Raw genomic sequence first — 129,677 nt, forward strand, 5'->3', positions numbered from 1 at the left:
ACCCCTTACGTTTTTTTTTTTGGGGGCGAAAAATTAAGTTTCTCCAATCTTCCCAAAACTCTGGATTCTGATAGAGGGCCATGAGACTTAGACCTGAGTGCAAAAATGGAGGCTCTAGCCCCTTCCAGAGCTGAGATATCGAAACTCAAAAATTGGGCCCGAAAAAAAAAACGACAGTGGTACCCCTTACGTTTTTTTTTTTGGGCGAAAATTTAAGTTTCTCCAATCTTCCCAAAACTCTGGATTCTGATAGAGGGCCATGAGACTTAGACCTGAGTGCAAAAATGGAGGCTCTAGCCCCTTCCAGAGCTGAGATATCGAAACTCAAAAATTGGGCCCGAAAAAAAAACGACAGTGGTACCCCTTACGTTTTTTTTTTTTGGGCGAAAAATTAAGTTTCTCCAATCTTCCCAAAACTCTGGATTCTGATAGAGGGCCATGAGACTTAGACCTGAGTGCAAAAATGGAGGCTCTAGCCCCTTCCAGAGCTGAGATATCGAAACTCAAAAATTGGGCCCGAAAAAAAAACGACAGTGGTACCCCTTACGTTTTTTTTTTTTTGGGGCGAAAAATTAAGTTTCTCCAATCTTCCCAAAACTCTGGATTCTGATAGAGGGCCATGAGACTTAGACCTGAGTGATAAAATGGAGGCTCTAGCCCCTTCCAGAGCTGAGATATCGAAACTCAAAAATTGGGCCCAAAAAAAAAAAACGACAGTGGTACCCCTTACGTTTTTTTTTTTTGGGGCGAAAAATTAAGTTTCTCCAATCTTCCCAAAACTCTGGATTCTGATAGAGGGCCATGAGACTTAGACCTGAGTGCAAAAATGGAGGCTCTAGCCCCTTCCAGAGCTGAGATATCGAAACTCAAAAATTGGGCCCGAAAAAAACAACAACAGTGGTACCCCTTACGTTTTTTTTTTTTTTGAGGCGAAAAATTAAGTTTCTCCAATCTTCCCAAAACTCTGGATTCTGATAGAGGGCCATGAGACTTAGACCTGAGTGCAAAAATGGAGGCTCTAGCCCCTTCCAGAGCTGAGATATCGAAACTCAAAAATTGGGCCCGCAAAAAAAAACGACAGTGGTACCCCTTACGTTTTTTTTGGGGGGGCGAAAAATTAAGTTTCTCCAATCTTCCCAAAACTCTGGATTCTGATAGAGGGCCATGAGACTTAGACCTGAGTGCAAAAATGGAGGCTCTAGCCCCTTCCAGAGCTGAGATATCGAAACTCAAAAATTGGGCCCGAAAAAAAAACGACAGTGGTACCCCTTTTTTTTTTTTTTTGGGGCGAAAAATTAAGTTTCTCCAATCTTCCCAAAACTCTGGATTCTGATAGAGGGCCATGAGACTTAGACCTGAGTGCAAAAATGGAGGCTCTAGCCCCTTCCAGAGCTGAGATATCGAAACTCAAAAATTGGGCCCGAAAAAAAAAACGACAGTGGTACCCCTTACGTTTTTTTTTTTGGGCGAAAATTTAAGTTTCTCCAATCTTCCCAAAACTCTGGATTCTGATAGAGGGCCATGAGACTTAGACCTGAGTGCAAAAATGGAGGCTCTAGCCCCTTCCAGAGCTGAGATATCGAAACTCAAAAATTGGGCCCGAAAAAAAAACGACAGTGGTACCCCTTACGTTTTTTTTTTTGGGCGAAAAATTAAGTTTCTCCAATCTTCCCAAAACTCTGGATTCTGATAGAGGGCCATGAGACTTAGACCTGAGTGCAAAAATGGAGGCTCTAGCCCCTTCCAGAGCTGAGATATCGAAACTCAAAAATTGGGCCCGAAAAAAAAACGACAGTGGTACCCCTTACGTTTTTTTTTTTTTGGGGCGAAAAATTAAGTTTCTCCAATCTTCCCAAAACTCTGGATTCTGATAGAGGGCCATGAGACTTAGACCTGAGTGATAAAATGGAGGCTCTAGCCCCTTCCAGAGCTGAGATATCGAAACTCAAAAATTGGGCCCAAAAAAAAAAAACGACAGTGGTACCCCTTACGTTTTTTTTTTTTGGGGGCGAAAAATTAAGTTTCTCCAATCTTCCCAAAACTCTGGATTCTGATAGAGGGCCATGAGACTTAGACCTGAGTGCAAAAATGGAGGCTCTAGCCCCTTCCAGAGCTGAGATATCGAAACTCAAAATTTGGGCCCGAAAAAAAAAACGACAGTAGTACCCCTTACGTTTTTTTTTTTTGGGCGAAAAATTAAGTTTCTCCAATCTTTCCAAAACTCTGGATTCTGATAGAGGGCCATGAGACTTAGACCTGAGTGCAAAAATGGAGGCTCTAGCCCCTTCCAGAGCTGAGATATCGAAACTCAAAAATTGGGCCCGAAAAAAAAAACGACAGTGGTACCTCTGACGGTTTTTTTTTTTTTTGGGGCGAAAAATTAAGTTTCTCCAATCTTCCCAAAACTCTGGATTCTGATAGAGGGCCATGAGACTTAGACCTGAGTGCAAAAATGGAGGCTCTAGCCCCCTTCCAGAGCTGAGATATCGAAACTCAAAAATTGGGCCCAAAAAAAAAAAACGACAGTGGTACCCCTTACGTTTTTTTTTTGGGGTGAAAAATTAAGTTTCTCCAATCTTCCCAAAACTCTGGATTCTGATAGAGGGCCATGAGACTTAGACCTGAGTGCAAAAATGGAGGCTCTAGCCCCTTCCAGAGCTGAGATATCGAAACTCAAAATTTGGGCCCAAAAAAAAAAACTACAGTGGTACCCCTCACTTTTTTTTTTTGGGCGAAAAATTAAGTTTCTCCAATCTTTCCAAAACTCTGGATTCTGATAGAGGGCCATGAGACTTAGACCTGAGTGCAAAAATGGAGGCTCTAGCCCCTTCCAGAGCTGAGATATCGAAACTCAAAAATTGGGCCCAAAAAAAAAAAACGACAGTGGTACCCCTTACGTTTTTTTTTTTTGGGTGAAAAATTAAGTTTCTCCAATCTTCCCAAAACTCTGGATTCTGATAGAGGGCCATGAGACTTAGACCTGAGTGCAAAAATGGAGGCTCTAGCCCCTTCCAGAGCTGAGATATCGAAACTCAAAAATTGGGCCCGAAAAAAAAACGACAGTGGTACCCCTTACGTTTTTTTTTTTTGGGCGAAAAATTAAGTTTCTCCAATCTTCCCAAAACTCTGGATTCTGATAGAGGGCCATGAGACTTAGACCTGAGTGCAAAAATGGAGGCTCTAGCCCCTTCCAGAGCTGAGATATCGAAACTCAAAAATTGGGCCCGAAAAAAAAACGACAGTGGTACCCCTTACGTTTTTTTTTTTTGGGGCGAAAAATTAAGTTTCTCCAATCTTCCCAAAACTCTGGATTCTGATAGAGGGCCATGAGACTTAGACCTGAGTGCAAAAATGGAGGCTCTAGCCCCTTCCAGAGCTGAGATATCGAAACTCAAAAATTGGGCCCAAAAAAAAAAAACGACAGTGGTACCCCTTACGTTTTTTTTTTTTGGGCGAAAAATTAAGTTTCTCCAATCTTTCCAAAACTCTGGATTCTGATAGAGGGCCATGAGACTTAGACCTGAGTGCAAAAATGGAGGCTCTAGCCCCTTCCAGAGCTGAGATATCGAAACTCAAAAATTGGGCCCGAAAAAAAAACGACAGTGGTACCCCTTACGTTTTTTTTTTTGGGGCGAAAAATTAAGTTTCTCCAATCTTCCCAAAACTCTGGATTCTAATAGAGGGCCATGAGACTTAGACCTGAGTGCAAAAATGGAGGCTCTAGCCCCTTCCAGAGCTGAGATATCGAAACTCAAAAATTGGGCCCAAAAAAAAAAACGACAGTGGTACCCCTTACGTTTTTTTTTTTGGGGTGAAAAATTAAGTTTCTCCAATCTTCCCAAAACTCTGGATTCTGATAGAGGGCCATGAGACTTAGACCTGAGTGCAAAAATGGAGGCTCTAGCCCCTTCCAGAGCTGATATAGTGAAACTCAAAAATTGGGCCCGAAAAAAAACAATGACAGTGGTACCCCTTACGGGTTTTTTTTGGGGCGAAAAATTAAGTTTCTCCAATCTTCCCAAAACTCTGGATGCTGATAGAGGGCCATGAGACTTAGACCTGAGTGCAAAAATGGAGGCTCTAGCCCCTTCCAGAGCTGAGATATCGAAACTCAAAAATTGGGCCTGAAAAAAAAAACGACAGTGGTACCCTTTACGTTTTTTTTTTTGGGCGAAAAATTAAGTTTCTCCAATCTTCCCAAAACTCTGGATTCTGATAGAGGGCCATGAGACTTAGACCTGAGTGCAAAAATGGAGGCTCTAGCCCCTTCCAGAGCTGAGATATCGAAACTCAAAAATTGGGCCCGAAAAAAAAAACGACAGTGGTACCCCTTACGTTTTTTTTTTTTGGGGCGAAAAATTAAGTTTCTCCAATCTTCCCAAAACTCTGGATTCTGATAGAGGGCCATGAGACTTAGACCTGAGTGCAAAAATGGAGGCTCTAGCCCCTTCCAGAGCTGAGATATCGAAACTCAAAAATTGGACCCGAAAAAGAAACGACAGTGGGACCCCTTACGTTTTTTTTTTTTGGGGCCAAAAATTAAGTTTCTCCAATCTTCCCAAAACTCTGGATTCTGATAGAGGGCCATGAGACTTAGACCTGAGTGCAAAAATGGAGGCTCTAGCCCCTTCCAGAGCTGAGATATTGAAACTCAAAAATTGGGCCCGAAAAAAAAAACGACAGTGGTACCCCTTACGTTTTTTTGGGGGGGGCGAAAAATTAAGTTTCTCCAATCTTCCCAAAACTCTGGATTCTGATAGAGGGCCATGAGACTTAGACCTGAGTGCAAAAATGGAGGCTCTAGCCCCTTCCAGAGCTGAGATATCGAAACTCAAAAATTGGGCCCGAAAAAAAAACGACAGTGGTACCCCTTACGTTTTTTTTTGGGGGGCGAAAAATTAAGTTTCTCCAATCTTCCCAAAACTCTGGATTCTGATAGAGGGCCATGAGACTTAGACCTGAGTGCAAAAATGGAGGCTCTAGCCCCTTCCAGAGCTGAGATATCGAAACTCAAAAATTGGGCCCGAAAAAAAAAAACGACAGTGGTACCCCTTACGGTTTTTTTTTTTTGGGCGAAAATTTAAGTTTCTCCAATCTTCCCAAAACTCTGGATTCTGATAGAGGGCCATGAGACTTAGACCTGAGTGCAAAAATGGAGGCTCTAGCCCCTTCCAGAGCTGAGATATCGAAACTCAAAAATTGGGCCCGAAAAAAAAACGACAGTGGTACCCCTTACGTTTTTTTTTTTGGGGGCGAAAAATTAAGTTTCTCCAATCTTCCCAAAACTCTGGATTCTGATAGAGGGCCATGAGACTTAGACCTGAGTGCAAAAATGGAGGCTCTAGCCCCTTCCAGAGCTGAGATATCGAAACTCAAAAATTGGGCCCGAAAAAAAAAACGACAGTGGTACCCCTTACGTTTTTTTTTTTTTGGGCGAAAATTTAAGTTTCTCCAATCTTCCCAAAACTCTGGATTCTGATAGAGGGCCATGAGACTTAGACCTGAGTGCAAAAATGGAGGCTCTAGCCCCTTCCAGAGCTGAGATATCGAAACTCAAAAATTGGGCCCGAAAAAAACAACAACAGTGGTACCCCTTACGTTTTGTTTTTTTTGAGGCGAAAAATTAAGTTTCTCCAATCTTCCCAAAACTCTGGATTCTGATAGAGGGCCATGAGACTTAGACCTGAGTGCAAAAATGGAGGCTCTAGCCCCTTCCAGAGCTGATATAGTGAAACTCCAATTTTCGACCCGAAAAAAAAAAAACGACAGTGGTACCCCTTACGTTTTTTTTTTGGGGCGAAAAATTAAGTTTCTCCAATCTTCCCAAAACTCTGGATTCTGATAGAGGGCCATAAGACTTAGACCTGAGTGCAAAAATGGAGGCTCTAGCCCCTTCCAGAGCTGAGATATCGAAACTCAAATATTGGGCCCGAAAAAAAACCGACAGTGGTACCCCTTACGTTTTTTTTTGGGGGGCGAAAAATTAAGTTTCTCCAATCTTCCCAAAACTCTGGATTCTGATAGAGGGCCATGAGACTTAGACCTGAGTGCAAAAATGGAGGCTCTAGCCCCATCCAGAGCTGAGATATCGAAACTCAAAAATTGGGCACGAAAAAAAAAACGACAGTGTTACCCCTTACGTTTTTTTTTTGGGGCGAAAAATTAAGTTTCTCCAATCTTCCCAAAACTCTGGATTCTGATAGAGGGCCATGAGACTTAGACCTGAGTGCAAAAATGGAGGCTCTAGCCCCTTCCAGAGCTGAGATATCGAAACTCAAAAATTGGGCCCGAAAAAAAACCGACAGTGGTACCCCTTACGTTTTTTTTTTTTGGGCGAAAAATTAAGTTTCTCCAATCTTCCCAAAACTCTGGATTCTGATAGAGGGTCATGAGACTTAAACCTGAGTGCAAAAATGGAGGCTCTAGAACCTTCCAGAGCTGAGATATCGAAACTCAAAAATTGGGCCCGAAAAAAAAAACGACAGTGTTACGTTTTTTTTTTTGGGCGAAAAATTAAGTTTCTCCAATCTTCCCAAAACTCTGGATTCTGATAGAGGGCCATGAGACTTAGACCTGAGTGCAAAAATGGAGGCTCTAGCCCCTTCCAGAGCTGAGATATCGAAACTCAAAAATTGGGCCCGAAAAAAAAAAACGACAGTGTTACGTTTTTTTTTTTTGGGCGAAAAATTAAGTTTCTCCAATCTTCCCAAAACTCTGGATTCTGATAGAGGGCCATGAGACTTAGACCTGAGTGCAAAAATGGAGGCTCTAGCCCCTTCCAGAGCTGAGATATCAAAACTCCAATTTTCGACCCGAAAAAAAAAAACGACAGTGGTACCCCTTTCGTTTTTTTTGTTTGTTTTTTTCGGGCGAGAAATTAAGTTTCTCCAATCTTCTCAAAACTCTGGATTCTGATAGAGGCCCATGAGATTTAGACCTGAGTGCAAAAATGGAGGCTCTAGCCCCTTCCAGAGCTGAGATATCGAAACTCAAAAATTCGCCCCCCAAAAAAACGACAGTGGTACCCCTTACGTTTTTTTTTTTCGGGCGAAAAATTAAGTTTCTCCAATCTTCTCAAAACTCTGGAATTTGATAGAGGGCCATGAGACTTAGATCTGAGTGCAAAAATGGAGGCTCTAGACACTTCCAGAGCTGAAATATTGAAACTCAAAATTTCGACCCGAAAAAAAAAAAACGACAGTGGTACCCCTTTCGGGTTTTTTTTTTTTTGGGGGGGGGGGGAGAAATTAAGTTTCTCCAATCTGGATTCTGATAGAGGGCAATGAGACTTAGATCTGAGTGCAAAAATGGAGGCTCTAGACCCTTCCTGAGCTGGGATCTCAATATCTCAGCTCTGGAAGGGTCTAGACCCTCCATTTCGGCTCTCAGGTCTAAGTCTCATGGCCCTCTATCAGAATCCAGAGTTTCAAGAAGATCAGAGAAACATGTCTCTTTTTTTTGCTGCGAAAAAATAAGTTTCTCTAATCTTTTTGATACTCTGTATTCTGATAGAGGGCCATGAGACTTAGACCTGAGAGCCGAAATGGAGGGTCTAGACCCTTACAGAGCTGAGATATTGAGATCCCACCTAGCATTTATGCCATTATAAATATCTCAGTGGCTGCGTTCCAAACCGCATACTCAATGAGTAGGTACTTAATTTCAATAAGAACTTACTCATTGAGCGCTAAAAGAGTAGGTACTTTATAGCCAAATCTCATTGAGTATGAATGCGAACCGGACATCTGGCATGTTGATGTTATCATGTGACCTACTACGCGTTATCACAAGCGCAACACCTTAAAATATAATGAACGATACGTTTAATTCATCTATCTTTAAATATCTTGATATTGATGAAACTTGCTCATTTTGTTGTGGTATTGTTGAAGAAACAACTGCCCATTTATTTTGTGAATACATTTAGGGTTGATTTAAGTTGTTATATTTTAAACCCTACTATTTTGACCAACAGTGTTATTCTCATAACAAAATTTTTTTTTATCAAGAAACCCCAAAATTGTCATCTCTTGATTATGTTAATTTCTTTATTTTATACCCCAAAAGTTTCTCCTTTGAGTTTTCCTCTTTTTCTTCATGAATTTACCTCATTTCATCCCTCAGACTTATAACAACAACAACAACATTTTTTATGTGTTATGAAGAACTATAATGAAGATATTTAGCCTTTTTTATTGTTCTTTTTTCCTGTGTATAAATATAATTTTATTTCATAACATGATGTACACAAACCAATGATCTTTATATTTTCTGTTTTGTCATTATGATTGTTACATACAACTATGGTATCTTTCCATGATCTTGCATGTAATAAGTTTAAATTATATGAGCGACAGGTGCACTAACACTTCATAACATCAGTGACTCAACAGCACAACCTAGAACAGTTTTCCTCTGCGTTTGTAATGTCTGCACAAAGGAGATGTTCAGCTGCTCGAAGATCTCTTTTGGAGAAAAATGTTGATTTTATACTCAAAAAATGTAAGTATCACTCCTTAAAAATTAATATTACCTCAGAATGAATTGCATTGTTAGCCCACCCCAAAACTTAAACAAAATAATAATATTAAATGCTGCCCAATACTTAATTATATAACTTTTTTATATACTAAAAATATAATTTAATAAATCAAGCAAAATGTAATTTGTTTTGTCATGACAGTTATGCATGAATACATTTATATTGCTAAATGCAGTAAAACATCTCAATTGTCAGTCAATCGATGAATTAATACATACATTAATTACATTTTATATAATGACAACAATAAGAAACATGAATAAATGAGTAAAAGAACAAAGAAAAGTAACCATCACAATAAACAAATGCAAATACAAGTCAACAACACATGAAACAAAGCTTCCTTCAAACTACAAGCATGTATTTACAGGCGCTGAACACCACATCCTACTGCCGACTCAACACAGCGGTTCCCATTCTGCAGCTTTATTCTGATGAATTCACCAGAGGGGACTGTGCCTTCTTCCCAGAGCTTGTTGCTGTGCTGCGCTTTACAATCTGAGGCAATAAGGGCAGATGGAGCGATAGAGTGTCTCGTAAGGGCAGATGGAGCGATAGAGGGTCTCGTAAGGGCAGATGGAGTGATGGAGGGACTCATCCATGGCACCACTTCCATGATTCAGTTCTGGGCTCCTCATCCTCAGTGCTCACACCAGTCTGCAGACATTTCAGATCCTACAAAAATGCACAAACATTACACAAAAGCAGTCATTTTAACACACAATATCATTTGATTTATGTATTAAAAATAATCTTACTTTATATTTGAGTAAAATCCCTGAAACCTTTTTTTTTTCCAACAAATGCTGCCATCATCTTTCCTTGCAGGTCCTGCTCCACCACAACAGCTCTGCAGCAAATGCACAGAAATCAAGACTCAGAAAAATGTTGTAATTTCTCAGTTTGAAATTACAATCATTCAAATAAACTACAACTTAAGATTTAATAGATTTTGTTATCCATTTCTGTAGTATACTCACTCAAAGTCTTGATGACAGCATTCAGCATCTTGAGCCTCTCTCCACCGGATAAACACACATGTTCTTCTGTCCCTGTAACATACAGACAAGATTCACATTACGAGCTCAACACTGCATTTACATGCTGAGGTTGATGTGTTGACTCACTTTTAATCCAACTTACATGTTCCTCAATATATCAACACTAATAAGGGACAAATTAAATATATATATATATATATATATATATATATATATATATATATATATATATATATATATATGTTTAGTTACTTTATAGATTTGTTTATTTACAGCACATATTTGTCTAATGTAAGCAGTGTTGACACCAGTGAATTATCCTACATAATGGCACACACAACGTTACACTCAGATGTATTTTTCATGTTGGGAAGAAGTGCTCATCTGCAATACTCATACAATATTTTCCTTCCTGATGTAAATAGACATTTTAAATAAGCGTATTTAAGATGGATGGTTATGTAAATCCACTTTACAAACGTAACTTACGTGTACTTACTGGAGCTCCCCTGTTTATCAGATTCCAGAGTTTCAAGAAGATCAGAGAAACTCAAAATTTCGACCCAAAAAAGAAAAACGACAGTGGTACCCCTGTGTTTTTTGTTTTTTTTTTGGGAGAAATTGGAGAAACTTATTTTTTCGCACCCAAAAAACAAAACAAAAAAAAAAAAAACGACAGGGGTACCACTGTCGGTTTTTGTTTTTTTTTTGGGGTCGAAATTTTCAGTTTCTCTGATCTTCTGGAAACTCTGGATTCTGATAGAGGGCCATGGGACTTAGACCTGAGTGCAAAAATGGAGGCACTAGACCCTTCCAGAGCTGAGATATTGAGATCCCCCGTAGCATTTATGCCATTATAAATATCTCAATATCTCAGCTCTGGAGGGGTCTAGAGCCTCCATTTTTGGGTCGAAATTTTGAATTTCTCTGATCTACTTGAAACTCTGGATTCTGACTCTGGAAGGCTCTAGAGCCTCCATTTTTGCACTCAGGTCTAAGTCCCATGGCCCTCTATCAGAATCCAGAGTTTCAAGAAGATCAGAGAAACTCAAAATGTCGACCCCCCCAAACAAACGACAGTGGTACCCCTTTCTTTTTTTTTTTTTTGGTGCGAAAAAATAAGTTTCTCCAATCTTCTTGAAACTCTGGATTCTTATAGAGGGCCATGGGACTTAGACCTGAGTGCTCATATACTAGGATATACCATCCTTCTTCTCTCAGACGAAAACAATCAGAGTTATATTAAACAATGTCCTGGCCCTTCCAAGCTTTATATTGGCTGTAAATGGTTGTGTTTCTGTTTTGTGATACAAGTGCATCTATGATAAAAGTGCATCTATCCATAAAAAAATATATATTAATATAAAATATTATAAGTTGCACTTTAGATTTAAGTCAAATCCATATGTTCTTTTGGCCGGAAGTTATTTTACTTAATAAAGTTTTAAATATGGATATTTTTCTTGCATCTCCATCTTCCTCATTACTCCACCTAAAGTCAACATCTGAGAGATTTTCATCAGCTATATGTTCAAGCACTTCAGAACTGTATCTGCACATGAAAAAGTTTCAAAAATGTATCGGTACTGTGATATATATTTTTTTTTATAAAAGAAATTTCAATCAGCATCACTGAAAATCTGATTTAAAACGTGCAATTCTACAGTCGATTTTTAACTTTAATTAATAAGTTCAATCTTTCTATTTTACATACAAACTATGAAATACTGGCAAAAATATATACAAAATGTAAATACACCTTAGAAAATGTTGCTTGCTTCTGTGTTTTGAGTGAAGTGCTCCCATGCTTCTCTTCAATGTATAGGTTTTTATATATATATATATATATATATATATATATAATTACTACATGCAGAGCTTTACTGGCATTTGATTGGATGACAAATGTCCATGGACTGCAGGCTTTAAACTAGGTGAAATGCTCCAGAACAGTTAAAAAAGGGGGCTGACATGTGATGTCCATCCATTGTAATGGACACAGGGTCTGAATGGGATAAGAAGTAGTGCATAGCGTTAGCATTAGCAATTGCAATGGGTTCGATTCAAAGACAATGCATGAACTGATAAAATGTATGTGATATATGTCGCTTTGGATACAAGTATCTAAAAAATGCATAAATGTAAAAAAAAAAAAAGTAGTGATAGGCAGTAAATACACACTGCGTATTATTTAGTAACTAGTATTCCATCCAGCACGGAGGCAATGACTCAACTCTGTGTGTGCTCCTGTCTCTTTAAATCTCTTCGGCTTTTCCCGGAGAGTGTCGGTGAGGTTCGCTGTCAGAACCGCTGCTGCAAAGAGGGCAGTGACCGTATTTTTGCAGATATCTATCATTTCTCGGGTTAAGTGGGAGCTGTGTCATAATAAAACACGTTTACGCCTGTGAAGTGAAGCAACCTGCCTCTCCACAAATGCAAGCTATTAAATGCGTGGTGGTCGGCGACGGGTAAGTAGTGTTTTTGGGAGCTGATAGAGCATCCTTGGAAAACCCGTGTTGGTTATTGAAATGCATTGATGCCTAGTTCTGGCCTGTGCATTTTATCGTTTGCTTAACGAAATACCGTCTATTTGATCATAAGGATGTTCGTGTTGTATGCAGAATGCATGTAAAAAAACTAAAATATCAATCTGTATTACTATTAAAATAGACGCATCGTAAAAAAAAATAATTGTTTTATGTCTTCTTGTATTATTTTGAATCACTGATGCACGTGCCGCTTTCAGTATACGTTTGTGTATTAGACATGAAATGAAGAGGCTTTGAACGGTAATATGTCGTTTTTGTTCACTGTAGTCAGGGAGTGAGTGTATTTAGCAGGGTGTTGTACTACTGACCCATGTTGAATGGCAAAAGCCTGAAGCAAGAACCGCTATGGTTACCACTCCCTCACGAGTGTGCACGAGAAGTGTGTGTGGCGCGCGTCCATGTGAGCGAGTTTCCCTGCTATGGGAAGTCCGACTCGTTTAAAGAATCGGTTCTTTTGAAGAATCGCTATTATTTTATAGGCACACACGTTGCTCGTGTGTACTTTGAGTCATTTACAGTCTTTTTTGCTTTGTTATTCGTAATTGATGCGAATTCATATTCTAAATGAGTAAAAGGCGTTTTTTCAATGCCCATTTACATGTGTAGAAAAAGTTTCCATATATAACGAGGATTCATAATTTATAATATTTTATTTTAAAATCAACACCATATTACATGTTTTTGGGTGAGTTTCATTTAAATGGTTGTATTATTATTATTATTATTTTTAATTTGAATCGGACGTGTCTGAAAAGAGTTCGCCGGTCAGTGAATCATTCGAAACGCTTCGTGAACGAGTCCTTCATCTGACTCAGAAGAACGATTCTTTCTCTGTCGGTGTGTTTCATTGGAGTGTGTGTGTGGTTTCCCTCAGGCGAATGTGAAACTGGGACAGGGTCTGTCACTATCTGACATACAAACACCCTTATAAAGAGCACACAAGCAGCAGTAACTACCTTTGCGTGATGCAACCTTATTTATGATATAACATTTATGACCTTTTCAGCATTACGTCCTCTCCATCTATGAGTTTTCTTTGAATGCACCTCAGAAATCCCTAGTTTAGCTGTCTCTTGTGCTTTCCCCAGGGCGGTGGGTAAGACCTGTCTGCTCATCAGCTACACCACAAATGCCTTCCCTGGAGAGTACATCCCGACAGTGTGAGTAGCCTATATAGTGTGCATATGCTGGAATTTGGTGTGGAAATCATTTAGATGAGATATATATTTGATATGTCAGGTCAGGCTTTTATAGCTCATATAGTATGATACAGTGGAATATGAAGCAGATACGTACATAAAAAGTATATAAACATCAGTTGTCACTATCTGCCAATGATGTCTTAGAAAGATGATAGTTTTATGTTCAAAGCTCTGTAGGTTTAAAACATATAATGCAATGCAATACAATGATGATTGAGAGATATAAAGACAAATAAACCTTTATAAATCATATTTGATACTTGCATTTTAAAACGATATTTAAAAATGAATAAATAATGAGCAGATAATTAAGTAAACCTAAGTTGCTTCAGTCCATTAATTGTTGATCCTGAAATATTATTAACAATATAAAAGTTAATTCTTACATTTACTTTGTAAAATTATGTAAAGATTTCACAGAAAAAAGACCTGAAGCTGGGTTTTATTTGCTAAAAAAGTCTAAACTATCAATCATGCGACAGAAGGATTACTAGTTATGATCATTTTGAAACTGATACATTAAGGTTAAAATGAGCATTGTTTTTTTGCTAGCCAATTATTTCCTTAGTGTTGAAGATGATTTTTTGTATAAGTTGATTATATATATATATATATATATATATATAATCAACTTATTTTTATATAAGTTGATTTTTTCTACAATAATAACTTAGTTGTGGCTGACCACTCGCTCATATGGGATGATTTATTCGCCCTCACTGGTGATCTGTGGACATGAAGAGCGTGTGACAGACAGCATTGATTTGCATTTCAATAAGACAATTAGTTGACCATTCTAAAGATCTAATGAACTGTATAATGATGCTTCACAGAGAGATATTCTAGAAATGTGAGCCGATCCACTCAATGACAATCTGGAATGTATTTCTGAGTTATGGGTGTATTGTTCATTAAGATGAATGAGCGTTCATGAATGGTTGATGGCTGCGGTGGCAACAACTAATTCCAATGCTTTTGTCTCATTCTGAATGTTTTGCATTAAGTCTTATTGAGCATTAAGTCTGTGCGTTTTTTTAGGTTTGACAACTACTCTGCCAATGTGATGGTCGATGGCAAACCAGTGAACCTTGGCTTATGGGATACAGCAGGACAGGAAGACTATGACCGCCTCCGTCCCCTCTCGTACCCGCAGACGGTGCGTGACTTTTTTAATACTTTATTTAGAGTTCAGACCAACTGCAATAAGACAGTTGGAGACAATTTTAAGCAAAATGGTTGAAAACCCACTTGCAATGTGACATAATTGCTTGTTACTTTTGACCAATAGGTGGTGCTGACACCAAATTGATCTGGTGTGGTCATTGTTGGGTGACAATGTCATGCATAAAGTTTGGTGTCAAAATGTCAAAGCTTTGCAGAGATACAGCCTAAAAGGCAGTTTGGCATCATGCCATCAAATTCGCTGATGTGGTAAATGAAAATCGGTTTGTCTATCAACATGAAATCCATAAGTTTTATGGTCCGAAGATGATCCAAGTTGAATTTGGTGAAAATCGGACCGAATTAAAAATTGCGGGAAAAATGTAATGAAGGAAAATGACGTCATAGGGTGAAATTTTGTTTCTAGCCATTACGGTTCAAAAGTTCTTATCATAAAAGTGAATGCAACTTTGGGCAACTGGTGGTTAGGGTTACGGGTAAAAAAATAAAAAAAATTAAAAAATGTACACTTACATTTGCCAAAGTTGCATGTGGCAAATGTAATGTTGCTTTCCATTTATTACTTAAATCCCAATTGAAGTAATTCATACCACAGCAAGAATTACTAGCTTAAATGATAAAGTTCAAATATTATTTAACGAAAATTAACAGTCAGTAAAAAAAAAAGTTTAAATACACTGATTACAAGCATAGATATACAATATAACAAAGTAATAAATAAAGTAAGGTCTACACTGTTGTGTTCACTGTATAAATCACTGAATATAGATTAATCTTTGTATATAGATAACTCTACAGGTGGTGTAATTTTTTCTAAATATTTTAGAAACGGGGACCTTGTTTCATGAAACTTACATTTTGAACATTTCATGGTACATTTCAAAAATAATGCAAGACATCTATATTCAAATATTCTATATTCATCTATATTCTATATTCAAATTTAAAATATTTATTTTAGATTGTAATAATATTTAACAATATTACTGTTTTTATTGTATTTTTGATCAAATAAATGCAGCCTTGGTGAGCAAAAGAGTCAAAAACATTCAAAGAAATCTTAAAAACCTGAAAGGTAGAGTATAGGGCTACACAATTTTGAGGGGAAAAAATGTAATTGCAAATTTTCTGAAAAAAAAAAAAAATGCGATTGCATTATAAAATGCTATTTTAAAAAAAATCCAGGTTTGCTGTGCTTGTTTGTACAGCTACAGAAATATGACCAAAGTTTTATGATTATATATCAACATGGCTGTAAAATAATGACATCTCTTTTGTGCCATCAAATTCTTATAATAGTCTCATGAATGTCTGCAGAACAACAGGAAGAGGTTAAATAATTAAATTAGAGAACAAAAACAGCTCGTCGAATGATTTCCCCCTATGTTTTCTCTACAGGATGTGTTTTTAATATGCTTCTCTTTGGTGAGCCCAGCATCCTTCGAGAACGTCCGTGCTAAGGTTGGTGCAACTTATTTCGTGGTTGTTGTTGAATTCAGGCAGAACAGTGAATCTTTACATACTATAATGTAATATAAGACTATTTCCCTATGCTCCAGTGGTACCCTGAGGTGCGACACCACTGCCCCAACACACCCATCATCCTGGTGGGCACCAAACTGGACCTGCGAGATGATAAGGACACCATAGAGAGGCTGCGGGACAAAAAGCTGTCGCCCATCACCTACCCACAGGGCCTGGCCATGGCCCGAGAGATCGGTGCGTAGAGAGAACGACACACTCGCTTGATTTATGTATGACAGCGGGGAAACTGTACTTCCATTACCGTAGACATGTTTCTATAATGAGTTATTGAGCTGGGGTAAGTGAGTGGGACGCTGGTTATGCTGTCATATGTTGGAGTTGCTGAGTGGAGTGGGCGGCACAAAGATGCCAATTGTCTTACCGGTGGCGGTCCAGCATGAGCCGGGGACGTGGGGGAGGAGCGGCAGCCGGGGAAAGATGTTCAGAAAACAAAATGGCCTTTCCTTGAGAAGGGCTCTTTGTGGTGTTGGTCTGCATGCTGCAAGTCTCCTCCGAGTGAATGTTTTCTCAGAGCCTGCCAGAAACAGTAAATGGCTGATTTATGCAAGACCAGTGTGTCAGGAGTTGATCCTAGTGTCGTATTCACCACACACGCTGTTGAGAATGCTTTTTGAAAGAAAGAAATTAAGGTTTTTATTCAGCAGGGATGCATTTAATTCATCAAAAGCAACAGTGAAGTCGTTTTTAATGTTACGTTTTTAATGTTCTATTTACTAGAGATTCCTGAAAAATATGTATCATGATTTCCACAAAAATAGTACACAGAACAACCGTTTTCTACATTGATGATAATCAGAAATCATCATTTTTGAGTGATTTCTGAAGGATGTGACGCTGAAGACTGGAGTAATGATGCTGAAAATTCACCTTTGATCACAGGAATAAATTACGTTTTACTATATATTCAAATAGAAAATATTTATTTTAGATTGTAATAATATTTGACAATATTACTGTTTTTATTGTATTTTTGATCAAATAAATGCAGCCTTGGTGAGCAGAAGAGTCAAAAACATTCAAAGAAATCTTAAAAACCTGAAAGGTAGAGTATAGGGCAGCACAATTTTGAGGGGAAAAATGAAATTGCAATTTACATTTTAAAATGGTTTGCTGTGCTTGTTCGTAGAGCTACACAAATATGGCCAAAGTTTTATGATTATATATAAACATGGCTATAACATAATGACATAAATAAAGTTATAAATTAAGAAATATTACTATTGTAATACTGCACAGTAAAATATAAATGATATAATATTTACCAATATTACAACTCTAATATTCATGGCTGTCATCACTTAATTTCTTAATTTTCAGATGTTAAACCATCAAACTTTTTTTTTTGAAAACCACAGTAAGCCCTTAAATCTCCTCTTTTGTTGATAAGTATTTAAAGTGTTTCATTTTCTCTTAAATTTGAAAGGGGATAGTGTACATTAATCAACATTAAAACAATCTATATGTACCCGAATTAGCTCAAAAGTGCCAATTAGCTCGGTAGTCCCCCAGCAGGGTGGATAGCTCACTTTGAAATTAATTTTTGGTATGTTTTATCTTGCCTCAAGGGCATCCAAGATGTAGGTGTCTTTGTTTCCGCAGTATTTTCTATTTTTATATTTTTAGGTCAAACCGTTCTTGTCTGTCAGTCATATAATGGAGGTCTATGGTCACCACCTCAACGAGCATGCACAGAGAAGTCCAAATTAAACATGATTCAATGACTCGTAAATGAAAGTACACATTGATGGCCTAAGACATGAAACGAGCGGTTTGTGTGAGAAAACGAACAGTATTTTTATAGTTTTTACCTCTTGTAACCACAGCCACGTCCAAGTGATCCGAGGGCGCCGGTGCTTCGGTCTGTGCAAAAGCCGGAAGTGATCTCTCGCGCGTGTACGTCACTCATTGTTTACACAGAGATTTCGGAAGTGTTACTTTTCACTGTGAAGATCTAAATATATTTAGATATACAGGAAACCGCAATGGAAGACGATTTCGATAGATCAACGTTGAATTTTTTTCCGCAACCGCGCGAGAGATCACTTCCGGCGCTTGCGCAGACCGAAGCGCTCGCGCCCTCAGATCACTTGGACGTGACTGTGATTACAAGAGGTAAAAACGGTATAAATACTGTTCGTTTTCTCACACAAACCGCTCGTTTCGTGTCTCAGGCCATCAATGTGTACTTACATTTACGAGTCATTAAATCATGTGTAATTTGGACTTCTCTGTGCATGCTCTCTGAGGTGGTGACCATAGACCTCCATTATATGACTGACAGACAAGAACGGTTTGACCTAAAAATATCAAAATTGAAAATACTGCGGAAACAAAGACAGCTACATCTCGGATGCCCTTGAGGTAAGCTAAAACATACCAAAAATTTGATTTCAAAGTGAACTATCCCTTTAAAGAGTCATTTCGAAGTATTTATTTTGATTAATTGTGCAGCCCTAGAACTCTCCGTACTCTTCTGAGTAGAGCAAGCATCCAGAAAACACTCACTTTATCATATTGAAGGTTGTGTTTCTGCCGCAGGTGCTGTGAAGTACCTGGAGTGCTCGGCCCTGACCCAGCGAGGGCTAAAGACTGTGTTTGACGAGGCCATCCGCGCCGTCCTCTGCCCTCCACCCGTCAAGAAACGCGGCAAGCGCTGCACTCTCTTCTGAGCAGAAGCCATGACAATCCCTGGCACCCACACACAACTACAATATTTTTAATCAGCGTCCTGGAAAACATATTGTACTTCTCTCACAGGTTGGGTGACAGCCGTCCAGGAAGTTCTAATGCACATCACATGTATATGAACCATTGGCTAGAAGCGTCCAGTCGGAGGGAAACCTCGCGGTAGATTGTTTTTCGCGGCCCAGAGATGTAATATTCCATTTCATATTGTTTATATGAGAAGTTTTAGTGGTACAGTGTAATTGTTGACATACTGTAAGGAAGTGTTTCTTGGTGTCGTAAAGGAAGCGTTTCAAAGAAATGGGAAAGTTCTGTACAAAGCTAACCATTCGCAGTATTAGCATTCCTGCCGGTGTTAAAGTCAACATGTAAGGAAAATCGGTAACAGTTTACTTGAAGGGGTGTGCATAAGACTGACATGACACCTTCATAATCATGACATGACATGAGTTGAATATGAAGTAGTGTTTATGCATGTTTATGACAACTGTCATTAAGTGTCTTTTTACTCAATAATGACATTTTGAATGCAAATTTGACTTTAAGATGTCTTTGTTATGACACCTTGACATAAACCAATACATCATAACCTGTCAGTATCTTTGTCATGACAACTTGACATAAATGAAGTTAAACTGTCGTGTGGTTGGCTAGTTTGACATTGGCTGTTATGAGGCATTATAACTGTGTCATGAATATTGTTACAGTGGTACTAATTGAATGTCATTAAAAAGTTAATGGCTTTATGACAGCCAATGTCAAAACCAACCACCTGACAGTTTAATGTAATGTTAACCAATAAAGCTAGGTGGTCTCGTAGCCCTCAAACCGTATTCACTTTATAGTCCTTAATCCTGTAATTGTGAACAAATGTGGGCACAGAGGTCTCAGGTGTGATCCTAATTTTTATTTATTATAAATGTTATATCACTGTCTTCGATAAAGTTTTGTCTATCCATTTATGGTGGTGTTTTTTATTTTGGGGGTATTTTTTAATTTATTTACTTCAAAAAGTACCATATTTTCTATGTAAATTATGCTTATTTTTATGTTTTTTTTATTTTTATTTTTTTAACTACATTAAAATATCATTGCAATGAGTTCTTAGAGCTAAAACTTAAAGATGAAGTATTTTGGCTTATTTTAGAATGCTTTAAATTACAGTTTTTCCCATTTATTTCTACGGGTGCCCATTTGACCCAAATACAAGATTAAGGAGGGGTTTTTTACGCCCGAACATTGTAGAATTGAGTAAAAAAAATTGTGTGTGTTTAGGAGGCAAACTTAGGAGAAGTACCCAAGTCTTGTACCGCTCAGATCAAGGGAAGTATTTTTTTTTTAAATAAATCAAAACTATTTTGCCCACATTTGTCCAGAATACGGTTTTAGGGTTAAGTTTGATAATTAATCTGCTATGTCCATGTTTATGACCGGTTGTGTTGTCTTAGTAATTAAGTCAAGTTGTCATGATGTATTGGCTTGTCAAACAATGTCATATTTGCATTCAAAATGTCATAACTGAGTGAATGACACTTAATGACAGTTGTCACAAACATGCATAAAACTTCCTTCATATTCAACACATATGTCATGTCATGATTATGAAGGTGTCATGTCAGTCTTATGCACACCCCTTAAAGTAAAGAGTTCCCGGAAAGGCTGTAAAACAGGATATTCAATGAGGTTGGGATTGTGAAAATTGTGTAGTTTTGTAGGTTGCATTGTGATGAAGGAATAACGTGCATCTGTGAAGTGTGTGAGCTATAACTGTTTGATTTCATGTTGACTTTAAAGCCTCATGCAGTTATGAACACTAGATCTTTTCTTCTTCTTGGCCATTCCAAACACTGGAGAAGCAAACTGTGAACATTGTGTCTTTGCTTTTATGTCGATACAAACTAATGGATGATAATACACTGTTTTTGGATTTTCTTTCTTTTCTAGTTTTCTATGTACGGACAAACCACTTTGATTCTGATCTGTGATGAAAGGGTTTTATTGTACAGCTTCACAATCCGAAATCTCCGAGCTCTGTTTGAACAAATGCCCATCCGCAGGCGTGTACGAGTGACTTGCATGCCACAACCAGGAGCCCGAATGTCTCTTTATCGAAGGACACGCATGGGCATTTGTTCTTGATCGTTCCCACTTCCGAAACCTTGTTAATACGTGTCTGCATGTGGCGTGAGTGTGGGCATTCGTCCGTGACGTGATTGGCTGTCGGGTGTGAGTCGTCTAAATCGGTGCGGCGGCACTTCCTTTCTCTCACCTAACTTTGTAAATAACTCTCAAAATGGACAAAAAAAAAAGATGATGATCTTCACAGCTGCCAAAAGACATTTCCATGATGTAAGATAGTATATTTACAAAAATGTTTTAGATGAGGAATGCATTAATTAATAAATCTATTCATGTTTTACCCTTACCCTTTTGACCCTGTGCTTTAATTCATTTTAATAAAATACCCTAAAAGTATAATGCATATGCTTTTTTGCATTATATTTCAAGTCTTCCGAGGCTGTTTGTGAACTATTACTTAAATATGCTTATTTCAGTACTTTAAACGTTAAGTGCTTTGTCTATTTTTTAAAGTAAGCAAAGTTCCTTGTTGCTTGAGGCCTTTTTTAATGTAAATTAGGGCTGTCAAACGATTAATTGCATCCAAAATAAAAGTTTGTGTTTACATAATATATGTTGGTGCACTGTGTATAATTATATATATATATATATATATATATATATATATAAATACACACACACATGCACGTATATTTAAGAAAAAAAATATTTATGTATAAAATATTTATTTTACATATAATATGAATTATATATAAATCTATATACAATATATACATGAAAATATTTATTAAATATATATACATGCATGTGTGTGTATTTATATATGAAGAGTTCAGATGCAAAAGCCTCTAAATACCATTTGAAATTTTCTTCTTTAATGATGATTTTTATCAAACTTGTTTATTTAAGTTCAGTAATTTCACTTAAATAACAATTAATAGGTAATCATCATTGCCATTTAAGTGAAATCACTGAACTTAAATATACAAGCTTGATAAAAATGATCATTCTAGAAGAAAATTTCAAATGGCACTTAGAGGCTTTTGCATCTGAACTCTTCATATATATATATATATATATATATATATATATAATAATAATTATACACGGTGCACCAACATATATTATGTAAACACAAACTTTTATTTTAGATGCCATTAATCGCGATTAATCGTTTGACTGCCCCAATGTAAATAAATAGCAATGCATATAAAATATAAATATATACATTTATTTGTATATAAGTATATCCATATACAGTACACTCATGTAAAATGATATATACCATCTCAGCTGCTTGATCATCGCAAAATATAAACTATATTATAACACAGCTCTTATCTGTAAATGCGACTATAAGGCGTGAAGATATGTGCAAGTGAAAAGCACTACACCAATAACACCAACATGACTTGAAGTCCAACATTTGGTCAGTATATGTGGATTGAATCACTACACGAGTGTGAATGCTGATCTCTTCTGGTGGTTCATGATACTACAGGACATAAATCCACTGAATCGTTATGGCAACTAGAACTAGCTAGAAGGAAAGACCTTCACACTCTCATGAGGACCATATGAAGTCAATAGAGCAGCAGCTGTTAAAAGCTTCAGTTTAGTTTCATATCTTGCTAATTACGCAAGCTCGTCTAGTTCGTTACAGTTCGTTACATCAAAAGGAACAGAATCTCTGACATCATTTACTCGCACTCAAAATTCCAAACCGGATTTTCTTTATTCAGTGGAACACCAAAGCCGATATTTAGTGGACTGTTCATGCTGCTCGTTTCCATACAGTGGAAACTCAAAAAATGATAAAATGGTGGCACTATAAGAGCAAACTACTAACTAATGCTCCGTATTCCATGATAGCTTTGTGTGAAGAACACAACCAAACCAACGAGGAAGAGTAAATTATGACTGTGTGTTGGAACTGAAACGCATTTCTTCAGGCTTATTCACCTTTGCTTGATGATGTTAGTTTTTAGCAAGCCAGAAACCCCCCGTCCACAGGCAGGATCACTCCATTGGTCATGGCACTCTTATCGCTGAGGAGGAAGAGGATGGAGTTGACCACATCCTCCACTTCTAAACAACACAGTAAGAAAGACACTGGAGCATTACTGTATTACAGACACACAACTATGGTTGTGGACAGACATTGACATTCACAAGCCTCAGAGTTTCAGAGTCTGCCACTAAAATGTGCTTACACAATCTTTGCTCAATCCCAAAATGCAGAGAGAGGAGTATTAAATAACCCAACAGAAGAACAACATGAGTGAACGGACAACACTGCCAGTGTTTAGTTGTTGAGAAATGCATTCTCATCGTTGAAATCAACTTAAATTTACTGAAACAACTAGGTGAAACACAAGGAAAGAGGAATGGAGATTTGACCTCCTGTTATAGTGACCTACAAACACAGGCTTACCTGCAAATTTGCCCAGTGGGATCCGTGATGTCATGCTCTTGGCCTTTTCTGGGTCGCTCCATCCAACCTTTCCCATTTCTGTCATCACCACAGTCGGGTTCACTGAGTTCACTCTTATCTGTCGAGGTCAGATTACATAAAACATGCTAAACTCACATGAAAGATGCATATCTGTCAATCAAGACAATAAACACTTTCATTTTAATATATATATATATAGCAAAACTGGCCAAGATTTGATTTTAGAATAATATTTTTTTAATCACATTTAACAATCAAATAACTATAATGATAAATTATATTATGAATTTGGTATATTTTTATTATTATTTAAAAAATAATATAATAATTTATGGTAAATATGTCTACCAATAACTACAAACCAGCATTTGGTCTTAATAACAACGACAATAAAAATAATACAATTAATTAATAAAATAAATAATATCAAAAATATCAAAAGCAGAAAATACAATAAAACCATGCAACACATTTTGATGTATTTACTGTTCTAATATTTTTAAATTATTTCAATTCAATACAAATTATATTAAAATATACTACTAATAATAATAATACTAGCTTAATTTAGACTAAATCTGCAAGCCTTTGTGTATTTACTGCTTATTTTATTTTATTTTAATATTAATTCTAATAAAATATTTATTTATATATATTAGAATAATTATTAATTATTATTTATGTATTTAATGGCTAAAAATAAATATATATATATATAATTTATTTATTTAGTTTTACTTATTATTATTCATAATATTCATCATAATTCACTATTCATGTAAAGAGTTAAAAAATGATGTCCACATTGTTCATTAACGAGAAATGTTTAGATGACAGGCGTTATGACGTCAATGATTTCAATTACTTTTATGTTCCTAGAGCAAACCAATTTGTCTACTAGTCAAGATCCATACTCTGTTAATATGATCAGAAAAAGCAATAAGCTTTATGTGCATTATTATCTGTTAGTAATTACACTAACTCCTCCAAGAATTTGCAAGGCGGTTGGAAACACACCCAAACATTTAATCTCCCATTTGAGACGTTCAGCAGCACACAGATTTATGTGTTTTAAAGAGGGTGGTTGTTGATTGGCTTGAAGCCTCCTGGCATGACTGATCATCGCAATGTACGGTTTATTTTCACAAAGCTATAAACAACAAAGTACCACGAGCTTATTGATTGATAGATTTCACAAACATGATCAGTGATTAACCTGATGCGGCCCCAACTCCAGTGCCATCACTCTGGTCAGCATGTCCAGCGCTCCTTTCGTGGCACCTTCACAAAACACAAACACATTCAAGGTTCATCCAAAACTTGGACTTGGTTAAGAATTTAAGAGAGTTCTCTAGTAATGCAAGGGGGAAAAGGCCATAAACGTCTGGAATACAAGATTCTGAATGGTCAGAAATTAAATTCTGTGGTCAGAAACTTTTTGTGTAATGACCCTTAAAATTGTACAATCAACCATCATCCCAGAAATGAATTTTCTACATAGCTGTGCTACTTGATGTCTCTCGAAAACACAGTAATAAAAACTTAAATCCATGTATTTATTTATAAGTCAGTTGATCATAATCACAAAATGAACTCCTGAAAGAGCATCAACGTCTTTTTCTCTATATTAACCAGCATTATTATTAGTGTACATCATTACATAAAAATCCTCCATCAGCATCTACTTTTACATATGCATTTATGAGACATCTATAATAAGTTTACATGCACCCAAATTTGATTTGATTGACCTCGATTAGAAGAAAATTTGATGGGGCGGACTCGAAATAAGATAATGGACTCGTTAATTCAGAAAAACAGAGCAAAAACATTTTCCCATGAAAAATTATCTTGTAATGCTGAGATAATTAACTCGTTAATTCAAAAAACAGAGCAAAACTTTTTTCCATGAAAATTTTTCTTGTAATTCTGAGATAATTAACTCATTAATTAAAAAAACAGAGCAAAACTTTTTTCCATAAAAAATTATCTTTTTTAATTCTGAGATAATTAACTCGTTAATTCAAAAAACAAAGCAAAAACTTTTTTCCATGAATTAACTCGTTAATTCAGAAAAACAGAGCAAAAACTTTCTCATTAAAAATTCTCTCGTAATTCTGAGATAATTAACTCGTTAATTCAGAAAAACAGAGCAAAAACTTTTTCCCATGAAAAATTATCTTGTAATTCTGAGATAATTAACTCATTAATTCAAAAAACAGAGCAAAACTTTTTTCCATAAAAAATTATCTTGTAATTCTGAGATAATTAATTTGTTAATTCAAAAAACAGAGCAAAACATTTTTCCATAAAAAATTATCTTGTAATTCTGAGAATTAACTTGTTAATTCAAAAAACAAAGCAAAACTTTTTTCCATAAAAAATCATCTCGTAATTCTGAGATAATTAACTCGTTAATTCAGAAAAACAGAGCAAACACTTTTTTTCCATGAAAAATTAACTCATTAATTCAGAAAAACAGAGCAAAAACTTTTTCCCATGAATAATTATCGTGTAATTCTGAGATAATTAACTCGTTAATTCAGAAAAACAGAGCAAAAACTTTTTCCCATGAAAAATTATCTTGTAATTCTGAGATAATTAACTCGTTAATTCAGAAAAACAGAGCAAAAACTTTTTCCCATGAAAAATTATCTTGTAATTCTGAGATAATTAACTCAGAAAAACGGAGTAGATTTTTTCTTCAAGTGAATGCAATACGCTTCTGTAGCACATGCAAGGTTTCAGATTCATATAAATAAAACTTCCAGAATCTGAAATCGGTTTGGATTCCAACTGATGAAAATTAGTGCATGTTGTTGTACCTATTGTAAAAAAAAAATGCACAAGGTTTTGTACAGAACGTTTCTCCCCCGGGTCCAATAGATAGGCCTGGGATAATGTTGCCGGTTGCATGAATGCGACAAATAAGATTAGACATGCGAGTTAGATTCGTGCACTCACAGTATACGACGTGATCTTTCAGAGCGCACAGTGAGGCTTGACTCGAGACGTTCACAATGGATCCTCCAGTTCCTCTGGCCTTCATACCTCGAGCCACTATCTACAGTAAATGCACATTAAAAGTGTGTGTAGCATTAATAAAACTCATTATGAAATCATAAAGCATAGGTTTGCTTTCTTCTTACTTGAGCAACATGAAGTGCAGCTTTCACGTTGACACTGAAAGACCTGCAAAAGCCATCACAAATGCAGTCTGACTGTTTTAAAACACAAATTATAGTGTGTGAGAGATATTTTAAAGCCTTACATGTCAAACTGATCTGGCGTGACTTCTAGGAAGGGCTGAAGAGAAGCGCAGGCTGCATTGTTCACCAGAAGATCCACCGGACCGACGTCTTTCAGCGCCTGGGCTGTGGCGTCCCAGTCCGACAGGTCCACACACACCGGCTTAATGGAGGGACACTGGGGATCAAACGCATTGTCAAAGATTGTCCATTGTCACAGTCCGGCTGAATGAGACCTATAAAGCATAAAGGAGCAGTAGGGGTGCAGAGGAATGTGATGCATGCTGGAAAACAATAGATCCACAGGGTTTTGTCTCGGAGATGAGTTGGACCGTGACCGAGGGGTCAGTACCTCATGCACTAGGCTATCCAGGTCAGCCTTAGTGCGTGTGACAGCCGTGACCTCTGACCCACAGCGTGCCAGAGCCAGTGCCGTGGCCCGTCCGATCCCTACGAGGCATTGAGGTGAGTCAACGATCTGGTGTATCATCATTATACTTAAACACACTCATTTGGAAAGGTCAAAGCAAGCTGAAAAACCACTTAAGTACACACTTTTAAAGGAATCATCAACCAAAAATATAATGTCGTTCCAAACCTGTATGACTTTAGAAGATATTTTTAAATACACTATGTACAATGTGTTACCTTGTGAAAAAGAAGTGCACTTGTAGTGTACTTCACATCTTAAAAGTATATATTTTTTAAAACTGTACTTGCAGATATTATATTTTATGTTTCTTAACACATTTAAATTCACTTCTAATTGCACTTAGTAATCATTTTACATTGTAAAACATTGTTTAATAATATTTTTCATAAAGTTTGAAAAACCACAAGCAGGTTATAAATGTGTGTTCTATGTCATAGATCAAAACGTGAAAATATTTAGAGGCTTTGTTCACCACAGACCTTATTTCAGGCGATTTAGCAAAAACCCATTCAAAAATCCCATAGACTTTAGAGCGAGGGAACCGTAATGCTAAAATGCTAACTCACTTTCGCGTTTTGGCCTACAGAGTGACGTCGTAACTTAAAACTAAAATATTCCATAAAGTAGAAACAAAAAAATATTTTTTTACTTGGTGACTTTAACCAACATCATTTTTTTGTGTGTGTGCAAATTTTTCCAAGAACACTCTATGGCAAATATCAGTTCATTAAATAGCTTAACTATCGCTGTCACTCTCTTTCAGAGTCGTGATTCATGGAAAAGAGCGACCAGGACAATCTTCAGAATCTCTCCCTTTGTTTTCCAAAGAATAAAAATAGGTCGTTTCGAACGGGTGATCAAATATAATTTTTCATTGTCCATTTAAGAATTAAAGCTTACCTTTGCCAGCTCCAGTCACCAAAGCACGCTTTCCACTAAATGTTATTTCCATTTTCCTGCAGTCCAAGTTCAGCCCTTTTGTCTATGGTACAGTCACGCGAAACTGAAAATACAAAAAGTTGTTTTAATGCGGACATTTTATGCGAAAACAGATGCGCGGAAATGTAGCATAAAAGCTTTGAAAATACTTGAAATATGAAATACTTTACGTACCTCAGTTTCAATCTGATGTTTGTTTGACAAGTCAGTGAACCGAGCGAAGGTCAGCTGAGCAAACTTTATTTGTCACATGACCATTTTTTTTAGAAAGTGTGGATGACACGGTCAGTTAGTTAGTATAGGATACTATGTTCTACATACTGTAGTATGCATTATTCCTCCATGATATTGAATAATATTGGTTGGCTTTTTAGTAAGACCATGGGTTAATAAACTGAAGGGAATTTTAATTAAACCCTTGTTTACCTCAAGGGTTAAAATACTATGGAAGTCAATCGAGCCCATCAACTTATTTTGTCTTCTTCAGCAGAAGAAAAATCATACAGGTTGGGAACAACTTGAGAGTAAGTAAACAATGAGATCTTTTTTTAATTTTTAGGTGATCTATCCCTTTAAACCTGTCTTCGTATCTAATCCAATGTCATTTATTTTTGGGGCCCTCAACTGAAGACACAAATAAATATCTGTAAACTTGCATATTATTTGGTCTGAACTTTTTCTTTCAGTTAAAAAGGAAAGTATGAAACCTGTGGTTTTTCATTTAAACAACTATTTTATTCTACAATATAAAGATTTTATTCTACAATATAAAGATTAATGGTAGAATAACAAAAATACTAAACAGTTCCTATATAAGGATCATTCAATTGCTAAAATGTCAAGAATTTAGAGCAAACGAGTTTGATAGTTCAGAGTCTTTCAGAATTCAGAGTAATTTTACATTAAAAAGTTTATTATTTATTGTGAATAAGCAACAATTTGAACATTTAGCATTTTATTTTTTTTTAGCATTTAACAATTTGAACAGTGAGCTTTTAACTGAATTATCTGCTGAAACTCCGTAGTTGGTCATTTATTATTGAAACGCAACATTTTAATAAATTGATTTTGAAAATATGGGAGTTAATCAACATTTTTACACCCAGTGGTCTCAAGAGATGTAAATAATCCATGGAATAATAAATCAACTACTTTCCACGCAGGACATTTGAAGCATTACATCTTCTAAACCACAAGCGGTTGCATTACAGTAACAGACATCATGTTCAGACACTGGCACAAGCATAATAAATAAATTTATTAAAATGAAAATCACACTTTACAACATTAAGTCACCAGATTAAAAAAAAACAAAAAACATTCAACTGCAATAGCATTTGGTAGTGTCAATGAGCACGTTTATAAAATGTTTGTCACCGTTAAGGAAAGACAGAAAGCGTATAGTGTAGTTTTGGCATGTTAACACAAACCACTGGCCTGCAGTGAGGAACGTGTTTGTGCAAATAACATTCGAACAGCACAGAAAACACATTTAAACAGTCATGTTTCGAATCATCACACACTAGTGTTTCAATGGAAATAATTCAAAAAGTTGTTTTCTACTAAATAAACCACTCTATTAAAATATGAATGGCAAGCAATGGATTAATTAACAAGATTTTGCAACAATTGCTTTTGGTCTGTATATTTTCAGTGGAGTTTAATTGCTCGACTACATCCGAGAGTTCCTGCCTGCAAGTCCAGAGACATACTGAGTGTCTTCGGTCATCCACAAATCACAAACAGAGAAGAACATAAAGCTGAAGAGCATTGGCAATAGATGAGCTGATGGTTGCATAAATCTTGAAAACAAAATACTATAAACTGCATCAATACTGTTTTTCTCGTCCATGGAGGCGTTCATGAGATCATCTCGCACACAAATTTATAGTATTGTGCAGGACATATTTATGGCCCTTAGGAAAAAGACAACTCTATAAAGATGATGTAAAAGCCACAAAAATGTGTGGATCAAAATCCCCTAGTAAATCTAACAGATAGCACAATCTTCCAGGGACTCATTATATGTAAATCAGTTGGCAAAAACACTATATTTCAGGACAACAATAAATTACAGCCACCCTGTTTCTCCATAAAAACACAAAAGTACCAAACAAACAAACACGTTGACTAGCTTCACCAACCAGCTGAGTTATTCGGAGAACTATTTTGGCATGAAGAGTTGTTTCCCAGCGGTCAGTGACGAGTCTTGCGTGGACACCACTCAGTGTCTGGGTAGAGCAGGCAGTGAACGCTTTTAAACCTGAAGAGAGAATGGCTGCTTAAAGTCACAATGAAATCAAAATAGATTTTTATATTTTTATAGAATATTGCAGTGTTTATAACATACATTCACCTAAAGGATTATTAGGAACACCATACTAATACTGTGTTTAGAACTGCCTTAATTCTACGTGGCATTGATTCAACAAGGTGCTGAAAGAATTCTTTAGAAATGTTGGTCCATATTGATAGGATCGCATCTTGCAGTTGATGGAGATTTGTGGGATGCACATCCATTCATTCCACCACATCCCAAAGATCCTCTATTTCAGTGTTTCCCAACCCTGTTCCTGGCCGCACACCAACACTGCGCGTATTCTTTGTCTCCCTAATCAGACACACCTGATTCAACTCATCAGCTCATTAACCCATCTGATTATGAGCCGATAAGTTGAATCAGGTGTGTTTGATAAGGGAGACAAAGAATACGCGCAGTGTTGGTGTGCCGCCAGGAACAGGGTTGGGAAACACTGCTCTATTGGGTTGAGATCTGGTGACTGTGGGGGCCATTTTAGTACAGTCAACTCATTGGCCCTGTCCCAATACTCACTTGAGCCCTAAGGCCTTCCTCGAAGTGGACACTTGTTGAAAGTGCACTTAGCGGAGAAAGAGCGCAAGGGCCCGAAGCTGTGAAGAGCAGAATTGGGACAGTTTTGCACACCTTAAAAAGCTACTTTTTTTTTAACTCTTAGCCAGCAACCTTTCTGTTAATGCTATTAATATTAAAACAGTTTTTGGCTAAGATAAAATGTGATTGAGGTTTACCTGAGTTTACACTGCCTTACCACATTCACAGAGATTCGAAATGCAATGTTAATTGTTATTATGGAAATTGATATATGAAATTCCCATACATGGAAAAAAAAAGAAACAAAAAAAACGTGACGTGTTGGTGATATATTTTGTATAGGCTATAGATTAAAATAGTCTAACATAGGCTGTATAAAATAAAATGACACAACCTTGTCTCTTTTTATTTTATTGACCAAGAATAGATAGCCATTATTAAAGTATAAGCTTAAAAAGTATAAGTAGTATAAGTATAAGAAGCTATATAAGTCAACAAATAGCCTAAGGCAAGTTAAAAGATTCAGTCAAACGTTTCAACGTTACAGTTAAATAGCCTAAAAATAGTTATGAAACTTTACTTTTCCCCTCAGCCAAAACGATTTTCCAGGGAACAAATCATAGAATAATGAGACAAAATCGCCCGTCTGATGTACACAAGCCGATTTATAGCTCATGTTTAACCACTAGACACAGAGCCCGCGGGAAACGCAAGAATGACTAGCCGGGGCAGGGCTGTTGCAGGCGGGGTACATGAGCGCTGAGCACCCGCCGCCCTGTGACTACCTGGAACTCCGAACGTCAGATCAATTTTTTAAAATAGGCGCTATTTTTATAAATAAATCACAGATTTGAGCTTTAAACATCTATATTCTCGACTGAAAAACTCTTAAAACTACATTTCGTGACCCAATAACACAAATATTTTTGAAAAATTCTTCACCACACAGGCATCCTTTATCTTCGGAGTTTCCGCTCCCGAACAGCACCATAGCAACCGTTCTCCCCTACAAGGATTCTGGGTAATATCCTATAGCAAAGTGAGGTCTGATGCGCACTTACGAAAAGGGTGCATTAAGTGCCCTTTTGATCACCCCTGGAGAACACTATTAGAGGATTGGGACACCCTACGGTCTTGCACAGTGGCGGTTCTACTTTGAATTACACCCAGGGCGAGACCCCCTTCGAAAATTGTACTTTGCATATTATAGGCTACTATAAAAACACATAAAGTTGATCATTATGTAAATTATTTTCATTTCATGAATATAGTGACCAACATGATCACATACACAGAATCTTGTTCAAAAAGCCTAATACACAATGAAATCAATTCACCAAGTTAATAACATTAAAGATTTGTTTTTAAGGAGTGTCTTTTATCTTACCTACTAAACTTAAAAAAAAGGTTAACACAAAAGATTTAAAAAAATATAAACCTCATATTTCAGCATTCAATCATACCTATAAAAAGAATGAGTCAATAAAGATACATTCCTGACATTTATAATGCACAGTAGCTGATCTTTTATTATTAATAGTAAAATTCGGTCCGATTTTCCCATGGCTGTCGTTGTTATACAACCATGCACTGGGCTCTCCACAATGGCAAAGAAGTTTTAGTAGCTAATGTATTTCCACCACAGAAAAACGCTTACTGAAGCTCTGCTAAAAGATTTCTTTACGGAGAAGAGAAAAAAACCCCAAGTGTTTGGGTGCACGTGCACTCCCATACTGAAAAGATTATGAGCGCGCCTCCCGCGAGCGCGTAATGAGCGCGCTTCCCGTGCGCCTAATCGCCTATTTGAAATAACGACCTCAAGCGCGCAAAAGACGCGATAGTGAACTAATCAAGAGACCCCCTTGATATCGCTTCTGTGCACGCCACCTTCTCCGCAAGCAGGGGCGCCATTGCCAATAATTGAATTGAAATGATAAAAAATAGAAAACCTTCGCGGGACAGACGATTTTTTTTAACTGCTCGTGCCGCCCCCCATGTGACATGAAGAGATGCCGCCCCGGGCGACTGCCCGGTTCGCCCGTGCCTAGAACCGCTACTGGTCTTGCACCCCTTAGCGAGAACGCGCATTGAGGGGCACAAGGGCGCAAGTGCGGATATTGGGACAGGGCCATTGTCATGTTCAAGAAACGATTGGAGCTTTGTGACATGGTGCATTATCCTGCTGGAAGTAGCCATCAGAGGATGGGGACATGGTGGCCATAAAGGGATGGACATGGTCAGAAACAATGCTCAGGTAGGCCGTGGCATTTAAACGATGCCCAATTGGCACTAAGGGGCCTAAAGTGTGCCAAGAAAACATCCAACACACCATTACACCACCACCACCACCAGCCTGCACAGTGGTAACAAGGCATGATAAATCATGTTCTCATTCTGTTTACGCCAAATTCTGACTCTACCATCTGAAATCGAGACTCATCAGACCAGGCAACATTTTTCCAGTCTTCAACTGTCCAATTTTGGTGAGCTCTTGCAAATTGTCGCCTCTTTTTCCTATTTGTAGTGGAGATGAGTGGTACCCGGTGGGGTCTTCTGCTGTTGTAGCCCATCCGCCTCAAGGTTGTGTGTGTTGTGTCTTTGCTGCATACCTCGGTTGTAACGAGTGGTTATTTCAGTCAAAGTTGCTCTTCTATCAGCTTGAATCAGTCGGCCCATTCTCCTCTGACCTCTCGCATCAACAAGGCATTTTGGCCCACAGGACTGCCCCATACTGGATGTTTTTCCCTTTTCACACCATTCTTTGTAAACCCTTGAAATGGTTATGCGTGAAAATCCCAGTAACTGAGCAGATTGTGAAATACTCTGACCGACCCGTCTGGCACCAACAATTGAACAGGTGTTCCTAGTTATCCTTTAGGTGAGTGTATATTAAATTTGTTATCTGTGTCCATTTTATTTTAACCCTTCGGGTCGCCGATCACGCGGCGTGATTAAGTCACATGTCCAGTTTAAGACGAAGCATAAAAACAAAGTCACGTTGAGCGCTGCCGTCCACTTCTGTCGAAAGTGCTGACTTGAAACTCTATTTTACTTTTTGTTTAGTGTTGATAGACCAAGTAAAAACGGAGATATGATCATTTAAACTTTATATAAAAAATGTACGCGTATATTGACGTGTTCGTAAAAGAATGCAAGATGGGATGTCACAGACGTTGAACTTTGTCGGTTTTTGTCATAAAACTAAACGGAGAAAAATGTGTGAATCTGCCGACACATTTTACGGAATGAAGGAGGAGCCAACCGAGCAAAGACGCGAAACGTGAAACTTAAAGGTAGGAGATTTACGGAGTAGACAAAGAGAGACATATATACGTTATAGAGAGAGAGAAATTATTGCTAGTTTGAGTAGATTATGAGAGTAGTTTAGGAGTGGTGTAGATAGTTTAGGAATAGTTTGGGTAGTTTAGGAGTAGATTTAACTGTTTCGAGAAGTGGCACAGATAAAAAAAAAACAACAACAAATAAACACACCTGATATTTGTTGTAAATAGTTGAATGTATGGTTTGATTTTGTGTTCATTTGACCTTTTGTGTGGTATATTTGCACTATTGAGGAACCCCTCTTACTCAAGGAATGAAAGCCCTGTAATGTAGCTAGCTGTGTAATTGTACATGAAGTGTTTTGTAGTTTCTAAGCAAAAAGAAAAGAAAAAACGCCTATTGCCACACCTGCTTTTAGCTGTTTATAGTTTCATTTTATATCAATTTTACCTTTTTTTATGTTGTATTTGCACTATTTTGGAACCCTCATACTCTGGGAATGCAAGGCCTTAAATATAGCTATCTGTATATTTGTGTGCACAATTTATTTTTTATTTTTTTTTAAAGTGGCAAGGCTAAAATGAAAAAAAAAAAAAAACTCGCTTTTTTTGTAAATCATATATTTTTTTGTATATAGCTTGATAATATCTGAATTTTACCTGTATATTTGACATTTACAACTTGTGTTTACATTTTAAACCTTTTAAAATGCTTCTTTGAGCATGTTTGTGTTTTTTGTAGTAGAAAAGCTTTAATATTTCTATTTGGATTTTGTGTTTTTTGTGTGATTTTGGGTCCAGTATGTTGATACAGTACATCAAAGTAATAAACTAATTGTCTGGTCATATAGGTGATGTTGCGCTAAAAAACATTATACCAAAAATATCTATGGTAAACATTTGTTTATGTCGCAAAACTAAAAAAAAAAAAAAAAAAGTACTTAAAAAGGGCCAAAATAGCCCAAGACTCCGAAGGGTTAAATGCATGCAAATCGAAATACGAATACGAAAATCGAAATAGATTTCTTCAACGATGCATTGAAGTCGTAACTATGATAGTTAAGCTGTGAGTTATGTCATTGTACTTGAAACCCACCCTAGAGTGTTACTGACAGAATGTGAAGAGGAGCTGCAACATCAAATATGTGAAAAATAATGTGGTTTTTTTAGCCATCAACCGTGTAAACCTATTCTAGTAGAGCCCAAAAAACTAAATCAAGACTAAATGAGCAGAAAATGCCCTCTTTAATAAAAATCCACCACTGAAACTTAATTTTTAAGTGATGAAACAACCTGTGGTTCAAAGCATTAGATATATTTGGTGTGGACGTATGAGTCTGCGTACCGTGAAGGGTCTTCAGCCAATGAGAACACTCCCCCAACACTGACCACATTCCTCCTGTTCTCGAATCCACCATAACTGAGGGTCACCTACGGAGGAAAGCACAGTAACACAAAAACTGTGAGAATCTCAATCATGAGAGGCATTATGGGATTGGAGTAGGCAGGTATTACATAAGTATGATATATATATATATATATATATATATAGGGTGGGAGTGATCTGGGATCAAAGCCAAGCCCTCAATAAGTGCACTTGTTTTGGTGCTACAGTACTAACCCTGTAAAACCTGACATTCAAAATTATTGTAATTTTTTTCAAACGGTACAATTTATTGAGCCTTTCGACAACAAATCTTATTTAAAATTATAAAACGGTATACATCTTTATGATTCATATAGTACTCGAGTAGAAAGAAACGTCTCTAATTTTATTCAAAGAACCAAACTGAGCAAAATATACAATTACATTATACATTATTTTCCTGTTATCTCTGTAAAGCTGCTTTGAATCAATCTGTATTGTAAAAAGCGCTATATTAATTAAAGCTGCGAGCAGCATTTAGCGGGGTTAAAGCATTTATAGCCTTTAAACACAGACGCATTAAAGACATTAAGTTTTATTTAGCAAGCACTGACATAATAGATGGAAAAGACCATTAACAGCCAATACAGGCTATTTACCATAGGACATGCATGGATTTTAAAGCTTTTTGCCAGTTATAGCGCCATCTATTGTCTGATCCCCATAGAATTTTACATGCTTGTTCAGAATGTTATGTCCCATTTTCTCACCAATTCACCAAGTTTTCGTTTGGGATTTATAGGCTTTTGAGTGTATTTTGCCACGCCCATTTTATAAATGTCTCTGTTATATCCATCCAAATGCTAAAGTTCAACTTTTTTACGATAATTATTTATCTAGAGAGTCCAAAGAATTGTTTTAGATTGGTTTGGTTTCTGATCGAGCGAAAAACCTAGGACTAGTTCGCAAAAGTAGGTTTTGGACAAAATTCAAGATGGCCGAAAATTACCTGTGCTGAACATTTGTAAAAATCCCCACCCTTTTCCCCCAGGGTCCTCGCAGCGATCTGACCTGTTTGAGTATGCTGTCTGTAGGGAGTCTCTGGAGGTTCTCCAGGTGTGAGTGGAACAGGCCTGTGTGTGTCAAAGGAACTTCCAGCAACGCCTCGATGATGTAACCTACTGTACAGTCGTCCGGGAGGCGGATCTTCTCTGCGGTTGTGATGAAGTTTCCAAGACTGTGAGAGAGCAAGAAATTTAATTCAGTGTAAAAATAACGTACACCATAACATCTAAGACAGCTTATCGATTAGAATGTAAACCTGTGATTGAGGCCTATAAAAGATTTTTTACATGTATAATTACAAAGTTATGTTGTCTTGGTGTTGACATCAAAACTGTTGCATAGTAAGTCATGTGCTCGCTGAATAAAGCTGACAAGAATGCCGGAAGGTGTGTTTACATGCAAAGTGGATCTGGGGTAACGGGCATAAATGCATGCATGTCAAGACAATGATGTTTTGTTTAAACCTTCCAACGAAGAAAAAAACGTGTGTAACAGCATGATCAGTGTAAGATCCCTGAGAAGTGTGTGTACCTTGCCCATGGACTCATTTTGAGCGCTAAGCCTCGGCTGATGCAGAATCCCGCTCCTCCAGTGGCGAACCAGAACTTCACGGACACCTGCAGAACACACGATTAATACACTTCCATTTAGACGTAGGATGTTTTTTTTCTCAAAGAAATGTATATTTTTATTTAGCAAGGATGCATTAAATTGATCAAAACTGACAGTAAACCATTTCTGATGTTAAAAAAGATTCAAGTTAAAAATAAATGCTGTTCTTCTTTAAGTTTCTATGAAAAAAAATTCCACGGATTCCACACAAATCTAAAGCAGTAAAACTGACAAATCAGCATATTTGGAATGATTTCTGAAGGATCATGTGAGAATGGAGACTGGAGTAATGAAGCTTTGAATCAATTACATTGTAAAAATATATTCAAATGGAAAACAGGTATTGTACATTGTAATAATATTTCACAATATTAGTTTTCACTGGATTTATGATCAAATAAATGCAGCCTTGGTGAGCAGAAGAGATTTCTTGCGAAAACATTAAAAAATCTTAGCGATGCCAAACTTTTCAAAAGGTACTGTATATATCAATCATGATAAAAATTTCACGAAAAAAACACACGAATAATGAACATAATTTCATCACAGATTGAAGACAATATTTTTTTTTAATAGTATAGCTCAGTCAAAATGTATCCGAGATCGTATTTTACTACAAGAATTACATTTTAGTAGTTTCTTCAAATTAAACTGGACATTTATTTTGACATTTTGTCATGAAGATTTTTTAGTTTTAGTTTCAATGTGTATTTGATGTTAGTTTTTCTCAAATTAGAGGTAAAAAGCTTGTGAAGTCACTCTCAGCAGCAACACCGGATACTTCATATATTGAGATGAGAGCCTGGTCGAGTTTTGCGTAGTAGACGAAACTACGGCACTCATTCACAGAGGCACACAGAACATTATCAACCTGACGTCGTCATACTCAGATTCTAGTCAGAATGTGAGTCTGATTCTACTCCATTGGGCTGTGATTATGGGGTGTTTCAACCGAATCTACACATCTAAGTTCTCCAGCGGCAGCCATTTTTTGTTGTAAACGAATTTTACCAAGCGCTCTTTGGTGACGTGAATGATTACAATACTGTTGATCATCTGTCCATCATCGTATAAAGCACGCCCTGACAATTTGATTGCCCCGAACAGCTTTGGTTCGGGCATACTTGCTCCACAACGAATCAAGTCCAGACCGAACCTCACATCCTCAAGTGGGCGGGGCTAAATATTATCAGCAGCTGTTGGCGAATTTATTTCTGCTGTGTGATAGGCTGTTAAATTAAAGTCCTTTTTTATTCACAATCTCCTTATCGTCGACAAGCACAGCACTCATTTTTGCAACGCAACGTTAAATTATTGGCAGTTTGTCACCCGTAACACTTTATCAAGGCATATGATAGGCTGTTTATGATCAGGGACGGTGCACGCTTGAGGGTTGTTCATGTAACCAAACTTGTTATGTGGTTTCATTTTTTTTTTCATTTTAATGTAATAATTTCTCGTTTTATCGAACATTTTTTCTAACGTTCTATACGAGGTATACCCTCGCTAAATACCGATGCCGTTTTATCACCCAGGCCTACTCTTTCCAGTCAAAGCTCACCGATCCGTCGCTCTTGACCCTCTCGGCGGCCTCTATGGGGTGGTCCAGACTGGGTCGGCCCAGATACACATCTTGTGTGTGAGAGTAGGACGACAGCAGCTCCAGCAAACTGGGCAGGATCACATAGTTATCATCATCTACGTGACAGAACCACCTGCAGAACACACACAGGGAAGAAAGCACATGAAACCACTGATGATATCTTTACAAGGCTGTTAATACACTAATGTTCAAAACCGTTCATTATGGGAGCATTATGAATTTTTAAATGCAATTGAAAAGTCTCTTCTGCTCACAGAGGCTGCATTTATTTGATAAAAAAACAGTAATATTGTGAAATACTATTATGAATTAAAATAACTATTTGAATATATTTTTAAATGTAATTTATTCCTGTGATCAAAAGCTGAATTTCCAGCATCATTACTCCAGTCTTCAGTATCACATGATCCTTCAGAAGTCATTGTAATATGATGATTTGATGCTTAAGAAACATTTAAGATTATCATCACAGGCAGAGTTTCCATTACTCTTCAAACTGCGCAAATTGAAAATATTCCCATTGGAAACACGTCAATTTCGCAAAAAGGTTTTTACGCTCGCATGAGGTGGTTTTTCAAGCAATTCGAAAAATAAATTTTCATTTTTCATTTATTCGGTTTGGTCATTTACAGATCATTCAATCAATCAATCAATCAATTCATCAAAACATTCGAAACATAAATACTTTAGATGACCAGGAAGCTAAAGCTTATTATGCCTGCCCTTAACTTTAGAATCAAATGTAACTCATTAATGACAACATCTGTTCATAAAATTAACATTAACACATTAGTGGACCATTGTCCACAACAGAAGCAAGCCTGTCTAATTCATTTTTATTGTATTGTATATTTTTCCAATGTTATTCTCTTGTAAAATTTTTTAAACTGAAAAATAGACGTGGCTTGTTTTAACTCATTACAACAACTATTCCACAATTTAACTCCTTTATTTGATAAACGTTCTCTTAATGTAGAATGTACTTGTGGTTAGTTAAATATACATAATCCTCTAAGATCATATTTACTTTCTCGCTGGGAAAATAATAATTGCAAACATTTAGGAGTTTTATTATATTTGACTTGGTAAATACATTTTAACGTGTACAAATCAACTAAATCATAAAACTTCAAAATTTTTGATTGATGAAACCTTCATACTAAATAGTATACAAAACTGTTTTTGTGCACTTATAGATCCCCTGACGTAGATGACACCGTGTGTTTGGACAGAATACGAGACAGAGTTCTTTATTAAATACATAAAAGACAAAAGAATTACAGGAATACTGGATCCTAAACCTCATAGAAATGCCACAATCAAGACCTCGAAGCAGATATGAGGGAGAAACACCACATATGTGCTGCTCTCAAGTATAAGGGTCTTTCCTTGTCATTAATAATTGGATAACACACATACGTCTCCTTTGATTATTTTTAATCACGCACAAACTCGACAATCGACTACTGTGGACTTCGACCGAAAACAGGATCTAAAATGTTTTAAATTAATGATCTAAATTAAATCTTTCTCATCTACTGCAGTCAGATTGACCGTGGTGAAGGGGACGGATTGGAATCCACTGCTGCTTCAAAGTATATGTAATGATGAGTAATTATAATCAAGGTATTAATCAATAGTTTTCCCTTTAAATATTAAATGAGTTGAGAATGGCTTTGTTATAGAAGTTACCAGTGTGATTAGTGAAATGTTCTTTCGTGTATTTTCTAATGTCTGTATTTGATATCTGAATGTCGTAACAGTGCTTGCTCATTAAGCCCGGCTTCCAAAAATGAAATAGAGATTTGTTTTGTGTTTGAGAAAGGTCTCCAAAGTGTTGAAACAAAAAGGGGTCATTGAAGCCAATACCATTTCTTTGGTAAAGCCTTACTTTCCAGCTAGACTAAAGTTTAGCCGTCCTTGAGAGAAAGAAGGCATTATCTTGATGTTTTGAGACGACTCTCCTGTTTATAGTTAAGAGCCTGGCCAAATCCGACCTTGGAAAAGTGACCCAGTGTTTTTGGGTGTGTTTTAGTCTTCTTGGTTGGAGGTTAAGGAACCACTGCCATTATTGGAGATTGACTGAGTTGTTATTCTGGAAATACTGGCACCCAGCAACCCAAATCTGCGACCTGCAAGGTCATGATGTGCCTGAGTTTCAGCTTTATAAATCGATGGAGATATGCTTTCGTTTATCTGTATATGTGTGGAAAATTATCTATTTCTTAGCCAATGAGAATCATTCAACCTGTAAGCAATGACGTAGCTTAGACCTTGGAAATGGTATAACTGCTATGATCTTTGTAACTGTAAGCGAGGCGGCATACGAACTCCTGTGAGAGTCTTGAAGCTGACTTCTGCTGATGATAATCAGATGATATAATTCTTACATTTTTTTTAGAATTCTGACTGGGTCTTCATATCTGGTTTTGGGTCTTTGACTGTACAGTCAGTAGGTCACTCTTAATAACACCACTTACATGGCTGTGCACCCGTAATGACAAATCAAGGATGTTAAAAGGCTAAAAGCAGGTTTAGAGCATGCCCCATTGAAGTCAACAGTGTGCGAATTGTTAAAAGAGGATAACACGGTGTAGGCAACACCGATTTTTGTTGTTTTTGTCTGTACTGACAACGCTCCAAATGTACAAAAAAATGAGCTCCATATTAAAACTGACCGGAGTTTTCCTTTATTGGAAATGCCGCCATTTCGCAATAGTTTTGTCGACATTTAGATAAAAGAAAAATGGCAAAAGTCTTACTGTGCGTTCATTGTTCATCACAATAAAGGTTCCACCCGAGCTGCCATAACGATACCTGTTCGGAATGACTTGAAGGATTTTTTCAGTCTCCACATGGAACTGTGCTGTGTCAGGATAATGTGTCCCGTGGCAGACTTGGTTAGTACTAGGGCTGGGTATTGAGACAAATTTCACAATTCAATTCGATTTCGATTCACAAGCTTGCAATTCGATTCGATTTCGATTACGATTTGATTCAATATCGATTATTTTGGATATCAGTTACAATAAATGGCAATTTTTCTCAAGGGAATCAAATCTCTTAACTAATGCTATAAACTGTGGGAGTCTAGTTGTAGCCTACTAGGGTTCATTAGCCTAGAAGGTAATAATGAATGAATCACTTAAATTACACTTTTATTTATTTTTATAATAAGAAGATTATATGAAATATAAACATTTAAATGGTGGCTGTCATAAAAACAGATTTATTCAAATATGCATTAAATGTTGAAGAACATTAAGATTATAAAGCATATGTAATATGGTGTATATATTTAGCAAAATGCTCCTCTCTAGAGTTATTCTTCTAGCTGACTAACGAGTTGATGTGGGTTTTCTGAGGTAAATATGACGATGAAATTGATTACAAGCTGTTTAACTGACGTCTTTCCACGGTTGAAACGCTGATTGAGCGAATCAATGTGACATGATACAGATTTCGATGAGTTGTACTCTATCTTTTAACACACTTTCAGATGCTCATTAATGTTTATTTCGCGCTGTGACTGGTATTATTAACCCGGAAAAGAGATCAGCGCTGCTGCTTCTCTGGAGCTGCGCCAGAGCGATCTTACGCCACAGCGCCAAAACACTATTTATGTTTTTGAATTTCTAAAGAAATGGACGTAATTTGAAAATTGAGACTTTGTTTCATATCAATAGTAACAAAGGACAAAGATTATTGCGATTTTTTGAATGCGCGCAGCCGCGATACAATGTCCCATTCATTCAAATGAAACAGGATGACTAATCGATTCTTGAGACTTAAGAATCAATATCGATTCGGTTCGTAAAAATGAGAATCGATTAATATCGAGAAATCGATATTTATTACCCAGCCCTAGTTAGTACTGTATTATCAATGATGTAACCGTGAACATTGAAAATAAACAACAAACTGTGTTTCAAAACAAACGTTGATTTATTGATTGATTGAAGTTTATTGCGAGCAAAAAAGAAAGAAAAGAATATAGACATATATATTAACAATTAAATAAAAAAACAGTTTATTTTTAGATTAATTCTTTATTTACTTTCTTTATAAGAGTATTATAATTATCAGAACGAGGGTGCAAATGTTAAAAATAGCGCTAATAGCGGGAGGGGGAAATCAAAAAAGCTACACTCCTGAAATTATGTATAATCTGACCAATCAAAGCCCTTGCTGTCTGCGTCGCCTCGACGCGTAGTTACACATTTTTGGAGGTGCACGTCGAGCAACGGCGGAGGGGTCGGAGAGGGGTTCGCGTCGACGGATGGGGGTCTGCGGGGGTACGCCGTCGATTCGACGCAGAAGCATAAAACAGGCTTTAATCACTCGCGCCTGACGCTCTATTCGTGTCCAGTGTGAACGCACCATTGCACAAATCTGTAATGGAAACACGCCTAAAATAATGTTGAAAACAATTGTGCTGTGCAATTTCTTTGGGGAAACCTGATGAATAAAAAGTTCAAAAGGAACAGCAAAACATTTATAACATTATAAATGCACTTCCGGTCACTTTTAATCATTTGAATGAATAAAGTATTGGTTTTTTATCTTACTTAATTTACCCAAAACTTTTCAATGCGAATGTTTCACTGTCGGTTACCAAAAAAATATATAAAGCAGCACGACTGTTTTCAACATTATATTAATCAGAAATGTTTCTTGAGCAGCAAATCATCATATTACAGTGATCTGAATGATCATGTGACACTGAAGACTAGAGTAATGATGCTGAAAATTCAGATATTATCACAGGAATAAATTACATTTCATCATATATTCACATAGAAAACTGTTATTTTACTTTGTAATAATATTTCACAATATTACAGTTTTTACTGGTGAGCATAATCAAAAACACGTAAAAAATTCTAACGTTTGGCTAAATTAATGATAAATATCTGATGATGACGGCTGTATGCTATGGTTTCATGAATTGGGAGATTTTCAATTTAGTGAGATGAATTTCCATTTAAGATGAACTCAACTTTTTTTGTGATTCGATGAACTTGTCATACTCCACAGACATCTTGCAGCACAGGGCTTGACGCGTGTGCGCCGCAGAGCAGTTGGTGTTGATGATGTTGAGCCCTTGAGGAGACAGTGACAGACCACTTATGCTTTTATGACTGAGATGACATCAGGAAGTTCAGACATAACATAATTTCACATGACATAGTCCATGTCATGATGAAATGAAGCATGAATATGAGGTTATTCTAACTAGGCATGGGTCAGGATGGTTTTGCCTAGTCGAGTAGTGAGGTTTTATTATGGTATCTTGAGTCTTTCTCTTAAAGGGATACTTCAGGATTTAGCATTAAGCTTTATATTTGTAGAAAACCTGCAGTATTTTCTAATTACGTGCTTTCCACCCTCATATCCCCCTGAGATGAGAGATTTATGTATTTTTTGTCTGACGAAAAAAACGTCATTTTGCATCATCAGAGGATTTTTTGGCCAGAGGCGAAAGACTAAAGTCAGTAGTCGGGTCTGTCCCGCATGTTCTCAACCCGCCCATAGAGGGTGGATCTCACTCCCAGAATGAACACATAGTGTCAGCCATGTTTTTATGGAAGCTAAGCTAGCAGGCTCTTGTTCTGTGGAGAAAGCTGAGTAGTCGGGTTACCATCCTCTTTTTCCCGGACATGTCCGGCCGTCAATGTCTGGGATTCAGCTTTTGCTTTCTGCAGTCGCCATTCATTGTTTACATGCACAGCTTTTGTTTCAATCTAACTGAATTCACTGCTATTGGTGAATCTGAATGTAGTGTTTACATGAACGCTAAACAAGTGATCGGTTGATGTGCGTTTTAACATTGCTAAGAAAATCCCCACTCCTCCGTGAGCGATACGAGACCGGTGCGTCTCACAGGTGTCGCTCATCGGTAATAACGCCGCTGGCCTCATGCCGTTCTCCCGCGGGCCTCACTCGTCCCGCTCGGCTCAGTAAAAATAAAATGAATCGCGACTGTCGAACGCAAAAGCCCAATCCCGGACATTTTGGCCGATCTCGAAACACATTTTCAGGCAGACTCATCACGGAGACTCACTAGTAGCCTAGACTTGTTGTTTAACTACTGCACTCTGTTACCAGTAGGCATGGCCTCCTAGGGCAGCGAAGCAAGTGCATTATGGGAGTTGTTGTTCTTCATCAACATAAGCCATAAGTCTGGCTTTTCTCAGTCTAGAAAGCTCCAAATTCAAAAATAATTTCACATTTCTCCTACATAAATGACCCATTTTATATACACATTCATTGTGAAGTATCCCTTTAATATTAAGCTGTAAAATGTGTGATTATTGAATAGGCATAACTGCTCAAAGACACTACCTGCTTTCTGCCTGAGGTCCTTATCCTCCCCATCAGTGAAGATAAACGTCTGAAACAGAGAAAGCCATTGTTCACTGCAAAAAAAGAAACAATCTGCAGGAGCCAGAGATGCAGTGACCAGTACTGTAAAATACTTGTAAGGCTGAATCTCATCTTTACACATTTTAGTCATGGATTCACAAACTGTTTTCGTCAGCCAAACCCCTTTGATCTAAAATATTTACCTCAAGTACTACCCACTGAGAATTTAAAGTTAATATTTCAATAATTTAACAACACATTCACATGTTCATGGTTCTCTTATTTTGGTTAATGTTTACATGACATGAAGGAAAATATATAATGCAATTGAGATAACATTATAGTTTAATATAACTTTAATTTGTTTTTATTTTTATATTCTGCACTTTCATTTTAAATTTTAGTCATTTTTATTATTTTTTCCTTCTAAGTCAATGTAGTTTTTAATAAATGTTTATTTGTTTTAATTATTTTAGTACATCAAGTTAAACAATGAAAATAAGAATTATTGCTATGACAATTTTCAGAAACAAAATACGTTTTTTTTATATTTTGTTTCATTTCAGTTAACGTTTATTTTATTTCAAGTAATGAAAATGTTATAACAAATTGGTAAGCACATAAAAGAACTATTCTTTTTAAAAATGAATTAAACTTGTATTATGTAACTTTACTGTAAACTAGTTGAAACCATGGTTTCTGGAAGTAATTTACAGTAAAAAAAGTCCCTCTATGACCCATCATATATGATTATATTTTATAAATAACTTTGTTTCTTCTTACTTTCGATATCAGTAATGTACATTAGGGTGTTTTGTGTATTTTTCTTTTTGCCATTTAGTAAATGTGGCAAGCAATTTTACAACCTGTATTATAATGGTTAACACTTAAAGGTGCCTTCTGGAACTAAAAATCAAAAAAATATTCCATATTCCATAACAGATGGGGGCAGTATACCTCCAGAAAATGTGTTGTGCCGCTGCCGCACGCACTCACGTCTTCAAACAACACAAGCGAGCGCTGTTTTGCTCTCTTTCTCCGCATATTATTCAAATAATTTGACACGATAGTAAAAGGTCGGAAGACCGCAGTTTCACGTGGAGCATTTGGAGATTTTTAGAGATCAGAGACTAAATGAACAACATCTCAACACTAAATGATGAAGACCGACTCATAGACGCCTGTCTCAAAAACAAGCTGTTGCATTTCGACGATGTGGGAAAATAAAAGCCTGCAGGCTATTATTTTAAGTTTACGGTATTCGTTTTGTTCATATTACACTTTTATTGTTAGTTTGAATTAATTTGACAGACAGCATTCGCTGATGTTGATCAACCTAGCGAAATTCAGAGCTGCCAGCTCTCACGAATTCACCGTGAGACACATGCAATTAACACTTAGCAAGCAGGTTAGTTAAGCTCTCAGATTCTGTCAATTTTATTATGCAATTCAAACAATAAATACCGTTTTGCCGCTTGTACATGTTACACCACAGATCCCTAGCGCACGTGAACCGATCATCTCTACTAGCTAATGGAAAAAGAACCCGAACACTGTTGAAAGATACAGTATGCTACAACTTACCAAAATGTATTCCTCATGCATAATGTCGACCAATCATTTTTTGAACTCTTCCCTGAACTGAAATGTAGTAATGGGCTGTATTTCCACACGACTGACATCAGGTTCAAGTACACACAAGCCGGCGCTAGCGCGACTCACTCGTGTACTGCAGTTTGGCTGGTGGTAATGTTGCCCGGCCGCATACCGCCTCCCATGGCCGGAACTGGTATTACGACACCTACCCGGCCGGGGCTAGTCATTTAGCATGCTAATTTAGGTTTATATCTCGGCAGCACTATAACTTGTCAGTTTTTTAATTACATCATTGCACTTATTTCTTCTCATTCTTTTGATGCGTGTAGCTCAATTTTTGGATAGTTTTACCTCAATTATTACATATGCCACCTTTAACAATAAAAATTTATTATTGTTGAAGTAGATGTATTATAGGTATATTAACAATATGTGACTTAATGACATATAGGTGTTGGTGCTTTTTACAACTTAAAACTATATGCATCCCAAAATACATTTTTAACAAATTTACCAGGACATTTAACGTACAATAATAGGATAGAGTAAATAGACAATTTTCATTTGTGGATGAACTACTGCTTTATACTCCGCTACTGCTGCAAGAGTCTCAACACTGGAAATGAAAGGGATTCCAACATTTGGTACATCGAGTTGCACTTTGTAAAACTCCCGAACAAAGCCACTTTGAGAATGTCTGAGATGTTTTTTTCCAGAGTTTAAAGCTTAAAGCTGTTTGAACAGGATTAAAGTTTTCCAATGAGTACATGACGTCTCCAACAAAGTGAAGTATGTGTGCGCATGTAATTATCATTTGAAGATGCTCCTTGAAACTTTTTTTGGAAAGTGTAACTAAAAAACGGCTAAAAGTAGAAAGTCATTTAAGGAATAAAGTTGAGGAGTGTACTTTGCCCCAAAGTCTGGACAAATTCTGCAAATCTAATAGGGAAAGAATGTTTCTTCTGGCATGAGCTGGCACTTAAACACACAATCTCGCTTTATGAGCGAAGCTGGATTCTTGAAATTTCTCCTGGGCATTTTGGCCCTGTTGTGCAATGGCAAAACAATGGTTCTGCGATGCTTTACAGGTTTAGTCAATCTTGGGGCCCCCCTTGGGCCCCACTCAGCACTCTGGAGGCCTCGGGAAGGGGGAGAGTCTGCTGCCCTGGCGCCTTTGGCAGTCAAGTAAATGTGCTTGGATGAAAGCAAACACACGTCGTCTTGTGTCGGAGTGTCTCAGATTGCTGAGGAACTTCCTCCTCCAGGGGGCCCGAGGGGCACCGAAAGGGCACCAAAACTGAACCCCCCGTTAACCACAAACACTCTTAAAAGCCCCAGGCACACTGCCAGACAGCAGCTGCCACACTTCCTCCTCACAGGTTTACGCTGACCACTGTGTGTATTAACACCTTTAAACATCTCACTGGCCAATTGCAAGGAAGAAGCAAGAAGCAATGAAGTCCACATGAAATGGAAGTTCAGCCTATTTATTTTGCATTGTGAACAAGTCACCCATGCATCTTTTTTTGGACCTTGTAATGTTTAAACAAGAGTTCAAAAATCAACGTTCCAGTAAAACATCAGGCTTCTGGTGACCATTTAGCTCGAAACAAGAGTTTAGAAATAAATCATTTAGTTCGAAAACATCGACATTCTGCCTAATATCTCGGGCGGTGTGACAACACTTGAATCAAATGACTAAAATATATGATGTAACATAAAAAAAAAAAATTATACATAATACTAGAAAACTTGAACTTTTTAAGTGAGCTGTCATCAAATAATTAACTTTATTCTGAAATGCTGTTGAAGCGATTAATCGCATCTTACACAAACGCCTGTAAGTAAATATATAATATATGTGTGTGTGGATGGAGATAGATAGATAGATAGATAGATAGATAGATAGATAGATAGATAGATAGATAGATAGATAGATAGATAGATAGATAGATAGATAGATAGATAGATAGATAGATAGATAGATAGATAGATAGATAGATAGATAGATAGAGCCAATACACTTGCACACACACATATATTTATATAAGTATATATATTTATATATACATTTACCAACTTTTATGTTAGATGCAATTAATTAATCGATTAGACAGGACGACTTATATTTAATTTTGTGCATGTTGTTTTAATGTAGATACTAGATGTGCACATTGTAGAGAGCACAGAAGACTGAAAGACTTTCTAGACTTGTCATTGCACAAAGCCAATGAAGAGCCGTCACCAGACGATTGACGATCTCATGTGCAACTTGATATTTTTCATTATTTATTTTTCAATATTAACTAAAAAAACAAAAGTGTATTTTTGATTGGAGACGTCTCGATTGGAATACAGAATTTGCCGTTTTCAGAGAGTTCAATTAAATTATTACATATTTACATTTCGATTGCATTTGAAGAGAGAACTTGGGTGAACAACCCTGACGATGTAGTGAAAAATTGGCAAAAATTAATGTGTAACTTGGGAGTTTCACCTTTAATGGATTCCAGAATAATAGTGATGATTTGAAGCAATTGATTAATACAACACTTCCTTACCTGTTCCTTGGCTTTGGACACCCAGGTCTGAGACAGGAGCTGCAGTCTGGACTTGTGATACTTCCTGGTGGTCTTAACGGCAATAAAAATGTCTCTCAAATCCAACGAGTCTTTGGAACGGGACCCAGGGGAGTTGGCGTGTGCAGCGTCCCCCTCTAACATCGTCTGTGGGTCCCAGGGTCGGCCTCCGGGAGGAAGTGGGTGAATGAAACTACCATCCTTGGCATCATGACTTCCTTGTCCGGGGATCCCGTAGAGGTCGTGTCTGCGTCCGGCTCTGGGGGGCTTGGCAGGGGGTCGCGGTTGGGGCAGATCCGCCTGACGCTGTGGAGGTTGTAAGGAGGGAATAAGGAGCACCAGTAGGGCACAAAATGCCAGGGAAAGCAGGAAGCAGATTTTGTTGGTGCCGACATGGGATACGTGCATTCTTCCTGTACTAAACGCCAGCTCAACCGCCCGCGCATGCCTGACTCGCCACAGCAGCACCCATCTTCACTGCATCACTGCGGACCCTACGGGATCAAAATTTGCATTTCATTTTCATTATCTTAAATTAATAAATCATTCTCTAAACATGAAAATTAACAAATAGGGGTGGGAATCACCAGTGGCTCCACGATACAATTTCACACCTAAGCCACGATATAATCATGATTCCTAAGCCACAAAATAATATTATCACGATTCCTAAGCCACACTAAGATATTATCACGATTTCTAAGCCACAATACAACATTATCACAATTCCTTAACTACAATAAGATATTATCATGATTCCTAAGCCAAGATATGATATTATCACGATTGCTAGGACACGATATTTTCACGATTCCTTAAATATGATATCACGATTCGATTCCTAAGTCACAATATTTTATGACGGTTCCTAAAATATGATATCACGATTCGATTCCGTAGGTCCAATATTATCACGATTCCTAAACCACATACCGATATTATCACGATTCCTTAAAATATGATATCACGATTCTTAAGCCGCGATATTATCACGATTCCTAAGCCATAATCCGATATTATCACGATTCCTAAACCATAATCCAATATTATCACTATTCCTAAACCACAATCCGATATTATCGAGATTCTGAAGCCACGATATGATATTATCCCAATTCCTAAAATACAATACGATATTATCACAATTCCTAAGCCACGATATTATGACGATTCCTAAACCATAATCCAATATTTTCATGATTCCTAAACCAAAATCCGATATTATCGCGATTCCTAAGCCACGATATATTATCTCTATTCCTATACAATACGATATTATCACGATTCCATAAATATGATATCACAATTCCTAAGCCACGATATCATCACGATTCCTAAGCCATATCCAATATTATCACGATTCCTAAACCACAATCCAATATTATCGCAATTCCGAAGCCACGATATGATATTATCCCAATTCCTAAAATACAATACGATATTATCACAATCCTTAAATATGATATCACGATTCCTAAACCACGATATTATCACGATTCCTAAACCATAATCCGATATTATCACGATTCCTAAACCATAATCCGATATTATCACGACTCCTAAGCTATAATCTGATATTACCACGTTTCCGAAACCACAATCCGATATTATCACGATTCCTAAGCCACAATATTAAATGTACCTACCTAATTATGTGCAGAATAGTTTTAATATTTTAGGAAGATACATACATTTTCCAATAAAAGTGTACAACTTGGATGCTAGATGGCACTACTGGCTTATTTTAGTTGTGAAATACTCTAAATAATAAAACAAAGAGAATGAGAGAGATGCAGTAGTGCTGATTTACAGTCTGAAAGAAATTGCAAATTGTTATTATTTAAGATTAAAAGCGCAGAACTTACATTAATTTCATCAATATTAGGAATCCCGAGCCAAAATTCAGCCTCAGAAAAGAATGATGTATGACATCCATGTTTCGATACAATATTCAATTTCCCACACAAAATATTGTGTTACTGTGTCGTTATAAAACTGTTGCTGTATTGATTTTTTGCCAAAGCCCTATTATCAAAATCTGCAAATCTAGCAGGCTCTTTAAAGGTTCAAACAAAGTTTCTTTTATTCCCCCTCAAAGCACATTGTGCAATCCAATGAAAGCATATGCATTGAGTTTCATTTTGGCACTGGCAAGCATCTGTCAACCCTAATAACAGCCAAAGCCATCAATGCAAGCCATTTCCTGTCTTCTATTTTCAGAGACGAACTGATACCTCAAGCAGTCACAGATGTGGAAGCTGAAGGCTGCAGTGTTGGCATGAAATCATATTCATACTCAGTCAAGACCAGTTGAAACCTCTCCTTAATGTGACACAACTGCTTCCTCAATGCCAACAGAAACAATGTCGAAAGTATTCCTATTATGCTTTTTCAAATATTCCCTTTAATGCAGTGTGTAATACAGCTGTTTGTGAATGTAAACCTCGTCTCTCAAAAGAAAGAATCGACCTTAAATTGCATAGGAGTCATTTTTTTTATTCGAATCTCACTACGTGGCGGTTCTACGTCACTAGAAGGTACATTAGCATAATGCTCACCCACGCCCGAACACCTTGACCCGCCCTCAAACGTCATTTTACTGACGACTGTTTCTCAAATCTCAGGTCAACACGGGATTCACAAAACGCTTCCTCTTCAAAGATGGGTCAGTACCTAGTATTTGGACCAGGTTGTTCATCAGAATCACAACCTGTAAGTATGAATAATTATTGATGTAAATATTTTCAACGAAAGGATTATTCAGAAGGGCATTAACTCGCTTATACCATGGTCACTTGCCAAATAACACATTTTTAAAACATTAGTAGGGCTGTCAAATGATTAACCGCAATTGATCGCATCCAAAATAAAAGTTTGTGTTTGCAAAATATATGTGGGTGCACTGCTTATAATTATAACACACATGCTTGAATATATTTAAGAAATATTTTCATGTATATACAGTATATAGATTTATATATACTTATAAATATAAATATTTTATATATAAATATTTTTTTTTTCTTAAATATACATGCATGTGAGTGTATTTATATATATATACAAAATAATTATACACAGTGCACCCACATATATTTTGTAAACACAAACTTTTATTTTGGATGCGATTAATCATTGACAGCCCTAAATATTAGCTTATATTTTAATTAGTTTTACAATCAAAATCCAAAGTTTTTACAATTACAAACAATAACTTGGTTTCCCTGGTTACGCCTGAAGCTTTATTTAGCAACCGGAGATATTTATAATCCGCTCATTGCGGCTAACTAGATTTATGTTTTGATGCGATAAAATTGTAAACGGATACTTTGACTGCCTGTTGCTATGGTTACTCACAGCTGATGTAGCCAGCGCATTTATTTATTAATTTTGAACGGTAAACAGTCACTTTACTAGCTGTCCTCCATCACTTTTTAATGGACACCCTGCAGCCAATCAGAATCGCGTATTCACTCAAACCATGTTATAACGGGTGTTACAATACTTTGTTTAGTGTTTTATATTGTGTAAGTTTCCGGCTAACCAGCTAACTCACCTTATTACGGTCTTGTCTTACTGAAATACTTCTGCTAATCAGCTGTAGGACATTATTACCTGATTGTCTGTCGTTCTCACTACTTTGAGTAAAGATAAAGTGCAGGGCGGATGCATGCGCTGTTAAGTTCCAGCATGCATGTGCACAGCAATAAATTAGAAATATACACATTGGTTTGTAGGACAGAGGAAGCCTCCTGACGCAGATGAAGTTCACTTTTGGTAATGGCATTACCTTCCGAAACGCGCGTTGTACGAGGTAGACCAATCACAACAGACTCTGTCATCTGGCCAATCAGAGCAGACTCGAGGAAAGGAAAGATTAGAGACTGACTCATCCTTCGAGGAGTCGTTGGATTGGACTGCTGCAGATTCATTTCGGCATTGATAGTGTTGACAAAGAGGATGTGAAGACAGTTTCAACCAGTATAACAAAAAGTGTTTTATAAAACAAATTGCCTACCCTAGCTTAAAAAACAATGTCCACATGTATAATATATTTCATTTCCTTTTATATAGCAGCTAATCCTGGCCCTCTAATTTGATTGGCATACCATAAGTACTGATTTCAGAGTCCAGACGCCACTTGTCTGAGTTTGCACTTTCCAGACCAGAGTGTGTGTGTGTGTGTGTCTAAGGCTGATTTCACTGCTGATACACACTGTATCCTGAATAGAATTAAATCATGATCTTATTCTTTTTGCATCATTTGTCAAAACTACAGCTTGAATGGAAAATGCTTCTGAAGAAACTTTTTAGGGCCAAAAATAGTTTGGTGTGGTAATGATGCACCAACTGAGAGACATTTAACCGAAATGAAATGAAAACTGATATAAATCACATGAAAATCCTGAAACAGTATGTGATTATTGGGTTTATTTTGTTTACATATGCAGCTCTTACATTATTAGTCTTACTTACTCATGGTTAATGTTGTAACTTATGGTTAAAGTTAAATTCTTTATGAATGTGAATTTTGAATTATATTAGGGCTACTATTAGCAAGTTGTGGCATCTGTATAAACATTAAAAGGAAACTTTATTGGATTCAAAAAATTGTTTGTTGTGTTGGATATGATGCCAGAATTGAGACAGCTTTGATTAAAAGGGACCCCGTTTACACCTGGTATTAAAATGCGATCTGTATCCAGATAAGTTATCCGGATAATAAGTACTGATTGCATTTACACCTGGCCACATAAATGTGTTTTTGCAAAACGGATATAAATCCGATCTTCACCTCCTGCGTTATGCAGATTTATTGGATTGCACGCCACCAAAAGCAACAGATCTGAGCGGCATTTTATTGATCATCAGCTAATTTCCAAATCAGATACATCAATAAGAGAGAGTGGCAACAGGGCTGGTAAGATAATTCCGTTTCTTTACTTGAAGATGTGTTAACTATGGAAGCTTGTTTCCGCCATTGAATAAAAAATATAATAAAGAATTGTGACTTTTTATCTTACAATTCTGACTTTTTTTCTCACAATTCTGACTTTTTTTCTCACAATTGCGAGTTTATATCTCACAATTCTGACTTTATTTCTCAGAATTGCGTGATATAAAGTCGCAATTGCGAGTTATAAAGTCAGAATTGTGTGTTATAAAGTCAGAATTGCGAGATATAAAGTCAGAATTGCGAGATATAAAGTCAGAATTGTGTGATATAAAGTCGCAATTCTGAGAAAAAAAGACAGAAGTGTGACTTTTTTTCTCACAATTGCGAGTTTACATCTCGCAATTCTGACTTTATAACACATAATTGCGAGTTTATATGTCGAAATTCTGACATCTTTTCTCAGAATTGTGAGATATAAACTCGCAATTGCGACTTATTAGGCCAATTTTTTTCCCCCATCAGAATAGTTTAAATCTCACAATTCTGACTTTATATCATGCAATTCTGACTTTATAACTCGCAATTGCGACTTTATATCACGCAATTCTGACTTTATAACTCGCTTTGCGACTTTATATCACGCAATTCTGACTTTATGTCTCGCAATTCTGACTTTATAACTCGCAATTGCGACTTTATATCACGCAATTCTGACTTTTTATCTCGCAATTCTGACTTTATAACTCGCAATTGCGACTTTATATCTCGCAATTCTGACTTTTTATCTCGCAATTGCGACTTTATATCACGCAATTCTGACTTTATATCTCGCAATTCTGACTTTATATCTCGCAATTCTGACTTTATAACTCGCAATTGCGACTTTATATCACGCAATTCTGACTTTTTATCTCGCAATTGTGAGAAAAAAGTCCGAATTGTGAGATAAAAAGTCGCAATTATTTATTTTATTTTTTTATTCAGTGGCGGAAACAAGCTTCCATAGTTAACTGCGTCTGTGACTTACTTTCACTTTTATTTGCGATGTTTGCACGTTGAATAGACGCTCAGCTGCTCATCTGCGGTGATGCGTGTCGCGTGTCGCATCTGACTAGGCTATAATATGACATATAGCCTATATAACACGCTCTCACTCGTTTATTTTTTAGCATTTTTGGGAGGAGTAAAATATACATATGTGGTTTCAACAACCAGATTGCGTTTACACCTAGTAAAGATCCGGACACAATGCGAGCCAGACTACCTCCAGATGTGGTCAGGCAGATCCGATCACGATCCGATCACAACGCGTTTACACCTTGCATTAACATGCGTTTTTTATTATCCGGATAACTTATCTGGATACAGATCGCATTTTAATACCAGGTGTAAACGGGGTCAGGGAGACAAACGAGATAAAGAGAAAAAAAATTACTTTTCGTTTAGATTATGAAGTTTTAAAGATGTGCTATTTAATATATTTGTAAATCATTTCAATTTTTTTTTCACAGAAATGTGTCTGGGACAAGAGTAAAACAATACAAGTAAATCACAGAAATGTGTCTGGGACAAGAGTAAAACAATACAAGTAAATATGATTGCATAAAAAGTGGATATATTGCATAAAAAGTGGATATTTATAGAAATAAAAAGAAAAAAGGTTTAAATAAATAAAATAAATCAACAGTTAGAACATCTAAGGAACAGTGACTGATACTGAATGATTATATCCAATTTTAAAACTTTTAACGTGTTTTAAAAATGATGTCCAAAAAACAAAAGTGCACTGCTATGATAGTAAGTTAACGTTACCACGTCCATAAATTAAAATTAACTATTATCGCGGTATTTCATGTTAGTTTAAAGGTTATTTTAGGAAGCGACCTGCACCAAAGGCTTCATTTAACTTTTCGTTTTCGAGGCATTTTTCTGTATCCTGAACTGAAAGTTCACACAAACCGCACTGAGGTCAGATAAGGGCGAAAGTAAACAAAAGCGAGTTTTATTTCAACCAGACAGGAATTATTGACTGAATGAAACGTCTCTTACCGAGAGCGAGCAGACGCGTTCACGCGAGTGCCATCCTCGCGACTTTTAAACGAATAAACCAGTCAGATCAGACCAGATCAATGCCTCACCAGAGCAATGCGAAGGCGACAGCACTACTGGCGATCTTTGTTCCTCCTCGTCGAGTAAAGTCAGCATGAATCATCCAGATTCAGATCCTTATTGTTCCTGCTTCGACTTCTTCGCTTCGCTTGATGCTTCTCGAGCTTATCTGATCATTTATTAAAAGTTGCTCCCATCGTGCGCCTCCAGCTCTCTCTCCTGCTCTCTCTCCTGCTCAGCTGTGAATCACTGCTGGTGTGTGTTTGTCGAGTGTTTCTAATGACCCCTGTGACTCAATGTGTGTTGCCAAACATAACTAACAACCACATTGTCCTTTCTGTAGATGTCTCGATGCCAGAGGCTTTGAAAACCACCAGCGCCCTCTGACGGATGTGACGTGAACACAATCACGCCGTCAAAATGTGCTTGTGTGCTGATGGTGTCACATCAGCTGGGATATTTTTTATACAATAAAAATAAAACTAAGGCTTACCTCTGATGATTTTTTTAATGTAAATTGCTCATTCTGTGGTGTCCGAACTAAAATTAGTCTCATTTGCTTTGGTACCCCAAAGCCTACTAGGAATCTTGTTTTCTGATTTCTCAATTTGTTAGTTAGGCAACATGTTCTGGTTTTACACATTATGAGAGAGAAAGAGTCAGACCTTTTATTTATTTATTTATTTAGATCTATCTTGCACGAGTGTATGCTTAGAAAGAGTAATTTCTGATTCTTCTAATAATAAAAAGTGTAAATCTGATGTGAATGTGAATTATTTCCCTTGTGTACATCTTTGTTTTCAAATATCTATAATAATAAAACTTTAACCAGTTTTATTTATTTTATTATTATTTTACATAACAGCTTTCTTACGTCATACCTTTAATATTTTTTACTTTTGGCTCATGTTTTAATGTTTAATTACAATTTTATATAAATTATAATACTACTATAGTAGTATTATAATTTATATAAAATTGTAATTATAGTTTAAAAAAAACGTACGTCATTCGAATCAGGTCGATTTACTATTAATTATTGAAAATGATGCATTATTACTTTACTGGAATGAACATAAAACAGCTTGCATCTGCATAAAGATATAAAAAAAGTCTAAAAATTCTATGTCTATGTAAGTCTATGTATAGGTATAGCTATGGTGTATTGTTTTTCATTATATTTTTTTTATTGAGGGTATCTGCTGTTTTTACGCTTGTAATCAAGAAAGACACTGAAAGATGTTTCTGCTTCTCTCATGTGTCTGTGAGAGTAAACGCAATAATTAAGCAGTGAACTACACTGTCCCTGGTAGCAGACTAGAATAAACAAAAAAACATAAAAAATAAAATAAAATGAAAAATCACTTAACTGATCATACTGTAGCCCCAGAGAATAGAATAAAAAATAAAAATAATAATTAAAAAAAATAAAATAAATTGAAAAATCACACTATCCTTGATCATACTATATCACACCTTGATCCCCTGAGAATAGAAAAAAATAAATGTAAAAAATAAATAAATAAAATGAAAAATCACTCTATCCTTGATCATACTGTAGCCCAGGAGAATAGAATAAAAACTAAAATAATATTTTTTTAAAAATAAATAAAATGAAAAATCACTTATCTGATAATACTGTAGCCCCAGAGAATAGAATAAAAAATAAAATAATATTTTAAAAAATAAAATGAAAAATCACTTATCTGATCATACTGTAGCCCCGGAGAATAGAATAAAAAAATAAAAATAATGATTAAAAAAAATAAAAGAAAAAGAAAAATAACACTATCCTTGATCATACTGTAGCCCCGTAGAATAGAATAAAAACTAAAATAATATTTAAAAAATAAAATAAAATGAAAAATCAATTATCTAATCATACTGTAGCCCCAGAGAATAGAATTAAAAAATAAAATAATATTTTTAAAAAAATAAATAAAATGAAAAATCACTTATCTGATAAAACTGTAGACCCAGAGAATAGAATAAAAAATAAAATAATATTTAAAAAAAATTAAAAATAAAATGAAAAATCACACTATCCTCGATCCCCTGAGAATAGAAAAAAATAAAATAATATATAAAAAAATAAATAAATAAAATTAAAAATCACTTATCTAATCATACTGTAGCCCCAGAGAATAGAATAAAAAATAAAATAATATTTTAAAAAAAATAAAAAATGAAAAATCACTTATGTGATCATATTGTAGCCCCAGAGAATAGAATAAAAAATTAAATAATATTTAAAAAATAAAACAGAATGAAAAATCACTTATCTGATCATACTGTAGCCCTGGAGAATAGAATAAAAAATAAATAATATGAAAAAAAAAAATAAATAAAACAAAAAATCACTTATTTGATCATATAGCCAAGGAGAATTAAAAAAAGCCCACTCAAATAGCACTGGTGTTAAAAAAAAAGTAATCAAAAGAAAAGAAAATACAAGAAAAGATAATAAAATAAAAATAAAATAAAAAAATAAATCACTCTATCCGTAATCATACTCTAGCCCAGGAAAATAAAAATAGAAAATAAAAATCACTCTATCCCTGAACATACTGTAGTTCTGGAAAACAAAACGAAGAAACATTCGGCTAATTAGTCAATTTACTTCAGGATATTATCACTGGTTTCGTCAGATGGTTTATCTGATCTCGTGTGACATCTGCTGGAATATCGGAGATGATATCTTCATCAGATTCCTCAGACTTATGCAATGCAACCCTAGGCTACTGTACAAAATACTGTATTTTCAAATGTAATTTCCATTAGCTGTTATAACAAACACACACTCACTCAGAACACAACGGGAAGAGACGGCTTGACGTGAAGGATATAAATAGCCCTGCCTGTATTTAGGATGGGTGTGTTTTCTGCGCTCTTCAGCAAGTGCTCCTGTCAATCAAGAAGCCAAACAAGATGGCAGACACAGGACACTGGGCTTTGGCATTGACAGGCAAGTTCATTCTCTTTCTTTTGAACTCTTTAAATTCACTTCTGAGAGGTCTTTGACACATGACAAAACATACTAATCATAAATGCTAGTAGTTTAATATGCCAAGCGCACACTTCAAACAAGTGTTCAAAATCTGCAAATGCTTCTGATACACTTCCACACAAATCTGTTTCTTTTAACATGTTTAACCATGTGCGTTCTTGTTCTATTTGGTTCTTTTTCTTATTCTTCATGTATTTACAGTTGTATTCAGGGTTCCCTGTTGGGTTGTTATTAGTCTATAAGATTTTTGTAATATACTTGTTTAGTACTTGTAGTGTATCGAAGCATATTTTGTATCAAATATTGCACTCCTCAGTGTAACTCACCAGTTTTGAATTATGTTTATTATTTGTATTACTATTAAAAATGTCACTGTTATTTAGATTTTTACTCACTGTTCTTACAGCTGATTGTTTGTCTGTCATTTTGTAGATGTTAAAATGATACGAAAACAACTAATAAAAATGACGTATGTAAATGTCCTGTCCTCAGTCTGCGCAGCTGGGCTCCTGTTGGTCCGGTCAGACATCATCACCGAGGCTCCGGCGGGACAGCTGTTTGTCTATGAGTTACACCGAGAAATTTTCCAGAGTGAATTTGAGCCTTTTCATAAAGTCTTCGGTACGTTGGAGATATTGCACAAAGAGAATATCTAACAGCATGTTTTAAAAGTAAGTTGTTTCAGTATTTCATGTGTCTTGTAGGTCAATTTTATAATGATCCCATGGTGTTTAAATGCAACAAGGAGCGATTCCCCGATCTGCCCCGCTGGCTCCGCTTTACCCAGAGGGATTCTTACGACAACGGATTCCTGTACGGGACGCCACTGCCACAGGACCAGGGCCGGAACATCATCGAGGTGAAGAACCCATCACTCATATAAAAGTGACATTGAGTGCTGGTTGATATTATTCCCCACTTTGAAAAACGAGTCGTTTGCTGAGCCTGGTGTCAATAAAAGCTTTTATTGGACTAACAAGGACGTGTTCTGAAACTGACAGGATATTCTTATAATATGATGACCTCTTAGATGTCAAAAGCTCAAGGAAACTTTGATTTCTCAGTTCATCACCCCTTTAAGTGTCTTGCTCAGGGACACATTGGTGTCTCACAGTGGATTCGAACCCAGGTCTCTCACACTAAAGGCATGTGTCTTATCCACTGCGCCATCACCACCACCAAATTGATTTGGCTTGGACTTAGTCTAGGAAACATAATAAGCACAGGACAATAGATTCTGAGATTTCAATAGTGAGATTTCAAAAACAATCATGATTCTGAAGCTGAAAACGCAGAATTATTTTCGATTAATATGCTTGGACACTGTCACTGACTAAATATAAAAAAATACTTTTACTGGAAATATAAGACATTTGGCATTATCAGGACCCACAAATATGCCCCCATTGCATTATTATACATTAGATATAGCAGTTTAATATAGTTCTGACACAAGAATTCTGAAAACGTGATCTTTATATACTATACTATACACAATACCTACGGAAGCGTATGCATTCACTTGAAGAAAAAAATCTACTCTGTTTTTCTGAATTAACAAGTTAATTATCTCAGAATTACGAGAGAATTTTTTCATGGAAAAAAGTTTTTGCTCTGTTTTTATGAATTAACGAGTTAATTTTTCATGAGAAAAAAAATTGCTCTGTTTTTCTGAATTAACGAGTTAATTTTTCATGAGAAAAATTTTTTTTGCTCTGTTTTTTTCTGAATTAACGAGTTCAGAAATTCAGAAAAATTAACTCGAAAAAAAAGTTTTTGCTCTGTTTTTCTGAATTAACGAGTTAATTTTTCATGGATTTTTTTTTTTTGCTCTGTTTTTCTGAATTAACTCGTTAATTAAAAAAAAAAAAATCCATGAAAAATTAACTCATTAATTCAGAAAAACAGAGCAAAAACTTTTTTTCTCATGAAAAAGTCATTAATTCAGAAAAACAGAGCAAAAATTTTTTTGTCATGAAAAATTAACTCGTTAATTCAGAAAAACAGAGCAAATTTTTTTTCTCATGAAAAATTAACTCATTAATTCAGAAAAACAGAGCACATTTTTTCCCATGAAAAATTAACTCGTTAATTCAGAAAAACAGAGTAGATTTTTTTTCTTCCAGTGAGAAAAATTAACTCATTAATTCAGAAAAACAGAGCAAAACTTTTTTCTCATAAAAATTAACTCATTAATTCAAAAAAACAGAGCAAAAACTTTTTTCATGACCAATTATCTCGTAATTCTGAGATAATTAACTTGTTAATTCAGAAAAACAGAGTAGATTTTTTTTCTTCGAGTGAATGCAAAACGCCTCCAATACTGTCAGTCTCCAAGATGCATATTATTGGATTTTTGTATTCAGATATATTCAGACACGATATATTGTAACGTCCCTAATAATTTGTGTACACTCAGACACGTTATTGAACTCTAATGAAAAAAAATCTCTCTCGCAGATATTTGTGATCAACAAACGCAGTTATGAAACATCTCGAGAGAGGCTGGTGATAAACGTGGGTCCTGCAGGTACGTGGTGTTGCTGGATCGGTTACTCGCTGAGGTGGGAGACGTCCAAGTCTTAACATTGCAAGTCACAGTCAAGTCAAGTCGCAACTTAGTCATCAAGTCATGCAAGTCGCACACAGAATAGACATTGATTTTACACATATTTAACTCTGGGACTTTTATTAGCTACTTTATTTAGACACAGAGGGCTGATGGGTTACAAAAATAAATAAATTAGCTTGTGTGTAATAAATACAATATCATTAAGAAGCACTTTAAAGGCTCCAATAATAAAATTAAATGAACACAAGTAAACAAGAATTAATAAAACTTTTCCCATCTAAATTGCATTCTAAATTAGTACTGTATGCCAAAGTTTGTATGTTCTCACTCTAAATATCCAGGTGATTTGATCCCATAACACAAAATATCATATGGAAATCTTAAGAAAACAAATCTAATCATTTAAATGATGTAAACCCGGCTATTTTTTAACACGTGGGTTGTTGTAACTGACGTTCCCAACTAGTATATTACTTTCATTTATGTTTCGTCCCGCTCCTGTCCGCAAAGAGACTTTTTCTGTACCTCCAAATACTTAAGTTAGCCTACGTGTCGCCACCATACACATCAGCATAATTGCTTCTGATCAAGTATTTGTTATTAAGGCATTAACACACAAAGCACTGTGTTTTTGTCCGGCGTATTTGTCCGGGTTTGTCATGACTGTGCGCCCCCTTAAAGCAGCACTATGTAACTTTTGGCCCTCTAGTGGTTCAAAAATTTATTTTTCCGGAAGAACATTGTGTGCTTTATAATGAACTCTGTTAAAGAGCTACATACGCTACTTCATCTGTTCAGTAAAATAAATGACTAATAAAAACGCCATATCCGCATCGCTTTACATTTCAAACGCCTTAGTTTTAATACAAGCTCTTATGTCGCGTCCTGTTCGCACGCATATCCACGAAATCCATCCCACTAGGACTACGATTTTAAAATAGTGGATCAGGAGAACACAAAAACACATTCTGATAGACTGATGATGATGTATTGTCTATTTTGCTGATGTCGAACAAAAAAAAAAAGTTATTAGTGTACCTTTCATATGACTCGAGTCTCCCACCTCTGGTTACTCGATGTTCTGGTGTTCCTCCAGTGAAGCACCTGCCGTACCAGGCCGAGTTCCTCATCGAGCGGAGAGAGATCGAGAAGGTTCTTCCGGCTGCTGTTCAAGAGGAGATTCAGCTGGACATCCAGCACCTGTGGGGAACCAGCAGACTGCACTTCGTCAACATCACCTCTGCTCTGGACAGAGGCGGCCGCGTACCCCTTCCTCTTCCAGGGTATTTTGAGGGGTAAGAGCGGCTACTCTCAATATTTATGTTTATTATTACAATTATTACTAGCAGTAGTACTATAGAACTACATCTCTTTCAAAAGCTTTGATGTGTTTTGTTTAATTAAAAATTATGTTATTGTTGTGAAATTATTTATATATATATATATATATATTTTTTACCAATTATTAGTGGAGTATATATATTATACTAAATAATAATATTAACAAAAATAGTGATAATTATTATATAGAATAATTATAATATAATAATAATAATAAATAATAAAATAACAACTACTATTAATATTATTATTATTACGTTGTTGTGAAATTATTTACCAATTATTATTGGAGTATATATATTGTACTAAATAATAATACTAACAATAATAATAATTATTATTATAGAATAATTATAATATATTATGTTGTTAAAATTATTATACATTTGACCAATTATTATTAGAGTATATATTATACAAAATAATAACATTTCATATTATTGTTGTAGTATTATTGATTATATTATTATTAATTCATATATTTATTTATGCTTCATATTGGGGCATTTTCTTTTTAAAATCACTTGTTTATTTTAGTATGTATTATTATTACTACAGCATATAATAATCATATTAATATTATTATTTTATTGATAATTATTATACATTTAATATTATTATTTAGTTATTAACTAATTTTGCTTACTAATCAGGTATTTGTATCAGTCAGTATTTAAGTATATATTAGATATAGAATATTATAGAATAATTATAATATATTATTATTATGTTGTTAAAGTTATTGTACATTATACAGTATATTATACAAAATAATAACATTTCATATTATTGTTGTAGTATTATTAATTAATATATTGAATTATTCATGCTTCATATTGAGGCATTTTCTTTTTAAAATCACTTTTTCAGTCAGTAATTGTGTTTAGTATAATATTATTATCACTACAGCACATACTAATAATAATAATATTATTATTTCATTAATAATTATTATATGTTTAATATTAATATTTAATTACTAACTAATTTTGCTTTAAATTTAAAATTTAAATTTTCTATTTGTTTTAAAAAGCCCTTATCAGTCAGTGTTTTGTTTTCTAGTAAACGTATCCTAATATTCTTTAATTGAGATTTGCGTTATCTATTTCATAACATGAACCTGAATCTTCTAAACACAAATTAAGACTTTTTTTATTGAAATCAAAAGGGGTTCTGTGCCTCCACTGAAAGTCCAGGTAACCCAAAAGGTCATCAAATCAAATTATATTTGGGAACTAAGGCCTTATGGGTTTGGAACGGCATGAGTGACAGAATTGACCTTATTTTGCCACATGTGTGTGTTTGTCTCAGTGTGTATGTGAAACTGGGTTCAGACCAGCCCTTTTCCCAGTGTATGCTGAACCTGGAGACGCCGGCGCAGCAGAGAGAGTGTGTGTCCGGAGGAAAGGTCAGCGGAGACTGCAGCACCTGCACAAACCCCATCAACTGCATCAGCTGGTGCAACACGGTCCTGGTGAGACCCGACACATGCCGTTCTGGGTAACGAGAAGCTCACCTTCATCCTCACATATTCGTTTCTGTACCTTTCATCCCACAGTTCGATCTGTCCAAGCCTGTTCCCCGTGCTCCGGTCCCCACGGTGGGTTCAGGTGTCCTCGCGTGGGGCGGAGAGTTCAGTCCTCCAGAGTCTCCACCCGACAGAGATTTCCTCCCAGACTACATCGTCACCGTCATCGTTCCCTTTGCTCTGGCGTTGATCCTCTGTCTCATCCTGGCGTACATCATGTGCTGTCGGAGAGAGGGAGTGTATGTCTGCTTCACAGAGTTTCTGATGCTAACGCTGTTTCAATGACCATTTCAACTTTCCTTTTCTCTTTGTCTTGTTATTGCAGTCAGAAACGAAATACCAAGACCCCTGAGTAAGTACCCTATCACCCTGAATCACCTCATATCCCTTCATAGGAACCGGCTTTTGTTGAAGGAACCCTATTGTTTTTCATTTATTTATTCATTTAGCTGACTCTTTTATCCAAAGCGACTTACAATTGCTATATATGTCAGAGGTCGCACGCCTCTGGAGCAACTAGGGGTTAAGTGTCTTGCTCAGGGACACATTGGTGTCTCACAGTAGATTCGAACCCGAGTCTCTCACACCAAAGGCATGTGTCTTATCCACTGCGCCATCACCATCCCCATTTAAACCCACCCCAGTTTTTCAGACACTGCTTAATTTTGGGCTTTCAGACGTGCGCAAAAGGCGCTACTTTCTTAAATCTAACTAAATTGAGTTGATCAAACTTAAATTTCATAGATGACAATATTTAAATATTAGACTTTTTAAATATAAATACTTATTACTCCTAATTAGATATGCTTAAGTAAAGTGAACCGCATTTAAATGTGTCATATCTATTAAGGGTCTGAATAATTTTTTAACCCTAAAACCGTATTCTGGACAAATGTGGGCAAAATAGTTTCATTTATTTTTAAAATATACTTCCCTTGATCTGAGCGGTACAAGACTTGGCTACTTTTCCTAAGTTTGCCTCCTGAACACACACAATTTCTTTGACTCAATTCTACAATATTAAGTGGGTAAAAAAAACACTCCTTAATGTTGTATTTGGGTCAAAAATGGGCACCCGTAGAAATGAATGGGAAAAACTGTAATTTAGAGCATTCTAAAATAAGCCAAAATAAGACACCAGGTGACAGCAAAGTCACTTCATCTTTAGGTTTTAGCTCTAAGAACGTATTGGAATGATATTTTAATGTAGTTAAAAAAATAAAACATAAAAATAAGCATAATTTACATTGAAAATATGGTACTTTTAAATAAATTCAAAAATACCCCCCAAAAGTAGTCTTTTCAACAGATTTAGCCTGAATTTAGCCTATTTTTTTTACACAGGGGATTGTTCATATTTCAATAGCTTGGTGTGTATATATATATATATATATTCCAAACAAAACAGTAGGAAAAAAGCTTGTTTATGCCACAGAATAAAAAATAAATAAAAAAGGTAATTGCAACTCTCATAATTACGACTTTATTTCTCAAAATTGAATTGTGAGATATAAACTTAGAAATGTGAGTTATAAAGTTCCGTTTGTGATATATACACTCGCTATTGTGGGAAAAATATCAGAATTGTGAGATAAAGACTTGCAATTACCTTTTTTTTATATTTTATTATGTAGCAGAAACAAGCTTCCATAATAGAAACCTTTCATTTTAAAGGTTCATGGCAAAAAAATGAAACCATGCAGTGTTCAGATTTCTGTTCTGGAAATGTGTGCAAATAATTAAATAAATAATGGCGCATTCAATATTTTAATGTAACTTTAACGTAACGTAATATCATTAACCAAGTAGGGAAAATATGGTAATATAATCTTTTGGTTAAAATGCTTACCCTATTCACCTTTGTTGTCTTGCCTTAAAGGGATAGTTCACCCAAAAATTTAAATTCTGTCATTTACTCATGTTGTACCTAACGTGTACGAGTTTCTGTCTTCTGTTGAACTCAAAAGAAGATATTTTGAAGAATACAGCAACCAAACAGTTGATGGACCCCGTTGACTTACAAACTATTGGAAAAGGAAAATAAAAACACTAGGTTTGGTAACAGCAGAAGAAATATAATCCTGTATAAAGAGAGAAATTCATACAGGTTTGAAACAGCATGAGGGTGAGTAAATGATGACAGGATTTTTCTTTTTGGGTGAACAATCCTTTTAACTCAACAACACACATAACATACTTCCCTTTCTTGGCGTTTCAGTCTCCAGCTGTACCATCACCACACCATCCAGGACAACGCCAGCGAGCTGCGGAGGATGGCGGGCGGCGACCGGCTCACGGTGGATCCGCCTCGACAGTGCTTACAGCCACTCCTCATGGCGGAGCAGGGCATGGCCGAGCGCTGAGGAACACCACATGCTTTAACTTTCACTATTTGTTTCTTTGAGTGTCTTTGCGAAACACTTCACCAAAAAAAAAAAAAAATTCATCCAAAAATGTTATTCCAACCCCATAGGCTGCTGTTGTTTTTCATGAAACACAAAAGGAGAAAGGACAAAAAGCATAGAGCACTATAAAACCTGTCCATGTGACCTGTGCAGTGAGTTAAAGGGATAGTTCACTTTGAAATTATTTTTTGCTATGTTTTATCTTACCTCAAGGGCATCCAAGATGTAGGTGTCTTTGTTTCCGCAGTATTTTCAATTTTGGCATTTTTCGGTCAAACCGGTGGTGTCTGCCAGTCATATAATGCAAAAAAGTCCAAATTAAACATGATTTAATGACTCGTAAATGTAAGTACACATTGATGGCCTGAGACACGAAACGAGCGGTTTGTGTGAGAAAACGAACAGTATTTATATCGTTTTTACCTCGTGTAATCACAGTCACGTCCAAGTGATCTGAATCAGTTGTCAATATCCAACTGAACCGAACTGAATCATGTTCAAGAATCCGCTGGAAGTGATTGCTTGCGTGTGTACATCATTCAATATTTACACGGAAATTTCGGAAGTTTTACCTTTCACTAAACATATTTAGATATACAGGAAACCGCCATGGAAGACGATTTCGGTATATCTAAATCTGTTTAGTGAAAGGTAAAAATTCCGAAATCTCTGTAAACAAAGAGTGACGTCGACACTTCTGGCGAAACGTTGGGCATGGTTCAGTTTAGACAACTAATTCAAATCACTTGGACTGTGATTACACGAGGTAAAAACGATATAAATACTGTTAGTTTTCACACACAAACCGCTCGTTTCGTGTCTTAGGCCATCAATGTGTACTTACATTTACGAGTCATTAAATCATGTTTAATTTGGACTTCTCTGTGCATGCTCTTTGAGGTGGTGACCATAGACCTCCATTATATGACTGACAGACAAGAACGGTTTGACTGAAAAATGTCAAAATTGAAAATACTGCGGAAAAAGACACCTACATCTTAGATGCCCTTGAGGTAAGATAAAACATACCAAAAAGTAATTTCAAAGTGAACTATCCCTTTAAAGTCTTTATGTGAGGAACTGAACAAAACAAAGTCTGTTCTTCGTGTAATGCTTTGCTTCACACGTCATTTTGATTGTTTTAGTAGGACCATGAATATTTTTGCATTAGTCAAATCTGACCGATCTGCTTAACCCTCTGGCAGCCTTAAGGTCATTTTAGATTTGGATTTCTTTTTTATTTTTGTTTGTTTGTTTGTTAGGGATGTGCAAAATGAAGACACACACACTTGGACAAGACTTGACTAGAATGGCAAATGGTGTTAAAAAAAGTCACACTTGTAATCTGTACTGAATTGGAAATACAAAAATACAGATTTTTGTAGGGAGTATTGTTGCTGATACCAATACAGGATCAGTTATTTCCAGTCTGAACGACATAATGGGAACATGGTCTGTTTGGAGTTTTGATCAGTTTACTAAGATTTCTTTCACTCTTATATCAACTATTGTATGTGATGCAAAATGTGGTTTGATGTGAAGTAAGTGAATAAATAAATAAAAGTCTGAAATGAATTTTCTGAATTAACATACAGTACAACTGTGGTCTGTAAAAATCTGATAAAATATCCTTTCTTCTTCGTGTGCTTAAAGTACCGATACGGTGTTGACGCTGCATTGCAATCTATCGACGTGGATCGGCGCACTTGTTCTTGAGTTTATGTAATTGAAAGTAATGAGTGGATATCCACCACAGACAGTATAAGAAATAGACACAGTGACCCCATAGATTTCAACAGAGAAAAGTGAAGCCCATTAGATGCACTCACTTCCTGATGGCTGAGCGTACCGTGTCTGCTACAATGGCGGCCCCCAGAAAGGCTTCAGTTTCCAGCTGATGGATTTCCCCCTTGAGGTCAATCAGAGAACAGCAGCGCTCGCAGGTAAGGGGGCGGGGCCTCACCTGGCATTGGCTGCATGCTTCTGTCTGTCTAGCCAGGATGCCCTTTCCATAGGTGGATCTCGAACACCTGATGATAAAAGAGAAACCCACATAAAGTGCACATATTTTATATCATATTTTAGATCAGAGAATAGAGAATATAAAGCCGCAATGGTGATTTGCGGCATGTCATCTCACATAGCATTTATCCTTGTCGCCATTTTATGTTATATATTCATGAGGCAAAACCTAAATGCTTTCAGACATGTCTTTTACTGGTGTTTAGATCATCGCACACAGATTACATCACAACCCGCACATGCAAATCACATCATGTGACTTAAATACCCTCTCCCAGGCATAGGAACCAATGAATGCACATCATCTCAATACACCACATTTTATCACCGTAGTAAGGTAACGTTAGTACAGCGGGTTCAATAATATAGACCATTTCACAAGATGTAGATTGTTCACAACACTGGTCCAGAAGCACTTCCTGTTTCAGTTTTTTAACACTACATAAAAGCTGGGATAAAATACAACCAACAGAACATTTAAAACTGAATCAAAAAGTTAAACAAACATCTTTAAGATGTTTTCTATACATGTGAAATAAAGAAAACAGTTACAAACTGAAACAGGAAGTGTTCATGTGGACCAAACTCTAGTTCGTTTTTCATTGCTTGAACACAGTTTTGAAAACTCTACACACTTATCCCACAACCTGCACAACACTGTGGATTTACAGCACTTTGTTAAATGCTAACACACTGCTGTCAAAACTGTGAACCACACATTCAAAACAGAATAAGTTTCAGCCTTGTGCCTTTCACACACTGCTGATTTTCAAACAATTTCAGCTGAAAGGCTAAAAACTTGTGGCCTGATGCTTGAGAGAGGCAGGGTTACAGTATTACAGAATGTGCTTTTAGTTTCTACCTTTTTCTCATTAAAGTAATTCTGTAAATTACTACAGACTATTGAAGCAAACTGCTAATTTTCAATTGTTATGTTCTGCACAACACTGTGGATTTACAGCAATGAAAAACGAACTAGAGTTTGGTCCACATGAACTGCTGCTGTGCAGACTGGAGTTAGAGTTTTGCACATGTAGCTCCAGTTGTGCTCACTGTCGTTTAGCAATCGAAAAAAAAAAAACTGTAATTACTTCATGCTAGCGAGCTAACTGGGATAGCTAGGATTCATTTCCAATCGATTTCACTTTCCGGACATGATTAAAACGGACTAAAGGGAACTTTGATTTTTTTAACAATACTTTTTTATATATTTTTACAACACACAATGCTTCATGTTATAAGTAATATATAAAAAGACGACATGACTTACTTGTCGTAATCAAGCTGCAGAAGCTTGTGTTGACTGTCACTGTTCATTGCTGAATGTGGAGACCATTTAAACCGACAGCCGGGTTATTTACATTTTGTTAACTGTTGTAATTGCTTCCATTGTTTTAATTTTAGAGTGAAATAATAATAATAAAAGAAATAATGTCAATTGATTAAAAAAACTAACTTGATCAATCAAATTTTTTTCTGATTATTCACGCAAATAAAAACAATTTTAATATATATTTTGTTATGTTGTAGAAACAACATAAAGACAGGATATTTTAAATTCTTCTTTAATGGCATCTTTTTATGAATAAAGGCCATTACTGATACTCCTGTCTTGATAAAATGATTCCCCATTTTAAATATTAGACCTTCGTCTTAAAGCGGTGGAGGCCCCTGGGCTTGAGTCATTTCCAGCCCTACTTTCTACATAAACAACATGATATATACACGAGCTGTGTAGCTAACATTACACGAAAAAGAAATCACGATTCTGAAAAAACTAAACAAAATAACAATTAATTAGAGGTTCTGACAAAATGTCAATTTCTGCAGTCTATTTAAAATGTTTAATTATTTAAATGAACAAAACGCTTGGTATGAATGAATTAATCAATGACTCACTCAAATACTTGACTTGTTTTATTAGTGGATGAATCAGCATTTTTGAACAAATCTCCTGAATGAATGATTCAAAGACAAATATTTTTAGTCACTTGTCGCCATCTGGTGGCGTAAAAATGTCATCGATCCAAACATTTTCACAGTGTGAAAAAAACCCGGAATCATTTATTTATTTTAAAACTGATTGAAGCTTGAAAAACGTCCCCCCCATAAATAAATAATGATTAAAAATATAATTTCATTCAATTGTAGGCTTAATATTAGATAGCATTTTATAGTGCAATATTATAGCCTACAGGACGTGCTCTCAGTAAAGATATCAAAATAACACATTAACTCTTTCCCCGCCAGCGTTTTAAAAAAAAGTTGCCAGCCACCGCCAGGGTTTTTGACGATTTTCGCTAAATTTGAATGCCCCCGCTGAATATTTTCTTCCATGAATATATGAAGATGATATATATAAAAATAAAGATCTGAGCCTCTGCTTTTAGGCAAAAAAAACGTTTTTATTTTATCTTCATCTGTTCTTTTTTTATTGCCTCTTGAACAGAGGTAGGTTTTGTCAAAAACACAACATTTTGGACAAAAAACTGAGAAAAAGGTGTTTTTATCAAACAAGTGCATTTAAAAGCAGAATACATTCAGATGTTGTTTCCTTCATATATAAAACTTTCCAAAATAAATTAAAAACATAAAATAAATGTAAAATATATCAAATTTCCCAGGATGTAAGGGAAATGTAACTTTTGCAATAAAACTTCTGCCTCTGCCTCTCTGTGTTCTACCTATGAATAATTGGAATTACAATAAACAGGCCTAGACACACACACACACACACACACACACACAAATACATTTTACAATGTGGTAAATGTGCACAAAGAGAGAAATAATTTGACAATTACACCTTCATATTTAGACAGCCACACATAAATGCCTGCACACACACATACATATTATAGTGTCATAATATTATACGATCTGCGGCACGTCCATGGCTAGCATGAACATGTGCATCTCTCTCACTGACTACTTCGTCCCGATCAGATTCAGAATTATCAAATAAAGAGTGATCGGACTCCGAGTCCATTAACCTCCAGTACTTCAGCCATATACCTCTGCATTGTCTGTCTGATACATTCTCACTACTCCACTGTTTGAGACGATTGCAATCTGTTTCTCTAAACAAAGAGTTGCGCAATCATTCAGGACATGCGCGCAGGTCTTCCTTACCGTATACCACCTAAAACACGGATACCCGGAAAATTCCGTGTTTGGCGCAGATGCGTTTTTTCATTAAACACGGAAAATTCCGTGTTTGGCGGGGAAAGAGTTAAACAAGATAAAGAATGTGTGTGTAATAGTGAGTGGATGGATGTTTTAGTGACATTTGAAAAAGATCAAGACTATATGCACACAAATGAACACTTTACAGTAAATGAAAAATACTACACTATCACAGCTTATAAACAAGCATGACGTCATCCAATCTTATATATAAAAAAAAAAAATCTCCCTTGCGCCACGCATTTTCCAATTATTTTAATAATAAAACTGTTCAGAAAAAATAAATCTCATATGAAAACGCCCAAACTGAATTTGTAACTTCAATAAATGTGTTCAGATCGGTGTGTTCATGTGCGCGTGCATGCGTGATTTGAATTTCGGTTGCTATAGCGACGCTGCGCGTGTTTTGAATTCTGAATGCATATTTACACTTGAACCGATCGATCGCTGTTTGTTGATTGAGAGAGACGAGGCGAATTCACAGACTTTTGCTGAGCGAATCTTGCGATTTTGAAGCTGATTTCTGAGAAAAGACTTTTATTCTGCAGAATATATCCTTTATATATTTATATTTTTAAAAGTTATATAATTTCTGAGAATACTTTTTATAGTTTTTTTATTTTAGAAAAAAATCTTTCTTTCTTTCTTTCTTTTCTTTCTTTCTTTTTTTCTTTCTTTCTTTTTTCCTTTCTTATTTTTTATTTTTATTTTATTTTCTTTATTTTTTTCATTTAAGGTGATTTGTATTGTACTGCATTTTGTGCTGTATTTTTTGTTGTTGTATTGCAGGTTGGAGGAGGATGTCAACGGCTCACTTGACGGGTGAAAGAAGAGGTGGTGAGTGCTTTAGTTTTTCATTCTTGGTTTTTGGTATGATTTTGTTCAATAACTGACTACATTAATGTGAAGAACCCATTTTAATTCACATTTAATGAGTAACTGAAACAACAATTAGTAATTGACCACAGACTGACATTGATTATTGATTATTATTATTAAAACATTACTACTGACTACAGTATGTGATGTGCAGTGTTGGGTGTAACTAATTACTCAGTGATTAATTACTGTAATGTAATTACTTTTCCCTTGAAAATGTAAAGTAAGGGATTACTCTTCATTTATCTGTAATTTAATTACAGTTACTTCTGATGTAATTGAGGTAAATACTGTGTAAAGATCAATCCGATCTCACAGCGATTCGTATGATTTTATGACGTGTCTAAATTGTACGACCGCACTCGTACAAATTCGTATGAATTATTGTATAATATGTATGAAAAAAGTGTGAAATGTCATGAGATCAGACATAAAACAATAGTGGGTTTAACATCAAAATGTATTGTCTGATGTTAAAAAGTATGTTTTTATAATGTAACCTTCTCCACCTTCGTCAGTTTAAGGATAATTCATGCAATTTTATAGTATTTATTTGAAAGAATTAAAACAGATTCATGTCTATCCTTGTATTATCCAGCTGGTTGAGATTGATATGGGATTTTGAAAGTAATTAGTAATTAAATACTTTTTAAAGAGAGTAATTAGTACAGTAATCTAATTACACTGTTGAAGAGGTAATTAGTAATTAATTACTTTTTTAGAGTAACTTACCCAACACTGGTGATGTGTGAAATATCCCAGCCTCAGGCTGCTCCAGATCCAGGAGAGCTGCTCTCTGTCAGACGGCGGGTCAGGAGGTTTGGAGATCCGGTTTTGATGACCGTGATCAGGATCCGCTGCCAGACCCGACCCAGACACAGAGCCAGGGTCTTCCTGGATATTTAACTCCTCTGTCTTCTGACTCTGTTTCTGTGTCCACAGGTCAGGCTGACAGGAGGAGGACGAGGAAGAGCAGCAGCCAGAAGAGCAGCAGCCAGAAGAGCAGCAGCCAGAAGAGCCCAGACGATGGACGTACACTCACTTCTTCTTGCAGAGGTGAGAATAGGCTTTAATAAAGAAGTTACGGCTCAGTTTCTAGTTCTACTTTCAATGGCTGATTTGTCATTGAAATAAGTTGAACCAACTAAAGTAACAATTTGGTGTGACCACTGACATTGATTATTCATATTATACAGCCTATATATATATATATATATATATATAAAAGAAAGAGTTTTTGATGTGAGAAATTTGCTTCAACTGATTGTTCTCTGGGCATCAGCTTTGTCCCTCTCTGAGGTCAATGTGGAGGGCTGGTTCTGTAGGGAGTCGTTGAGTCTGAGCCGCAGAGGCTCGTACAGCGTGGTAAGGAGGAGGAGGGGCGATGGATCAGAGAGCTCAAACCAACAGGACAGTTGCAGCGACTCCTGTTTGTCCAGGTCCCACAGCCTGGAAGGGTGGCTGTGCCCTCCACTGCCCGGGCAAGTTCCTGTCGAGCCACCAGAACAGACTTCAAATGGCCGAACTGCTCAGGGTGCCATGGAGGCTTCTCCTGCGAACAAGAGCTCAAAAGGTGAGGCTGAAACGAGAGTCAAGTCTACTGAGAGACATTTTGCTATTTCATGTTAATGTCCGGTCACATTTACGGTTGCTCAGCAAAATTTCTCTGAATTAAAAAAAAACAATACAAATGATTCATATTTTAATTGGACATTCGTCTAACATTTTCAGAACATTCAAAAGTAACATTCCCATAAAATAGAGTTCTTTTAACAAAGAAAAAAAATATTTTTAACCGGTTTACATTTTTTTGAAATAACATTTTCATAATTTAATAGTAGCGTGGAAATATTTCTTAGATCTGTTGCATTACAGTGAAATATAAATGATGTCATTATTGCTCAATTTGACGTCAGAGATCATGTTTCTAATAGTTGTTTTTTCTTCATTTCAGGATCTAGGAAGAAAGGAACGGGTCGTTTCCTCTACAGGCTCTGGAAGGCTGTGAAGCGTGTTTTCTGCTGCTGTTGCCACTGTAGTGCAGTGACTGTTGTGGAGCCTTTTGTTCCTCCAGCAGATCTGGAGCCAGAGCCTGATCCTGATCCATCATCTCCTGCTCCTGATCACTCCGGCATCAAGGCAAACAATGGTATATCGCCACTCATTATTCTCATTAACAAATTCCACTACAAATAAGGCTTGTTTTCAGAGAACATTCCTATTATTTTCCCCTTTATAATATAATTATCTAGCAAACTAATATGTTTCTGTTTGTTTTTTTCAGAGTCCTTTGAGTCTCTCTATGCCGTTATAAAGTTGATTGGATCCGGAGGATTTGGCAGGGTGTACCAGGGAGAACGCAGATTTGATAACAAAAAGGTCAAATTTACAGAATTGTACACACATTTTGCTCTTGCATGCATCAAAACATATTTAAAACTATTCACAGATGGTTTAATACTTAGTGCTTGAAAACTGTTATTGAAACTGGTTGTTGTTTTTGCAGGTTGCCATCAAGCGGATCCGCAAGAGTGACAACAATCGTTATCTTACTATTGTAAGTTGGCCAAAAACTGAATATGTGTTGAGTTGTTTAAGTGCAGATTACTATTAGATAAGATTAAGTACATTTAATCATGAAGCGTGTTCTTCAGATTTTTACCCTGCTTACCTTCTGTCTGCTACTTTTCTCCAGCCTGGGCATCCCAAACCTCTGGTTACAGAAGTGGCGCTGATGATGATGATGAGGCGAGAACCCATAAGCCCCTTCATCATTCAACTATACGAGTGGTTTGAACATCCGACAGCGTTTACTCTGGTTATGGAGTATCCTGAAGCCTGGGAGAGCTTGCTGGACTTCATTCGTAATCATCTAATCTATGAACCAACGGCACGGTTCTTAATGCGACAGGCTGTGCAGGCAGTGCAACACTGCATCCGTCAGGGGGTTTTTCACCACGACATCCATCCGCAGAATTTCCTGTTGCAGAGACGTCCGGCCCAGCTCAAGCTGATAGACTTTGGCTGCGGTCAGCTGTTTAGTAGAGATGGCTACGAGAGCAACATCTACACTGGTGAGCATTCTGGGAGTGTGGAAACCTGAATGCAGTGATTTACTAATTATTTGATGTTTAAACAAAAGCTCAACAATGTGCAAATGTCTTGCTTACAGGAGCGCCGGATTACTGCCCACCTGAAGTCTTGACAGAACCTCAATTCCACGCCGTCCCAGCAAACGTCTGGTCTCTAGGGGTGTTGCTGTTCATGATGATGAACCAACGTACTCCTTTTCGCAACAGAAGCAAAATCACAGAAGCCAACGTTACATTTCTGAACCCCACCTTATCCAAAAGTGAGTGAATAATATTCATACATTGATAAACACACACATGAAGCAAAGGCTTTGTACAGAAACAGTTAAAGGTGAAGTATGTAAGATTTTTTATACATAGCTCAACGTATAGTAGAGTTTGGGGCGTCGCTACTGTAGCAGGCGGAGACATGGGAAAAGAAATGCAGCTTTAGTTACAGAAGTGAAAGCCAAAATTCACTGCATTTATACCTTCAAAGATTAAACAGGTCATGAACACGTCAAAGTGAACAGAGCATTGTGATGCTACGCGCTACAAAGCACGCTTCAATACCAGACAGCATCATCATGCACCTGTTCAGAAAGACAAATGCAACACAGCTGAAAGTATTTCTAATATGTCGGAGCTGAAACATGAACCAGTAAGAGCCGCGTTCGAGATGTTTAAGTCGGGAAAGACGCGTTTCGCGGAAGGGGCCTTTGCTAGGTTTATTGAAAATATGTTTTATTTTGTCATTTTTTCCACTCGCTGCCACTAGTGTTGCAGAAACGACATACTTCACTTTTAAAGTAAAGATAAGTCACATTTTGCAGCATATTAATCATGTTTTAGATGCTATTTTCATAGATGCCAGGTCACATGGTCATGACTAACCAGCTCTCTCCTTATTCAAATGTGTACAGATTGCAGGGATCTGATTAGCCAGTGTCTAGCCCGGGATCCAACTAAACGCCCGACGTTAGAGCAGATGTTACAACATAAATGGTTTAGTAAAGATCTGCAGTAGATTGGAGAAGTTCAGGAGATTCACTCGATCAGTTTCAGGTGTGAGGAAGTGTAACAGAGAGTAGGATTATTACTTTTTGTCTTCAATTCTGGATTATTTGTAGTGAGATTTTCAAATTTGTGTTCATTGTAATATTCTTGTTGTAGTCAAGTCACCTTCATTTATACAGATTGTTTCAAAGCGGCTTCACAGTAATAAACAGGAAAATAACAGAATCAGTGATGCAAACCATTAAATTCTGTTCTAACTCAGCTCTAAAATATCATTCAGTTGATTTATAATCATATAATCTTTGTATTGGATAGGAAATAACAAACTTGCTGAGAGCTCGAGACTCGACCCGAAGCCTGAAGTCCAACTCCATCCTGAGCAACGTCTGAGCAAGAACACGAGAGACTGCAAGACTGGAAAGAAATCATCAAGTCATCACACACACATTTGCTTTTTTAAAGTCAAGACAAGTCATCGTCTACAAACATTTGTTTCTTCGGATCCTTAAAAAGCCTTAAATTAGATTTTTTAAATTTAAGGCCATTAAAAGTCTTATAAAGTCTTATTTTTACTTATGAAAGGTCTTAAATTTTAGACGACACTTCTACTTAGTCATATCTAAAAGTTTTCCAAATTAAAACCATCAAATTTGTGAACGAATTATTAATTTAGGTATAATTCTGATTTTGATATTATGATATTCTAATATTTTTAACGATGTATGAGGTAGTGAGAACTGACATCGCAGTCGTCTCTCGTGCTTTCACTGCGACTGCGTGATGTGTGCAGTTATAGGTTTGTCCCCAAACTAGTTGTTGTCTTATATTTATATCATATTATGTTCTTATATTAGAATATCACATCAGTAAGAGTGCCATTTCCCCGTGATATTTATGTTGTACAATAGTTAAATCAAAAATAAATTGACATTGTGAGTTAGTTTTTAGACATAACATTATCAATATTGTTTGTTTTGCCTTTATTTCACCGAATAGAATCTCAAAATGAAACCGTAACGTTAGCGGTGCGATTTCTTGACTGAAATCCGCGTTTTGAATGAGTCATTTTAACGATTCAGTGAACAATCACTTGCTTCTTTCCCGAATGAATCAGCCGTTTGAACAAATCGGTTGAATGAATGACTCCCTCAACTCGCTTATTACTTGCCGCCGCCTACTGGCGGTTCTCTTACGAGAGGTTCTCTCGTATTGCGTACGCTAGCTTACGCTGCGGGAAAGATTCATCTTTTCTGAGAAGTTGAAGCCAAAAAATTATCCTTTAATTTTGTATCCATTGTCAACGCAGTTTCAGCGGGGCATTACCATGGGGACTTTTTCTCGCCGAAAAGTCATCTCGTCAGACGCACCCAACATGGTCTGCGAGGGCTCACCGGCCTTTGGCCCCTGGTCAGCTCAAGAGAGCTCCCTCCACACAAACTGTCTGGAGATGTTAGCGGTCAAGAACGCGCTCGCGCGTTTTCCTCCCATGCATTCAGGGCCACCACGTATTGATCCGCTCAGACAATATATTCATGGTCTCCTACCTAAACCGCCAGGGCGGAGTCAGATCCAGGAATCTCTTCCTGCTGACACAACGCATTTTAGTTTAATCCCAGAGTCACCTGCTCTCGCTAAGAGCTACGCATGTGCCGGGCCATCTGAACGAATGCCCAGACAGACTGTCCAGGAACCTCATCCTCCCGGGGGAATGGTCCCTGCACGCTCAAACAGTCCAGAAGCTGTGGCGAATATTCGGCAGAGCAGAGGTAGATCTCTTCGCGTCGGAAGAGAACACTCACTGCCCAATATTTTTCTCAAAGAGCGAGAACGCGCTAGCCCAGGACTGGCCCAGCCGGCCGCTTTATGCTTTCCCTCCGGTCAATCATCCGCTTCCACAGGGGAGCTAGAAGGATGAACCCTCCGCACCCCCCTTCGGTTCCGATCTGGGATCTTTCTATAGTTCTCGAAGCTATAAAAACCCCCCCTTTCGAACCTAAAATACCTCTCGCTCAAAACCGTCTTTCTGATTGCCCTGTCATCAGTAAAACGTGTGGGAGACCTTCACGCGCTCTCTGCTAGCGCTGCGTGTCTTGAGTTTGGACCTAATGACTCTATAGTCGTTCTTAAAAATAGACATGGCTATGTCCACAAAGCGACTGGTACCCCGTTCAAAGCTCAGGTTATTTCCCCATCCGATAGCGATTGTGACGCCAATCTCTTCTGCCCGGTTCGGGCTCTGAGTTTGTACACTACACGCGCTGCCCCGTTCAGACGCTCTGAGGAGCTTTTCGTTTCGTTTGGTGGGCGCACTAAGGGTCTAGCCGCCTTGAAACAGACACTGTCCAGATGGATAGTTGATGCTATTTCAACCGCATTTGCGTCTAAAGACCTGCCATCCCCTCTGGGCATCAGGGCTCATTCCACTAGAGGCATGGCCTCATCGCGGGTATGGTCCAGCGGTATTTCCATTCAGGACATATGTGTGGCTGTTGGATGGGCTTCCCCCTCCACCTTTGTCAGATTTTACAATCCGGAAGTACCCGCCCTGCAGGGTAAACTAGCAAAAGTCTAGCATACTTCAGCTCTCCTGGTTGAGCCGCACTGTTGGGAGACTCATACACACAGACCGGCCTTGCCGTTTTGTTCTTCCCTATCTGTGCTTATGTACTACACAATCTACGGCCCGCTCTGCTGGCCTTTTTTATCACAAGTACATACATATATTCCCCACTCATAAGAGTCCCCCCGGGGTCCCACCTCCCAATTTTTTGGGTTCAACTTCAACTGAATCTTTCCCGTAGCGTAAGCTAGCTTGTACAATACTCGTTCGGTTCCCTCATCTAGAGAGAACCGAGGTTACGTTACGTAACCAATTCGTTTTAGTTTATATTTAAAGTAAAATGTTAAAGTTAGAAATATTTCATATTTAAATATTGATTTAAAAAAACCTTATAGCTTTATTTATGCAATTGTAAATGGAGTGTAAATATTAATGCCACTTCTGATGCTGCTTCTGTGTCACCTCTGCACTGCAAAGATGGATTTTGATTGATTGATTTAATTTGAGTGTTAACAGTGGTACTGTATAATTATAGTGTAATTAAGTATTATTGTATAAATAAGTATAATTACTGTAAAAGTTAATTTGAATGTTAGTATTTGACACAAAATGTGATACATAATTCTAAATAAGGATAATATGGATAAAAACATGTCCATATATATAGGTGGAAATGCCTCTGGAAATCAATTTAAGGTGGCAAATATTGCACATTATTTAATAATTTCTGTCACTGCTGTGAACTGACCACTGCATAATATGAAAAATATAAATATCTTTGCTAGTCTGCTGTCAACAACAGGCCTAAACCAGCCATGGCACCAGCGCAAAAACACAATAAGTAAAATATCATCTAATTATTATCAACAAAATGTTGAAAACATCGAGATATTTTTGTCAATATTGCACACCCCTAATGTATGGTATTAATTTTGATTTCTTCAGGTCTTAAAAAGACTTAAATTTGACTTTTAAAAGTGTGCAGGAACCCTGTGTCAGGAGCTCAGTGAATTCAAGCGTGGTGCTGTGATAGGTTGCCAACTATTCATGAAATTACCTTACTATTAAAAACTCCACAGTCAACTGTTAGTCAATAACTACAGTGTAGCAAACCCCCAGCCAGACAATGGTGAAGCGTACTGATGTTTCCAGAAGCCTTTATTTGTATTTAGCCGTCAGCCTTGATTAAACACAAATCTACTTTCGTTTCCATATTTCTCCTTGAAACAACGTAAGAGCTACAGGACAGATAAATAACATAAAATGAGCTCTTACAAACATAAACATTACCCGACTATTATTAACAATGCTAAAAACGTACATTAGCTTGCCACGAGAGAAAATAATACATTTAAACACTTTTTTACAGATAAATGAATTAACCTTCATATTACTGTACATAACCATAAAACAAGATAAACACACAATACCTTGTTCCCGTTCCAGCTAGGTGCTTAAATTATCCCTTTTGAGCTTTATAAAACCTCAGACCAAATTGTGTCTTTCCTTCTTCCCTCCGTGGATGCGTCTGACTAACTAGTCTCACCCTTATAGACGCGAAATTAACGTTCCACTAGGAAGCGCCAAAATAAAAGTCTCTTAACATTAACAGAGAAAATAATAAAATAAAGCTCTGAAATTATTATTTTTCAATTTCCTTAGAGTTAGTTACACTCCCACCAATCATGAGTAAATAATGGAACTCTACACAGTCTGCATTAGACACGAATGATTTTAACCAAAAAATTGCCTTCCCAGAACCTGTATAAGAACTAAACCAACTTATGATAATATATAACTATGAAATATTATGCGCTATGAAGTGGAGGGAGCAGATTTAGCTAGTCTCCAGCAGCAGGACAAGCTTCTGGATAGGGCGCTCAACTTCGGACACCTTGTGAAGACGCTCTCCCTTCTTGCCAAGCTTACGGTCACCAAGCCGGACTTTAACTCTCCTTACAAGTCCATCTTCATCAACAGTTCTTTCTGAAACTCTACCCAATCTCCACTCGTTCCTGTGCACATCCTCTCCCTTCATGATTACAATGTCTCCCAATTGTAAATTTCTCCTTGGAGCATGCCAGCGCTGTCTGAGAGCAATATTGGCAAGGTATTCCTTTCGCCAGCGACTCCAAAACTGTTCCGCAAGGTATTGGACATGTCTCCACCTTTTCTTGCCATACACATCTTCTCTGACGAACTCACCTGGGGGGGGTAAGGCCTGAACAGATTTCATTGTCAGAAGATGGTTAGGGGTGAGTGGTTCAAGGCTACGAGGGTCGCTGAGGTTGTCAACAGTCAGAGGACGACTGTTTACTATAGCCATGGCTTCATAGAAAAAGGCCCGTAGCGAAGCATCATTTAGTCTACCAGAGGAAAGGGCAAGAGTGGACCTTAGAACACTTCTCACTGTCCTTATTTGTCTTTCCCACACCCCTCCGGCATGACTGGAATGGGGTGCATTCATGCAGAAATCACATTGCTTCTCTGCAAGAAATACAGCCAGACGGTCTGAATCGACTTCCTTTAAAGCTTCTCTGAGCTCATTTTTGGCACCGACAAAGTTGCTTCCTTGATCAGACTTAATCTGACGAACAGCACCACGTATGGCGATGAAACATCGGAGGCCGTTTATGAAGGCATCTGTCGACATGTCTTCAAGGAACTCAATATGAACAGCACGGGAGCTAAGGCAAGTGAAAAGAAGGCCGTACCTCTTGTTCTCCTTTCTTCCTTGTCTTGTAAGGAATGGCCCGAAGCAGTCCATGCCACAGAAGGTGAAGGGGGGTGATGGTTCCAACCGTTCAGGGGGCAGATCAGCCATCCTTTGCTCTTCCATAGGTTTGCGTTGCCGTCTACAGGTGACACATTGACGAATGTAGGAAGCGACCGCCCGGTTGATTCCTTTAATCCAGTAGCCGCTGCGCCTTATTTCATTAATGGTAAGACCTTTACCTTGATGTTTCATCCTTTCGTGGTGATAGGCAATAATCATCCTTGTTATGTGATGGTCTTTGGGAATGATTGCAGGGTGCTTGACAAAGTAAGGAAGAGAGGAGTTGCACAGTCTTCCTCCCACCCTGAGAACACCGTCGTCGTGGAGAAAGGCGTCGAGAGCATGTAACGGATTGTGAGATGGTAGAGGAATCCCTTTACTCAGCAGTTTCAACTCTTCTTGATACACATTTTTCTGCAGATCTTTGATAATGCAATGTTCCGCCTGTGCTCGTTCCGTGACAGAGGTGAGATCGTTTGATCTGTTCTTGCTTATGCGCCTGAGAATGCGTGCAACTGCCCGCGTAGCTAGCAACCAAGATGAGAACTTGGACAAGCGATCAACGATGCTCACATGTTCAGTGGTCTTTGTACTGAGCACTAGAGCACTCCTGACCTCTGGATCTCCGACTGTTAACTCTGGTACCTCATCTGTAGCCAGCTTTATTTCCTTGTTCCATAAGAACTTGGGCCCAGTCAGCCAGGTAGATGACAAGAGCTCACTAGCAGTTAAGCCCCGAGAAGCATGGTCAGCAGGATTCTCATTTGTTGGGACATATCGCCACTGTTGTGGGGCTGTGCTGAGCTGAATCTTCTGAACGCGGTTAGCCACAAACGTGTGGAATCGTCGTGCTTCATTTCTTATATAACCTAAGACCACTTTAGAGTCGGTCCAGAAGAACTCTTCAACGTTAATAAATCCCAATTCCTCCTTAAGCATGTTACTTATCTTCACGGAAACGACTGCTGCCGTCAGTTCTAATCTTGGAATCGTTGTGACCTTGGTAGGAGAGACACGTGATTTTCCTACAACTAAGGCACAATGAATATCTCCCTCTTCGTTTTGGAGTCGTAGGTAAGAACACTGCCCGTAACCCTTCATACTGGCATCAGAGAAGTGATGCAACTCTGTCTTTGAGACCCTTCCAAATCCAGCAGGTGAGTAGGTACGGGATATGGTGAAATTATCCAAGTGGGTCAGATCACTTCTCCATTTTTCCCATTTTGGGCGAAGCTCATCAGTGAGAGGATCATCCCAGCCAGTACCCCGTCTGCACATCTCCTGAAGAATGATCTTCGCTTTGAGGACGACTGGCGCCACAAACCCAAGGGGATCATACAGAGAAGCCACTGTAGATAAAATGCCGCGTCGTGTTGCAGGCTGCTCCTTAAGGCTGACGTTAATCCTGAAGTGGTCAGAATCCACATCCCATTGAATCCCGAGAGCTCTCTCAAGTGGCAAATCATCAAATGCGAGGTCCATATCCTTCACGTTGATAGCTCGCTCGGAGGGTGGTATAGTCTCTAATACCTCTCTGTCGTTAGACACGAACTTATGTAGTCGGAGACCACCCATGGCGCAGAGTTCACGAGCTTCCCTGGCAAGCTTAATAGCATCTTCAGTGTTTACAACACTCACGAGCCCATCGTCTACATAAAAGTCCCTCATAACAAATCTCGAGCCTTGAGTGTAGGTGTCGCGATTCTCCTTAGCTAGATGTTTCATCCCATAGTTTGCACATCCCGGAGAGGAAGCTGCACCGAACAGATGTACTTTCATGCGAAACTCGCTGGGCGGTGAGTTCAAATCTCCTTGCTTCCACCAGAGAAAGCGCAGGTAGTCACGATCAGCTTCGTCCACATGAAACTGATGGAACATCTTCTGAATGTCACACATCAATGCTACGGGGTGCTGTCGGAAACGGATGAGAACTCCACTTAAGTTGTTCAACATGTCAGGTCCAGAGAGGAGGTGATCATTCAGGCTTGTTCCTTTGTATCTGGCTGAGCAATCGAAAACCACGCGAAGTTTATCTGGCTTCTTTGCATGATGCACACCATGATGGGGAATGTACCATCTCTCACCTTCTCTCCCACCTTCCTTGACCTGCTCAGCATCTCCCTTTCCGATGACCTCCTCCATAAATTCAACATAATGCTCCTTATACCTTTCATCACGTTGCAATTTCCTTTTAAGGTGAAGGAGACGTGTCATAGCTGAGCCTTTGTTGTCAGGTAAGCTGGGTCTGGTTTTGAAGGGCAGAGGCATTTCATAATGGCCATGTATGTTTTTCCTTATTCCCTTATCCAGTATGTTGAGGAATGTGATGTCGTCTTGTGACACAATTTTGCTGTCGTCACTGCCATCTTTGAAGTCAGACTCTAAAATGCGGATGACGTCGGTAGGAGTTACCGGAGGTAGCTCCTTAACTGTAATTCTGTGACACAGATGACGTGTGCTCAGCGCATCATGGGTTTGCAATGAGCGTCCTACAATACTCCATCCTAAGTCCGTCCTTACAGCGTAGGGTTCCTCATCTCCTCCTAAAAGGACTTGTCTTGGTGCCATGGCTCTTGAGCAGTTGTAGCCGATTAAAAGGCCTACTACACAGTCCTTCAGTGGTTGGATTTCATCCACTAATTCCGCAAGATGACTCCATTGTTTAGCTGTCTCACAAGTGGGGATGTGAGAGCGGTTTACAGGTATGCAGTCCTTTGTATAGGCGACCGGAAGATCGACTTGAATTGAAGAACTATATCCTCTAACACGAAGCCCAGAAACACTTTCGCTTGTGAGAACTGTATCCTTACCACTCATAGTCGTCAATTTCAGTTTCACTGGATACTTGTCAGCATTAAGTTCATCACTCACTTCTTGATCAATAAACGTAGTATCGCTTTGAGTGTCAAGCAACGCATAGACAAGTTTCTCAGTACTTGGATCTTTTTTAGATGAAACCCAGACTGGTATCACCATGGATGTGTTGGATGACCCTTCACCTGCTACACTGAGTGACGTTGCAGCAGCACGTCGATTTGTTTCTGGTTCTGATGTAGACCTTTCCCTTTTGTAATTGTCATCATGTAGAGCTGTAGGATGCTTTCCTTTGCAGTGGTCGCAGTAATGACGGTGACGGCAGTCTCTCACGCTGTGGCCGGGTTTCAAGCATCCATAGCAGAGTTTCTTCTCTTTTATGTAGTTGCGTCGCTCAACCAACACCATCTCAGTGAACTTGGAGCATGCATGAAGCTGGTGTCTATTATCTTGACAAAGGATACATGAAGTCTTAACTTTCCTCTGTTCTGACTTGTGGTTTTCATTGTCAGGAACTGTTTGAGTGGAAAGAACACTGGCTTTGTTTTTCTTCACGTCTCTGAGATTTCTCTTCTCAGCACTAGAATCTGATGAACGAAGGGCATGAAAGGACGTAATGGGGTTGCAAGCAATCTCAGCTTCAGTCGATGTGAATTTTGCAAACTCCTTGAAACTTGGGAATTCTTGATTTTCATTTAGGCTTTGCGTGACTTGTCGATTCCATCGCAAAGCTGCCCAGTCTGGTAGTTTGTGAACGAGCTTCTGGTTCTCCTCACAGTCATTTAATATGTCGAGACCCTTGACATAAGGCATGGCATCTTGGCAAGCATTCAGAAAATCTGCGAAGTGTCTAAGTCCTTCAGCATCCTTTGATGGTATTCTCGGCCAGTTGGTTAGCTTTTCTCTGAATGCTCTCTGAATGGCGAATGGCTGGCCAAAGCGACGATTTAGTTTGTCCCAGGCATCTTGGTAGGCTTCATTGTCATTTCGATAGAAGTTGCCATCTAAAACCTGCCGTGCTTGACCACCAACATATTTTTTCAGGTAGTATAGTTTTTCAGCTGGTGTGATTGCCCTTTGATCAATGAGTGAGGTAAATGCTGCCTTCCATTCAATGAATTGTATGGGATTGCCATTGAAGACAAATGGCTCAGGAACAGGAAGCCTATTTAAGGCTATGTTGTCTTGAAGAATCTGAGCGAGAGAGGGAACGTCTGTATAACGGGGCGATGCGACTTGAGACAGGGGCAATGCAGTTACAGGCACATTCTTTGCTTCCATGTTCCTTTCCCTTTTAGCATGGTTAGCATCCTTGTGTTCTGTTTCCTTATCGTAGATCTTCAACTTGGCTTGGGCTGCCCGTATCTCTTTCTCTGCCTGCAATCGCTCCAACTCACGCCTTTGTGCCTCTAAAGCTTTGCGTTGTTGTTCCTCCAACTCTCTTATAGATTCCTTTTGCCTTTCTTCCTCTAGCAGCATCTGATAATTTGACTCTTTTACTGCTAGTTCAGCTGCAGCATCCACACGTTTTGCTTTCATGGATGTAGTTATGGAGCTGTGGCTGTCAGACTGGCTGTGACTTAACGAAGAAGCTGCGGATCCATAGACAGACTTTGCATAGTCATGGCGGAGCAGTTCATGAAGGCGATGTCTTTCCTGCTGTTCATTGAACTCGCTTTCATTATCTATAGCTCTGCTGTAGGCAATGTTGGTGATTTCTGTAGTCACCGATTCACATGTATCAACTCTTCTTCTAATGTCGGTAGAGGGTGTGGTGAGATTTCGAATTTCAAAATAAATGGTCATTATGTCTTCCTTTTCTTTCTTAAGCTCTTCAATGAGAGGCCAGAGTTGACTCTCTGACATAAAAGACTTTAGCTGATCTCTTGCCTTGCGTGTGTGGAGCTTCCACTGCTCGTACATGGCATACAGCCTTTTCTCCTTTTTCTTGGCCTCTTCGAGTTGATGTGCGCGCATCTTCTCTGTGGGATAGCGCGTGCGTTCAGAGCGTCTAGGGCCTTCAAGAGCATTATCATCCTTAAGCTTGCCTTGGAAGTCAGTTAGACCTTGTTGTTTAGCTTCATTTGTTTCCTTCAGACATGGTCTCTCTGATGAGTCTACCATTATGTGGGCTTCACTTTGTAAATCTTCATGCTGAGAACTAGCCATCTGCTCCACCACCTCCTTCTCATTACCTGACTCTGACATTATTATCCAATTTTAAACTCTAATGGCAGAAGAAGATCCCTTTAGAAGATATAATCAATCCCTTGTTATAGAACAGCAAACATGAAATATCACAACATCAGATAATAGCTAGCACATATGCATTTACATATAGACATTCAAATAACTGTAAATGTCAATGTAATATCACAATAAACAAAACGTTATTAGATCCAAAATGTGAGAAATGTAAATGCAACAGCTTCAATAACCACAGTTAAGAAATGAAACAGATGCGAAGTCCAAAAAACGTACGTCTCCTTAATTAGAAAGAGTCCATGGAATGTATGCAGGTATGGGTGTAAAATGCAACAAGAGTTTATTTTGATGCTCTCCTTACTGAGCCGTTGAGTATTAAATGTTCAGTCCAAGAAGCAAATCATCTGTTGTTCGCCTTATATGCTGTACTACAGACAGTATAATAATGGGTTAATACTCACAATCCTGCATCAATGTCCGTGCGTGTGACTGTACTTGACCATTGCACCGAATACGTGAGACCGCTGTCCAAAGTAGGTCAGGTGCGAAGCGCGCGGATGCAACTAGATGAGTCCACGCTGACACCTCGTGGCGATATCGCGGAAGCTAGCCGGCGCCGTGAAGACCCTCCGTAGTCCGTCGTAGACAACGAGTCGTCGTCGGTATCGATGCGGGTCAAGCTCTTACTGTAGCAAACCCCCAGCCAGACAATGGTGAAGCGTACTGATGTTTCCAGAAGCCTTTATTTGTATTTAGCCGTCAGCCTTGATTAAACACAAATCTACTTTCGTTTCCATATTTCTCCTTGAAACAACGTAAGAGCTACAGGACAGATAAATAACATAAAATGAGCTCTTACAAACATAAACATTACCCGACTATTATTAACAATGCTAAAAACGTACATTAGCTTGCCACGAGAGAAAATAATACATTTAAACACCTTTTTACAGATAAATGAATTAACCTTCATATTACTGTACATAACCATAAAACAAGATAAACACACAATACCTTGTTCCCGTTCCAGTTAGGTGCTTAAATTATCCCTTTTGAGCTTTATAAAACCTCAGACCAAATTGTGTCTTTCCTTCTTCCCTCCGTGGATGCGTCTGACTAACTAGTCTCACCCTTATAGACGCGAAATTAACGTTCCACTAGGAAGCGCCAAAATAAAAGTCTCTTAACATTAACAGAGAAAATAATAAAATAAAGCTCTGAAATTATTATTTTTCAATTTCCTTAGAGTTAGTTACATACAGACCTCCAAACTTAAGAAAAATGTTAATATTTTAACGCATTTTTGTATTGTTTAATTTGTTTTTTTGTATTTTGTTTAATGTGTTTATATTTTGTCCACTGCATGTTTTCTTTTATGCTTCCTTTTTATATGCTCAATGTTTTATTGTACATCACACTGGTGCATCTCTGTTGCTTTTAAATGTGCTATAGAAATACATTTTGACTTGACTTTAATTTGTGTCATTGATTCATTTTAAGTGCTCATGAACAGAGAGAGTTGAAAGGCACTGTAAAAAGCCAACAAGTTTTTAAAGCCCATTCACACCAAAAACAATAACTGTAACAATTGTTACGTCCCTGAAGTAAAGTTGTCTAGGTGTAAGTGGTAAACAGTGAAAAGGAAAAGAAAATAAACATGCCTATTCCCGTTCCCAGCCCTGTATGACAGACACATCAAATTATAGTACAAAAATATATTAACAGGATGGGTATAATTATTAAACAAAATAAACAAAACATAACCACTTAAATTACCTCAGGAGGGGGTTAAATGCCAAAATAACAAACACAAGTACCCTCTGACTAGTTGGGGAGTAAAACTTCTTAATCTGCCACAAATGAACAACAGAAAGATACACTAACTCCCTAACTAGCCAAAAAACGGGAGAAAAAAGTGATACAAAAATGAAAATAGGCACCCACCTCCTTACAGCTCCCCCACACAATTTGAATGTTCTCTGAAACTTCTTTTGAGCAGGTAGCGTCTCCCGTGCAACAAGCGGCAGGTGTGATCAATCACCTCTCTCTCCTCCCTACTTGGTAGAGCTGCAGAATTACAGAGAGAGAGAGAGAGAGAGAGAGAGAGAGAGAGAGAGAGAGAGAGAGAGAGAGAGAGAGAGAGAGAGAGAGAGAGAGAGGAGGAAAAAAAAACCAAAACACTGCCAAAACAACCACGGAACGTATCACAATATTAGCGTCCACACCAATGACCGATGATAACACTGTTCATTCTAAGCATGTACTACAGTTTTGTCGTCGGACACTTAAAATGCTGGAGCTCTGTCAAGTGGAATGGATTCTGATTGGCTGTCAATGTTTTTATTGTTCATGTGCTGGAATAAAATATGAAAGTTATTCTAAGATATTGTTTCCAAGTCGTTTTGTGGTGAGGACTCTGCTCTTCTTTTAAAAAGAAATCATTCTAAATATAAATATTTAGAATGATTTCTTTTTAAAAGATATCTTTATCATTATAGTTATCATACTGGGAACAGGCTTTTAGCCCGGTAAAGAGAAAGGTATTTAGGGTTGCAATTTGTCAGAATACCGATATTTCTAAACAGAGAGTTCCCCCTCACTACACATGTCACAAGTTCAAAAGAGAGGATTCTCCACCCAAAATACTCATACTGATAATGTCATTTGTGTTGACAAACAAAAAGTATCAATCCATATACTGTAGCTGCAAGAAGTAATTTTTGGGGCATAGTAAGTCAGAACCAAAGTGTCTGGCTAAGCAAGGCAGGGAGCTTGCTGACAAATGGGTAAAACCGTAGACTGTAAAAAAAGATGGAAAGAAAAAAAGTCCTAATATAGCACTGATATTTGGGACCTGCTTCTGCGCAGGGACAGTGAGTCGCGTGGGTATAACGCAATCGTTAGCCTACTTTTACAAAAAACTGCTTCTACAGTGCCATAACATAAGCTACAAGGTAATGGAGCATTTCATACATTGTCGTGTTTCTTTAGAAATAAATAAAGGACAAATGGGGTCTTCAAACGCCTCAGATGTAAAGTTATTCGCTGTCAAAGTGACGCCAAAATGAATGGAAGTCAATGGGAATGCTAACGCAAGTGAAGTTCTAAGATGGCAGCTCTCGCGATGCTTCAACTTCCGGTCGATGGATTATTATTTATTTTTTTCCGGTCGATGGATTACCCTCTTGTTAGAACCCAAAGGTGGCGTCTAGTGTATATATGTATGAGTTATGATGTAGGCTAGATTAGCAGGAGTGGAAAAGTGCATTTTTGGTTTGACAAGTGCCAATATACCCAAACAGTTTTGTGCCAGACTAGAGTTGGAAGGGGCCTCACTCTTCAGTATTAAAATGTACATTGAAGAACTAGAGATGTACAGATGCAATACTAATTTTGAATGCCAATTCATTCGGTAATTTTTAGTTTTAACTATGTTTTAACATTTTATGCTTTTCAGAAATATGAAAGTTTCCAACCCATTATCAACATGCAACCCAAGCACAACCCCTGGAAATAAAGTAGAAATTAAGGTGGTTGAGTGAAAGCATCATAGTTTGTTTAATTCATGCTTAGAGAAAGGCACTGAGGCCATGGCAAGAAGATAACATATCCAGCATCCAGTTGACCACATAAACATGCTTTATTTCAACATCCAAAATAATTAAAAACATCTTGAAATACTATACATGTACAAAATAAGTACAGATCCTTTGTTGGAACCATTGGAGGGTTTATTTCTTCCGTGCTCTTTTCTTTTTGCCGCCTCGTTTTACGTTTTTGTGAGAAACCTTTCACTGAAAACAAATCAAACAAACAAAAATAAAATAGAAAAAAAGATGTGCATTGCATTTTGAAAGTAGAAATAAAATCCGGAGACGGGGGGAGCGGCACGTACAGACAAAAATAAGACTTCTCTAGAAACTTCAGGATGGGGAAATGGGAATCAGTCCATCTACTTAACCCACATCAGATTAAGTGCAAATCTACAGTAACCGACCTATCCAGCTGTTTTATTCTCCTCATCCGCTGACACTTTGATAAGAGCGATTGCATCACATTGACATTCTGTTGACATTTAGCACCAAAAAGGCCCTGCAAGTGTAAGTGACAGTATAAAAATACGTTTGTTTTCTCTCAAATACAAACATACCACAGACAGGACCTGGAGAGGAAGTAGCACCTTTTCATACCTGTTACTAATCGCTGAATAACAAAACTGCCCTCGTTCCCCCCCAAAAATGCACTTTTTTGTCCTGAGGTAGCCTTTATATCAAGATGACATCATACCATTGAGCTAAATCTGTTCCCTGTGTGATGTTTCACTCTCAGTTAGAAGGAACAAGACACTTGGCTGTCGTTTGTCATATTTATTCAACACCAGAGAATGGTACATTAGCATTTGCTTGTTTTTCATTGTCCCTTTGCAGTGGGCAAAAAAAAGTCACCAGGTGGTAGTTTTTCTGTGGACTCCAGGGGGCGGGGCGTTTTACAGGTATATATTATTTTCTTGTTGTCAGCTGACGCAAAGGAAGTGTCCATGATGGTGATACTGGCTAACGTAGTGGTCCTCGATTTTGTTTTAAGAATGTTTCTCAAGATGGGAATCGCAACAAGCACCGTCTTCAAGGATTCAGGTTTAAGCACATGGACCGATTTGCAGCCGAATTAGAGTTTTTTTTTAATGAACAGGAAAAGATTTGAAGATGACTGCTAGAAAAAAAAAACAGCAAAATCATGTCCAGATTTTTTCTTTTTTACAAGAAGCAGACTGGGCCAACTTCTACACCGAATTCCTGATCAGGAGCACCAATGTCCATAGGAGCGATATCAATGATTGGCAGACGAGATGTTTTCGTTGTCTTATAGTCAATGACTGTCTTGCCCCATGTGCCAGTGTGTGACTGTGGAAAACAAACAAATAAAAAAGGACAAATTAATTATGATAATAATGACGTATTTGTGTCGTTTCGCACTTTCAGTTCCATCGTCCTGAAGTCAAAGGGTTTCGGGTTAAACGCCTGAAAAGCACAATTCTTTTACATTAAAGGAGTAGCTCACTTTAAAAAAAAAAAAAAAAAACTTTTGCTGATAATTTACTCACCCCCATGTCATCCAAGATGTCCATGTATTTCTTTCATCAGTCAAAAAGAAATTAAGTTTTTCGATGAAAACATTCCAGCATTTTTCTCCATATAATGGACTTCAATGGGAACCAAACGGTTCAAGGTCCAAAAGACAGTTTCAGTGCAAACTGCAAACTGTTCAAAGGGCTTTAAACGATTTCAGATGATGAATAAGGGTCTTATCAAGTGAAACCATCGCTCATTTAATATATAAATAACAAAGTTTAAGTTTTATAAGCTCAAATGGTCACCTTGCTCTGTTCTGCGTGACTCTCCTGTTCGAACTTGTTCATCAAAATGAACAAATCTTTTTCCGAGTCAATTCGTTTATTTCGTTTGTTGAATGAACCAAATGACACGAAAAAAGATTTCGAAGATTTTCGAAGAAGTTCGAACAGGAGAGTCATGAACGCACAGAGCAAGGCGACCATTTGAGCTTATAAAACTTAAACTTTGTTATTTATTTATTAAATGAGCGATCGTTTCACTTGATAAGACCCTTATTCATTGTCTGGTGTCGTTTAAAGCCCTTTGAACAGTTTGCACTGAAACTGTCTTTTGGACCTTGAACCGTTTGGTTCCCATTGAAATCCATTATATGGAGAAAATCCTGGAATGTTTTCATCAAAAACCTTAATTTCTTTTTGACTGAAGAAAGAAAGACATGGACATCTTGGATGACATGGGGGTGAGTAAATTATCAGCAAAAGTTTTTTTTTTTTTTTAACAGTGAACTACTCCTTTAACCATCATCAGTCGAACACGTAAACTCATCTGCTCACTAGGTGCTTTTACAGCCTCATTGTGTTTATAAATCTCACACTCGCAAACTATTCCAACTCAAACTTTGGTGCAGTTCATTTACAGCGTACATTTTACTTCTGATTGTGTTTAGGCATCAAAATTCATAAGTTTATCATGATGAGCAAATTGGGCGATGCAAACTCAAAGGTTGGACTACAAAACACATTGTATAAGAAACATTATGAGGAGGGAAAAAAAAAAGCAACGTGAGAGATGGTGGTGTGCTCACCGTGCAGCCATCCTCGCTGACTCTGTATGTAAAGCGGCTGTTGCCCTCGGCTCTGATCTCGATGTCGTTGGAGCCCTGCAGGAGCAGAGCCTTCTTGAGGTTGCCCGTGGCCTCGTCCATGTAGGCGATGCTGTTCTTGCAGTGGTAGGAGATGTTCTGAGAAGCCTCGTTGGACATCAGGCGCATGAAGGTCAGCTGGATGTTAACATCCTCTGGATCAGAGCCATCGCTGCCATACTGGAACTACACAGAGGACACCACATTACTTCCTGCATAAGATCATGAAATATTTCGTGGCCACTAATGAATATGCTTCTGTTTGGTTCTAGAGAGCATCTTGAGCTTGAGTGGAAGGGTTACAAAATTTTAATGTCAAAAATGTGATTATTCAATGCGTTCTCATCGTAGGGCGTCATATAGTGACACTTTTGAAATTTCGTCTAAATCCAACGCACATGGAACCCTTTAGCGCCAATATAACATGCTTCGGTTATGGGTAGGTTTAGGTCTGGGGTAGTGTTAGGGTTAGACCACTAGGAGGCGACTTCTGGCCCAAATATATCTGCACCTCATATTGACGCTAAAGGGTGCCATGTGCGTTGGACGTAGACGAAATGTCTAAAGTGTCAGTATATGACGCCTCGGGATGAGAACGGCCTGTATTATTTGATTCATGTCTTAGAAATAGTCCAGAATCTGAAATATTTCTTTATTTTAAAGTAATAAAATTAAATATTTCTAATTCTGCACTATTTCTAACTAATCACAACTTTATTCAAATTTACAAAACTTTTCATTAAAAGGCCAAAAACTATTTATTTGTTTATTTATGGTTTGCTGGAACAGGTTTCAGACCTTTAATCCGAAATAAAAATAGTAATCTGTTATGTATATATGTGCACATCAACAAGCAAGTAATCACAATTTTCTAAAAATTCACAAAACATTTCTCGAAATAATAAAAAAAAAACATATTTTAAACAGCATATTGTATTTTATAAATGTTATAATAATGAGAAATATTTTTTTTTTTTTGCTTCTGGTCTTTTCACAGTCTACGTATCTCTGTATATCCTAGTATTGACGTACCTGGAAGCCATTGGGCATGGACTCTCCGAACCAAACGTGCTTCTTCTCTCTGATGTTCTTGCTAGTGTACCAGTTCTTCATGGGAATGGTGGTCTGAGATGGGCTGACGCAGGTCTCGCCAGTCTCCATGTTGCAGAAGACCTTGATGGCGTCCAGAGGAGAGCCCTGGTTGGGGTCCACCCAGTAAGATCCTTGCAGGAAAAACAGATTTAAGTGAATTTGAGAGCCTCGAAATGCAAGATCATTTCAATACATCTAGCAAGTCCATGCTTACCGCTCTTCCATTCAGGATGGCACATCCTCAGGTCACGGCACATGCGGGCAGGGTTGGCCTGGGTTCCTTCAGGGCTACGGATGTTCTCAATCTTCTGGCTCAGAGATTTCAGGGTGGTGTCCACTTCAGCATCACGGTCATGAGTGTTGGCATCATCAGCTCTGTAGCCTCCACGAAGTGGATCTGGACCCTTCTCGCCCTGTGGCATGGGAAGGAAGGGCTCACCGATGCCAGCAGGTCCAGGAGGACCAGGAGGTCCAGGAGTACCAGGAGCACCCTAAATAACAGGGAAAATATCACATGAGTACACATATCTGTTAAAACGGACACAACTAAAAATCTTCAAAGAGGCAATTTAGCAGTAAAATTGTGTTGATTTCAGACTTACAGAAGGTCCCATTTCACCAGTGCGACCACGGGGTCCGGGGGGTCCAACGGGTCCAGGAATACCGTTCATGCCATCCTTACCAGGAGCTCCATTGGAACCAGAAGGTCCCTATAAACAGATACAAGTGAAATAAAACTGTGCTAGATGAAGTGTTTATTAATACACTATTTTAAAGTTGAGATTGGGCATAACGCATAACAGTGACTGTAATGTGTATTTAACAGTGGGAGTTTTCCTATTTGGATAGGGTCATTGGGCTAGCTTTGGGATATTTGTGATTGGCCTTTGGGCTGGTTTTGTTAAAGGGGTGGGAAAATGCCATTTTCACAAGATGTAAAATAAATCTCTGGTGTCCCCAGAGTGTGTGTGTGAAGTTTTAGCACAAAATACCCCACAGGTATTTTTATATACTATGTTAAAGTTGTCACTTCTTGAGGGTTTGCAAAAACGCACGGTTTTGTGTCTGGCCCTTTAAATGCAAATGAGCTGCAGCAGAGGGCGGGGTTTCAAGAGCTTGTGTGTGTTAGCAGCTACGATTTCCTGAATGGTTATTTGATGAATTTATGTTGCTGATGTGGAGTTAACTATCTTCAATTAGGATATTCTGTCATGTAATCTATAAATCGCTCGTTTAGGAACTGTTGTGAGATGCACACAGAGTGACTTTCTATTACATGTGAAAAGAAGGATGCTAAAGTTTGAGCTGACTCACAAATGTACTCTTATACAACAACTTTTCCTCAGGGGCGGGTCTATGTAAATTTTATGGGTTGTGATGTCACTAATCCTGGAGGTCCCTACCAGCCGTTTGCTGTAGTCCTTTTCTTTAAAAGCAAATATATTCCTTTGATTTGAACTTTGAGTGTTGTAAATTTGCAGATGTTGTTTATGCTCATACGGCAACATTACACACTAACTAAAGTTAGAAAAGTGAAAACAAGCTCTTTAAAACAGACCTGGCAATCCTGATTCTGCCAAACATCTAATTTAGTCTTCCACATAAGAAGTAAAGTCATGTGAGATTTTAACTACATGAGAGTGAATAAACGATGACAAAATGTTGATTTTTCTCTGAACAATTCCTATAAGTCATGTAGTATAAACCAAAGAAATTTAAGGGTTTTTTCCCTCCTCTACTGTCAATGTCACGTTTGTCTTTAACGTTTATAAATATTTAATGCACTATGGGATGAGAACAAAACTGAAACTAAATTGAACTGGATAATAATGTCTTCTGTAGAGTAAAGTCATGAATTTCCTACATCGAAACAACCTGTATTGTAAAAAGCGTTATACATAGAAATTGTTTCGCTATTATATAAAATGTGTTACTTACACGAGGTCCAGCAGGGCCAGAGGGTCCGGCAGGTCCTTGGTCACCAGGAGATCCCTAAAAACATTCAGAAAAGTCAGTTTTCGCTCTAACTTGAGTAATCCTCTTCATATTCAGCGTGTAACTGTGACATTACGCTCACTTACAGGAGGTCCAGGAGTCCCAGCCATTCCAGAGAAGCCGCGGTGTCCCTTCATGCCTCTCTCTCCAGCCTCTCCAGCCTCACCCTTGTCTCCGCGTGGACCAGCTGGACCCTGCATGAAGAGACATGAGAATGATCAATGACCAATTACAAAACAAAAACTACAAGATGAATAAATGATACAAATGAGAAATTCATACCTGGGAACCACGAGCACCAGCGGGACCGGCAGGACCAGCAGATCCAGCAGGACCCTGGAAGAAAGCAGGAGAAAAAGAACAATGTTATAATTCATCATAATATATCAATGTGTCATATACACGTTTTTAGTATAACAGTGCAGAGTTGTTATAGTTATCTAAAACTAAAACCACAAAAACATTTTCATTTCTTGAAATATAATAAAATATCTGGTAAGACTTGACTTGAAGGGGTGTGCATAAGACTAACTTGACATGACATATGTTATGAATATGAAGGACCTTTTATGCATGTTTGTGACAACTGTCATTAAGTGTCATTTGCTCAGTTATGACATTTTTAATGCAAATTGTTTGTCTGTTATGACACCTTGACATAAACCAACACATCATCCTGTCAGTGTCTTTGTCATGACAACTTGACATTATTAAGACAACACGACCTGTCATAAACATGATTAATGATCAAACTTAAGAAAGCACCTAGCTTTATTGGTTAACATTACATGAAACTGTCAGCTGGTTGGTTTTGACAATTATAACTGTGCCATAAATATTTTTCTTGACCTCAACTACAGTGGTACAAAATCAATCACCTGACAGTTTAATGTAATGTTAACCAATAAAGCTAGGTGATTTCTTAAGTTTTATCATTAATCATGTTTATGACGGATTGTGTTGTCTTAGTAATGTCAAGTTGTCTTGACAAAGACACTGACAGGTTATGATGTATTGGTTTATGTCAAGATGTCATAACTAAGACATCTCAAACAATGTCATATTTGCATTCAAGATGTCATAACTGAGCAAATGACACTTAATGACAGTTGTCATTGTGACCCTACTTCATATTCAAGACATAGGTCATGTGATGGTTATGAAGGTGTCATGTCAGTCTTATGCACACCCCTTCAAGTAAAGTGTTACCAAATATCTCAAGTTAAAATACTAAAATAACTCAAATTAACCAAAAGTAATACAACTTTTAAAATGAAAACGGAAAATATAAAAATAAAATCATTCAAACCTGCCATTTTGGTGTGGATGCATTACGTGTATATTTTAATTCTTTTTAAATAAAATAATTCTGGTAAATTTTTTATTCTAGAATATAAAAACGTACAGCCTCTCCACGATCTCCATTCTTTCCGGATGGACCCATGGGACCAGGAGCTCCAGGAGCACCAGGGGGACCAGGAGGACCAGAGTTGCCAGACTCACCGCGGTCTCCCTACGGCAAACACAAAAGAGTTTTTTAAACTAGAAGCAACAATTACATATTATGTAACTTATGTACAACTTATTTGCATTCATTAGTTTAGAAGCGTGACAGTAGGGTGATAATGACTGGATATTACCCTATAACCATTAACCGGTTTTATGTATATTTATGTGTATATATATATATTATATATATATATATATATATATATTAATTTATTAGGTGTCTAATACTATGCAGGTCTAATACTATAGGTTAAGATGCATTAATTACATTCAGGCATTTTTAAACATAAGTATATCATAACTACATGTATGTACACAGTAAGTGCATTGTATCGAATGATTAATTTAAATTTTAGTACACAGTAGTTAAAAACACTTAATATGAAGTGGGTCGCTTTTCTTCACTAGATAATATAAAGTGAGATAAATAATTTTTTTAAAAGTACAAAATACAAATCTTCCAGTTAATAGCCTCTGAATTCAAAATACTGTAAGGTCATAAAATCTAAAATCTAGGTCATAATAATTATATATATATATATATATATATATATATATATATATATATATATATATATATATTTTATAAAACGCCTTGATTGGATAGGATGCTCATGTAAGAAAGTGTGATTGCACTCACCTTTGGTCCAGGTGGACCATCACGGCCAGGAGCGCCATCATGTCCAGGATTACCCTGTGGAGAGGAGGGACATAATGAACATCACTCCATCACACTGTACAGAAGGTGGCCCTTTTGTTTAACAGAAGTCATCTATAAATCTATAAAGTTTGCTCACCTCACGTCCAGCCTCACCAGGAGCTCCACCCAGTCCAGGAGGGCCCATGGGTCCAGGAGGTCCACGCTCACCCAGAGCCCCAGAGGGTCCCTGCTTTCCTGGCTCTCCCTGAGGAGTTGAATGGATATTATGAAGGATGGCAAAAATTGCGTTTGCAACCCAGTTTAAAACAGCAACAGAATATTTTCACATGAGAATGAGGAGAAAATTTGGGCTTGGGTGAACAACTTGTTGAACTATTATGCATGTTTTTTTTTTATAAATGCACCAATGATTCAAGCGCAATATGACCATGATTTCACATTAAAGCAAACAGGGTCCATTTAGATTGTACATTAACTTTATCTATATTAAATAAAATCTGTTGTTTAAGCACTTACAGATGGTCCAGGGAGACCGGAGAAACCTCTCTCTCCTCTTTGTCCAGGAAGACCAACAATACCACGGGAACCAATAACACCAGGAGGTCCAGGAGAACCAGAAGGACCCTAAAGACAATGGGTTCAAAAGACTCTTAATATTCAGTAATATCATCGATTTGACTGCACGAACACTACAGGAGAAGAACTAAATTGAGCTGGATAATGACAATATTGTCTACTGTAGCTGATTTGAATCTGTTTCATAATTGATGGACTCTGCAACATCAGCACTGTTTTGAATTGAACCGATTTAACATTGAACTGACTTGAGTCTGATAACGACACTATTAGATTCCTCTGTAGCGCTGCGTATAGCTGAATTGAGCTTGCTTACTGATGATCATTAGCTTTGATCATTTAGCTTTGCTAAAAATAAGACACTGTTATTGAACTGAATTGAATCAACATTGAACCAGTGATACTATTGTCTGCTCAGGGCTAAAATTGTATTCATTCCCGAACTTTGATTAACTTTCCTGCTTTTTTTTTTTTTTTACTGTGAAGCAAACAGACTGTATAATATATACAGTCATATATACATATATAATATATATTATTGTATAAAGCCCTTACATGTGACTTGCCAGTAGGCATGTGCCGGTATCAAATTTTCATGCTGCGGTTAATTGATTGAGCTTTTATTGCGGTATACGGTATTATCACGATATTTTAATGAAATTATATTTCAAGAAAAACAGATGCATTGTGGGTCTCTAAAAAAAACCTCAACTTGTATCAATGTGTAATTGTGATTTTCAAAACATATGGTAAACTAAACCAAATTGTTTAAAGTTTAGTGACAACATGTTACAATGACTGGTAGGTTACTGTTTGTATTATTCAATTAAATTCTTGGATTTGATTTCAGTTTTAATTCAATATTGACTCATTTGGATAAATATTAGGCAGGCCTCAGTCTGTTAATGTTTCTCAAGAAAAAAAACCTCACATAATGCTGTAAACATACAGAGAGAAATTAAATATAATATTTAGCAAATTACTCCTTGCTATTTTCTAATGTGCTGGTCATTAAATGGCTTTCCTGAGGTAAATGTAACGTTTTGACACAACTGTTCTCCTGCAGTGTTACTGACCTCTTTCCGTGTTTGAAAACACTGATTGATCGTTATTATGTACAAGTAAATATACCTTTCGGTAAGTTATACTGTATCTTTAAATAAAAACGAAAGTAAGGTGATGATCGGTTTACTTGAACTGAGGAGCAACGATCTGTGATCAGAACCTAAGAGCTGATTTATCAACTTCAATTTATCAATAACAACTTTCATATCAAAAGTAACCTGCTCTATCTAGTCTGTCGGTGTCCTCTTTGCTCTGTGATTTTTCTCTGTAGGAGAGCGTGTGAAAAGTGTCAAATGCGTTAAGCGCCTTTCAGACAGGAAGCGGAATGCGCGACGCTGGTTCAACGTTGCCCTTCAGATACAACGCGATTTGCTATTTTACAAATAAAAAGTTTAACTATTTTGAACTTTAACACCGGCGTGGTCGATGCAGGTCGACGCAGCAACAAAACATCCCTGCGCGTCGCGCGCGTATTCCACGTCCTGTCTGAAAGTCAAGCTTGAGTATCAAGCGGAATGTTTGAGATCAGGGCTGAGAGTTGGCAGCCCTGCGGGGATAAATCGTCGGGAGCGTTCCGCCATGCTTCTTCATCATGTGAGGATTGTTTACATTAGACTAGTGCGCACTGTCGCAAGCACACAGTGCTTATACATGTGGGGATTGTTTACATCAGAGTGCGCGCGTGTTCTGCGCAGCACGCAGTGTTTGAGCGGTTGAAGGAAAATAAGCAGCTAATGCGCGCTCTAAAAGTCTAAATTCGAATCTATTATTTTCCACGGTATTTTGAAGAGCCCGCGATAACAATATCGTGCATATTCATTACCGCGATTTATCGCATTACCGAATACCGGCACATGTCTACTTGCCAGCAGAGCAAACAGAAGATTACTTTCAACTTAGCATCACAGACTTACACAGGTGATTTTTTTGTAGCTGTGGTGATATAACTATATCTGCTTTTCCACCGTTACACCGGCCGAATAGTTCCAGTTATTTTCCACTTGAGCTTGGTTTGGTACGGCGCGATCACAAAAAAGTATCGGCCTGTTCTCATCACGGGTGGCTAAAGACCATATCCATACCATGATAGTGTAAAAGTGGATTTTGGTTGAAACTTTGATTACTTACAGGAGGACCATCGGGACCAACACTACCCCTCTCTCCAGCGGGTCCTGGAGGTCCGCTGGCACCGGCCTCTCCAGGGCGACCAGCGGGTCCTTTCTCACCGCGGGCACCTCTTTGTCCTTCTTTACCAGCAGGACCATTTGGGCCAGGGGGTCCAGCAGCACCCTGAGAAAATATGACATGAAATTAAATGATTTGAGGTCAAAAACCACAGAGCTAAAGAGAAGCTTGTAAACACTGCATATATGAAGTCAATCCATGTTAAGTATTTGTTTAGACCAGGGATTCCCAAACAGTTTTGTCAGCCGAACCCATTTTGTTGTAAAAATGTACTTAAAGTTAATATTTGAATCATTTAACAACACATTCATATGTAAACGGTTCTCTAATGTCACTTAACGGTCACTTGTTGACACACAAATAAATCATTTAATATTTTTTTACACAAAACGTCAGGTTGGGAAGCCCTGGTTTAGACATTGTTTAAAATAAACAATACTTACAGAAGGACCTGGAGGTCCGACTCTACCAGCAGCACCAGGGAAACCAGCAGCACCCTATTGAAAACAAAGACACTCAGAAACTGTGCTCAGAAACATACTATGCAATATCATATCAGAGCAAAGTATATACACCGGCCACTAAAAAAAATACTGCTACATTTAGTATCACTGTATATGTATTTAAACAAAATATCAAACCAATTTAAAAATATTCATTTCACAGAAAAGCATGTTAGGGGTTAAATAATGAAATGCACATGTGGTTAGAACATCTGTGTGAACTTGAATATAACTGATAATTAATATTTTATGCAATGGAAGTTATGCATTTGTTGTCCAAATATGCTTAATTGCTAAAATGTCTTGAGGTCTCTGAATAAATAGCCTCTAAAAGTCCTGAATATTAGACTAACACTAAAACCATAAATGTAATTTGAAATCAAATAAATGTTAACTGTTGTTGTGTTGTCGTGTGTGGATGCACCGTAAGGTTTGCTAACTAGTTTTGTTGTATGTTTTTCAATGTAATAAAAATTTGAATAAATTAAAAAAAAAAATCTTAAACTTATTTTATTTTGAGCTCCAGTTTAATCGGATTTAATAAAACAACCAAAACAAAAAAGGGGGAAAAAACAAAAATAAATAAAAATAACAAAATTACTATATAAATACTATATGTTTAGGAACTATAATAGGATCTCAAAAATACTAAAATAACACTGATATTAAAAAAAAAATTGTTCTAATATCTAATTTCGTAATAAATGACTGATAGCATTGAATCTTACAGGAGGTCCAGCACCACCACGAGCACCCTTAGCTCCAGTAGCACCAGCAGGTCCCTGTTAAACACAACAACCGATGAGAAGGATATTATTAGGATGTACATCTATGTAAGCACAACAGAAAAGTAATAACGTTAAACACCTGTGGGCCGGGGGCTCCGACGGGTCCAACAGGTCCAGGAGCTCCAGCGTCTCCTTTGGGTCCGGTGTCACCAGTCGATCCCTTAGCACCAGGCTGTCCGTTGGCACCCTAAATTCAGAACAGAGACACTTAAGCTCAGTGATTTGAAATAACAACCACATGGTAAGAACTGATTGATTAATGTGGGATGAGACTGTTATACTCACAGGAGGTCCAGCAAAACCAGCAGGTCCAGGGGCACCTCCCTCACCGCGCTCGCCCTGTGAAGATACGAGACAAATGTTTTAAATAACTAGCCTGACATATCAATTAACAGTCTGAAAAATCCATTAAAACTAGTGCTGTTAAATCGATTAATCGCGATTAATCGCATCTAACCATTTTAAAATGTTGTTTACATAATGTGTATGTGTATATATATTATTAAATTTATATATATTATATAAATGTCTGTATGTACGTATGTGTATATATGCACACATGCATATGTGTTTATACACACATATATATGTATATACACAGACACACTTTTATCTACTTTTAAAATGAACCGTTTATGTTAAACCTATATTTTTAAACTAAAATATATTTATGGCTCATATAGTTTGCTGTAGGTTAAACTCAAAAGAAGCTCAAACTGAGCATAAAAGTTGCAATTTGGTGCATTTGCTGATATTTATATGGCCAAAAAGTAATATGAAATGATGATAGCTTGTAATATAAATCAATGAGATCTTTATAAATGTATCAGACTACGTCCATGAAGTGCATTTAAATATCAGCTGTCTGTCACTCAATATCTCCCAATAATATGTCTTAGTAAGATGACAGTTTTAGAAGGCCTTTTACTTGATAGAAACCATCAATCAGATGACATATGGCATGTAATGGATTGTTCAAAAGGTTTTACAGCAACGTTTTGAACATGATTTAGAGGCCTTACAAATGTACAGGGTAAAATTGTGTATGCAAATGCATGCAATTCAGCATTATTTGTTGGTGTATATGTCCATGTTTCATGAGGTTTTCAGGAGCATCCTGGTAACTTACAGGGGCACCACGAGGGCCAGTCAGTCCTGGAGGTCCAATAGCACCAGGCTCTCCCTAAAACACAAACACGAGAGGGGAAAATCATATACAATGCTTCAAATGGATCAGAACTAAGGCAAAAACAACATTTTTATTTCAAAACCCCCAATTAGAAAAATTATTTGGAGCTTTACGCTAAGACTGTAAATCTTTCAAAGCAAATGACCTAATAAATGCTAAATTATTTCTTTACCTTCTCACCAGGAGCACCACTGGGTCCAGAGGGTCCAATAGGGCCAGTCATACCACGCAGGCCATCCTTGCCAGGAGCCCCATCAGGGCCCTTGGGACCGCCATCACCCTAAAGAGGAAGGACAACAGTTGTGAACACACAGCAGGATGTGACATCACCACTACACTGTACAGTTACAAGTAACAGGGAACAAGTCACTACCCTTGTAAAAAAGAAGCATGCTTAGTTGTATTTATTATGTATTTAATTAAAAGCATAATTTAAAAAATGTATATAATATTAATGACAAATAAGGCCACTTAAAAAGGAGTACACTTTCATGAGTACACTTTTAAAAAATGCGCTGTAAAAGTTATACATTTTTAATCAGTATGTCATGCATTTAAGAAGCACACTCATTTTGGTGTGTTGACTAAAACGCGTGTAAAGTACTTGATTATAATTTTATATCTGTGCTTAAGCTCTTCAGCTAACCGCATTCAACATGCATTTAATTTATAACGCGTTTATTTAATTGCAAATAAACTGAACGTTACATTCAGTTCACACTTAAGTATATTTGGTTACACTTTATTTTAAGATGTCCGTGTTATAATTTAATTATACATTTTAGCATTGAGTAATAATAATGAACTACATGTATTTACTATAGGGTTAAGGTTAGGTTTAGGGTAAACTACTTTAGTAACTACATGTAACATGTAAGACACTGTAAATTAAAGTGTTACCATATATTCTTCTGTAATAAGTAGACTTTTTCAAAGAATGCTAAATTGTACTTCTTTTGCACAAGGGTATGCTTGCTTGAAAAACAAGGTTATGCAAAAAAATATGACTATAAAAGTATTCAGAGTCAGAATGGTATTATAAGTCTTACTCGGTCTCCTCTGGCTCCAGGCATGCCTCCGGTACCGCGCTCTCCAGGCATTCCCTGCATTCCAGCGGGACCAACACCACCAGGGGCTCCAGCAGCACCAGGCTCTCCCTAAACACACACAAACACAGACAGAATTAGATTATTTCTCAAATATCACTATTCGGAGTCATAATTATATCCAACTGGGAGTCTTACCTTAGCACCATCATTACCAGGAGAACCAGGGGCTCCACGGGGACCGGCAGAGCCGGCGGGTCCAGGGCCACCACGCTCGCCAGGGAAACCTCGGTCACCCTGCGCAAGACATTTACCAATATCATTCTGCTGTACTTCATCCCAGTGGACTAACAGAAACAGTGTACCAGAGCAGTGAGGTAAGCGGTAAGAGGAAACGCCACCATATTGTTTACTTACTGTTAGAAAATAATAAAAAATGCATTCATTGAGGAGTATAATTGAGGTGTATTTACTGATGCTATATATATATATATATATACATATATATATATATATATATCAGCATCAGTAATGTAATGTTGTATAAAATTATACACCTCAATAAATGCATTTTTTATTCTTATTTTATATATGAAGAGTTCAGATGCAAAAGCCTCTAAATGCCATTTGAAATTTTCTTCTTTAATGATGATTTTTTATCAAGCTTGTATATTTAAGTTCAGTACTTTCACTTAAAGGTGCAATGTGTAACAAAGTTGAGTATCTATTAACAGAAATGCAATATGACATCCATAACTATGTTTTCAGTGGTGTATAAAGAACTTACTTAATTAGCCGTAATGTTTTTATTACCTTAGAATGAGACATTAATAGCTCCATAACCGAGGGAATCCCCTTCTATGAAGGTCGCCATGTTGTGACGTCATATTCCTACCGTAGCCGAACGCGAACAAACAGCGCTACAGAACGCGTTTCATCACTACCTTGAAAGAGAAGTAGCGGAAAGCTGGAAGCTAGCCTTACACTCCGTGAGTAGTGACTTTTCCCTTGTGAGTGGTGTAAAATATGTAGTTGGGATTGTTTCATGTAACTTAGTTCTCCCTCGCTGTGTTATGGGTTTGTTATGTTGGGGATAGATGTGCTGTTACGTTCGTGAGACAGCTGATGATTAGTATTCATGTCATTGACCGTAAAACAGTACGTTACAGGAATCACTAACCCGTCGATAGAGACTTTTACTAAAGTCTTTTATCACTAAAGTCGATCGCGAAGAATTTTAAAAATCAGAGAAAAAAAGCCTATTGTGTGTAGTAAATAGTATCTATGGGATGCGGAGATGACATGATTGTAACAGCGCGCGCACTTCCGACCTTTGGACTCATGCGGACGAGTCCCAGCTCAGCCACAGTAACAGCTCATATTAGCCAGCTAAACTATTACTAACCTTTTAGAAAAAATATATAGCTGCTCCCTCGCTGTATTATGGGTTTGCTACAGTATGTGGGGAGAAATGTGCTGCTGGTTACGTTTGTGAGACAATCAGCTGATTATTATTTTATTAAATTATATATTAAAACCCTTGATCCTCACCTGACTATGGCTTTGTAAACAGACAGAATTCATGATGTGGTTTATAATGGACTGTGGTACAGAAACAGTGACAATGTTACACACTCTTGGCTTACTCTGGCTATTCTCTGCTGTCTCAGCCGACGAGATGTTTGTCCCGTTTTAGCAACCGTAGCTTCTTCGAAAGGGAGGGGTGAGCAGTGGGCTGAGCCCTTAGTGCAAACCTGGTGCAAACTCGCAACCGAACCACTAGATGTCGCTAAAAGTCACACATTGCTCCTTTAAATGGCAATGAAGATTACCTATGAATTGTTATTTAAGTGAAATTACTGAACTTAAATATACAAGTTTGATAAAAAAAATCATCATTAAAGAAGAAAATTTCAAATGGCATTTAGAGGCTTTTGCATCTGAACTCTTCATATATATATATATATATATATATAGCAATATACCTATCTACTTAAAACTTTTATTTAAAAAATTCAAGATATATTCCTAGAATACTTTATAGCTTTTTCATACTATGAAAATTTGCTTCTCAAATGAATTTATTTTATTTTAAGGATGTTAAGATATTTTTACTGAAAAACAATGCTGATAATTAGAGAATTATTATTTTTGCAGTGTAAGCATAATAGTAGTAACATTAATAGTGAAAATAAGGTAGAAAGATAAGTCAGATTGTTCTTATAGTTTAATGTGTGCAATTGAGCTTGTGTGAGTATTAAAGGTCCCCTGACATGAAGTTTTCACTTTCTGAGGTTTTCTAACATTAATATGAGTTCCCCTAGCCTGTATATGTTCCCCCAGTGGATAGAAATTACAGTCGGTGTAAACCGAGCTTTGGCTATCTTTCTCTGCCTTTGAGAAAATGAAAGCTCAGATCTTAAATCTCATCCGTATGACGTCATACGGGGAAAAGGTGACCTCCCGTTTCTCCGCTTTGTCCCGCCCAGAGAAAATGAGCTGGAAGTACGAACGCGCCAGCGCGATTTGAGTTTATCCTCAAGATATCATGGTTTGCAAACGAGCGAAGCATGGCGGTTGCTCAGTGTTCGGATGTACAAATGAACATAAAAGTATTTTTTAGTTCCTTCATCTGAGCCTCTGAAGAAACAATGGGTTCATTTTATTTTCTCTGGAAATGCGCCGACACAACTTCCCAAAGTTTTTTTTATGGTCCAAACATTTCACCAACGACTGTTTCCTCAACTTGGCTCGATGAACGTCTGAAAATAAATCGATCGAACTACCCAGCAATACCTTTTGACGTGTCGCCTAATTCTTCAAGTTCAGACAGGTAAGTTAATCTTTCTCTCAAAATCGTTCAATACTGTTTATGCATTAGTAGGTCAAGCCAGTGACTAAAATATCAACTTCACATCATTTCTTTTAGTAGGATAAAAATAATCGTATTTAAATTGTGAACAAATTACATCCAGAAAGCGATTAAAGAACAATCTTTCCACACAGCGCGAGTTTATCTGGACAACTCGTTATGAAATCACTGCACAACGAAGCTCTTACTGTACATCATCGTGTTTGCATTGGTGAAAGCATTAGAGAGAGAGTGCAGAAACTACGAGATCTTCATTGTGGCGATCGACAGACTGTCCTCTGCTGCTCAATGCTCATCACAGCAACATTTTATGTGATGGGAATAGATCTAAATACTTTAAAAACTTCTCACGATTCGGTAATCTCGATAGCTGTAATAGTAAAAACATATTATAGCTGTAGTCAAAAGTATTCGAGAGAGTTTCAAATGTAATACGTAGCTATTTCATATGCAAGCATGTCAGCCAATCACAGCAGTGGGCGGTTTCACTGAATCCCACATAGACACGCCCCTTCAAACAGAGCGTTCAAATCAGAGGCTAAAAAAATGCCAATCAAGGGCAAATCAGGCTAGGAAAAATGCCTTTTATTTATAAATATGACTATTTTTGATCTAAAAAACACACTAGCATTATAAGGGCAACCCAGGAAACATTATAAAATAATAAAATAATACAATGTCAGGGGACCTTTAAGAATTGATCGAGATGAAGAAAATCGTTTTCTATTTAGAAAGAGATACTCACTCTTGGACCAGAAGGACCAGCAGGACCACTTTCACCAGGAGCGCCCTGTTGAACAGTGAACATCATTAATAACCAACATATTTGTGATTGCATTAGATAAATAAAGAAGTAAGGCCAGAATTTTGTTTGATTACTGTAACAGAAATTTAAATAAAGTGAGCACACGTACCTGATCGCCAGGTTTGCCAGTCTCACCAGTGGCACCCTGTGTACCTGGCAGACCCTGTAAGAGAAGAAACATTGATTGCTTAAGTCCATTCAAACGACTAAACCAATTACAATTAGCTACTAATCTTAACCAGTCTGAAACATATTTTCGATTAAATTACACTTAAAGTAAATATAAAAAGGGTGTTCAAACGTACCTGGAAGCCGGGAGGACCAGCAGATCCCTGTTCTCCCTTCTCTCCGGATGGTCCCTAAGAGATCCCAGACCAGTGAGAAAGTTAAAGCAAGACCAGAAACAGTTCACATTGCCATGGGAGTTTTTATTATCACATCAAATTTAAGAGGTTTAAGCACACGTACAGCAGGTCCAGGAGCACCAGGTGCACCAACATCACCATCTTTGCCAGGAGCGCCCTATAAAAACACACAGAAACAAACACTGCATCATAATGCACCTGCTCAGACAGGTCTGGAGATGACCCAGACTTGGCTAAGTGTTTAAAGCAAATTAAAGTTTGGTACAATTTAGGACGTACCAAAGCACCAGGGGGTCCAGCAACACCTCTCTCACCAGCCTTACCAGCCTCACCCTAAGAGAAATAAATCAATGTATTAAACATATCATTAAGCAGTTTGTAAATCTGATATTCATAAAGGAATCTTTTTATTTTACAATTGAGTAAGAAATAAACCCTGTAAAGACATATCAAATATCCGAAAAGGAACAGTCTATTGAAGCTTATATTTATACATCAGGCTTTTATGGATCATTTAGTATGATATAGTGAGAATATGAAGCTCATACTTGAGGAGACGTTTGAGCAAAATTATGAAGTTTGATTCAGGTGCTGATATTTCTACAGCCAAAAAGTAGTAAATCAATTACTACTTACATAAAATTCATATAAATATCAGTCATAACTCTATATCTTCCAATAGTATGATATTTAAATGCTTAGTTTTGTGATCAAAGCTCTGTAGTTTTAAAACATATGATTCAATACAATACAAGGATGATGCATCAAAAGCCTGATGGATCATATTCCATACTCTATGGATTAGTAAACCTAAGATGCTTCAATCCAGTAAATGTTCGTCTTCAAATATTAAAAAGTCTAAATAAACTATCAATCAGATGACATGATTTAATCATGATGATAATTTAGAGGCCTTGATAAAGAGGATATGATACAGTAGGGTCTACAGGGTTAAACGTGTTGTTTAGATCAAGATAAAGCTATTTAGATATATAATTCATAGGTTATTTTGCAGTAACTTACATCAGTTCCTTTGGGACCAGGGAATCCCATCACACCAGGGGCACCACGAGATCCAGCAGGTCCTGGAGGTCCGGGTCGGCCATCTTGTCCAGGAGCACCCTACGTTTAAAAGAGGTTCAAAGATTTAGTGTCTCATATGAGTCTTTTATTGCATACAAACAAAAACATGCAGAGAATTATAATGTATATGTATTTTATATTAGCTTACAGAAGGTCCGGTTTTGCCATCAGGCCCAGGGCTTCCAGGGGCACCAGTCATACCCTACAACAAGCATCGGGTTAGGTGAAAATACAGACTATTTATACAACTAATATGGTTTTACATAACATTAAAGAGACTGTTTCTCACCTTAGATCCAGGCAATCCTGGCTCTCCGGGGCGACCAGACTCTCCAGTGGCTCCTTGAGGTCCCAATGCTCCATTAGCTCCACGCTCACCAGGGGCACCCTATGATATAAATGGCCACTTTTAGTATTTGAGCAACAGCAATCTTCTTCTACAGGACCCTGGACAGCTCCTTAACAGCATTACAGTGAGCAGTTAGGTCTAGATTGAGTGCTGTGCTGTTAATACACACATTAAACCCTTCAAAATTAGTCTGTAGATTAGTCTGTAGTTTAATAGCAGAAGACAATTTTAGATTTGAATGTTGATATGTGTTAAACTAAACTGAACTATGTAAACCTGAGGTATACTCTTATGTAATTTCAGTACGATTAAATAATTTTTCTAACTTAAAATCAGATTTATTAAGTCTCTTCTGTTGACCTAGACTGCATTTATTTGATCAAAAATACAGTAAAAACTATAATATTGTGAAATATTATAAGAATATGTTTTTTATTTTAATATATTTTAAGATGTAATTTATTGTGGAAACCCTTTTTAGGGTTTTTTGAGCAGCATTTACTTGAAATTGAAATATTTTGTAACATTTTTGTGACACTTTTGAAATAATTGTCTTTACTGTCACTTTTGATCTCTGTGTCTGTGTTGAATAAAACTATGAATATCCTCTTTTTTTTTTAAAAAAGACTGGAGTAATGATGCTGAAAATTCAGCTTTTATTACATTTTAACAAATATTCAGATAGAAAACAGTTCTTTTAAACATTTGACTTTTTTAAAATTAAATATATGCAGCCTTAATAATTCCAAACTTTTGACTGGTAGTGTAAGGCACATTTTAAGGTTTCCATTTACTAAAGTGTTAAGAGATACAGTTTAGCAAGATTTACGGCCTTGATTTGTGAGCTCAATGATCTTACCCCAGGTCCAGGTGCTCCATCACTGCCAGGCAGACCACGGTTGCCAGGGGCCCCCTTTTAAAAGAAAAAAGACAAAAGGTGAGAAACAAACAAGCAAAAAAAAGGCATCGAATGCTGGAATGGAACCGTCACAGTTTGGTAAGGTTAACCTACACGGGCTCCAGGGGGTCCGACGGGTCCTGCACCACCAGGCTCACCACGAGCTCCTCTCTTTCCTTCCTCACCAGAAGGTCCGGCGAGACCTTGGGGTCCGACTGGGCCCTAGGACAGAGAATAGCACCTATTACAGGTTTCTGTAAATATTAGGAAATGATTCATGCTTCAAAGCTACTTACAGGTTCTCCCTTAGGACCGGCATCTCCCTTAGGGCCTTGGAGACCTGGATCACCCTGGAATTAGAGCATAAGACGTAAGATATCGGATCTCAGCTCATTGTGCTTTTATTCTTCAGACTCTTCTGTATCCAAAGCAATTCACAAGACAGGAAAGAGGTAGCTCAAGGGCACAGAGTGTTATTTTTTAATCAGATCTATTAACACCTAAAGGCTGGAATACACCACCACACAGCTTATTTATTTATGCTATAACTAGTAGTAAAGAGGAAAAGATGATCAGTGAAATGAGACGGCTAAAGCAATTTGTACTTATTGTTTGAATTTTATAATAAAATGGCAGAATTAGAAAGCTGAGGCTTTGTTTCATAACAAAAGTAACAATTATGATGATTTATTGGATGGGAGGCACCACAAATAATGTTTTGTTCAATACAGCACAGGCTAAAAGATCGATAATAAGATATACACCTTATTCACGGCAGCGCCATCTTTGATTTTTAATGAAAATGAAAGCAAGGCTGTGAGGGATAGACATGCATCTCTTCAATGGGCTGTACTGTTATTTAATGTGTTTTCGGATTGTTCTGCTCATGAAACACTGGAAAAATATCTTTCCAAGAAATTTCAGTTGACAAAAAACTCCCGACAATGTAAGCTGTGGAAAATTGCAAGCTATCTAGGAGCTTTATACAGCTTTTTACAGCGGATGCCATTGGAAACACGATAAGTTTATCCCTCACAGCCTCACTTTCAAACCTGTCATGGCGCTGCTCTGAATAAGGTCTATTGGTTCATCAAAATGAAAATCGATTCAAATCTGTAAATTGCTATTTTAACCCTAGCCCTATAATGCATGTTCTAAAATCGACTAAAATATCTAATATTCTTGATCTGCACTGACTGAATAATTTTTTTTTTAAATCAGAGCCTGTATCCATCATACATTGCTGTGTCAATTCTGACTGCCAATAACCAGGCTGATTTTTGGATAATAGCATCTACTGATCAGACTGCAAACCGGAGCGAAAATCTGTTCTGCATCCAGCCGTAAGTCACACCTTTCAAAACTAAAGATAGCATATCTGCAATCCTGAAAGCACTGAAACATTACTATACTTTGAATGCAGTCTTGATCAAATGCAGTATACATACATTGTTTCCCTTGGGGCCAGGAGCACCAGACGGGCCAGCGGGTCCAGCGGGTCCTCGGGTACCTGGGAAACCAGGAGCGCCAGCAATACCAGCAGCACCCTACAAAACACCATTGCAAATCATCAGCCATAAAGAGGGAAACCACATAAATAAAAGATAAAGAAAAATTGGTGTGGGATGTTATATATTGCATAGAAATACTTACAGGAGATCCTTTGCCACCAGGAGTACCATCACTACCAGGAGCTCCCTGTGCAGAAAAAGGTGGAGTCATGTCTTATTCTCCACAACATTCAATTAATTTCAATTCATTTAAATTATACTCCAATCACACTTTGTTTTGTAGATCATTTCAGCTTTCGGTGGGCTATTCATTTTTGCATTTTTTGTACATTTTATACAAGATTCTCAAACTTAAGGAGCCCCTAAAGGAACATGGTGATGGAAAAAAATATGAGATGGGAGAAAATAAAATATTTCAATGCTTTTGCAAAACCCTTGCAATAGTTTTGCGTTCCCCTGGGAAATGTTGCATTCAAACTCAAAATTTTCTCAAAAGCATTGACACATAAATTTCCTACCATTTCATATTTTTTCCATTACCGTGTCCCTTTCGGGACTCCAAATTTATTTGTATTGAAAAGATGCATAGTTTAAGTATCAAATGTTGTGTCTTCATGTCTTATTTAGCAGATAATATAGTTTCCATATGAATCTACAACTGTAATTTAAACGTACCATTATTCTGTAGCTACTATGCAAGCAAATTTCCTTTTGAATTGTTGTTCATTTGAAATCTTTCAAGCAAATACACATTGATGTTTTGTGATGCAAATACTCACAGCAGGGCCGGCGGCACCAGCGGGTCCGGGGTTACCAGGCTCACCACGGGCTCCCTGGGGTCCCTCTGAACCACGGCCTCCAGCAGCGCCAGTTTCTCCCTACAGAAGCCAAAAAGAAGAAAAAACTGTGAATTGTCTGTTTATTTATAGGAGGGTGACTCCAGTTATTAATTTAGTAGACACTTCTATCCAAATAATATTTTATTGGTATATTGAAGATGCAACAACAGGGTCAAGAAACAATCAGTTAGAATTAGGAAGCACTTATAGCTTGTTTACTTTAATCAACATGACAACTGTTGACAGTTGTACTAATACATGACCATAAATTAATGTAATGTAAATGTAAATGTAATGTAAAATGACCATGAGTGTAATGTGTGTATATTAATTGTTTTGTACAATGCACTTATTCAGTTCATTTTGTATTGCAAATGTACTTGTACAGTGTAAGGTACATGTTCTTACTATAGGGTTAGGAATTGGGTTTGGTTTAGGGTTAGCAATGCACTTATGCATAACTAGTGTTATTACTACAGCAAGTACATGTAACATATGTAACAAGGACACTATAAAAAAATAAAGTGTTACCTAAAACAATTTTTCTGGTTTTGAGGTGGCACATGTGACAGGTTTAAGAGTGGGTTAAGGTCAACAGTGTAATTATAGATGTACGATGTACTGTTTTGTACTGTGTTTTGTACATTGTACTGTGTTGTGTTTTGTGAAATGTATAGCCTCCTATGGACAAGTGTTGTAAATTACCAGTTTTGCTATAACACTAAAAAACAATGTATCTGGTTTGTGCAATAAGTGCACTGTTTCAAACAATTAATTTCAATGTTACAGAGTATAGAGTAGACAATTCCATAATGAAATCCATCATTTGCAGTGTGTACCGTACCTTAGCACCAGCACCACCAGGGAAACCAGGAGCACCAGCAGGGCCGGTGGGTCCCTAATGTAGCAGAAAAATAATAATAAGTGAATTAAACACATGAAAATGATTAATTCGACTCCTCTTGCTTTGATCACTGTAGTAGGTGTAACAATATATTGTAGTACTAATAACATAACCTCATGATTACTTGAATCATTCCTCCAAATCAACAGCTTCAATTGTATTTCAGTATCAATAAAGATATTGTGTGTGGAGTATTGTGATACTTGAATTATCAATAGATTCTTCTAGTAAATAACTGCTGTATTACCAGAATATTGGTCTTAAGAGACTTACGGGAGGTCCGGCAGCGCCAGTGTTGCCATCATTACCGCGAGCACCCTGCAGAAAACAAAGAAACAAACAAAAAGATTACGAATTATGAACCAATAATGACACTGAATGATGGCCTTGAACCCTGCCTGAAGATATTGCCTTTGAAAAAGCCCAAAAGAGAGCATTTAAACAGAAGTGGAAGATATATTTCAATTCGTTTTGATTATCTGAATCAGAGATAATTTGCACTGATTTGAGTTGCATTGAATAAGTTGAACTGCATTGTATAAGCTGAACAGTATATTAGATGAGTCTCAGTAGAGGTGAATATGTGATACTCTGTTGACTGTACTGTAAAAATGAAAGGTGGTTTTTATTCTCATGGATGTGACACTTACAGAAGGGCCAGGGGGTCCAGGGCGACCTCTCTCACCGGGCAAACCACGAGCACCCTGAAAGAATGATGGACGAGGAAATGTGAGAAAAATGGCATCATTTCGAAGAATTTTTCATGGACTTTAAATCCATCTATAATCACTCACCATAGCTCCAGGAGTACCATTCTCACCAGATGAACCAGTCTCTCCCTGTTACCAGAGAGGAGACACAATCAACAGAGAATCAACACTATATCAGCACATCTGTAAAGTCAAATTAGCATGCATGTTTACAGACTGAATATCTGCGTGTATACAAGGGCATACAATTGAACGGAAATCTAACCTTGGGTCCAGCAATGCCAGCGTCTCCCTTAGCGCCATCTAGACCAGGGAAACCCTGTAAGAGACAACAGAAAACATTGCATTGTTACTTAACTGTTGCTTCTATTGCTTTCCTCATTTGTAAGTCGCTTGGATAAAAGTGTCTGCTAATGATTCAATGTAAATGTGCATTAATAATGTATATATAGAAATTTATATCGCAGGCAGTATTGCAAAACACAAAAGTCAAAAATGGTTTATGGATATTATGCAATATGTAATAAAATAGAAAAATAACAATGGAATCAAATGTGTGCATCAATCTATTTCTATACATCTACAAATATATATGGTCACACTTTAGTTTAGGGTCAAATTATTGGGTGATTAAGGGATGTAGAATACGGTCATGCCAATATCCTAGTAATATGCATGCTAATAAGTATTGCTCTCCTCATTTTTAAGTCGCTTGGATAAAGTGTCTGCTAATGATTAAATGTAACTGTACATTAATAATGTATATATAGAAATATATATCGCAGGCAGTATTGCAAAACACAAAAATGCATATGGTGGTTTATGGATGAACAGAAAAATATGTAGTATGCAATATGTAATAAAATAGAAAATAAAAAATAATGTGTGCATTCATCTATTTCTATATACAGTATATGGTCACACTTTAGTTTAGGGTCAAATTATTGGGTGATTAAGGGATTATTAAGTACAATTACACAGCCAATATCCAAGTAATATGCATGATAATAAGCAACTTAATAGTGAGAATTAGACCCTAAACTAAAGTGTTACCTTAAACGTGAATAAACAATTTAAAACTACAGTAGAAATGTGGGGTCATGCTCACTCTGTGTCCCTTGATGCCAGGGAGTCCAGGGGTTCCTGGGAATCCACGAGCACCCTGTGAAATAAGCAAGAGAATATAATCATGACGTTTTCATTCATTCCAGTGAGCATACTTCATGAGTGCAATGTGTGTGTATAAATGAGGAAAGCATGAGCACCTGAGGCCCAGCAGCTCCACGCTCACCAGGGCGACCTGCTTTGCCAGCTTCACCCTGAGGAAGAGCAGAAGAGAGATGAGAAGAGACTTACAGGCCCGTCTGACGGTCTGATTCAGAGGTGATTTGAGTGAGAAGAAAGAAAACTCACATCCTCTCCGTTCTTTCCAGGAGGACCGGGAGAACCGCGAGAACCCATTGGACCCTGCAGGCAACAACAGCAGAAGAATAATGTTCACAAGCTGCTGGTCTTCACTTCACAGCAAAACTGACACTAAAACCTCAGAAGCAAGATACTCACAGGAGAACCAGACTCTCCAGGCTCACCCGGGGGGCCAGTGAATCCCTGAGGGCCCTGTGAAAAATACACACAAATACAGTTACATATCAGACGGGAGATACTGGATGGATGAGGTTTACTGACAATACTCAGGACTTCAATGTAAAAACTAAAAAAAAATAAAAACAGACTAGCCGATTTATTTGCTCTAGGAAAACAACAACATTTTGTACTAGAAATAGACTTACAGGTGAACCTGCAGATCCAGGGGGGCCACGAGCACCCATAGGGCCCTATAAGAGAGAAAACAACATTTTAAATTAAAATAACATAGATTAAACAGTACTTATATTCAATATCATGTACGTTTTTGTAGTTCAGAAGGCAGTGCAAATGGAGGCCGAAATCTAGAAAGCGAGGTGGCCGATTATAGATTACAGACAAAGTTAATCATGATAAAGAGATGCACACTATCCATAAGACTGTGAATCACTGTGTAAAAGTGATGCATATTCGTTGTGAGATCTTGAAGGAAAGGAGGTCGAGTGGGAAAAGAGAAGCTGACGTACTGGTGGTCCGGGAACAGGAGGGCCGCTGGATTTCTCACTGCCATAAGCCATCTGGGAAAGGAAAGACTGCAGGGAACAAGGACAATTAATGAATCAATATGCAAGTTTAAGGTTTGTATCATTTCATCATTTACTACTGCACTACTAAAGGATAGTTTTCCTTTTAATCTCACAATATTAGCTACTACACTGTGTAAATACTTTAAAAAGCTGAAATATCACAAATACCCCAGTTATGTCATATTTTTTGCTTTAATAGAGTGCATCGTGTGCTTTAATCTATAATGGTGAGAATGACGGGAGCTGTTCACATGGTTGGTACTGAACTACAGACTCTTCATGCACTTTTAAAAGCATATTTATATTTGAATGCCAAAGAAAATAATCTTTTGGGTCGCAGAACGCAACTTAAAGATCACAACCAGATTTGTTTTTGAATACGGCCCAACACAATAAGATTCTCCCAAGCTTATTCATAATGATGCTGACGCAACCAAAGCAGAGTCACAGTTTTACAAAGTAAAAAATTGAGTCGCTTACTCCACCGCCGAGGCCAGGGGTTCCAGGAGGACCAGGAGGTCCAGGGAGTCCGTTCTCTCCGGGAGTCCCATCTCTGCCAGGAGGCCCTGGAGGACCCTGAGAAACAGACAGCGGAGATCCATGATCAATCAGAGCGATGACACATCAGCAAAGCAAGCCAAATTTAGCCAACTCTTAGTTTAGTGTTGCTGGGATGTGATTCACAAGTGATCTTATGAAGTGAAAACTGAAAATTGGAATGAGTAACACCATGTGTATTAAACAAATACCTAATCTTTCATGTTATAGAGGTCAAAGGTCAGCGAGACAAGTAGAGGTCAGCAGGTTAAAAGCCTCAAATGCCCAAATTCTTTGCATTTGCAACTGATTTTCAAATCAATACAAACTACTTTGGCCTATTTTTTAGTTGTACTAAACAATATACATCAACAATATATACATCAAATATAGCTGTAATGCATTATTATAATGATAATGATTTAGTGTTCAAAAACAAATACTCTACTCACTGGGTCTCCTTTTGGACCACCAGGACCCTAAAAAAAATAAACAAATAAAATAAAAAAAAATAGAAATGTTATGACACTTTATATTGTTGTATGCTGTAAATATAACATAAAGAGGTCTTTTATGTGCGTAATTTATATGTATACGTCGTATGGCAAATGTAAAATTCAAATTAATGATCAATAATGAATGAGGTGCATGATGAAAAATCCAAATAAATCCCACTAACCATGGGACCATATGGATCAACGGGAGGCTCAGGACCTGACGTTTCTTCTTCTACGGAATAAAATAAAAGTATTTCAGAAGTGTGCCACCTTAAATCAGCTCAAGTAAAGATATAGATAAACTCTGAAAAATCTGGAGATACTTTCATTATAAGATACCCAACATGAACTACTGATCCCTTAAGCATCAAAGGACGTAATAATGCACATCCAAATAGTTATAAACGTCATTAATCTTTGCATATTTGAATGCACAGGAACAATTGATCTACTATCCGTAATGTACTGTTCACAAAAGTTCAAAAAAAGAAGTATAATTAGCCAAAAGGCTATAAAGACTACAAGCAAAAACATCCTTAATCCCTCAGTCCCACGTGAGGTGAGAGAGAATCCAGTGTTGTGTTTGCGCTCCACGGGTCTCCGACATGATGACAGGCCAATGAAAGGTATTCCCCAAAGCATGTGGTTGAGTGTTTGCACACTTGAGGGCGACAGAGCTAGCGTGTGACTGGGTCAAAGGTGAAGGTGAGTGTACCGTCGGGGCAGATGGGGCAGCATTCTCCATCGGGAATCTCTGGATTGGCACAGTCTGATGTATCCTCGCAGATCACCTCGTCGCACATGATGGTCCCGCTGTCGCAGACGCAGATTTGACAGGGCTCAGGTTTCCATACATCCTTGTCGTTGTAATTCTGACCTTCCAATGTGCAGCTACCGAACGAGACTGTAAAGGACAACAGCTATGAATTAGCACAGAATAGTCAATCACTTTCGGAATGATTTGAAGGGCCGACAGGTCCAGGGAGGTCATAACCATTTCCACATTTTCTTTAAAAAAAAAAAGATCAAGAACACCAAAATCCCAGCTAAACTAAATATTGGCTTCCCTCTAAATCAAAGTGAACCGTTACAAAAAAGTAGTTTAACTGAAACTTTCATTTAAATGCTTTCTGGTTTAACAAAAAGAAAAGAAAATATACACATTTGTTTTACTTAAAAAGAACAAATATGACATTTATAATCTGAAGGTAGAAGAGGTCTCACCGAGTCTCCATTATTCAGACGTATACAGAGTGTGACGCCATATTTATTTATTTTTTCATTATAATTAATTTAAAAGATGTAAATTAAGCGAAAATGGCCTAATGGGGCGTGGTATACAATGATAGATAGGCCTGCATCCCCCTCACCGTGTTTCAGACCTGCGCAGCATTAATATCCACCGCTTGGTGGCGCCAAATCCATGCAAACCACCGTCACGCCCCGCTCATTCCCAAACGATGAAGTGAACACCAAAGTTTTTCCTTTATCAAATAAAACGCTTCTTTGTCATTCTAAAACACCGAATTGTATCTCTATCGTTACACTTTAGCTGCTGTGTAGGCTCAAAAACGTCAATTTTACGAGTGACGGGTGCACCTATATCAAGAGACCGTGTAATCCAGAGATAATCGGTAATATCCCGTTATAAAACGCATGACAGGATACAAACAGGTGTAACAATGAGAGGATATACGACATTAAATGTAGTCTGTCGACTCGTTCTCTGTTCTCTCATCCGTGTCGCGTTTTTCCCTCAGCGCATCCTTCGCTCGAGGACATCACATAGTGACGGAACATGTACGTGCACGCGCGCGGCAAACAAGCGCTCGAGGAAGGAACACAATTCCGCGTGCATTGCCAGGATGGGAAAAAATTACAATTTCTAGAAGATAAAAATGTTGATGAGAATAAAAAGGTAGTTTTTCCCCCTCCTCGAGACATTCCCAAGAAGTTTTAGGTTGCAGGTCACTTGAAACAAGCTGAAAATTCCCCCTCTTGAGTTCTCCAATCTCTTCTGTCAAGCATCTTTGCAAAAGCAGGAGTAAAAATCATATACTCACTATCTTCCTCTTCTTGTCCTTTCACCATGAGGACCGCTGCGGCGAGCAGCAGCCCTAACCGGATATCCACAAAGCTGAACATGTCTAAATATTAGACATGTAGACTCTTTGAGGCAAGGGGAATCCTGTTTTGTCCTCAATCATACACGTAGGGTCCGGTCTGTGTAACTCCAATCCAGACCCTAGCAGAAACTCCCTACTGCAAACAAATGTTTGACCCTGGCTTTTATATGCCAAAGTTTTGGGGAGGTGCTGAGTGCGCTAGATATCTGCTACATGTTCAAGTCAAAGCGAGTCCCTCCTTCAGCCAAGACTAAGGGCCGCCTTAAAACATGTCAAACTATTCTGAGTCCTCATTACAACGTGGACATTTTGAAACATGGAGAAGTGTGTCAGGGATTCTGGATATATCATGCTCATCAAATCGTCGTCGTCTGAATCTCAGGGTGTCTATCAGCAGTTTCAATTCGACTTGGACAAGCTGGACCCTCTTATTGGATGTGATCATTTCATGTTTAGTTGCCAGATGATGATCATGATGGTGAATTGAATTAGTGGTGAATTTGAACGAGACGAGGGTTTGAGGAACACTTATGATGTTGTGGAGGATTGGGACTGAAGGAAGGATTAGAAAGTAGGGTTTACTCTTTCTCTAAATGTTAAGAAACGTGAAGTCTGTCATCGTTTACTTGCCCTCATGTCATTCCAAACATGTTCTTCGACACAAAAGAAGATGATGCTTTGAAAAATGTCACAATAAAAGACCACAATGAACTCTCTATTGGACCATCATTGGAAGTTCATGAGCTAAAATTGAATAAAAACTACATGAACATATAAAAAAGGGAAGAAGAATAGAAATATTAAAATAACACTTTTATCCGATGACACCGCAATGCCACAGTTGAGATGTGAAGACATAGCCATAGACAGAACAACAACATAACATATTTGTGCAAATGTCCATTGCATGTCTGAACATATGAGCGAAGCTGTGATTCGTTAGGTTTACATGTGCAACATGTTAAGAGAAGACAGAGACAAACAGAGAAAGAGAGAGAGAGAAGAACATCTGGCATTATATCAAACCACTCATTGCTCTGTGGACACGTAGCAACTTCAAGAGCCATGGCCCTGTCTGACCTCCTTTTCTTACATCTTTACATTTTAAAATGCGTTGTCTATTCACTATGAAATGCAATAGCAATGCTGGGAGATGGAGGTGGCCTTGTGATAGTTCATAATTTACTACTGCATATAAATGTATAGATGTTGCTAATCAAAGGCGGACTAAAACAGTCTTTTTTACGGTAAAAAAACGGCAGTTGTGGTTGCCAGAACTTTATTTTTAACATATAATGGACTTCAATGGGAACCAAACGGTTCAAGGTCCTAAAGACAGTTTCAGTGCAAACTGCACACTGTTCAAAGACCTTTAAATGATTCCAGACGATGAATAAGGGTCTTATCAAGCGAAACGATTGCTCGTTTTTTTAAAAAAAGTTTTGTTAGCTCAAATGGTCGCCTTGCTCTGTTCTGTGATGCGCGTTCGTGACTCTCCTGTTCGAACTCGTTTATCAAAATGATTGAATCTTTTCCCGAGTCAACTCGTTCAGTTCATTTGAATGAACCAAATGACACGAAAAAAGATTCGTTCATTTTGCTAAACGAGTTCGACGCGCATCACAGAACAGAGCAAGGCGAACATTTGAGCTTATAAAACGTAAACTTTGTTACCTTAAATGCTTGTTTCGCTTGATAAGACCCTTATTCATCGTCTGGAATCATTTAAAGCCCTTTGAACAGTTTGCAGTTTGCACTGAAACTGTCTTTTGGACCTTGAACCGTTTGGTTCCCATTGAAGTCCATTATATGGAGAAAAATCCTGGAATGTTTTCATCAAAAATCCTTAATTTCTTTTCGACTGAAGAAAGAATGACATGGACATCTTGGATGACATGGGGATGAGTAAATTATCAGCAAAAGTTTTTTTAAAAGTGAACTACTACTTTAACTTAAAATTTACAGTAATGAACCGTATTTCATTATCCGATGTAATGTTAATTTACCAACCTATTTAAATATTGATATCTGTTTTGTACCATTGCATCACAGCAGTGATGAGTCACATGATCAATCAAAGCTCATCACAGTCTTACACAAAAAGATTTATACCAGAGACAAAAAAAGACTTTGTTTATACTTACAAGAAAACTATGAGGAAACATAATTATTTCAACAAAAAATACATAAAATGTCAAGTGTCTCACAGGGAATTGTGGGAACGTCAATTTACATTTTTTTAAATGAGATATTCTTTTTCACCTTCAAAAACGGTTAAATTTAACGGTATTTTACAGTAAAATTACATTCGTAAAATTATTCGTTATTTACCGTATATAGTACTGAAACTTTCTGTTAACCAATTAACAGTTTTGGACTGTAGCATTTTTACTGTAACACCGTGTCCTAAGTACATGCGCTGCGACACGCGATAAAAGGTATCTTTTCCATGTTAATCAGAGTTTTTGTCCTAACCAGACGCGACAACCTACGTTAACCCACATGAGCGCTTTCACGCTGTTCTGAATGGCTGTGATTTTTGATTGACGTGTGGCGTCTCACAGTCACGTCGCGTCTAGTGTGGACAGACACACTTGCTGTCGCTGGAATTTTATCGCGTCGCGTGTAGTTAGGACATGGCGTAAGTCTTTTACCGTTAAAATCACGATTATTTTTTACATTGAATGTGGATTGAGTTGGAACCAGTTTAATAGATTTCTTTCAGAATGCTTGGGTAAAACAAAACAGCCTAGTTATTTTTATTTCTCTGAATTAATAGCATAGCAAAAGCCTGAAAATCGTCTTCAAATCCCCAGGATGTTAGACTGGCTCACACACGTTAGCAAAGACTTCAGTCATCTTTTACTGTTTTATAGCACAGTATGGATCCGGTCACAGGAAAACCATATGTCGATGCTGGTTTTATACGCTCGCCTTATCAAAGCTGAAATTAAATACTGCTTTTCAAAAACCCCTTTTTTGTGTGTGACCACCAGTCCAAACCAGGAACGGGCATGTTATTGAGCGCAACAATAAAACTTTTCTTTTTGCAGCTTCCAAAATCCGATCATGTTTCCAAGTATTTATGTAGTCATTTGTTAAATTGTTGGTAAAAATACAAAAGCTGTCACTGCGGCTGTACCTTTCAAAAAGAGTGCATATTAGTACCTCAAAGGTACATATTTAAGCCCAAAAGTGTGCATATTAGTACTGAAATGCTGTATATTACAACTTATTGAAGGGCACAGACTGCTTTTGTGCCATTTTTTTTTCTGAGAGTGTGTACTTTGCAAGATTTTGGTTCTAGTATGAAATTGATATCTTATAGCTACTCTCTTGTTAATTTGAGAAGGTTATTTAAAGGGATACTCCACTTTTCCAACAGTTTCTGGTCCCATTGACTTCCATAGTATATATATTTTTTCCTATTATGAAAGTCAATGTGACCAGAAACTGTCTGGCGTATCCTTTTAATTATTATTGAAGTTTCTGCAAATGACGAACATCTCAAATATCGAATGTAGGCAGTAAACGGCAAAGTGAGCTTCTTAGGATTTGAGATACATCCGTCCATCTGGAGCTACACTTCTTTTGGGAAACTAGATCGACACGTACCATCTCACCTTCTAAATGGTGTAATATAACCTAGCCAACAATATGAGGGACACTATTTACATAAAAGAATTATGAAACACATGCCACCATGACCATCTAAAATTAATGTATTTTAAAATGTATCATTTATTCCTGTGATGTTAATCAGTCTTCAGTGTCACATGATCCTTCAGAAATCATTCTTATATGGTGATTTGATGATCAAGAAACATTTATTTTTGTAGAAACTTTGATAATTTGAAAATTTGTGATTATTTGAAATAGAAATAGTTGCTGTCATTTTTAATAAATTGCATGCATCCCTGAGGAATAAAAGTATAATTCTCAGTACAAATTTTTAAAATATGACATATATACGTAATATAATGGCCACACTTTAGATTAGGGTCCAATTCTCAGTATTAACTATGACTTTTGCCACATTAAACTCATGTTTATTAATAGTTATTAATCTTCGTTTCCTGTTTACACTTCTGGGCTTCGGGGTCTATACGAACCCAACAATTAATTGAGTAATTGTACAAAAAATATACTTTTTTAATCATACAAATAATATATAATTTTTCTTGTTTACTTCTCATCTATTCATTAATGCTGTGTTTTCGGAGATATAAAGTACTTTTATATCCATATACCACACAATTCCTCAACTACACCATTAGCTTGCATATTAATTTTTTTTTTTTTTATGATACATTGCATTTATGCTCTAGTACTAGGCCTTCATTTCTGTGTAAACATTTTCAGATTTATGCCGGATTTTTTTTTTTTTTTTTATTTGACATATGAAGAAAATATATTTAGTTTTTTTCACATTTCCCATTCATTTCAATGTGGGGTCAGAAGACCAGAAGTGTAAACATTTTTTTTTTTACATAACTTGGTTTGTGTGTGTGTGTGTGTGTGTATAGATAGATAATATATGAAATATCACAAAATCTTATTCCACTGAGATGAAGGGAACCTTTTTTTTATTAAATAAAAGTCGATTGGGGTCGTATAGACCCCATGACCCGATTGAGGGCTATGGAAGTTGTTAAATTTAGGTATTTAGGTGATTAAGGGATGTAGATCATGCAGAATAATGCATTAATATGTGCTTTATAAGAACTTATAAACAGCCATATCCTAGTAATATGCATGCTAATAAGCAACTTTGAACCCTAAAATAAAGTGTTACAAATATAATATATTGCAGTTTCTCTTTATCTTGAATAAAAATCCACTGACAATGTCAGACACAAACTGGCAGGCAACAAATCCTTTGAAATGATGTGCAATTTTTATTTGTATTTAACTTGAGATCTAATAAGGTTGTCATTGTAAAAATAGTCATGCTTTTAAGCTGATTATATTTTTCAAGTGTGGTATGAGAGAATGTTGCCTTAAATAAAACATATTCACTTTTTAATTGGTAAAATTGGTACATTCAACGACATACAATCACTTGTTCACCTTCGAAATGCATTTACTTTTCTCGATAGTGAGAACTTTTTCGAATTGAAAGATGGGAAAGACAGACAGTGCAGATTGGGGCAGGGCGAGGTTTAAATAGAAGTGGTAATTTTCTGTGCTTTTGTTTTACAGGAGTTGCAGTAATATGTGCCTCTGTGGCGAGTGTCTGGCAGAGATCGGTCCGTGGTTGGGATGGACATTTATACAAGGCCTGCTTTAGATAGTATTTTCTAAGCTACTGTACACTAAAATATGACTAAAATGTCACAAGTTATCTCTCTTGAGTGCTTCCAGCCTTAATGAAGCTGCATTTCCTCCTCATCTACCAGAGACCAAGCCACTCAAAAGCTGATCGATAAAGCCAAAACAAGGATAAAAACAAGGAAACAGCTAACACTATACAAACAGCTACACCAGCCAAACCGTCAGAGAAATTCAAAACACTGAAATAAACATTTATTTACTTAAAGGGATAGTTCACTTTGAAATTAACGTTTGATATGTTTTAGCTTACCTCAAGGGCATCCAAGATGTAGGTGTCTTTGTTTCTGCAATATTTTCAATTTTGATATTTTTAGGTCAAACCGTTTTTGTCTGCCAGTCATATAATGGAGGTCTATGGTCACCACCTCAAAGAGCATGCACAGAGAAGTCCAAATTACAAAAGGTAAAAACTATATAAATACTGTTCGTTTTCTCACACAAACCGCTCGTTTCGTGTCTTAGGCCATCAATGTGTACTTACATTTACGAGTCATTAAATCATGTTTAATTTGGACTTCTCTGTGCATGAGGTGGTGACCATAGACCTCCATTATATGACTGGCAGACAAGAACGGTTTGACCTAAAAATATCAAAATTGAAAATACTGCGGAAACAAAGACACCTACATCTTGGATGCCCTTGAGGTAAGATAACATACCAAAACTTAATTTCAAAGTGAACTATCCCTTTAACATAAGCACCGTGTTCACACCATGTGCATCAAAATTAACAAATCTTTTTTCGAGTCATTTGGTTGATTTAACGAACAAAATGAACTAAATGATTTGAAAAAAAGATTTGTTCATTTTGATGAACGAGTTCGAACAGTAGAGTCACGAATGCGCATCACAGAACAGAGCAAGGCGAGCATTTGAGCTTATAAAACATAAACTTTGTTATTTATTTTTAAATGAGCGATCGTTTCGCTTGATAAGACCCTTATTCATCGTCTGGAATAGTTTAAAGCCCTTTGAACAGTTTGCACTGAAACTGTCTTTTGGACCTTGAACCGTTTGGTTCCCATTGAAGTCCATTATATGGAGAAAAATCCTGGAATGTTTTCATCAAAAACCTTAATTTCTTTTCGACTGCAGAAAGAAAGACGTGGACATCTTGGATGACATGGGGGCGAGTAAATTATCAGAAAAAGTCTTTTTAAAAGTCCTTTAATCTCACGCCATTGGTTTCCGTCAGCCAGATCACAATAATCAATTAAGAGACATTTATGGTTTTTAACTTGCAAATTGAGTACACGGTTTAGTACCTTTCCCACCCTATCCCATTTGGACGTCACATATATACAGGTGGGAAGTGGTATTTGAGTTTATCTATTGCCATGGGAGCTGGTGGGGGTTCCTCAGCCGGTAGATTTTACAAGCACATGTTTCTACTTGTTGCACTTAATGTTTTCTTTTCTTCATTCAGTCCATCTGTCCTTGCTTCATCTTTACTTTTCCTTGCTCGGTCTCTTGCTACTCTTATGTCCAGTCAATCACCCTAAGGGCCTCAGCTCAGATAGATCGAAAAGCTTGTGTGTGAAAAACGGCAAGAGAATAGTTTAGCGGTCACACAGTTGTTTAGAAAATGTTGCTGTATTACGAATGCCTTGTGTGTCATGATCCAAATAACATTTAAGTTGAACTCCACAAATATTCACAATACGAGATTGATATTGCCCAAGTAAAAAGTGAAAAACTTGCACCGCGTAAGCAGACGTCTCCACTGGTGATGCTAAGATCTGACTAATGCTTTCCTGATACGCGTCCAGCTTTTGTTTGCAAAATGTTCAACCCCAGTCTTAAGCATTCCAGAACCTCTGCAAGTTATTCTCACATGCTGCACACGAACAGAAAAGTCTCGTCAAGTTTGAACTCGGTAGCCTTTATCAAAAATAAATTAGTGTTTTGTTGGAAACTGTTTTGATAGAGTATCGTTCTGAATGCTTTTACCCTTGTTAAAAAGAAAGACACTTCATCACACTTTTAAAAAGAGCTACTTATGGAAATAATTTAAAAGAATACTTAAGTATGAATGCCTCTGAATCTATTTGTTTTTGTCACTTAATTGCATGTTTTATAACCAAATGAAGATGTATTAAAGGCTCCATTTATCTTAAAGGAGTAGTTCACTTAAAACAAATAAAAATAAATAAAAATTCTGATAATTCACTCACCCCCATGTCATCCAAGATGTCCATGTCATTCTTTCTTCAGTTGAAAAGAAATTAAGGTTTTTGATGAAAACGTTCCAGGTTTTTTCTCCATATAATGGACTTCAATGGGGACCAAACGGTTCAAGGTCCAAAAGACAGTTTCAGTGCAAACTGTTCAAAGCGCTTTAAACGATTCCAGACGATGAATAAGGGTCTTATCAAGCGAAACGATCGATCATTTAAAAAATAAATTAAGTTTTATAAGCTCAAATGGTCGCTTTGCTCTGATCTGAGATGCTTGTTTGTGACTCTCCTGTTTGAACTCGTTCATCAAAATGAGTGAATCTTTTCCCGAGTCAATTTGTTCATTTCGCTCGTTGAAAAAAGATTCGTTCATTTTGATAAACGAGTTCGAACAGTTTGCACTGAAGGTGTCTTTTGGACCTTGAACCGTTTGGTTCCCATTGAAGTCCATTATATGGAGAAAATCCTGGAATGTTTTCATCAAAAACCTTAATTTCTTTTCGACTGAAGAAAGAAAGACACGGACATCTTGGATGACATGGGGGTGAGTAAATTATCAGCAAAAGTTTTTTTAAAAGTGAACTACTCCTTTAAATGGAGTTCCTTGAGAGTGTTTTTGAACCACTTAGAGTAAGTACATTTTTAAATGTAATTTAATAATTAAGTCTTTGAAATAAACTGTAGTTAAAGTAACGCACTGACAAGTATCTTTTTTTAGATAAAATGTTGTAACTTTAAATGTAACATTGAAAAACACTCTACTACAGTTAAAGTACTGTATAATCAAGTATTTTAAATGTGATTTAAAATATGATTAAAACAATGATTTAAAATGTACTTTAAAGTAAAACTTTTAATGTGACAGTGCATTTGTAAAAAATAAACAGTCACGAAAGTGTACTCTATACACTTAATTAATATTATATCTAAAAAAAATTATAATTTTATAAGTCAATCAATAAAATTAACCGCACGTCTTTCACAAGAGTAAATCTGTAGTGCAAAAAATTTTCTGTTGAGAGAAATACGCATTAGAATAAAAATATGACAAATTCTATCTAAATTTTTTGCATTCTATTTACTTTCCAAGTGTTCATCGACGTCAACGA

At 37.2% G+C, this 129,677-nt stretch overlaps 7 protein-coding genes and 2 long non-coding RNA genes across 15 annotated transcripts; 3 read left to right on the plus strand and 6 right to left on the minus strand.

Moving 5' to 3' along the window:
- Positions 1-8,177: 8,177 nt before the first annotated feature.
- On the minus strand, positions 8,178-18,664 carry LOC120469018 (uncharacterized). 4 transcript variants are annotated; one of them, XR_016146959.1, is made up of 5 exons: positions 18,527-18,664; positions 16,383-16,535; positions 9,523-9,594; positions 9,328-9,392; positions 8,178-9,217 (listed from the first exon to the last, which is right to left on the minus strand). It is a non-coding gene; the product is annotated as an uncharacterized LOC120469018 (long non-coding RNA). The 4 variants fall into 4 exon arrangements; XR_016146958.1 differs by having other exon boundaries at positions 16,383-16,627; positions 18,527-18,648; XR_016146961.1 differs by lacking the exon at positions 18,527-18,664 and adding an exon at positions 11,303-11,548 and having other exon boundaries at positions 9,301-9,392; positions 16,383-17,700.
- rac3b (Rac family small GTPase 3b) lies at positions 11,836-21,131 on the plus strand. Its single transcript, XM_039657702.2, has 6 exons — positions 11,836-12,011; positions 13,181-13,252; positions 14,333-14,450; positions 15,875-15,937; positions 16,036-16,195; positions 18,560-21,131. The coding sequence occupies exons 1-6, from the start codon at positions 11,977-11,979 to the stop codon at positions 18,688-18,690; spliced, it is 579 nt and encodes a 192-aa protein (XP_039513636.1). The 5' UTR covers positions 11,836-11,976; the 3' UTR covers positions 18,691-21,131.
- Positions 21,132-22,501: 1,370 nt separating this feature from the next.
- On the minus strand, positions 22,502-28,122 carry dcxr (dicarbonyl and L-xylulose reductase). The gene is made up of 9 exons (XM_039657701.2): positions 28,035-28,122; positions 27,822-27,924; positions 26,841-26,938; positions 26,512-26,666; positions 26,390-26,432; positions 26,205-26,304; positions 24,457-24,521; positions 23,220-23,337; positions 22,502-22,873 (listed from the first exon to the last, which is right to left on the minus strand). Exons 2-9 carry the CDS (start codon positions 27,871-27,873, stop codon positions 22,770-22,772), a joined length of 735 nt encoding a protein of 244 aa, XP_039513635.2. The 5' UTR covers positions 27,874-27,924; positions 28,035-28,122; the 3' UTR covers positions 22,502-22,769.
- Positions 28,123-29,098: 976 nt separating this feature from the next.
- Positions 29,099-56,538, minus strand: rfng (RFNG O-fucosylpeptide 3-beta-N-acetylglucosaminyltransferase). Of its 3 annotated transcripts, XM_089121775.1 has the most exons (10): positions 56,126-56,538; positions 51,738-51,889; positions 49,162-49,673; positions 44,984-45,032; positions 43,639-43,741; positions 38,597-38,750; positions 36,955-37,040; positions 36,430-36,595; positions 35,338-35,423; positions 29,099-30,123 (listed from the first exon to the last, which is right to left on the minus strand). In XM_089121775.1, exons 3-10 carry the CDS (start codon positions 49,585-49,587, stop codon positions 30,057-30,059), a joined length of 1,137 nt encoding a protein of 378 aa, XP_088977901.1. In that variant the 5' UTR covers positions 49,588-49,673; positions 51,738-51,889; positions 56,126-56,538; the 3' UTR covers positions 29,099-30,056. The 3 variants fall into 3 exon arrangements, with proteins under 3 accessions (XP_088977901.1, XP_088977900.1, XP_088977899.1); XM_089121774.1 differs by lacking the exon at positions 51,738-51,889 and having other exon boundaries at positions 56,215-56,537; XM_089121773.1 differs by lacking the exon at positions 51,738-51,889 and having other exon boundaries at positions 56,126-56,537.
- Positions 56,539-59,595: 3,057 nt separating this feature from the next.
- sgca (sarcoglycan, alpha) lies at positions 59,596-67,055 on the plus strand. Its single transcript, XM_039657644.2, has 8 exons — positions 59,596-59,813; positions 59,897-60,051; positions 61,653-61,722; positions 62,861-63,059; positions 64,417-64,579; positions 64,664-64,872; positions 64,959-64,985; positions 66,852-67,055. Exons 1-8 carry the CDS (start codon positions 59,633-59,635, stop codon positions 66,994-66,996), a joined length of 1,149 nt encoding a protein of 382 aa, XP_039513578.2. The 5' UTR covers positions 59,596-59,632; the 3' UTR covers positions 66,997-67,055.
- LOC120468982 (uncharacterized) lies at positions 60,267-64,734 on the minus strand. Its single transcript, XR_005620315.2, has 4 exons — positions 64,650-64,734; positions 64,469-64,576; positions 62,803-62,964; positions 60,267-60,396 (listed from the first exon to the last, which is right to left on the minus strand). It is a non-coding gene; the product is annotated as an uncharacterized LOC120468982 (long non-coding RNA).
- Positions 67,056-72,915: 5,860 nt separating the features above from the next.
- On the plus strand, positions 72,916-79,129 carry LOC120469012 (uncharacterized). The gene is made up of 9 exons (XM_089121776.1): positions 72,916-73,083; positions 74,068-74,181; positions 74,408-74,698; positions 75,080-75,274; positions 75,410-75,504; positions 75,632-75,682; positions 75,821-76,199; positions 76,298-76,477; positions 77,529-79,129. Exons 1-9 carry the CDS (start codon positions 73,047-73,049, stop codon positions 77,720-77,722), a joined length of 1,536 nt encoding a protein of 511 aa, XP_088977902.1. The 5' UTR covers positions 72,916-73,046; the 3' UTR covers positions 77,723-79,129.
- A 1,752-nt stretch (positions 79,130-80,881) lies between these two features.
- LOC148971030 (uncharacterized) lies at positions 80,882-88,819 on the minus strand. Of its 2 annotated transcripts, XR_016146962.1 has the most exons (3): positions 88,583-88,819; positions 81,204-88,390; positions 80,882-81,011 (listed from the first exon to the last, which is right to left on the minus strand). XR_016146962.1 is itself a non-coding variant. In XM_089121777.1 (2 exons), the coding sequence occupies exon 2, from the start codon at positions 87,569-87,571 to the stop codon at positions 81,611-81,613; it is 5,961 nt and encodes a 1,986-aa protein (XP_088977903.1). In that variant the 5' UTR covers positions 87,572-88,390; positions 88,583-88,819; the 3' UTR covers positions 80,882-81,610. The 2 variants fall into 2 exon arrangements, 1 of the variants encoding a protein (XP_088977903.1); XM_089121777.1 differs by having other exon boundaries at positions 80,882-88,390.
- A 3,101-nt stretch (positions 88,820-91,920) lies between these two features.
- col1a1b (collagen, type I, alpha 1b) lies at positions 91,921-121,175 on the minus strand. Its single transcript, XM_089121778.1, has 51 exons — positions 120,995-121,175; positions 119,647-119,835; positions 119,114-119,163; positions 118,887-118,913; positions 118,378-118,473; positions 117,838-117,903; positions 117,517-117,561; positions 117,290-117,343; positions 117,140-117,193; positions 116,992-117,045; positions 116,835-116,888; positions 115,992-116,045; positions 115,811-115,855; positions 115,667-115,720; positions 115,290-115,334; positions 114,957-115,010; positions 114,053-114,151; positions 113,416-113,460; positions 113,211-113,309; positions 112,059-112,112; positions 111,877-111,984; positions 111,724-111,777; positions 110,805-110,903; positions 110,664-110,717; positions 110,456-110,554; positions 109,712-109,765; positions 109,536-109,589; positions 109,373-109,426; positions 109,177-109,230; positions 109,008-109,052; positions 105,589-105,687; positions 105,394-105,501; positions 104,517-104,624; positions 104,285-104,338; positions 103,441-103,494; positions 103,235-103,342; positions 103,096-103,149; positions 102,308-102,361; positions 101,808-101,969; positions 99,555-99,662; positions 99,175-99,282; positions 99,018-99,071; positions 98,274-98,381; positions 97,151-97,204; positions 96,955-97,062; positions 96,812-96,865; positions 95,476-95,583; positions 95,088-95,364; positions 94,814-95,004; positions 93,725-93,967; positions 91,921-92,469 (listed from the first exon to the last, which is right to left on the minus strand). Exons 1-51 carry the CDS (start codon positions 121,074-121,076, stop codon positions 92,323-92,325), a joined length of 4,356 nt encoding a protein of 1,451 aa, XP_088977904.1. The 5' UTR covers positions 121,077-121,175; the 3' UTR covers positions 91,921-92,322.
- Positions 121,176-129,677: the final 8,502 nt, after the last annotated feature.

The sequence above is a fragment of the Pimephales promelas genome, chromosome 17 (assembly GCF_988280905.1).
Source record: "Pimephales promelas chromosome 17, fPimPro1.hap1.1, whole genome shotgun sequence".
In the NCBI taxonomy this organism is placed as follows: domain Eukaryota; kingdom Metazoa; phylum Chordata; class Actinopteri; order Cypriniformes; family Leuciscidae; genus Pimephales; species Pimephales promelas.

Bases quoted from the DNA above. Each gene is read 5' to 3' on its own strand.
- rac3b (XM_039657702.2), top strand. From the start codon at position 11,977: ATGCAAGCTATTAAATGCGTGGTGGTCGGCGACGG. The intron at 13,253-14,332 runs GTGAGTAGCCTA...GCGTTTTTTTAG, and splicing joins GGAGAGTACATCCCGACAGT to GTTTGACAACTACTCTGCCA. The intron at 14,451-15,874 runs GTGCGTGACTTT...TTTTCTCTACAG, and splicing joins CCCTCTCGTACCCGCAGACG to GATGTGTTTTTAATATGCTT.
- dcxr (XM_039657701.2), bottom strand. From the start codon at position 27,873: ATGGAAATAACATTTAGTGGAAAGCGTGCTTTGGTGACTGGAGCTGGC. The intron at 26,433-26,511 runs GTAAGGCTTTAA...TGGCTTTTGCAG, and splicing joins ACGCCAGATCAGTTTGACAT to GTCTTTCAGTGTCAACGTGA. The intron at 24,522-26,204 runs GTGAGTGCACGA...TGTTTTGTGAAG, and splicing joins GAAAGATCACGTCGTATACT to GTGCCACGAAAGGAGCGCTG.
- rfng (XM_089121775.1), bottom strand. From the start codon at position 49,587: ATGCACGTATCCCATGTCGGCACCAACAAAATCTGCTTCCTGCTTTCC. The intron at 43,742-44,983 runs GTAGTGTCTTTG...TGTCTCCTCAAG, and splicing joins GGACCTCAGGCAGAAAGCAG to GGCTCAACATCATCAACACC. The intron at 30,124-35,337 runs GTACGCAGACTC...TTCTCTCTTCAG, and splicing joins TTGGCTGAAGACCCTTCACG to GTTTAAAAGCGTTCACTGCC.
- sgca (XM_039657644.2), top strand. From the start codon at position 59,633: ATGATACGAAAACAACTAATAAAAATGACGTATGTAAATGTCCTGTCC. The intron at 64,873-64,958 runs GTATGTCTGCTT...TTGTTATTGCAG, and splicing joins TGCTGTCGGAGAGAGGGAGT to TCAGAAACGAAATACCAAGA. The intron at 64,986-66,851 runs GTAAGTACCCTA...TTGGCGTTTCAG, and splicing joins CGAAATACCAAGACCCCTGA to TCTCCAGCTGTACCATCACC.
- LOC120469012 (XM_089121776.1), top strand. From the start codon at position 73,047: ATGTCAACGGCTCACTTGACGGGTGAAAGAAGAGGTG. The intron at 75,505-75,631 runs GTCAAATTTACA...TTGTTTTTGCAG, and splicing joins GCAGATTTGATAACAAAAAG to GTTGCCATCAAGCGGATCCG. The intron at 76,200-76,297 runs GTGAGCATTCTG...TCTTGCTTACAG, and splicing joins CGAGAGCAACATCTACACTG to GAGCGCCGGATTACTGCCCA.
- LOC148971030 (XM_089121777.1), bottom strand. From the start codon at position 87,571: ATGTCAGAGTCAGGTAATGAGAAGGAGGTGGTGGAGCAGATGGCTAGT.
- col1a1b (XM_089121778.1), bottom strand. From the start codon at position 121,076: ATGTTCAGCTTTGTGGATATCCGGTTAGGGCTGCTGCTCGCCGCAGCG. The intron at 117,562-117,837 runs GTACGTCAGCTT...TCTCTCTTATAG, and splicing joins CTCCTGTTCCCGGACCACCA to GGCCCTATGGGTGCTCGTGG. The intron at 112,113-113,210 runs GTATGTATACTG...CTCTAATTCCAG, and splicing joins CTGGCCCCAAGGGAAACAAT to GGTGATCCAGGTCTCCAAGG.